Source organism: Pteronotus mesoamericanus, unplaced genomic scaffold (genome assembly GCF_021234165.1).
Source record: "Pteronotus mesoamericanus isolate MK-2021 breed Mesoamerican mustached bat unplaced genomic scaffold, CSHL_Meso_final scaffold_167, whole genome shotgun sequence".
NCBI lineage: Eukaryota > Metazoa > Chordata > Mammalia > Chiroptera > Mormoopidae > Pteronotus > Pteronotus mesoamericanus.
This window is the reverse complement of record NW_026555308.1, coordinates 21,141,741-21,285,919: the sequence shown is the minus strand read 5'-3', so window position 1 is coordinate 21,285,919 and position 144,179 is coordinate 21,141,741. Positions and strand designations below refer to the sequence as shown.

At 42.5% G+C, this 144,179-nt stretch overlaps 4 protein-coding genes across 7 annotated transcripts; 1 reads left to right on the top strand and 3 right to left on the bottom strand.

Moving 5' to 3' along the window:
* The first annotated feature begins 23,153 nt into the window (after positions 1 to 23,153).
* FZD9 (frizzled class receptor 9) lies at positions 23,154 to 25,157 on the top strand. The gene has a single exon (XM_054589257.1). It carries the CDS (start codon positions 23,154 to 23,156, stop codon positions 24,927 to 24,929), a length of 1,776 nt encoding a protein of 591 aa, XP_054445232.1. The 3' UTR covers positions 24,930 to 25,157.
* Positions 25,158 to 29,099: 3,942 nt separating this feature from the next.
* Positions 29,100 to 101,613, bottom strand: BAZ1B (bromodomain adjacent to zinc finger domain 1B). Of its 3 annotated transcripts, XM_054589735.1 has the most exons (20): positions 101,166 to 101,613; positions 89,404 to 89,520; positions 85,773 to 85,917; positions 77,197 to 77,398; positions 74,164 to 74,285; positions 71,438 to 71,635; positions 61,179 to 62,880; positions 56,954 to 57,092; positions 55,929 to 56,062; positions 53,357 to 53,462; positions 52,544 to 52,642; positions 48,959 to 49,136; positions 47,097 to 47,279; positions 38,682 to 38,829; positions 37,468 to 37,615; positions 35,689 to 35,804; positions 32,921 to 33,069; positions 31,656 to 31,759; positions 30,987 to 31,359; positions 29,100 to 30,450 (listed from the first exon to the last, which is right to left on the bottom strand). In XM_054589735.1, the coding sequence occupies exons 1-19, from the start codon at positions 101,270 to 101,272 to the stop codon at positions 31,002 to 31,004; spliced, it is 4,455 nt and encodes a 1,484-aa protein (XP_054445710.1). In that variant the 5' UTR covers positions 101,273 to 101,613; the 3' UTR covers positions 29,100 to 30,450; positions 30,987 to 31,001. The 3 variants fall into 3 exon arrangements, with proteins under 3 accessions (XP_054445710.1, XP_054445709.1, XP_054445711.1); XM_054589734.1 differs by having other exon boundaries at positions 29,100 to 31,359; XM_054589736.1 differs by lacking the exons at positions 71,438 to 71,635; positions 74,164 to 74,285; positions 77,197 to 77,398; ... (1 more) ...; positions 89,404 to 89,520; positions 101,166 to 101,613 and adding an exon at positions 63,220 to 63,728 and having other exon boundaries at positions 29,100 to 31,359.
* A 7,217-nt stretch (positions 101,614 to 108,830) lies between these two features.
* On the bottom strand, positions 108,831 to 122,786 carry BCL7B (BAF chromatin remodeling complex subunit BCL7B). Its single transcript, XM_054589733.1, has 6 exons — positions 122,550 to 122,786; positions 119,500 to 119,575; positions 113,727 to 113,823; positions 110,843 to 111,013; positions 110,144 to 110,223; positions 108,831 to 109,875 (listed from the first exon to the last, which is right to left on the bottom strand). Exons 1-6 carry the CDS (start codon positions 122,639 to 122,641, stop codon positions 109,783 to 109,785), a joined length of 609 nt encoding a protein of 202 aa, XP_054445708.1. The 5' UTR covers positions 122,642 to 122,786; the 3' UTR covers positions 108,831 to 109,782.
* A 12,550-nt stretch (positions 122,787 to 135,336) lies between these two features.
* Positions 135,337 to 143,592, bottom strand: TBL2 (transducin beta like 2). 2 transcript variants are annotated; one of them, XM_054589731.1, is made up of 7 exons: positions 143,427 to 143,592; positions 141,788 to 141,918; positions 141,337 to 141,521; positions 140,701 to 140,852; positions 139,871 to 139,997; positions 139,361 to 139,513; positions 135,337 to 139,120 (listed from the first exon to the last, which is right to left on the bottom strand). In XM_054589731.1, the coding sequence occupies exons 1-7, from the start codon at positions 143,554 to 143,556 to the stop codon at positions 138,658 to 138,660; spliced, it is 1,341 nt and encodes a 446-aa protein (XP_054445706.1). In that variant the 5' UTR covers positions 143,557 to 143,592; the 3' UTR covers positions 135,337 to 138,657. The 2 variants fall into 2 exon arrangements, with proteins under 2 accessions (XP_054445706.1, XP_054445707.1); XM_054589732.1 differs by lacking the exons at positions 141,788 to 141,918; positions 143,427 to 143,592 and having other exon boundaries at positions 141,360 to 141,423.
* Between the last annotated feature and the right edge of the window lie 587 nt (positions 143,593 to 144,179).

Here is a 144,179-nt window from a genome sequence, read left to right as displayed (position 1 = left end):
TGCCCAGGGTAGAGTCGTGGCTGGGCAGAAAAGGGAGACCCCACCTCACAGCCATACTTGCCCAGAGCAATGCCTCAATAACAGGTAGCTTGGAGCACGCTCAGAAATGTCGATGTCTTGCCCCTTCTGGGAAGACAGCCTTCTGACTGGGATCTAGAGGGAAAGGAACTTCTGTGTTCTGGGCTGCACCAGCCTGGAGTGAAATTTCCATCTTGCTGAGCTGGGGGTGGGGGATGATCTTGTTCAAATAGCACAGGCTCTCTGTTGTTACCAGGTTTTAGCAGAGTTTCTTGAATAAATGTTTCTTCATTTGTTAGAAGCTTTTAGGACCATTTCTGAAGGAAGCCTGGGAGCTGTGAAGAAAAAAGTCTTCCTCTCACCCCCAGGGACAAGCAGTGTGTGGGAAAAATACTCCTTTGCTGTTTTAAGCCACTGAGAGTCAAGAGTTTTTTGGTAGTACAGCAAATCTAGCTTAGTGATTCTCAAATTTAAGCATGCATTAGAATCACCCAGAAAACTTGTTAAAAAACAGTGCTGGGCCTTACCCCTGAGTTTCTGATTCGGCAGATCTGAGTTGGTGCCACAGAATGCACGTTTCTAATAAGTTCCTAGGCAGAGGTGATACTGCTGGTTCAGGAACCATACTTTGAGAATCACTGCTCCAGCCATCCTTTCTGATATTTGAGGATAAATAGTATGATAGTATTTAACTCATTAGAGAGTTGTAAGGGTTATTGCATTAACATCTGCAAATCATTTAGAATAGTGTCTGGCACAGAGACAGCCTTAGTATTATTATTAATATGTCCCAAGCTTTTCTTAATATAAAAATATCCTCAGGTGTTTAAATTTTAATACTACTTGGCCTTTTACTGAAATAACCCACATGGCTAGACTTTCCAGCATTTTCAGCTGTCTCTTTTTATTAGTTCTTGATCCACTTATAGCTCAGACCAAGTGCTGAGAAAAGAGAGTCATGAGGCAGTAGAGTTAACTAGACACCATAATCTTACCCACTTTTCTGTCAGCATGCTTCCTGCCTCAGAGCTGAAGGCAGCCCTGTTTCTCTCCCCTCTCAAAGGGCTTTAGCTTTGTGATTGCACTTCCCCTCTGTTCCCATCAGGGGGTCTCATTTTTGGTGAACTGTCAGTACCCAAGGCAAGACACTAAAGGGGTGCTAATGAGAAGGGAGAATACAGTAAATAAATGGCAGATTTCTTTTTTTTTTAAGATTTTATTTATTTTTAGAGGGGGGGAGGGATAAAGAGAGGGAGAGAAATATCGATGTTCAAAAAAAACATTGATTGGTTGCTTCTCCCATATGCTCCTAATGGGGAGCCTGGCCCACAACCCAGGCTTCTGCCCTGGCCGGGAATTGAACTGGCCACCATTCGCTTCACAGGATGACGCCCAACCCACTGAGCCACACTGCTCAGGGAAAATGGCAGATTTCTTCCTTGAAAAATAAAAACTAAACCAATTCAGGGAGGAGGAGGTATCCATGTTTCCTTGTGCTTCTCCCATGTCCTTCTTCTAGTTGCCATGAGAAATCAGGAGGTTATCACTTGTTTAGGAGGCTGTGATCCAGGAGGAAACAATCAGAGTAAAAGGCAAGTGTGGGCCTTTGAACTTATTACAGGGAAAGAATGCTGGGGCTGCCGTAGGACCACTTATGATATTCTAGACTTTGATGCCTGATACCTTGTCATAACATTTCCATTGCTCCCTGGGAAGTGCCTGGGTCAGGCACTGACTGTAACAATAGCCAATATTCTATGTCATGTGCCATTAATTCATTTATTACCCCCAACAATAAAGCAGGTACCATTATTACCCTCACTTTTGCAGATGGGGGAACTGAAGCACAGAGAGGTTATGTATTTTGTTCAAGGTCACACCTTGTTAAAAGTCAGAACCAGGATTTGAATCCAGATGGTTCTAGAGTCTCTGCTCCTATCCCGGACACTGTGGCACTGTGATATCCCGTGGAATGTAAGTGCCATGCAGATAGGGGTGTGGCCTGTCTTGCCCCCTGCTGTACCTCCAGCCCTGTAATAGCGCCTACCCATAGGAGGTGCTCCATAAACATTTTTAGAATGAATGAAAAAATTCCCAATTTGGAACCAGTAAGCAGAGGCTGCTGTTGGATATATGCCCATCAAGTATTCGTCGCACAAAGGAGGCTCAGAGGAGAGGAACTCCTCTGAGATCCCCCAGGGTGTGGTGTGGCCAGAACCACTGCCCTAGTCTAATTAGATGAATTAAGTGCCTGCTGGCTCTGCCAGAGTGAGAGCCTCTCCCCTCGACACCCAGGGCATGGCAAGGTTCTGCCCAGAGAGGGCCAAGCTCCAGGAAGACAGTGCCCAAGGAAGGTGGGGACAGGGCAACCTGCCACCCCCTGGTCCGACTGGGGCCCAATGTCCACATCCTAGACATCATGATAAAGAGACATTGGAGGCAGCTCTGTGACAATACTGAGCCTGGACACAAGAAAGGATCTGGGGTTTTCCACTATGACCTAGATAGACCAAGGATTGTGGTCAGAGAGGCCGAAGATCAAATCCCAGCCCATGCTCCCTTGAGTATAAGAACAAGGAGGCTGCCTACTGGGACAGTTTGTCATGCAGATTGATGAAGGTGATGGTGAATAATACAAGCAGACCCTTCCCTTCCTCCCTCCTCCAAGAGCTGACTTGAGGGCCTCATCCGCAGGAAGCTTACCTCCTCCACTCCCAGCCAGGAGTGGATTTCCCAGAGAGGCCAGGACACTGGCAGGGTGTGATCATGCCTCAAACAGGTCACTTTCCAGCCAGTCACTTTTTCCCACTGTTGCTGACCCAGAGACAGCTGGAAAACTGGCTGCCTGCGGAGCAGTAGAGGTGGAATAGAGGCCAGCAAGGCAAAGGCCTTGACCCTGTCCTGCCTCCCACCTCCCACAGCCCCAGCCTTGTGTTGGGGCGTACGGCAGAATGGGGGGGCCTGGGCTTAGACTGTGGGCCTCAGAAGCTGCAGGGGGTTTGCTTCAAATGTAGCTCCAGCCCCACCCCCCGAGGGGCCCTGGCATCTCCACTATAAGTAGTTCCCCAAATTGCTCTGATGCCGACCTCACACTGCCCTTTGAGGTGCGCTGGCTGAGGGGACTCCTCCCAGCACCAACCCTGGCTCAGGGTCTTCCTAAGGTCCTCCTTCCCATTCCGTCTCAGCTTCACCCAGTGTCAGATAATGGGAGGCCTCATGGTGCAGTAAGATGCTTATTTCAGGTTTTCTTCTTCAGCTTCCCCGGTTCTGACCCTTTTTCCTTGCCCACTACTCAGCTCTGACTCTTTCCCCAACTTGACTTGGCCGAGGCTTTGCGCTGTCCTCCCTGCGGCTGGCCCCTCAGCAGTCTCAGCCTGGTGGACAAAGCTGCAGAAGGACACCCACCCAGCAGCTCTGTTTTGGGGGCAGCCCTCTCCGTGAGGATGAAGGGCAGGCAGCAAGCCTGGTGCCTAGTGGGGAGGAGGAGGTGGAAACTTCGTCCCAATGGTCAAAAGACGTATGACCAGAGGGCAGGGCCTGGGGGGTGGAGGGGTTGGCTGGGCCAGCTCTGTTCCATGCACAAGCATGTGCAGGATGCCATGTGGCTATTTTTACTCCTGCCAAGGAAATAGTGTGATTTATGTGAGGCCTGGTCCCCTTCAGGGCTGTGTTATAAATACACCTGGCCCCACACTCCCGTTCACTTGGAGCGGAAGCTCAGGCCTGTCCTGCATGGCCTCTCTCCTGCCTCCCTCCCTGACTCAGTCAGTTGTGTCCACATGTGTGTGACCTTCTTGGGGTGTCCTTGCTTTATGTAGCTGCCCCCTATGGTGGCCCACTCTTCTCGGTCATGAGGGTCTCAGCGTGAGTGAGTTTGTCAGATGATTCCAGGGCTGACAGTTGTCTGGGAGCTGGCTTTGATAAGGGGAAAAGAAGGAGAGAGCTTTGAATTTGAGCTTCACACTTCCTTCAAGGGACAGGCCTGAATGACAAGAAGGGGAGAGGAGCACAGGCAGGAGGGATGCAGGCCTAGGAAGAACTTTGCCTCCTCGCCGGATGCGCCCATCCGACCAGAATCCCCTCCTGCAAAGTAGAAGGCAAGGTGGCGAGGGTGCCCACTCACCTGTGCCAAGGGCTCCCTTGCCACCTTGCCTGGTCCTGGTCCTGCCCCTTCCTTCAGCTGCAGAAAGGCAGGCAGAGCCCTGTCACAGAAAGATCCCAGGCTCAGGAACACGGACTGGGCTATTTCACTTACTAGCTATGTGTTCTTGGCGGAGTCCTTCAAGCTCTCTGGTCCTTGAGTTTTTCTTCAGAAAATGGGTGCAAAAAATGCACACCTCTGGATTGTGTGAAATTCAGGCCTGTCCAGACTGACGAGGGAGATATTCAGGGCAGGCAGCTCCTGTCGGACATCACCCACTTCTGAAGAGCCTGGTCCTTCATCTGTGAAGCGGGAGCACAGGGCGACACCAATCAGAGGACCATGCCTCTGCTCCAACTCGGGGAGGCAGAACTGGTTGTCCATGAGCTCCAGGGGCGCTCAGTTCCATTGCTCATAAGAGAGGGAGATCATTCAGGCAGCATCCAAGCCAGAGAAGTGATGTCCAAACCTGGCTGATCAAGGGCCAGGATCAGTCCCCTCACAGACGCTGACAGCTGCAAGGGACCTCAATGACACTGCCTAACAAACCAACCAAAGACCCAGAAGCTGCCCTGACTGGGGTGGCTCACTTGGTTGGGTGTCATCCTGCAGAGCAAAAGGTTGCTGGTTCGATTCCAGGTTTTGGCCTGTGCCTGGGTTGCAGGTTTAGTTCCAGTCTGGACACGTATGAGAGTCAACTGATGGATATTTTTCTCTCACATTGATGTTTCTCTACCTTTCTTTCTCCTTCCCTTCCCCCTCTCTAAAAATAAATAAATAAAATATAAAAAAACAAAAACAAAAAACGTGACGCTTAAAGCAATAAACTTCTTGCCTGTGCTTCTGTCAGGCAGCGGGGCTTGGCTGCAAGCACAGCTGGGTCCAGGACTGCTCCCCGCACTTCTCAGCCTCCTTGGACAGGTGGGCCGGCTCGGCACGAGGCTAAGGCAGGAGCGTGGGGCAAGCCCGGTCACTCAGCACTTTTCAGACCTCTGATTACCTCGTGTCTGTCTGTATCCCATCAGACAAAGCAGGCCACACAGCCAAGCCCAACCGTAACAGCGTGGGGGGCATGCTCCACGGAGGGGAGAGGGAGGTAAGAGCGTGACTGCTGCTGACAAACAATCTAACAAACGGATTTTCCCTCTCTGCCCTGCACCACAGCGGGGGCTCCAGGAGGTAGTTTGGGGCTGGGAGAGGAGAAGGGAGGGACTGGGTGCCACACCTCCCACCAGCTCCGCCCAGAGCCCGGAAGCTTTTGTCCTGAAGGCGGGGAGTGGGGAAAATATGCTTAGTTTTACAAGTGCTTTATTCTTTTACATTTCTGAGCCATGTCCTTTGTTACCCTGCGTGGGGAAGACCAGGATTTGTTATGGAGGCTGCAACATAAAGAGAAAGAGGAGACACCACGAGGGGAACTCTGACATTCGAATGTACAATTTTGCCATCTTGAAAAAGAATCAGCTTCATGCTAATACCTCCCACCGTAACTTACCAAGGCCCAGGCTTGGTGAACTACACCAGACCTTAGAGTTTATCATGAGGAAAATGACGCAGGTGAGAAGAAGAGGTGGGGGTCCTCCATTTCCTGGAGTTGGGAATTGCTGGAGAGACAGTGACTAGACTGGGTGTCCCGACCCGGGCCTCCTGGAAGAGCAGCTGTGAGGGGGAGAGGGAAGGAGGCTCCACAGGCAGGGTGCTCCTGCCCTGCTGTCTGTCGGGGCTGTGGAGGAGACCCTCACAGGCTGCCCGTGCTGCCCTGGGCTTAGCCACGTTAAAGCAGACCCTTGGCCACTGTAGCCAGGCAGAGGCCACCCCAGAGGCGGAGCTCTCCAGGGCCCTCCGGGTGCGTCCTGCAGGAGGAGTCGCTGGGTTAACAGCCAGTGGGTCATCCACAGGCCGCTGCAGCGGGCACAGTGCCGCCTCAGCAGAAGGCAGGGAGGTGGCAGACGCCAGACCCGTGTCCCGAAGACTGGCAAACACCAAAAAGCTCCAGTGCAGGCCTTGGGCAAGCAGGAAGCTGAGCCCTTCACCTCTCCCTCTAACCAAATCCAGGCCACCCTCCATGAGAGGCATGTGGAAGGAGTGGTTCTCAGAGATCCAGCGTGTGTTTTAATCTATGATGCACTAAGGGCCCTTTAAAGAAACTTCAGAAATTATCGGAGCAGACATACAGGATTCCCCCTGCCACCAGCCCCTGCCCACCCTCTGATGCAGCCCCACACACTGCTATTCTAGCATCACCCTTTCCCAAAATAAGCCCGTGCAGTTCACTCTCTTCCTTAACACGTGTGGCCACCCCCTCAGCCACGGGGCTGCCGTCTCTCCTGGTCTTGCCTGGCTCTCTGGTTCCCCCTACACCAGCCGGCTCCAGCCACACCGAGGCTGGCAGAGACCTCTGGTTGTCCCTTGCTATTTTTCCTCTCCTTCTTCCATGGCGTTTGAACCCCTGAGTTGTAGCTGGACACGTGGCTGCCCAGAATAATCTCTCGGCTGTCCTTGCAGCTCGTGTGGTTACAAACCGAGTTCTGGCCAACAAATTATAAAGGAGGTCACCTGCCAGTGCCTGAAAGCCTTCCTTCAGTACACTGACAGGCACCCTTTGCTCCCTTCTTCCCCTCTTCTCCCATGCCCGTGCCTGGGATGCGGGTGTGATGGCGGGGAGTCTAACTACCGCCTTGGCCCGGAGGCCGTGGGGTGAGCCGAGAGAGCCTGTCTCCCGGAGGAATTCGTGCAGCCTGGGCCCCTGTGTCAGGCCTGGCTGCCTCCGTCTGGACTGCTGCACAAGAAGGGGGTGAGTATGGGGAGAGAAGCTTCTACTGTTGCAGCCCCTGCTATTTCGTGTCTCTATAACTAACACACCGAACTTTTTGCGGTTCCCAGAATGGGCCATATTCTTTCCCATCTCCAGGTCTTCACAGATGCTCATCTCTTTCTGGAAAGCATTTTCTTCTGTCCCCACTACCACCCAACAGCCTGAAAATCTCCCATTTACCCTTTAAAAACTCATGTCACACATCGTCTTCCCTGTGAGGCCTTCCCAAACCCTCCCAGCTGCTCCCGGCTGTGGACGCTCAGTGCTCCGCTCGGGTTCACCCTCTCATCAGCACTGTGCAGAGGCCTGTCCTTCCAGCACATTCCTCGGCCCAGTGTGTCTTTATCCTCCTGGTCCTTCATGCAGTTCCATTCATCCATGCCACCTGGTGGGTAAGATGCCGGGTGGGGCTATTCTGCGTCCCAATTCAGCCCCCCTTTTTGTCATTCTGTCACCCTCGCTCCCATCCCAGGCTGGCAAGAGAGTGGGAAGATGGTAAGGGGAGAACCCAGGCCACGGGCAGACGCGGGGGGCACACACCGGGGCAGCAGGAACCCCTGGTGGGGGCCTCCACGCTATCCTCAGAAGGCCTCTGGGAAGAGGCTCTGGACAGAGAAGACCAAGGGCCTCAGGCAAGGGCTGTTGTGAGGGGCCCCGGGGTCGGGGCTGTGCGGGGAGGAAAGGGTGCACCGGAAAAGTGGATGCCGCTCCCCGCACCTTCTGTTCCCCGCCCGGACAGACAGCACAGGCGTTGCTGCTTCGGCTGTGGAAGGGCCCCCAGGCCGGCGGCCTCCGCTCCCAGCTCTCCAGGGCTTTGACACGCACGGCAGCCTCTTGTCGCCAGTGTCCTTTCCAGCAATGACGCTGTCAGAGTGCTGGGTCCCCCTTGGAAGCTCTGCTTCCCTGACTCTTCGTCTCTCTGTGCCCAGCGAGGAGGTGTCCCCACTCTAGGACTGGCCCCGGTGCTGAAGGGCGGGAACAGCCCAGCCACTGAGGGTGGGCACCTGGTGTCTGGCCTTGGAGCCACACATCTCGTGGACAAACAGAGCCCCAACTTCAGACTGAGCCCTGCTCGTCTGAAGGTGTCCCCATGGGACCCCATTAAAGTCTATGTGCCAGAGAGAAAATCCATCTGTCCCTAAGATTTCTTTTTTACTGTTTGGCTGTTACAGAGTAACAAGTTGGGCAAGTGAACCATGTCCACAAGGTTGGTTGCAAGCATGGATGTAGGCTGTTTCCTGGAGGTGGCGGAGCCTGCAGGACGGGCTGGCGAATTGGGTGTAGGAAGTCAAAGGCAGTCCCAGGTTTCTAAACACAAACCACTTGCCAGATGTGACATCATCCACTGAAATGAGGACAGGAAGGGAGGCAGGAGGGCAGGCAGGAGCAGTGGGGGAAGGCAAGAATTCTGATGCAGCCACATTACGTGTGAGATGTCTGCCGGCGAGCCAAGTGGAGACAGATGTCAGGTACACACTGGATGTGGAAACTCAGAGGGGGCGTCTGGCAGGAGATGAGAACTGGGCAGCCACAGGCACACAGGTGAGAGAGGTCACTGATGGAAATGAAAAAGGGTGCTGATTTCAAGTGTTCAGAAAGTAATGTGGAAATTGAGACCACTTGCAAAGTGGGCCAATGCAGGTCAAGGTAAAGGTGCTGAACACCTGCAGAGGACTCTAGAACGTAAGCTCCCTATTGGCAAGGATCTTGTCTGTTTCCTGTACCTTGGCCCTACTGGGGAGCCTTCTAGACCCCAAGGTGGAGCTGACGGTGGCATCAAGCATTGCTGTACTATATACTTATTTTTTTAAAGATTTCATTTATTTATTTTCAGAGAGAAGGGAAGGGAGGGAGAGAAATGTCAATCATTGCCTCTCGCACGCCCCGCAACCCAGGCATGTGCTCTGACTGGGAATCGAACCAGTGACCTTTGGGTTCACAGGCCAATGCTCAATCCACTGAGCCACACCAGTCAAGGCTATGTATACTTCTTTTAAAGGAAAAACATATATATCAGAAACCATAAAAAAATATGCCCCCAAACTCCCATGGCACTAAAGTTTGGAGAACACTAAGAATCTAAAGCTTTAGTTTATGCGAAGTAGTACCCTGTTATCCATGGGGGATACGTTTCCAAGACCCCCAGAAGGTACCTGAAATCGCAGATGGTATCAAACCCCATACATATGATGTTTTTTTCCTATCCATACACACCTATGATAAAGTTTAATTTATAAACTAGTCACAGTAATAGATCAACAATAATACTGAAATAGAACAATTATAATGATATGCCGTAATAAAATTCATATGAATGTGGTCTCCCTCTCTCTCAAAATATCCCTTGAATTGTTTGTTCCTGGAATTTTCCATTTAATATTTTTGGACCACAGTTGGCCAAGGGTAACTGAAACCTCAGAAATCAAAACCACATATACCAGGGGTACTTCCATAATTGCAAAGGATTACTGCAAGAGAGATTTTTATTGTAACCGATAAAGTGATCTTTAAAATTATCATTGAAATGAAAACTAAAAATGCAAATTCTCAAGGAATTCGATCTCTGCAAATACATCCTCAGATTCCCATTTTGAGAGACATCACTGGAAATATACACTCACACAGCAAGTCTCCCAGCGTCTATGGCCCAGCACGGCGCAAGCAGTTGACAAATTTTGTTGACAGAGTGAATAAGTGAAGAAAGGGAGGATTTGAGGATGGAGGTAGTGGAGACAAGGGCAAGTTATCTGTTCGGGTTCGGAAAGCATTCAGAAAGAGCCTCTCACTGCGGGTTGTGAAGTGGGTGGGCCGGGAACAGGAGGGGGAGCAGGAGGGGGGCAGGGCAGGCAGAGAGGGCAGCGGCAAGCGCAAGGAGTGGGTTGACTGTCCCCTGGTCTCTGCTCTGTGCCCTTCTCACACCAGCAGTCTAGGGTGGGCTCAGTGGGGACCTGAAGGGTGGCAGGAGCCTGGGCAGAGGTGGGGATGGGGGCTCACTCTGAAATCTCTGCCGGGAGGAAGCTGAGGACCTGCTCTTGCTCACCTTTCCCATTTCATAGACAAGCCTGCAGGGCCAGGCTCAGTCTCCTGCTTCTGGATGCAGGGAGCACACCCTGCGCCTGTGAGAAGGTGATAGCCTTTTTTACAGCTGCGGAAACGAAGGTCCAGAGAGCTTAAGTGACTTGTCCAGATCAGGCAGCTGGGGCACGTGGCCCTCCGGGCAGGCAGCCCCTCCGGAGCCCTTTCTGCAGCTGGAGGGGAGTTTCCTTCCCCAAGGGCACGGCCCTCCGAAGTGGCACAGCTGGGAAGGCGGCCCAGGGAACCCCACAGCCCTTTCCGCCCACTGTCAGCTGCTGTCTCCCTGCTGGGGGTCCCTGCCAGGGTTCCCTGGCTCCTGGCTTCCTCTCTGGGGGCAGCCCTGGGATGAGAGTGGGGACGGAGGACCAGAGCCACCCAAACCCTCAGTGGATTCTGATCTCCCAGGATCCACGAGACTAGGGGTTGGGGATTCAGCCTTCCGGTCCTGCCCCTGTGGTCACGCGGCAACTATGGCTAGGGGTTGGAGTGAGGGGGAAGAAAACCCCAACACCCCACTTTCCACCCCAGGCCCCAACTTCTCTGTATTTGTTTATTTACCTTGGAAAAGGCCCCATGGCCTAGGCAGGAAACGGGCCAATTCCAGGAGGCTGGGCCGGGCTGGGGAACAAGGAGCCACATTGTGCTCCACGCCGGCCGCTCCCCAACCTGGGCCTGCTGCAGAGCCCAAAGAGGGGGATCTGCGTGGGGGCCCAGGCAGGAAGGAGGCGTGGGGCTGAGGGGCAGCCAGCGCTCCCAGCCAGCCTGCCTATGAAAGGGCTTCTGTGCGGGGGCAGTGGGAGTGGGTGAGGCAGGGACGCGGCAGGGGATGGCCCCTCAGCGCAGCCTAGAGCCCACCTGGCACCGACCTGCCAGCCTAAGCTGGAGGGAAGAGACCCGCGGACGCCTGGCCCTGGCACCCCCAGCTTCTTGCGGGCAAATGCCACCCCTCAGTGGTGGAACGTCCTGCTCTCAGCCTCCCCTCCTGGGTTCCGAATCCTGCCAGGCAGCTCCCCTGACCTCAAGCCTCCTCACCCCGGGAGGGACGGAGCCTGGCGAGTCCTGTGGCCAGAGCCCTGCCCTGGCTGACGAGGCGCAGGCTGGCGTGGGGTCTGATGGCATCATGGTGGTGCTTGTGGAGGTCTGGCCCCTCTCCAGCCCAGGATCTTCCTTACCAACATGCCGGGGTCCACACAGGCTGCTCTTTCACTCATTCATTCACTCACTCATTACATGGCTCCCTGTCTGTAGGGTGCACAGTAGCTTCCCCTCTATTCCTGCCATTCTGACTGAAGGCAACAGCCTCCTCCAAACCCCGCTCTCCGGTTCCCAGGGTGTTACTGGAGAAATGCAGACCTGATTTTGTCACTCCTGTTCCTAAAGGTCTCAGAGACTTCTTCCTACTTTCCAGGTTAAGATGCTCACAGACCCTGTGAGTGCAGCCCCATCTGCCCCTCAGGCCTTGGAACACCAATGACTGGGTGTAGGGGGCGTACGGCGGGGTCAGAGGTGAGATGACTTTCTCCCACCAGCACTCGGGGGGCTTCAGGATGGACATGTCCTTCCAGCTGGAAGAGAGTCCAAGGGACCTCAGAATTGGGTTGAAGACCCGGGACAAGACGTGTGCACAGCCGTCACCTGACTGGAGCCTCTGCGTCCCTCCAGGACAGCCCCTCCCAGCGGAGTGACGACCTCCCACCCCGCCTCCGCCTCCGGGCAGCCCTCTCGGAGCGCCCCCTCCCACACCGTGCCGCAGGTGCTCTTCCCCTGACCAGATCATCAGCTCCACCAGCAGGGACCAGGTCTCTCTCCCTCCCTGTGTAGTAGGTGCTCAGTGAATGTGTGTGGGACAAAGGAAGTAGGAAAGGAAGGGAGAAGGGAAGGAAGAAAAAGACCGGCATCAAGGGAGAGATGATTTGCTGCCAGATACGTGTAGGTTCATTATTGTAAAGATGTCAGTTCTCCACAAATTAATCTGTAACTTCAATAAATTAATCTCTAAATCCAATAGGATTATTTATAAAACTAGATGACAAAGTTCACCTAGAAGAGACAATGAGGAAGAAGAGCCAAAACAGTGATCAAAATAAAGAATGAAGACAGGGAGCCTACCCTTCCAGGTATCGAAGCAAACAGCATGTTCACAACAGCTAAAACAAGGGGCACCTACACCCTCACTGTTCTCACAGCCGATGCTTCCTGTCTCAGGCGCTGTTAGGAACGGCTTTTCCTGTCCTGACCCATTTGATCCTCATGAGAATCCCATTTTATGGCTACTATCATTTCCAGATAAGGAGACTGAAGCACTAAGGAGCGAAGCAATGGGCTCGCGGCCAGCTTGACGTGGCTCAGACCCTGGTCTAAGCACTTTGCACCCGATATCTCACTTAAGCTGCACAGCAGCCCCGTGTAGTAGATACTATTACGAATTCAGTCCAGCTATAATGCATTAATATTGCACGAAATGCTATGACCCAGCTGCAAAGAAGAAGGCAGACTGAGCTTTAAATGGGTTCAAGACTCATCAAGTGAAAACAAGTTACAGAGTGAGGCAGATATCATTTAAGAGAAACACAAGAAAACGTGTATCCTGTGTACATGTGTATTTAGGGATGTAAATGCACAAAGTGACTGGAGGAAACTGAAGGGGACCCACAGTGTTACCTGCAGAGAGGCGACTTTTTTCTCTTTACTTCATATACTTCATGTACTTTTTCCTCCTTATATAGTAAAATGTAACACAGAAAGATGCCCAAAACCTGTGTTCACACTGAAACAGCCGAGAAGCAGGACACGCTGCCAGCCCCCAGAAGCCGGCGGCCGGCGCTTCCCTAACCTGACCAGTCCCCTGCCCCCCCGCCCCGACTGCCACTTCCTACCTATTTTTTGAGTACCTGACAATTTCGAGGTTCACCTCTTTGCATTTCTTTAACGTTTATCATAAATATCAATCTAGTTTTGTTTTGCCTGTTTTCAAACTTTATATAAACAGACAGGCCTGGCTTTTTTCACTCAAGCTTATGATTTAAAGACTCACCACGTTGATGCACACAACTGTCATTCATGCATTTTCACGGCTCTATAGATTCCTATTCGATGTACTTAAATTTTCTTTATAATGAAACAAGAAGAGGATGGTGTAAAAACAACCAAGGTGCCTGCAGATTTGCTATCTGGTGAAGGCCGACTCCCTGGTTCCTAGACGACGATCTTCCCCCTGTGTCCTTTCATGGGCAAGGGGCTAGGAAGCTCTCGGAAACTATTTTTTCTTAAATAAAGACACTAATCCCATTTATGAAGGCTCTATCCTCATGACCAAATCACCTCCTAACACCATGATATTTAGGGGTAGATTTCGACACAGCAATTTGGGGGCAGGAAGACACAAACATTCAGTCTATGAGGAAGCGCCAGACTGGAAACAACTCAAATGTCCACCATCAGGAGAATGAAAAAACAAAGCGTCTACGTCCATACAATGGAGCACTGCTCAGCACTGAGAAGGAACAAAACACAGATACATGCCAGGAACATAGATGAGTTGTACCGATAACATGCTGAACAAAACAACCCAGGCACAAAAGAGCAAATACTGCATGATTCCATTTATACAACATTTAAGAACAGGTGCAGCCAAGCCGAGATGGGGGCAGTGAGAACAGCGGAGTATCTGGCTGGAAGGGGACACAAACAAGCCTCCGGGGTGACGGGCGTGCTCTGGGTCTGGATCGGGGCGGCGGTTACACTGCTAATAATTTATCAAGCTGAACACTCAAGACTTGTGTGTTTTAATGTAAATTATATCTCAGTTTTTTGAAAAAAGTATGCATGTATTACTTTAATTACAAAATCAATTATAAATAAATAAAAAGCGTTCCGATTTTATTCACTTGTAAGTAGGCGTACGTGTTCGTGTCTGTTTCGGTCTGGAGGGACACACTGCCGACTACCAAGAGGGGTCCCTTTCCGAGAGGGAGCGGTGGGTGCCTAAAGAGTGAAGATTTCCATTTTTATTATTTAAACCTATGTATAGGCTAAAGTTGACCCGGCACATAATGCTTGTTATTTTAAAGTATATGTGATTATAAATTTTTTAAATATATATTATTTTCTTACTTTTTAAAAAGAGTAACTCAAACAATGGTGAATACAGTCAGCAGAGGGACTGTCCTGAGCAAAGGTGTGGTCCAAGCTCAGGGCTTGTGGGGTTTTGGGCCCAGTAAAGGGCATGAGTGTTGGGATCCTGGACTCTGTCAGGAAGGCTGGACGCTGAGCCCAGGGCAAGGGGTCTTAATTGCCAGACTCGACCTTTTGGGTCTGACCCTATGGAAGGTGGGAGCCAGTGAAGGCTTTGGAGCAGAGTAGACCTGGTATGTCAGGAAGATCTGCCTCTTTCAGAGGGAAACCTCTTGGGGTCAGAAAATAGGGGAGAGGGCTGCAGCAAGTTAGACTGGAGGCGCCCGCCTGCAGGCTGGCCCAAGGCGTCCGGACAGCAGGGAGCGAGGGATCACGGAGAGTTCTCGTTGTCAGAGGCCGTGAGAAGGCCTGCTGAGCTCTCCTGGGCCAGCCCTCCCACTCGCACGGAAGGAAGCCTTCTCTGCCCCGGCATAAGAGAGAAGGATGGAATTCCAGGCAGCGAGAGAAAGGGGGACGCTCCCGTCAGCGTGTATGCGTCCCTGGGGGAGGACAACTGTCCCCCAGGAGGAGGGGAGGCTGGGCCGGCCGACGCCCAGGGCCGACGCGCCGGTCGGGCTCTCTGGGCACCATGCCAGGGCCCACAGCACTTTTAGGGGCCCACCAAAATGCTTTCTTTTAAAAACAGAAGGAAAAACTAAACTTTTAGGTCAAAAAGTGTTTTTATATGTAATATTAATATATTCATAAAACATAATGTACATAAAATATAGTTCATATAGTCGTAAAGTACAATTTTTTAATATTTTGTTTTAATGAAGGAAGGGGCCAGGAAAGCAAAAGTGCTTGAGGACCAAAAAAGTCAAAACGCAGCCCTGATGACAATGGGGGTGTCAAATGACAGCTTGAGACAAGTTTACCCAGACCTGGAGAGGCGGAAGAACGTGTGTGTGGGAGGCGGGCCACGTGGGAGGGGGGCCACGTGGGAGGGAAGGTCTGGTGTGAAGGCGCAGTGCTCGCTTGTCAGTGCAGGCCCCACACTGTGCGGAGCCGTCACCTGCGGATCACGTGCCTTCCCTGGAACGCTGGCACCACCAGAGTATCCTTTACCTGCTGAGAAAACTGTAGCCTGGGGACATTCGACAGATTATCTAAAATGACAGCTGCGGCGCACAATTTGAGTCCAGGCAGCTGAATCCAAAAACGGTGTCCTGAGCCATCCTGTGACATTGCCTCCCAGGGCCGGAACTCCTCAAAGAAAGGCGTGAGGCTTTCCCTGTGTGAGCGGGTGCCAGCAGAGACGGTAGTACCCGCAGAGATCAAGACATGCGTGTGGGAGATGCTTCTGTCCTTCACATGGAATAACTCTCCCTTCCCTACCACACACCTGGGAGAGGCCAGGAACAGGCAAGGATCAGGACAAGCCAAGATGGATAGACATGCTCCCTGTCCACAGGAGCTCCTGGTGCAGAAAGAGACAAACAGGTTTCAGACATGCTGACCAGGCGGTGGAAGCAAGCGGCCCTGTCTGGTGTGACAGCCTGAGGCAGAGAAGTAAGGCAGGGAGGGCACAAGCCTAGCATCAGGAGGCCTGGGGTCCAGCTCTATCCCTCAGCCTCAGTTCCCTCATGTAAAATAGGGGCAAACAAGGTCATAGGTGTGAAAGGGCCCCCAGGACACACGGACTGCAGGACAGACTGTAATCTGAAAGGATTGACACAAGGAGCGGGATGTGGCCTGTGCTGTGCGGCACTGGGAGCCCCCCCCAGGCGCAGTGGGGCCTGGTGGCAACGTTCACACCTTCTCCACCACGAGTCCACCCCTGGCCGAGGGAGGCAGTTGTCTGGAACGGCTCAAGGTCACGGCCTCGCATCTGACAGGCTTTGTTGAGTTTCTGCCCTCACACCTTGAGAGGCCAGTGTGGTTAGAGCCACCTCCTTGGTTGGCTGCAGTGGCCGGGCTGGGGTGGGGCAGGAGAATGGCTCAGAACACACTAGGGGCCATCCACCCGGAGCCCCCAGGCAGGGTCAGGGAGGGAGGGAGTGAGAGCCAGCTTGCCGGGAAGGCGGGTGACTTTCCCTGGGAGAGGCTGCAGAGGGGGCCCCACGGAGAGCCAGCAGCCTCTGAGCGGATGGGGGTCACAGGTCTTGGGGCTGAGGCAGGCCTGCCAGGCCTCCCCCTGAGGGGGCAGGGTGAGGCCCCTCTCTGGGCTGGGTAGGGTGGTGGGAGGGTGGAGGGGCCCAGGCTGGGGCCTCTTTCCTCCTTGCTCGGCAACTGAGGTTATTTTTTTCCCCTCGGCCGCTGCCGAATTTCCCTTCGAGTTGGATAAATAAGCAGCAGGTTCCAACGTCAACGAAACAGGAGCTGGAGCTGCCACACAAAAGCGGCTTTCAGCAGGAGCAGGCGCCTCCGGGCGTCCTGGCCACAGGGTGGCCGCAGCGGCCCTGGCAGCCTGGAGCTGGACACAGATGGGGGCTCCCTGGAAGTGGGGTGCCCTTTGCCCCACCTACGCAGACACCGTGTCCCTTCCCAGCAGCTCCCCCAGTGTCAGAGTCGCTGCACTGAAAGGGCCTGCTTCCTGCTGTCGGTAGCTCTGCCACCCTGCCCGCCCTCCTTCCCTCTCTGCCCTTAGAGTGCCTCCCTCTCTAGGATTCAAGCACTTGTCACCTCTTCTGGTCCCAGCCGACCCCCAGCAGAGCCCATGTTTGTCCTTTGCCCCTGCCACTGTGCACAGACCATGTAAAACACTCCCTCCCTCGAAACCTTCCCATGGCTCCCTTTGCCCAAAGGTAAACCCTGGCTTTGCAGCCTCACTGCGGGCCCTGGCTGGCTGCTTCCGTCTTCTCTCTAGTGCTTTCACATGCTACTCCCTCTGTCTAGGAGAACACTGTTTGCTCTCGTCGATCTGCCTCCCACTTGGGTTTGAGACTCTGCTTATGTATCACCTTCTGCGAAACCAGGCCCCAGGTTCCCTCTCTAATTACAGACATCAGCTGACACCAGAGTTGTCACTATTCTATCTGTGACTCCAGCTGACCACAAACAACGAGAGGGCGGGTGCCCTGTCTTGTTCTTGTATTCCCAGCACCCAGCCCAGTCTGTGCTGTGTGCTGTGCAAGGTGCAAAGAAGGCTGTGCTTCATGCAAAGTAGGTGCTCAATTAATGTCTGCTACCCCAAATTTCCATAAAATCACATGAACATTCCACTTATATACGCTAAATGCAAACTGATCTATGGAGGCAGCAGTTCAGTGGTCACCTGGGAAGGGAAGAAGGTTTCAAGAAAACTTTTGGGAGTGAAGAATATATTATTATTTAATCCTGACACTATGGCTTGTACTTAGGCAAGTTGCTTCAATTCTCTTTAAGCCTTTGTCTTTATCTAAAAATTAGAATAAATAATAATCACCTCATAGGGTGTTTTGAGGATTAAATGAGATATAAATTAATACTTAAGAAATGATAGTTGTTATTAAGCTCATTTCACACTATATTGACCAGTTATTATATATACACCAGTTATTAACTTTTTAATGTGCTACTTCCCAGTAAGATATTTGCATTTTAACTGAAAGATAGTCATTATCTGGATCGATTGTGGTGATGATTTCACAAGCATATCCATATGTCAAAACTTAACAAACTGTATATTTTAAATATGTGCAAGTTTATTTTACATCAATAATGTACCTCAATAATGCTGTAAAAAAATTCACATACCCATTGGCTCAGACTCCTTGCTATAGAAATAAAAACACAAATCCACTTAGGGGTTGGAAAACCTCTATAAAGGGCCAAATAGTAAATATATTCAGCTTTGTGGGCCATATTGTCTCTGCCACAATTACTCAGTTCTGTCATTGCAGCTCAAAAGCAACCATAGATTCTAAACCAATGAGCATGGCTGTGTTCCAATAAAACTTTATTTACAAAAACAGGCATTGGGCCAGATCTGGCTTATGAACCCCAGATTGCAGACCCCAAATGTATAGATACATATACCCGTGAATCTGCACAGCTAATCTAGATCATAACAGAAGCCACCTAAATGTCTATCCAAAGGGGATTAGCTAAATAATTTATAATAAATTCTCATTGGGAAAATCAGAGTGACTATTAATAAGAATGATCGGACTCTGTGTATTGAGATGGAAAGACTTCATGAAAGTTTTTAAATAGATATATTTTGTTATAAAAAATTTTAAATATATATAAAAGTCAAAATTTATAGTGAGCACCTGAATGGTCATCACCTAGATTCTACCATTAATATTTTACTTATTTTTATCATATATTCATTCATTTATTCATGACAGATTATTAGGTGAGAAAAATGAAGTGTGAATGTAGTGTGAAATGTGAAATGTACTGTATTAATTCCATTTTAGTAAAAGAAAGGAAAGACCATGCAAGTGTTTTGTGAAGTCTAGAAAAAGTATCAAAAGAGATGCCTGAACTCTTTATACTGATTACCTGAGGGCTACGATTGTAAGAAGAGAAAGAAATGATTTTCTTATTTCTCTGCTCATCTCTAATGTTGAATTAGTTGTGAAAATTGTAAAAGCCCTAGGAAGGAATTTTTAAAACACTCCTTTAGTAAGAATGGACTAGTCTAGTCCAGTTCTTGATATACCCATAAAGGGAAACTGAGGCAGAACTAGGGCTTAAGCTTCAAGGCAGTAGGCCCCTTCCCTGAGGCCCACCCGAGTCTTCCCCGGCCCTACCTGGGGCCGGAGCAGCACACACAAGAGTAACCAGGCCCCCGCATGTCCTTGGGTGTGCACACACACTTAACTCACTCTGATCCCGACACAGACAGCACACACGTGCGCCAGCGCCCACTTCTGTCTGCCCAGGCTGTGGTGGCCCTGAGCACCCGGTCCCTGCCCAGGAGCGGGTGTGTCCGTGTACCTGCTCGGTCCTCCATTACCAGCCACAGGGCCTCCTGAGGGGAGCCCAGGGCTCCTGGAAGAGATGCAGGACGGCCTCCTTCTAGTTCCTGTTCAATCACAGACACTTCTGTCTCCCAGAGTCCAATCAACATCCCTTTCCCAACCTCAGGCCCCACTTGCATTCAGCTTCTTCCAGAAGGACCTATGGCCCTCTCCTCGTCACAACATTCTTTTCCTTCAACAAACATTTCTGAGAGCCTCTTCTGGGCCAGCTGACAAGCCACCGAGGCACTCCGAGGCTTGTGGGGAGACAGGCACAGCTGCGGTGGATGCCAGGCACAGAGGCAGGCACCGGGGCCATCAGGACGGGGGTTGTCCTGTAAATGGCAGTATCAGGCCTGAGTTGGGGAAGGAAGGGACGGCATGTGCCCAGCGGGGGGGAGTGATGGCGTCAGTCAGGGAGGATATGGTAGAAGGGCCTCAGGAGTGGGGAGTTAGGGGGGACTGGAACTGTAGGAAGGGGACACAGGTCAGGAAGACGTCCCTTCCCACATATGCAGGGCAACTTGGCTATCAGCCAAGGGCTGTCAGGAAGGGAGGCATCTCCCCCAGGAGGAGGAGTTGAGAGGGGCTTTATTCCCACCTTCCCACCTTGTCCCCCCTGCCCCCCATCCCCGTTATGGCCCCCTCTGCCCACTGGAGCAGGAACGGGGCTGGGCATTGATGGTAATCTCTCTCCTTCCAGTCCCCTCCGGTCCTCCTCATAGTCTCCCTTTCAGTGAGCGCCTGGGTATTGTTCAGCCTTTGTAAAGGGGGGGATCAAGTGACAAAGCCGGATGGGTGGGCAGGCGGCCCAAGAGGCCTCTTCTCTCCCAGGCAGCATCTGCATGGGGGAGGGGCTGTTCCACACCCCCTCCCTACTTCGGGCTTCCCAGGAGCAGTGACACTGTTGCCATGGTGACAGGCCTGGCATCCCACAGCTCCTGGGGCGCCCTCCCCATTATGGCTGCCAGAGGAAGGGCCCCTGACTCTTCTCCATACTGGTGGGGAGGGGGGCCGTGAGGGGACAAGGGGCATAAAGAACCTGGCTCCCAGTCCAGTCCTGGCAATGGGAAGCCTCCACCAGTCTGAGACCCCCAATGTGGCTGCCAGCCGAAGGGACAGCTCCAGAGCTGCCACCTCCCACCAACACCATGATGTGTAGGGGCTCGGGAGGCAGGGCCATGCTCCATCAGGCACCATCACCCATGCACCTGCGCTTCCTTGGGGCAAGATGCGGAGAAAAGCAAAATGCCCCCTTGGTGCCTTGAGCAGCTGCTTGTCAGTGGAGCAGAAAGGGGGAAGGGATAGAGGGCTAAGGGTGCGTGAGTGCACACGCAGGTGGACAGTGGGTGGGCGAGGACCCTGGGCTCACAGAGCAGAGCGTCCAGCTCCGTCCAGGTGAGGGGGCTGCCCTAGGAGGTGATGCTGGAGTGACAGACAGAGCAGCAGAGAAGGGTCTTCTGAGCTGGGGAGACGAGGCATGACAGAGGTGGCGTGTTGTTTCCCTGGAGGAGGTGGGATGGGTGGTGGGCTCGGCAGGACAAGAAGGGGCAGGTGGGGAAGTTGTGCCTTGAAGGGTTTCGGCTGCCATCTCCAGGCGTGAGAGCTTCACTCTGTGTGTGATGGGAAGCTGCCACTGGCATTTTGGGAACCAGGCGATCAAAGCCAGGTCCTTTCTCCTGTGCAACCTCCTTGGGCAGTTCAGTGTCTTGTAGCAGCACCTCCCATGGCTCAGGTGAGCCAAGTGTGTACTCTCTGCGGGGCACAGTGCTGGCTGAATCTCCACGGTCACCAATCTCTCTTGTACCCAAGGAGAGCAAGAGGCTGGGTGCATGCCTGCAACAGAGCACCTTCCTTTCCTTTTCCTTTCCTCATTCCAGCACAGCTCTAAGGGGCGGGAAGCACTAATTACAGCCACTGCCCTGACGCCTCCTTGAGCCCCCACCACACGCCAGGCTCTAAGCAGGGCGGCGTTGGCCGAGCCAGGCCGGCTGGGCAGGGGCCCTCCCTCGGGCGGTGCCAGGCAACTCCATGCAACGGAAGAGCCTGAATGCCAGCCCTCACCCTTGTGAGCTCTGTCATCTAAGGCAAATATTTTGAGTTTTCTGAGCCTCCATTTTTCATCTGTAAAATGGGCAGAGAATTCCTTGTAGGACTGTTTATGAGAATTTAAAAGGTCCCTGTAAAATGCCTGGCTTGCACCTGCTTGGTCCTCAGTCAGCTCCCCAGCCCCCTGCGGGCCGATCTCCCCCTCAGTCATTCTCCCGCTCAGCATCCCTGAGCAGCTGCTAGGGTGACTGGACTTGTGCTGAGTGACACTTTGAATCTGAGTCAGGTGTCCAGGTACTCCTAGGGGGAGAGGACAGGTGGGAGGTAGGCAAGGGAGTGGGGACAGCAGCCTCAAAGCAAGCCCTAGCCCAGAGCACGGCCTCTCCCCTTGGGTGGCCTGCTGGGTGCACTTGGGTTTCAGCCACAGAGCTACCCAGGAACCCTGGAGGGTACTGGGCTGAGGTGCTCTGGGAATCTAAGGAGTCCCCACTACCCCAGCCCCTCAGAAACACCTTCCAACCTAGGAGTGTAACAGGGGGCAGGGGAGGGCAGGGGTCTCAGTCTCCTACCTCGTTCATTTATTGTTAGCTGTCACCAGTAGGCTGAGCCATATCACTGGGGGCTCACAGTTACTGCACTGTGTCCTGCCTAGGAGGTTCCATCTGTACCATGGGGAGGACAGTCCTCCCCGTCCCCACAGTTTAGGCGCAGCCCACGGAAGCAGCGGGAGTAATAATCTGGTCACACCCTGAGAGCGGGGTGAGAAGAGCATGTCCATGGGATGTCACTGTACATTGCCCATGGCTCTGCAGGCACCGAGCCATGTCTCTCTGGGGCCTGCGGGCTGGTCGTGCGCACAGCACCGAAGAGCTGCTGGTCCCTGGACAGAGAAGAATTCAGAGAAAGCCCTGCACTGAGGGAGCTCAGAGGACAGGAGGGGAGCAGGGAAAGGGAGACTGGGGACGTTAAATCAAGTCCTCCAGCTCTGTGTGAAGCAGTTTCTAAGCAGGTCCCGAAGGTGCTGAGGGGGCACCCAAGAGAGCAGGGCCTCCCGGATGATGGGCTAACAACACCTCTGGGAGGGCAGCCCAGCTGCATTGGGAAATGCAGCGAGGTTGGAATCAGACAATCACAAATGCAACACTAGCTCTTTGCCCTTGGATACGTCATTGCTCTCTGAGCTTTAGTTTCCCCATCTGGGAAGGGGAAAGCCCAGGAGACACTATGAGGTGAAGTTGTATATTGTGACCCATAAGCAGCCCTTGCGCAACAAGTGTGTTGTTAATTTTTACAGGATTACTGCCTGATTCACAGAAAAGAAAACTGAGGCTTAGAGAGAAGAACTCAAAATCACATACAACTATGAAAAGGCAGAGGCAGCACTTAAGTGTCACTGAGTTCAAGGCCATGGCTTCCCACGCTTGGAAGCATTAGAAAGCGTCTCCTCACCCGGGATAAGAAGAGACAACTAGTATGGAGAAGGGGGAATCTCCCGGCTGACTGTCCTGTTGCGGGGAAAGACTGGGCAGCAAGGGAAGGGGAATAATCGAGTGTGAGCGAGCAGACGATGTGGTACTTACAACGCGCCCCACAGGACCGCACCGCGCGGTGCCCCGGGGTGCCCCGGGGTGGCTGCCCGATGCGGCGCCTTTAAAACCAGGGCGGGGGCGGGCCCGGCGCGCAGAGGATCCGCCCCTGGGCTTGTCCACCCGGCGCCCCACCCCGAGGCTTGTAGCGGCGGCCTCCCGAGGCGGCGCCGGCTCTGGCTCCGCGGCCGCTGGAGTGGCAGCAGCGGTGGCGGCTCGGCGCCTCTTCTCTCTCGGGCGGCTTTCCTGCTCGCTGCTCAGAGCGCCCAGCTGCGCCCGGACACACACGGGCGGCTCGGCGATGGCCCGCGCCCCGCGACGTGGCGGGCCGGCACGGGGGCGCCGGACGGCGCGGCCCGAGTGAGCCGGGGCCGACCTCCCGCCTTCGGCCGGGGCAGCCCGGGATGGCCGTGCCGCCGCTCCGCCGGGCGCTGCTGCTGTGGCAGCTGCTGGCGGCGGGCGGCGCGGCGCTGGAGATCGGCCGCTTCGACCCGGAGCGCGGGCGCGGGCCACCGCCGTGCCAGGCGGTGGAGATCCCCATGTGCCGCGGCATCGGCTACAACCTGACCCGTATGCCCAACCTGCTGGGCCACACGTCGCAAGGCGAGGCGGCCGCCGAGCTGACCGAGTTTGCGCCGCTCGTGCAGTACGGGTGCCACAGCCACCTGCGCTTCTTCCTGTGCTCACTCTACGCGCCCATGTGCACCGACCAGGTCTCGACGCCCATACCCGCCTGCCGGCCCATGTGCGAGCAGGCGCGGCTGCGCTGCGCGCCCATCATGGAGCAGTTCAACTTTGGGTGGCCGGACTCGCTGGACTGCGCCAGGCTGCCCACGCGCAACGACCCCCACGCTCTCTGCATGGAGGCACCCGAGAACGCCACGGCCGGCCCCGCCGAACCCCACAAGGGCCTGGGCATGCTGCCTGTGGCGCCGCGGCCCGCGCGGCCCCCCGGCGAGGCAGCCCCGGGCTTGGGCGGCGGCGGCACCTGCGAGAATCCCGAGAAGTTCCAGTACGTAGAGAAGAGCCGCTCCTGCGCGCCGCGCTGCGGGCCGGGTGTCGAGGTCTTCTGGTCGCGGCGTGACAAAGACTTCGCGCTCGTCTGGATGGCTGTGTGGTCAGCGCTGTGCTTCTTCTCCACGGCCTTCACCGTACTCACCTTCCTGCTGGAGCCTCACCGCTTCCAGTATCCGGAGCGACCTATCATTTTCCTCTCCATGTGTTACAACGTCTACTCGCTGGCCTTCCTCATCCGCGCGGTGGCCGGAGCCCAGAGCGTAGCCTGTGACCAGGAGGCGGGTGCGCTCTATGTGATCCAGGAGGGCCTAGAGAACACGGGCTGCACCCTCGTCTTTTTGCTGCTCTACTACTTCGGCATGGCTAGCTCGCTGTGGTGGGTTGTGCTGACACTCACCTGGTTCCTAGCAGCCGGCAAGAAATGGGGCCACGAGGCCATTGAGGCCCACGGAAGCTACTTCCACATGGCAGCCTGGGGCCTGCCAGCCCTGAAGACCATCATTATCCTGACCCTGCGCAAGGTGGCCGGGGACGAGCTAACTGGCCTCTGCTATGTGGCCAGCATGGACGCGGCTGCTCTCACAGGCTTCGTGCTGGTGCCCCTCTCCTGCTACTTGGTGCTGGGCACCAGCTTCCTCCTGACTGGCTTCGTGGCCCTCTTCCACATCCGCAAGATCATGAAGACAGGTGGCACCAACACAGAGAAGCTGGAGAAGCTCATGGTCAAGATTGGGGTGTTCTCTATCCTCTACACAGTGCCAGCCACATGCGTCATTGTGTGCTACGTCTATGAACGCCTCAACATGGACTTCTGGCGCCTTCGGGCTACAGAGCAGCCGTGTTCCCCAGCCAGCATGCCTGGCGGCCGGAGGGACTGCTCGCTGCAAGGGGGCTCAGTGCCCACCGTGGCTGTCTTTATGCTCAAAATCTTCATGTCGCTGGTGGTGGGCATCACCAGCGGTGTCTGGGTATGGAGCTCCAAGACTTTCCAGACCTGGCAGAGCCTATGCCACCGCAAGATGGCAGCTGGCCGGGCCCGTGCAAAGGCCTGCCGGGCCCCGGGGGGCTATGGCCGTGGCACTCACTGTCACTATAAGGCCCCCACCGTGGTCTTGCACATGACTAAGACGGATCCCTCTCTGGAGAACCCCACACACCTCTAGGTACACAGGCCTGCGCAGGGCGGCTGTTGTCCCCTCCTACACACACCCTCCGGAGGAGACAGCTGACTAGCAGCTGCCCAGCTGTCAAGGTCAGGCAAGTGAGTGCAAGGGGGCCAAGGACCAGGGCGGGGAGACTCTCCTCCAGCCCTCGCATGTGAGAACCTAGTGAGGCTCACTCCCCTATGGCCTAGTGCAGGGGGTGGGCCTGGCCGAGTCCCCACAGCCTTCTGGGGGAGCATGTGGAGAAGGGGCAGAAGGGGGTGTGGTCCAGGAGGGAGTTTATTTAATGATGTAATTTATTGTTGAGTTTCTCTGGAAGCTGTGACTGGAATAAACCCCCTTGTGGCACCCGGAGTCCTCTCTGGCCTGGGAAGGGGGAAGGTAGGAGGGTGGGTGCTCTGCAGGAGTCTCCTTTGTGAGCAGAGCTGGGGTGGGTGCTGAGCTCATCCCCCTGCCCCTATTCTCTGGCTCCCCACCAATCAGGAGAATGTCCCCCATGGAACAGCTGTGTTTTGCTGGAGTCCCAGATTCTGTGTGTGTGTGTGTGTGTGTGTGTGTGTGTGTCCCTTTTGCCTGTCTGCTCCTTTTAGCAACCCACTAGCCTGTCTCTGAGGCCTGGGTTCCTGCTCCCTGAAGTGAGACTGCGAGTCCCCTGGGATGCCACTCCCCCCTCTGTCCCTGAAGAGCCTAGCTTGTTTGGGGCTGTGGGTAAGTCTTTCTTTTCTCAGACTCTGCTTTCCTCATTTGTGTAGAGAATGAGAGCATCAGTCTCATTCAAAAGTTCACTCAGAGGTTCAGGAGCAGAGGACCTGCTCCTACTGCCTCTTGTAGCCCCCAGCCTGCTGTCTCCTCCCTGGGGCCTGAGGCTGGACTCTGTCATCATTGCCTTCGTCACTCGTTGGGACCCTAGTCAGTGCACCCCACCCCACCTGTCATCTCTCTGGATGGAGTAGAGATGGGGCTGGACAGGTATATGGGCATCTTAGTGGCAGACATGGGCATAGAGATGGGATCTCCTGAGCATAGTGGGAATTGGACCCCTGGCTCCTGATGGGGTGTGAAAAGATTTGAGGTGCTGGGAGTAGCAATGAGAAATGGGACAGAGGAGTATGTATCGATCCCATGGGGCATCTTGCATAGTCCTGTGTGGGAGGATAGGAAAAGGTCCGTGTGTACCTGTGTGCCAGGTCTCAGAGGCCCCATCAGCTTGGGGTCAGACTCCAGGGCCCCATGGTGGCCTCAGCTTTAGCCCCTGTGACTCCAGCATGCTGAGGGTCTTGATACTGTTCCTGGATGTGCAAGACACACACTGGCATTCACTGTCACTGCCCGGAGACCCCAAGGATCCAGCCCCGTGGCCAGCCCCACTTTAGAGCCAACTGGAGGCCCGAGGTCAACTGCTTCATTTCACTAGTAAGGCTCAGCCCCCAAACCCAGGGCCTCTCAGGCTGGAGCTCTTCCCCTGCTCCAACCGCGCATCTCACAGGACAAGAAACCAAATGAAAACAACACAGTTGTGTCAGTGTCTCAGAAGAGAGCTAGCTCCATCAGTTGAGAGAGGTTTAGGGCTGTCCCTCATCACAATAGTGCTGGGGAACTCTGCAACCCTTGTGCCTTTGCTTCTGCATGTCTGACATGGAACGCCTTCCCCATCTGATCTTTCCCTTCTCGTGGAGCACGCAATAGTCCCTGTGCTTTTGTTGACCAACACAGCAACCAAGTAACGGTAACACCTTGTAAGTCTCCCTGTGAGGGGTCCTTGAGTGAGACAAGATGAGCTTATTCAAGGTGGTAGGGGCAGGGGCTGCACCGAGCTGGGCTGATAGACCAGGTTTGCAGTGAGTAGAGCTGAAGCTGCTAAGGGCAGGGGCAGTTGGAGCAAAAGGAGAGGATTCAGGAGGTGAAAGGATAAAAGCAAGTGTGTACCAGCAAAGGGTGGAGAGGACAGTTAGCATTGTGGCACCAGCTCACCCTATTCCTTGCCAATCATTGGACACAGGGGGCGGTGGGCGGGGGGGGGGGGGGTCCCTGGCTATGTCCCACTCAGCAGACACTAGACTGGCTTCCAGCTGGGAGGGGGTGGGGGTTGTGGGGGAGGTGCAAATGGGGCTCTGTCTGCTTTGAGGCTGAGATAGTTCACATGCGCCAGGACATGGGAGGGAGGGTGGACCTTGCCAGCCAAGGCTTCTCAGCCCTGGAAGACACTATGGAAATGTCCCAGACCCTAGAGGAAAAGGAAGAAGGAAACATTCCCTGAAGACCTTTTACAGAAGTCCACAAAAAGTTGGTCCTCCTCTCCCCTCTTCACGGACAATGGCAAGTGGAGGACTTGTCTGGCTCAAGATCACAAAGCCAGGTTGTCTGCAGCCTCCAGAGCTTTTGTGACTTCCACCACCACACCACCACTACTGCCACCTCCCAGGGGGTAAGAGCAGGCATTGTAACCTGGGGTGGTTTTGTCTAGAGAAGCCCCCTCCCAAAGCAGGACCTCCCCCGCCCCTAGAAAGGTAATTCCAAAGCACCACCCCGCCAAGTGCCTCAGAAACCAACACCTGCTAGCTTGGGCATCGTATGCCTCCAGCCCCTACCCTCTGGCCATGGTGGCTCAGCAAGTGGGTCTTCAGAGCAGCACAGCACATCAGTGTGCGCATGTCTGCAGTCTGGACTTGTATGTGGGAGGGCCTGAGCTAAGGGGACTTCTTAGGCCTGACCTCAGTCGGTATTAGTTCCAGGGAAACAATTCAAAGTTCGGAGGAGTCAGAAAAGGGTGATCTTGACAGGTCGGATTGAGTAGGGGCCCCAGGGTGGGGTGCGGGGAGGTCAGTAGCTGCTATCAGCCTCACCCTGACAGAGAAAGCTCCAAGATTCTGGGGCAATCCTGGGTAAAAAAAGGCTTAAAGGCCCTGGGCAGAGGTAGTAATGGAAGCAGTGACAAGGGCACTCTTTCTACCTGGTTTTCCTCACCCCTGTTAAAGAGACCCTGGCAAGATGTAGACACCCACTGTCCAAGCGATGGCTTTGGAATCCAGACACCACCTCGCTGCCACCTCCGCAGCGGTCAGGATGAGGGAGAGACCTTCGCTGGCTCTCAGAAGTAATGATTCAGACCTGTCTTCAAAACTTCTCATCTCCATTTGTACTAGTCAACTAAAATTAGGTGGCTCCCCTCGAGGTCACACCACCGGGGACGGAGTGGGGAGGGATGGGGCTGAGAAGTTGGACAGGACCAGGATGCAGACCCCATGTCACATCACATGGCCCCACTGGCAATATTCTAGTGTGGCCTAAGGAACCTACCCAAGGAACGGGACTGCAAAATGCTCCCAAGTAGCACACTCCTTTATCCAGAACCTTAGGGCTAATCAAATCCAATTTGACCTTGGGGCAAACTGCTTCCTCCCCTGTAAGACTGAAAATCCCCAAGTGCACAGTGCAGACCTGGCTCCAAGCCCATATTCAGCAAGGCCACACAGCAAGTCAGTGTCAGAAACCATACTCAGGGTTTAGGTGCCTCCTCAAACTTCTTCCCCTTTTACCATATGCTGTCCCTAGGTCAGCTGGTGAGGAACTGGCTGTTTCCCTTCTCAGTAAACGGGATCGTGCAGTGGCTCTGCAAAATCTTTGAATTCCAAACTGCCACCCAGCAGGGACCTACTCGAAATCAATCACTCAGACTTTATAAAATTCCAGCATAAAAAAAAGAAATGAAGGTATAAAGAACACAAGATTGGCTATATGGTAGAACTGTTAAAGCTCTGTACATGATAATTCACTATACTTTCACTCTTCTGTTGTTTGAAATTTTCCTTGGAAGTGTTTTAAAATGTCAGGAGCTTCCCCAAAATTAACTGAAAGACTACATAAATTCCCAGAGTGAAGTCTTCAAAAATACTTTCCTAATTCTTAGAAATTTCAAATGAAACTTTGGGGGTTTCAGACAGAGACAAGGCTAGAAGAAACTTGAACGTCATGTTCTGATACTGAGAGCATCAGAAATGTCTCTTGAAGCAAGAAAATAAGAAAAGTGTAACCTCTGGTTAAAAGACTTAAGTCAGGGGTCTTCTCGATGCTGAGGGAAAACTGGTTCCAAGAACCAATGGGAAAACAGTGCTCAGGACTGTATACTACCCACTACCTCCCCACAAGAGCACAAAGAAAGATTCACCAGAATTGTTTCTTCTTTATAAACACAAGTACATAATGTTTATTTGAAATTCCAATTTATTACAAGTTTACCCCTCAATGGGGCCCTTCCTCCTTAGAGACAATTAAAAAACAATTCAGGTGTCACTAAAGTGGGAACACAGGATTCTTACTGTCAACAAGAACAGACTGGCTCTAGGGTAAGAGGCAGGAAAAGGTGTTGGTGGCTGGGATTATGAAATTGTAATGTCAGTGCTCATTCCAAGCCTGTGGGAGAGGGGGTGGTAAACCTATCCACCAGCCACTGGAGCAAATCCCCAAAGTCCTTGAACGAAGAGGACAGGAGAGACAGGGACCACACCTTAAAGTTTAATACTAAGAGGCTTTATTCTCAAGTTCTATAAATTGCAGTCCCCTTGGTGGAATTCTTTTCCCTTAATTTAAATAGGTACAGAAGAACCTAGGTTCTCAAAATTTCCAAATTCAAAGTTGATAAAAAAGAAAATTAAACCCTGTTTTACATTTTTATCAAAATCTTTCATAAAAGGGAAAGATGGCTACAAACTTTCGCCTAGATATAACTACTAGCGCTAGAGTCGTGGGAAAGGGCTAACTTCTCTTCCCATCCCTCTTCCCACTGACACCACTGAAAGATTCAGGTTCTCAGGGAGCAGAGTCTGAGGCCAGAAAAGGCATGGGAAGAGGGCGGTGCAGATGGAAACGGAGGAGGGGGAAAGAGCCACAGGGGCGGGCAGGCAGGGGGGTGCCCCCACCCCCACCAGGTCACATTGATTGCTATGATGAACCTCCAACACACTTCTCTAAAGGAGAGAACGTGGCTGAGGGAGGAGATGGGGCAAAGGAAAGCAAACACATTATCATATAAATTGTACTGTACATGTGCCAAAGCAAGATGACAGAAATATTTTACAAGATGTTCTTTATACAATATCACTGCTGAAACAAGCAACTTCCAATAACTAGAAAAGTCGATTTTAAAAAAATTAAACATTTCAATTCTTCCTGCTTTTCTTCTGCTCCCCTAAGAGCTTGTCTGGTATGTGGGTGGGCTGGGCTCCAACACCCCTCTGGCCAGATCCATCAAAGTAAATATTATATGCATGATTATAAGCAGGACTCCAGTCTCTAAGTGAAGTGCCTCAGTTTTTGTTTGTTTGTTTGTTTGTTTGTTTGTTTGTGGGAGTGGGGAGGGGTGGGGTAGGAGTGGAAAGAGAGTTGTCCCAAAGAAGGGGACGGGTGCTCAGGAATGGCTCCAGGACATGTCCCTTTACTCTGCCAAGATCAGCTCAAAAGAGCACAACTGTTTCATGATGCTGGTGAATACAGAATTCTGTATGGCACTCACTGATATCGTCACCTGAGAGGGAGAGGGAGGAAGAGACAGAGCATGGGCTTAAAGAAACAAGGCTGTATATAAATATAGATTTTAAAAAATCAACACCACCTCCCTAACTGGCCTGATTACACTTATTCCTATTGAAATACAGTAATCCTGCCCCTGGAGACCAGAGGGCTTGGCACTATTGTGGTGGCCAAAGTGGAAGGGACCTTAGGAAAGGAAGGAAAGAAATTGGGTTCATGCCCTTGGGCTCTTCTTGGAAACGCTGGGGATTGCCGGGGGGGAGGGGGGGGTGAGTTTAAGGCCATCTACCACCCATATTTCTAGCCAGAGACCACCAACACAATATTACTCTCTCCAAAGAGCTCTGCTTGGTTAAGGCCCTATGGAGAGTTTTAGAAAAACAGCACGAGCTTGGGGCGACAGGTATTTCTGGACTCCCTGTGATGTCCTCCTCCCTTCCACGTTCTTCTCCATCTTCCTCTCTCACCTCCCTTCCACTCTTCTCTTGCTCTCCCCTTTTATTCCCCCAACATCAGCTCCCTCTCCCTTACCAGGGCCCCGCCTTTCTATTTCTTCTGTCTTCGTCCCCTGGACTGTCCAATGGTCTCTGGCTCACTGTCCCCTTCATCTTCAGCAAGCCGATCAGGAAACTTCTTGCGTTTCCTACGGACATATGGGTGGCCAGGAAGGTGTTTATGCAACAGAGCCACCAGACACTGTTCTGTCTTCACCATGCAGTTTAGCACATGGCTGCCTCGGCAGTTGTAAAGCTCAGCATTGGTAAACACTTGCTTCATGTCGGTAAGAAACTCCTGCACAGAGCGGTAGCTCCCACAGGAACATTTGTTCTGCATTGTCTGGAAGTCCATGGGGTGGGCGATCACATCGTAGTAGTCCTCAGCCTCATCTCTGGTCACAGGCTCCCTGTGGAGAATCAAATGGAGATATCAGCACAGCCTTGAACATAACCGACATACTTTGCTGTTAGACCATCAGCTACAGAAGGCCCTCCCCTGCTGAGATCAGTCAGCTGGCAGGCACAGAGAAGGTGTGTTCACCTTATACTAAGGGCTGTCTCTACCGGTTTGGAACACTAATCCCCTGCCACTGAGACATGTCTTGAAAAGAAGAGATCATATTAGTTCCTAGGGGTTCAAATAAGCACTCCCTCAGCTGCTAGGTTGGCCCTACTCCCCTGTGCTTGGGAACACAAAGCTCACCTGAAGGGCCAGCTGAAACGGTACTTCACAATTTTGTTGAGGATCTCTTCACACTTCTGCAACTCCAGGCTTTGCCTCCGAGAGGTCCTCTTGGTCTGAAGCACCTGGTGCCAAATGAAGAAGACATGTTATCACAGGACCAAGAGAAGAAGAGGGGACAGAGCAGAAAATGTGTATGTCTGCTTTGAAAAGAGAAAGTAAAAGTTCAACAATTTTCTTAGAACAGACAGTCAAAATCATCTGACGTTCAAGTCAGAAAGCCTCCTCAGCCAGGGGATGGGCAAACTTTCCATCAGCCCACTTGCCTCCTCCCTGGTAGACAGTGATCAAAGCAGCAGAGGGCAGGCAGCAGTTGCCATATTCTAGCAGTCCTGAGGAGGTTGGCCGGAAAAGACCACTGTCAACAGGATGCTGGCCCACTGAGAGCAGATGGACCTGGGATGGTGGTAACACTGTGGATGGGTACAAGCAAGCAACTGCAGAAAGTCAGAGGGGTTATGCGGACCATGGAAGACAATTTCGTCGGGGTAGGCAGTCTCGGGGAAGAAAAGCAAGAGGTACAGTCCTCTTCCTATGCTCTCCTGTTGCAGGCATGTGGGAGCTAAGTGAGTAAGGAGAAAAGAGGTGTGGCCTCCCTTCCAAGTAGCCCTTAACACGCTGTGACTCGAAGCGGGAGCCACAGAGTTGAAGGAGTTAAGGCTGAGCAAGTAGGATCTCTCAATGTCCTTTGAGCTCCCATAATAGCTTGTTTTGTGCCCCCAGCCCACCCCAACACCAATTTGACCTGTCGAAACAAAGTTTTCAAGGGCCTCTTTTTGTTCTTTAAAGCTCATTTGAAATATAAAGCAAAACCACTAACATCACATTGACTGAGGAGCAAAGGGGAGGGTAATGTCCCTCCCATAACAACTGCCAGCAAAAGACCGGAGAGTAAGTGAGGCTCCAACATTGCTGACATTCCCACAATGGAGACCCAGCCCCTCTGAGCCACTAGAGACACATGGATACTATTTTAAAATCCTTAACAAGTCGCAGGCTGCCTGTTAACTAAAGGAGACAATGTTTGCAGGCTACAGCAGGGGAATGCCGAACATAGCTGTTCCTGGGGGGCCTGCTGCCTCTGTCTGCCTACAGGCCCACCCAACAGCCCCCGAAGTTAGGGAGGAAGGAGGAGAGGGGGAGGCTCCCACCTGTTGCCTGACGAATTCCTAATGCTGGAGTGGGGGATAAAAAACAAACATTAGAGGCAAAATGATAATTCTTACCAGCTCATCAACCTCTGCGTCATCCACAGGTGGTGCCTTTGGCCGAGACCTCCTGCTAGAAGGATGTGGCTTCTTGGCCGGTCGTCGGCCTGGCCTTACCACAGGGGGGATGACACCTTGCTTGCCCCGGATAGTCTTTCGAGGTCTCACTGAAATAAAAAATACAGATTCAGAGGAGAACAAATGAAGATAAAGGGAGCATGTATGGAATGGGGAGATAATTTGGACAACCAAAGCAATGGCTTCCTTGTGTTACAGGGTGCTCTTTGCTAAAATCTCTCTTGCCCTACCTAACAGGACCTCTTAAAGGTAGCAGTAGACGAAGAATGAATACCTTTCATAAACTGCCAAAGACCTTTTAAGAGCTTCTTCAGAAGGTCAGTTCCTTCAGTGCTTCTATCCTTTGGTCCCATACTGTTCAGTTGCTCCTGGGAATGAGGCCCTTAAAGGAGCCGGTTGTAAACTGACTCACCAAGGAGAGGACATTTGCTACAGGTGTGCCTGGAATGCCTAGAGCCCACACTCAGCCTGAAAGAGTGTAATGTATTTACATTTGAGATGAAATCTGACTATAGAATAGATCCTATTTTATAATTCCCAGAGTTATCCTAAACTCAATCACAACTTCTCAGAGAAAAGCTGATACTTACGTGAAGTACTTATGCCAAGTGTTCCTTGCTGAATACAATTTAGGGATAGCCCCAGTCCTGCTTTCTTGCATATGGTTTCTGAAAACCATAGACAGTTGGCTAGGCCACTTACATAAGAACCCTGACCAGGATCCCCAAAGAGAGAAAAAATATAAAAGCACCCAAGACTAACTGTGTCTCAGGTTTACAACAGGTGCTCACTGTCACACAAACCAACACTCCTCAATATCTCTGGCTCAAGGCTTCTCCTTTAAACAAAATTTCCCTGGAAAGCGAGGTAGCGACATTTGGACAAAGATAGGGGCATACGGAGGCAGTAATACAACAAATAAATAGTGTTTTACATTCTACTTCCAGATCATGATAGCCCTTCGTTGGCTATTTCAGGATCTCAAGCTCAAAACCAGGCTAGGAATAGAGAGTAAGAAGCTGATGCCAAGGATAAAACTTGGGATGCTAGGGACAGACACCGACTCAAGGACTTGAGCTGAACTAGGAAACCACATCTTTAGTGGCCTAAAAGGCAGAGTAGACAAAAAACTCTAAAGTACCAAATACTTCCTATATCCTTTAGGCAGACAAAGCCCTTGAAACCTGGAAAGAAAACAATTCCTTGGAAAGAGAGCAACAACTCAGAAGTGGAAAGCAATTGCTAGTTTGAAAATAAACAAAATCAGTACATTGCTATATCCAGAATCTGTTCCCAGATAAACATGCATCAAATCGTAATTCTCAGCAAGTAGATGCTGGTCTTTCTGTAATACAAGGCTAATGGACTACTTGTCTCCTCATCCTGGATACCTGGAAAATCATGCCCAGCAAATGAACAAAAGAAGCCCAATAGGAATGGGTGAAATTGAGGTGTCCCAGCTTAAAAGCCTGCAAGACTGGAGAGATGGGAGCAGGTGTGCATGTCCAAAGCTCTTGGGTTTGGCGGCACTACTGCAGTAAGAGACTGGTCGTGCCAAACATCCTCTCTCTCCTTACACAAAGTCCAATCATGCAGAGTCCTATGATCTTGGGAATTGTACCATCTCTTCAAGAGCTCATCAAAATCTTGATCTGTGGTCTTTTTTTCTACTAACCTACAAAGAAGGGTGTATTTTAGAAAGAAGGAGGCTGTTAAAAGGGTAAATTGCAGAACGTTAGGTTTAACCATGAAAATAACAAGGCTCTTAAAGACTCACAAAAAATAAACATGAGAGAGAGAGTCAATGAGGTGAGCATAAATGATGGGGCCTTTTTCTCCCCCTCCTGGCACCTAGTGTGAACAGATATGAACGTTCCTAACAACTTTACGCCTAAGCCGTGAAAAACCAATCTTCCTTCTTCAGCCCAGCAAAGCTACAGCCCTGCACTCTACACAGAAGAGAAAACCCCTGTAACCAGAGAAAAACAACTTTTCTAAAAGCAGGACTACAGCAGAGACAAAAGAACTGTTAGGAGGTGGCAATGGGCCTAGACTGTTTTTACCCATTGTCCCCAGACACTGAGGGGTTCAGAACAAGAAGACTTGTCATAAACATACTCCGGACCTTGAACTCTGCTAAGTTTTGGCATCAAGTCAATCTGCCATAAATTGATGTTCCTGAGATCAAGCTACCCAATCTCCTAATAGGAAGGGGGTTAAATGGCATCTTGAAAAACCCTTTAAAACCATGGCCGTGGCCCTGGCTGGTGCGGCTCAGTGGGCTGAGTGCTGGCCTGAGAACCGAAAGGTCGCCAGTGTGATTCCTGCTCAGGCCTGGGTTGTGGGCCAGGCCTTGAGTTGGGCGCATGAGAGGTAACCGGTCAGTGTCTCTCAGGCACATTACTGTTTCTGTCCCTTTCTCCTTCCTTTCCCTTCTCTTTAAAAAAAATAAAGTAAAAAAAAAAAAAAAAAAAAAGACATAAAGGAAAACCTACATGTTCCCAGAAAAGTGAGGATATTCTGGGAATTTTTACATATAAACAAATAAATAAAGCCATGGCAGTGACGTCACCCCAGCAGCCACAACATGTGAAAAAGGAAGCTGGCATGATGGCAGCAATGGTTATCCACTGCCAGCCAGCCCAGTCTTTCCAAGTCAGCCCAAAAGACTGTGAAGTTAAAACTAAGAAGGCCAACTAAATACTTACATCGCAAACCAGCCACCTCGTAATCTTCTTCCTCCTCCTCCTCTTCCTCCTCCTCTTCCTCTTCATTGCTCTCATCATCTTCACTGTCCTCAGAGGCAGACTCTTCAGTGTAATTCCTGTGAGGTGGGAAAAGCATGGAGGGAACATGGTTCTAGGCCTAAGTGTTCCTGGGGGATAAAGCCCCATGGGGATCCCAGCAAGTTTTTTTCTCTTCACACACTACACGGAATTGATGATGAGGGGAGGGAAACTGAATCTAGGCCACAACACAGGACATAGAATAAAAACCTAAACTTCAACAGCATGCCTCCTCCACCAGGCCCCAAATGCTCTGGATAAGATACTAATGGCAACAGAAGTTAAGAGCAAAATGCAACTCCTATCCCTCCCCACACAAAACAATACAAAACTCTATTGCTTTTATCTCGCAAAAGCAGCTAGATAATGTAACATTTAAGGTATTAAAATGTGTCCCCAACTCTGGGGTAGACTGAAAGAATAAAAGCCCAGACAGGTGTTACTCCACCTTGATGGCCCCCTTCCAGGAGCTGAAACAGCTTGCAGATGACCATAACATCAAAGCAATGGTAATCCCAGCTCAGAACAGCTGGTCCAAAGCCCCACCATTTCAGAATAGCATGCCTCATCTCTCTAAGTGTAGCTGGAATGGAGTGAGAAATAACCAAGTAATACTGTTTGGTGGGGTCAGGATCAAACAGCTCTGCCCTTTCAAAGAGAGACCAAGCCAGAGTGCCTATAAGCTGCCCTTTTACAACCTCAAATTTCAATGTGGAAAACAACAGCATTAACTTGGCAAATATGAGGCACCTCCTTTTTACAAAGCCCTGTGTTTGGTCTTACTGGGATTAGGTTGAATAACAAAAGTGCCACCTCTACTCACAGGGCACCAACAATCTCAAAGGAAGAGAGTCAGGTGTAAAAAGAATCGTAAAGGCAAAATGCAGCAAAATACTGTTTTAGAGACTGAACATCCAAATGGAACACAGAAGAGGAATAATTATTCTAAGGATGCAAGGACAATTCAAAAAAGCACAAAATTTTAGGTAGTTTACTCAGGAAAATGAGGGAGTTCTGGGAAAAGAGAATCATGCCCTGCTGGGAGGAAAGCACAAGAGACAAGGATACACAATGAACAGTCTGTAATAAGCACACAAATATGGGAGGAAGGGCTCATAAAAACATATGCCTGTTTTATACAATAAGAGCTTTTTGTAAACTATTCTGGTATCAACCACAAATGCTGAAAAGCTAAGAGGGTGAAAGATAGGAGGTAAGGAGTTAAGCCACTGAAGGAGACAAGGTGAGAGACACACAAGGGCCAATGACAAGAGAGACCTTGGAGAATGAACAACAGATTGATTCTAAGACATCTGGACACTGACTTGATAATATCTAGCAAAGAAATGACTATGGAAGGTGAGGGAGAGGAAGAAATACAAGTTGACACCTAAATTCTAATCATAAGGAAGGAAAGTAATAGGTCTGGGTAAGGAAGATAATGAGTTCAAGGATTTGGTGGTTTCAAACTGGAAGCAGGGGGCAGAGGTACGGTCAAGAAGACAGAGAACATAGTAGAAAGTAGAAATGTCAGCATTAAACTAACATTAAATCAGAGCTCCTATTTTAATACTTAAATTATTATGCTCTATATTCAATAGATGAACTTAAAGTTCCTTAGAATCATTCAGTTTGAATAACTGAAGCATAATTATAATAGCTATTTATTCATTTATTTGTTTTTAAAAGAAGAATTCTCACCTGCCACGGGAGTTGCGCCTGGCAGTAGCAGGCTGGCAAGCTGGGCACTGCCACTCACCATCTGGTACTTCATAGAGGGCCGGCCTCAGACAAAACAGGTGGAAGGCTTTATTACACTCATCACACAAGATCAGTTTGTCATCCTCACCTGCAAAGAGATAAACTTGTATAACACTGTCAGGAACATGGCAACAGTCAAGGAGTTTGTAAAAAAGAGCTACTCGCCCTCAATTAACACCATGGAAGAACAAATATTCTAGTATAGTGCTACCCCATATTTTTCTAAAAATGGAGTCATTTTCTGAAAAGAAATGTATCACAGATTAGTCTGTAGGTAATTTAGGGCTTAGGTCTTCTGACTTATATCCCAAGGCTAGGACAGGACAGTTTATATTTACTAAGAGGCAGAAAAACCAAGTGATAGCTGGGAATTTTGCTGTTCCTTTCCCACTCCCATGAAGAATTACATTTTCTGCCCTTCTTCTTCCTGGGCCCCCTTAAACACTTCCCACCTCATATCTGGTTATGTTTCTCTTCTAACACTCAGTTTCCCTACATTTGAAAATACACTGAATCAACTTAACATGGTCATTTCCCCTCTCCAACCTTCATTCTAAATCAGTTTTTACAGCAACTGAATGATTTTACATTGGTCTTTTCATACTTGGAAATTAAATTCTAGCCAAATTCACAAAACAGTTTTAGCCACTCGAAAGTTAATCACTGGGGAACACTTTTAGCCATGAAGTTCCTTTTACACATATGGACTCTGAAAGCTGTCAGCATTAAACAGTTCCCAAATGCCTTGTTCTATAAAATTCAGTGTTGAAACAACCAAACCTGAATATTCTTCACAATGTACAAGTACTGCCCTCTGGTGGTAACACCCATCTTACCTCATAGATGACTAAAATTCAGAGATAATAAAAGTGATTAAAATGTTTGGGTTAACTGATTTTGTTTCCTGTATAAAATATGAAGATTGGAAACATCAACTGTTCTCATTTTATACTCAAAACTGAGGAACAAAGGACCTACTTTGATTTGCAGGTTATGTGATTTTAGACGAGCATTTCATAGACCTCCAGAAGGTAAAATCTGTCCCACCACATTTAAAACCTGTGTATGACTAATTCTTTAGGGGAGAAAAGATCTGGGGAATGGCAGTCCTAGTTCCCAATACACTCAGATAAGCAATATTAACCTAAATATACCTTTCTTTCGACAAACTTTGCATCTGGCATTTTCTGCTGACATATCCCACTTGATACAGGCATCCAGCATCCCAAGCAGAACGTGCATTCTGGAAAAGGTCTGAGCTTCACGGATTGCTGTCTTCCATTTTTCTAGAGCAGATGCAACCTAAACAGAGACCAGATCAGGCCAGTATTACCACTGTGACCTCAAAGACATGGATTTTTCACATAATATGACAGAGTATACGACAGAGTATACATTAAAGACTAGGAATAAGTAAAATACAACAGTATTCTGAGTACATTTACCTCCTAGAAGTCCTCCTAACTCATTTATCTTATAGAAGAAATGAAGGCTCTAAGGGGGTGAAAAAAGTGCAAAAGGTCACACAAAGAATTAAAGGAGGGAAATGACTAGAGACACTAGTGAAAAATATTTAAAGATTCAATATCATTTAAAGGCAGGGAACACTTGTGTAAATGCTTATATGCAATAATGTCACATAGCTAATAAAACTGTGGTTTAACAAGATTGATATATCAGTGTCTGCACTAGTATGTGCCACAATCCTAAATATTAAATAAATATTTATTAAATAAATAGTTTAAAAGTCCTATTGGGTTGGCCAAAAAGTTCATTTAGTTTTTTCCATAAAATGAAAGACACATTTTTCATTTTCACCAATAACTTTATTAATTTGAATATTTTGAGTATGTTAGCCATCTCCCACATGGTGTGACACTGATTGTTCTCAATTTGATCACTTTCAACTTCAACTGGTCTACCCAACTAGGGAGCATCGTCCAGTGAGAAATCTCCAGCACTAAACTTCACAAACCACTTCTGACACATTTGATCAGTCACAGCACCCTCTCCATACACTGCACAAATAGTTTTTTGCATTCCAGTTGCATTTTTACATTTCTTAAATAAAGCACAATATGCCAAAAATGTTGCTTATTTTCTTCCATCTTAAATATTAAAATGGCTACACAAAAATTCACTAGTTTCGATGTTATTGTTAAATGTAGGCTGATACGTCGGCTGTCACAAATACAACCTAACAAAACTGTTTTGAATAAAGTTAAAGACAACTAAGCATTACTATAGCCATCTTACAGAAAAAAACAATGAACTTTTTGGCCAACCCAATATAAAGTACTCTACAATGCTTAAAAAGTATAAAGTACTGATACAAAGTATTTCTTGTGAATTTATCTTCTAAGTAAAATGAAAATTTCCAAGTCCCAGGAATTAGCCTGACTTCATTATGCGCAGTTAATGTCAGCATAACCTGTATTGCCTCCTCCCATGATCATAGAAAGCAAATTAATTTAGAATCAGCCAAGCAAAACCTCGTTGGGGTGGTGGAAAATACAGTGAGCAGTTTTGATGATAAACACAACCATCTCTCCTATAAAATATCCACTCTAAGGAGGAAGAGAAATGCCACTTTAAGATAATTCATTTACTTATATATTACTACTTCTTGCCTCAATGATTAGGTGAGCATCTACATAAACAAATCCTAACACGGTGGTATCATACTCAGAAAATACAACTGAGATGGACATGGTACAGCTAAGACATTCACCAGAAGCTGAGAGACTAGGTTACCTTAAGTATCATCAGCCTTGTGGAAGTCATTCTGCTCGACTCATTCATGACTGAACTAAAAAGTAGGTTAGCAATCCTTGCTACTTTTACAACTCGAACTAGTTCTAGCTAACTGACACCACCATTGCTGGATTTCACTGCCCTGCCCTAGGCAAAGAGATCTATTTTAAGTAATATAGTCTTTCTCCTATAGGAAAAGCCAGTTATCCTAGAAGGTCATATGCTTTAAAATAAAGCTGTCCAGCCAAGCAATAAAACAAACAGTCCAGCCACTTCTGAAGCTGTGGCATGAGGGAAACTAATCATGTCCTTTCTCTTTCCTACACAAATAGAGAACCACAGAGAATCTCACAGGTATAAACTGATGAATAGCAAGGATAATTTAAACACACCAAAAAAATTTATTTAAGAGGCTGCTCAAGGTCTAGTGGATATGGACTCATTCCTTACTCCCACCCCCAACAGCAGATATTTCAGTATCTGCCTTCAACATACAGCACAATTTCCTTCCTTCCTTCTTCTGAGCTCCTCAGTGAAACATGAGGTCCCTTACGACAACTACTGGTTTTCTTCCCTGTTGTATGCGACTACAGACCCTCTTACTGTAACATCAACCCAAATCTCTTCAAATGGAATATAAATTTAAGATTTTTAGGTTCAGTCCTTGAAAAGCATGTTATTGAGAATAGGCAGGAAATGGCTAAAATGGGCTTTGCTGTCCTCTAGTGGATAGTCAAGAAAAAGCCTTATCGGAATACAGCACTGCTTTTTATTTCCTGAAGTTATTGCCTATAAATTTGAGCACTCAATAGCTCATCTGGCCTCATTAAAATAAAAAACTTGAAGAGATCTTAGAACTACTTATTTAACCTCATTTTAAAAATATTGAGATAAAATTTGTATTAACAAGTTCACCTTGTAAAGTGTACAGTCAATGATTTTCATAGTATTTACAGGGTTGTGCAACAACATAATCTTCAGAACAGTTTCATCACCTCCCCCAAAAAACACTGGACACATTAGCAATTATTCCCCATTCCCTACACTAACCCACCACACTTGCCCAGCCTTAGGCAACCATTAATCTACTTCTGGTCTATAGATTTGCCTATTCTGGACATTCCATATAACATGTGGTCTTCTGTGACTGGCTTTTTTAATGGAGCATGTTTTATAGGTTCATCCACATCAAAGCATGCAACAGTACTTCATTCCATTTTAATTACTGAATAATATCCATTGTATGGATATATTACATTTTATCCATTAATCAGTTAATGAAAATCTGGGTGTTCTCCATTTTTTGGCTATTCTGAATAATGTCAGTATGAAATGTCTGTGCACATCTGGGTAACATTTGTTTATTATTTTTCATGGAAAGAAAGCTTACCCAAGGTCTCACAGCAATTTTGGACCAATTTATCCCAATCCAATGCTCTTGGCATTTCACATACTAATCATTAGTGTCCCATTCTATACCAACTAAATTATACATCTAGACCAGTGTAGACTCCAACAGGCCTTGAATTTTGAGGACAAAAACCATGAGAAACTCAAGATTTGAAAACAACATTCTGGTATTTATTCTCCCACTACACAAAATTCCAAATAGTCCAGCACATTAAAGAAAAACAAAAACCCCTATCATAGGCAAGACAGTGTTTTTAAAAACACATAAACAGCAACAAGAAAAAGTTTTGACATTAAACACTGGTGGCACCCAGTAAAGACTCTCTGGGAGGCTAGACACACTATCCTGCTGAAAAATTCAAATTCTATGGCATGTTTAAATAAAGTTGGTCCCACTCTGGCCAGGTGCCTCAGTTGGTTGAAGCATCATCCTATACACCAAAACACTGAGATGGATTCTCAGCCAGGGCACACCTAGGTTGTGGGTTCAATACCCCGGGGTCAAGGGCACATATGGGAAGCAATCATCAACCAAACGATGTTTCTCACATCAATGTCTCCCCCCGCACCCACGCCCCCAAAATCAACAAACATATCTTTGGGTGAGGACTTTTTAAAATATGTAAATGAAGTCGTTCCCTAGTTACAAGTGAGTATAACAGAACCAAGGGGAAGCCAGTTCACATTCAAGTCCTTCTGCCTAACAGTAAAAAAGGCAGGATATCTTGGCAAAAATATAATGAGGATTCAGACCATATTCTTCCACAAAAAAATGTATAAAATGCAAAAACAAACAATCAGGTTGTCAGGAAAAATGGATCCGAAGTCAACAGAGGGCCTAAAAGAACCCAGGATTTTGCCAAATTATACAATGTCTTTCCCATTTAATAGAAGAAAATGAAATAAACATTAAATATTTGAAATCACTGACTATTACAAAGAGATAAGAGATAATGTACTTTTATAAATCAGGAAACTGAAGCTCAGATTAGAGACTGATATTAGCTCATGCAACAACCTAGTGCCAAATGGAAAAAAAACCCTGGCCCATGCTAAGTGGAAACCTTCAAAGCAAAGAACAGTGGAAAATTTCAGAGCTGTGGCAAACTTGACCTTTGGTGGGGAACTGAAGGGCATAATGCCATTTTAATTGACAACATTGTTGAAGTGCTCAGTAGGCAACCTAATTGATTTTCCACGAAACTCTCCCATGCTTTCCATTTATGTACTATGTGTCTGGGTCCCAAGGTTAAAATCAGCTTATATTTTCTTCCCCAATCAAACTAAGAATCAAGTCTCATCACATGACAAGGTAAGAACAGGTTACTTCACTATGGGGTTGAGTAATTTAAAAAACAAATAAACTTAATGAGAAAAATACATCTACTAAGAATACATTACAGGTAAAGAAATGGTAAAGAGAGAGCACATCAAGAAAGTCTTCTATATAAAGCTGAGTTAAAAACAAAACCCATATAGTACTCAGCAAGCTAGAAATTATGCCTAATGAAAAAATATTTAGCAAAGAAGACTATTAACTATCAAATGTCTTAGACTTCATCTGGAACGTTACCTGTATGCCATATAATCATTAAAAAGAGCACCAGAAGGTGAGAACTAAATGCTAGTACAATAATGACATGTGTGAAGTCTCTGAGCCTATGTGAGAAATAATAGTTAAACCTTTATTTAACTGAGTCTTAGTTCTCTGCTGTGCTTACTCTTCTCCAAAATGATCTTCCTTGTACCACATCATCCTTGACCTGAGGAAGGAACTTAGGGGGTGGGTATAGGACAACCGTGTTCAAATATCTGAGGAGTTTGAGAGAGCAGACTTATTCTGTGTAAATGAGAGGAAAACTGTCAATGACAAAAAGGATATGTTCAATCAACCAATGCACCCTTCCATGACCTGATTAACTCCAACTTATTCCTCAAAACACAACTAATGCATCCTCTCTTCTGGGAAGTTCTCTTTAATCTGCCCCTATGTATCCCTGGTGAGCTAGTACTGTTCTTTATCATCAGTACTTGTTACACTACTATAACCATCTCTCAGACTTAAACTGAGTTCCTTGAGGGCACAGGCTTCTAGCTTCAACTCATTGTAACGTGCAGACTAACCACAGTGATTGGCCACAAGTAAGCTTTTACCAGTTGTTTATGAAAGAAAAGAAGGGAGAGAAGGAGAAATCAAAAGTAGGGGAAAGTATGCCACTGGATAATGGCTGGGACCTCTCCACAAAAACAAAACAGTATATTTGTTTTCAAATTCTTAAGTAATCTTAAACAGAAATCTAATACACAGAAAAGACAAAAATAGAGCTGCTAATTGTTCTAATAAAGAAAAACCAGTCTGGGTGGAAAAGGTGAAGAAATTAAGCAAAACCAACAACAACGAAACAGCACTCATCAGACACAGACAACAGTATGGTGATTACCAAAGGGAAAGGAGGGTGGGGGGAGGAAGAAGTTATAGGGGGATAAATGGCAATAGAAGGAGACTTGACTTGGAGCAGTGAACACACAATATAGAGATGGTGTATCACAGAATTGTACACTTGAAATCTATACAATAATTTCATTAACCAATGTCACCCCAATAAATTCAATTTAAAAAATTGAAAACTAAAATGATTAAATGATTGAAAATGTTTTTTTTAAAAAAAACAAAAAACAAAGAAAAACTAGAGACAAAATGTTCATCAGTATAAAACTAAGATGTTAGGAAAATGAACATCTACATGGGCTCAAGAGGGAGAGGGGACAGATACTTAAGACATGCTGATAAGTGAAAAACTGCAAAGCATTATGCTGAGGATTCCATTCTGTAAAAATCCACAAACTCATCTTTGTATGTATATAGAAAACACATCAAATATTGAAGAATAATATTATTGGGTAGTGAAATTAAGATGGGAGTTGTTTCATATTTTACTCACCTCTTACATTTGATTTACTTACAATGAGAACACTACTTTTAAAATTAAAATACAAGAGAACTGGATATCCACATGCAAAAACATGCAGTTGGACTCTTACCTTTTATTACCTATAAAATTTAACTCAAAATGGATCAAAGATCTAAACATAAAAGCTAAACCATAAAATTTGTAGAAGAAAAACAGGAGAAGCTTCCTGGTACTGCATTTGACAATGATTTCTTGGATATGATAGCAAAAGCAGAGGCAACAACTGAAAAAATAGATAAGTTGAACATTAAAACATACAACTTTTGTGCACCAGAAGACATTATTGACAGGAAAAAAAAAAAGAATATATGTGCAAATCATGTACCTGATAAAGAACTAATACCCAGAACATACAAAGAACCCATGCAACTCTAACAAAAAACCCCCAAACAATCCAATTAAAAGACAAACAAATGACTAGATGGACATTTGCCCAAAGAACATAGACAAATGGCCAATAACCATATAAAAAAATGTTCAACATTACTAATCATTAGGGGAAGTGCAAATCAAATTCATAAAATACCACTTCATACCCTAGGCTACTAACAAAGAAACAGAGTATAACCAGTGCTGGCAAAGATGTGGGAAATTTGAACCCTCATGCGTCAGTGGAAGGAGTGTGAAATGGTACAACCACTACGGAAGACATTATGGAAAGTCCTCAAGAAATTAAACAGGATTCTTACATGATCCAGCAATTCTATTTCTAGGTTTATACCCAAAAGACCTAGATGTAGGGACTGAAACAGGTATTTGCACAACCATGTCCATGGCAGCATTATTCACACCAGCCAAAAAGTGGAAGTATCCCAAGTGTCTATCCACAGACAAACAAAATGAGGTATTATGTATGTACAATAAAATATTATTCAGTGTTAAAAAGAAGACAATACTGGCACACACTACAATGTGGATGAACTTTGAAGACATTGTGCTAAGTAAGCCAGTCACAAAAGAACAAATATTCTATGATTGCACTTATATGAAGTACCAACAGTATTCAAATATATAGACCCAGAAAGAAAATGGTGATGCCAGGAATGAAGGTGGGGTACAAAAATGGGTATAGGTTAGTCTCGGTAATGAACACAGTTTTAGTAGGGAAGATGAAAAAGTTCTGGAGGTGGATGATGGTGACAGAGTTGCAAAACAATGTGAATGTACTTAATGACAGATCTGTCCCATAAAAAAATGGTTAAAATGTCAAAATATCTGTTATATATATTTTACCACAATTTTTAAAAACCACTACCACGTTTTTTAAAAAAGGAATCAGCTCTGAGAAAGGGGAAGGGGGACATTCTGACCCATCACCTAACCCTAAGGCAGGACTGTGCTCCACAGAATAGTTTGAAAACCACAAACTTCAGTGAAAATGACAAAAATGAACACTGGCTCAGGGAACAGCACTTTTGTTACGTAGCAGCTAGAAATAAGCAGCCAGAGGAAAAACAAAGGCAGGGCCTTCATCATTACAACAAAGAAAATACAGGAGGCTAGAAGCAAAGGAAGACACGTCTCACCCAGTAACACAGCAGTCCTGAGCCTGGTCCAGTAATATTGCCAGGCATTCTGAACAACAAGAGCAAAACTATGACAGTTCAGGAGATGGGCAGCCCTTGAAAGTCTATGTGTATCAACTGCACTAGCGAGGAAAAGGAAAACCATGAGACTATGTGTTCATCCCAAGGTCTGGAAGGTCGGGGGAGGGGGCCACAGTGCTCAAAGGAAAAGCCCAGAAAACAATTTTGGTTAACTGCCTACCTCCCATTACATAGGCAAAATGAACAAATGAGAGTCTAGAGCAAGATAAGGACTTGGGCCCTGACTGATGTGGCTGAGTGGATTGAGTGCTGGCCTTAACCAAACGGTCGCTGGCTCAATTCCCAGTCAGGGCACATGCCTGGGTTGTGCGCCAGGTCCCCAGTAGGAGGCGTGTGAGAGGCACGCGCGCTCTCTCTCAAAATAAATCTTTAAAAAAAAAAAAAGATAAGGATTTGGGTTAATAGAACCCACACATATCTACTTTTGAGTACCCACATGTCCCTGTGGGAAAGCTGGCACCACCTTTGCCTGTCAATCATATGTAAACTTCTTCACCCCATCCCACCAACTATGTAAGTCCTCGAAACAAAGACTTACTCTCTTGACACGTGGGGGTATACCTCTGGCCACCAGGCCTCTGGCTACCCTCTTCTCTGACCACCCTGCTCTTGTCACCTTTGCTTTTGCTGTCCCATTAGAACTGAACACTAATAAGCTCTGCCTACATGCCAGTATGCTTGCTGATCTATAATTCTTTAGTGGGTCAGCAAGAACTGAGTTTCTCCCACAACACTTACAGTAGCTAAAAAGCACAGGGTCAGACTAATTTAAAACCAAATCATACTCTTCCACAGTCATAAAATTGCATCTCCATTAACTAGATACCTTTGCTTCTTCTGCCATTTTTTTTTCTTCATCCACCTCTTCAGTCTTTGCTGAATCTTCACTTTGGAGTTTTCTTCTCTTTTGCTTAGGAGCCATGAAGCCTTGGAGAAATTTCTTTATGACACTGGCTTGAAGGGCAATCACGCACTCCCCAAAATCCTTCAGTTTCTCTAAAGAGACCACCTATAGGAATTGATTTAAAAACCAGACTGAGAGAGAGGCCAAGAGAAAAATGAAACTATCCTTGACTAAATTTAAATCAACCAATGGGTCACAACATTAATTTAACTGGCTTCCTCAGTTCACTGGATGGCTTATGCATTTAAAAGTAGCCAACTAGTTCCATTTCCTCAGTGAAGGGATCCATGAAATGATGAAACTTGCTCTACACTTAAGTTACACAAATCATTCTTTCACTTGGTAAACTATGTGCAAACTACAGTCTCAAGGCAAAGAAAAACTAAAAAGAAAAATAAAAATTGTTCTGACCTACTGGCTTACAAACTATAAGGCTGATAATATGCTTTACATACTTGACCTCATCTAAGCCTCACATTTATATTATGGATGAGGAAACAGAAGCTAAATCACTTAGACCCAAATCATGCTCTTAAATACTGAACACTACCTTTTCAGTCATGCAAGACATGCCAATTAAAAGATACTATTTTATAACCACAAAGAGAAATAACAAAGAATGATAACCCAATGTTAGTGAGGTATGGTTTGGCATAAAGTAGGAGATTGATAAATACGTGCTAAATAAATAAAAGATTAAATGTGTATCTGAAAACGACAAAGTCATATGGGTTGAATAATTCTTCAAAAATCATTAAAAAAACCTAATGATGTTTAAATTCTCTTCCCTAGGAAATGTACCAAGAATTCATAACCAGATTGATTAAAAAGAAAAAAGTAGCATATATAAAATGCATATACAATTTGCTAATTTAAATAGCAAAGAAAATGAAACACAAACTCTGCGACAGTGGAGTATTTAAAACCATATCAACTCCATGGGTTATTATGTACCATGAAGTGATGTAAAGAAATGGAAAGTGTTTACAAATTAGGAAAAATGGGGGGAAAGATGTAACTGCTCATAAAAATCACACAATTATACCTGAAGCTAATATTAAATGTCAACTATAGTCGAAGTTTTTTAAATGATACCACAATAATACACATGCAATAATGCATATAAATAATTTCAAAAGACCCACAAATACTGTTTGAAGTTAGTATGGACTTTATTATTTAAAATCAGTAAAAAACATTTTATAGAAATAATTGATGGAGAGTATCCTCCAATCTTTTCTCCAACTTTGACACCTAAACCTGAAGTGGAATGCTGGGTCTCTTTAACTGCTTCGCCTATACCACTTACGGGTCCTACTGAACAGTAAATGACAGGACTACAAACAAGCTTTGAAATATACCCACTTAATAGCACGAGTGTTGCCCAATATAAGCATAACTCTTCTGAGCTAATCTGGTATAATAAATGAACGAATAAAAGCAGAGTGGACAATATTTCAGACCTTAAAGCACAGGTATCACACGTGAATAAACATGTTAAATAGTGTCATAGGACTACAGCTCCAAGGCCGTTTTCATTCAACTTAACAGAAAACCTCTTTTTGAACAATGGCTCTGTGTCAACTTCTTTTTTAGACACCAACAAGAGATGACAAAAGAAAAAGATTATATGTGTACGGAGAATTTTCAGTTCCACATGTCTTTCAAGATAAACTCAAATATATGAGTTCGAGGATCATCAGGGGGAGTCAAGAACAGTATCAGGGAAAAATTCCAAACTGGGTTTTCATGAGTAACAGATTCCAAAGGGAAAATGTTCTTACCCGAGCTTCAAATTCTGATGTTTCTTCCACATAACCAAGACCTCCCTTTTGTAACCTTGTTGCAACTTCAATTAGATCACTTCGAAGAAAGTTTAAGAGCTCCTGGTTGCCATCACAGGATTTCAGGCCCAAATTTGGTTTCCGGGCCAGATGAATAGAATGAATAATGTCCTGGTACCTAAAAAGTTGGGGTAAGCAGGAGGGGAAATACAGAAACTTTTGAAGATGAGCCATAAATTTCAACCACTTGAATAACATGTTTTATTTCTGTAAGACATATTTAGATTTTTTAAATCTCTCCTTGGTGATTCTGAATAGTCTGATGTTTCTTGCATATATTTTCAAATTTCTTATTCCTTTTTTTAAGGTTTTGTTTGTTTGTTTGTTTTTTTAAAGAGAGAGAAGGGAACGAGAAAGAAAGGAGGAGAAACATCAATCAGTTGCTCTCACACATATCCCAACCAGGGATGGGTGCAAATCAAGCATGTGCACAACTGGAGTTGAAGTGGCAACCTTTCCCTTTGCGGGACAATGGCTTCATTTTAAAAACAAACTTATTTTATCCTGTATTTGATAAATTCCAGCATCTTATGTGGGTTGTTTTTCCTAGCTCTCATTCATGGTACCTAGTTTGTATATTTTTAAACTTTTTTTACTATGAGCTTCTTGGAAATTTTACCTGTAGGAATTCTCTGAGGCCTGGTTTGAAGCTGTGCTCCTCCAGAGAGAATGAGCATTTGCTTATGACAGTTGCCAGGGACTGCTACCATCCCAAGACAACTTTAAATCATCTGCCTGAAATTCTTCACAACACAGAAAAAAAATGATTTCAACTGAAAACATACATAAGAACCTTCATATTTTAGGTCCCAGTAAGAATGACTACAATAAGACATTCTACCCTGGATGGGGCCGTAGTGTCACTGTTGGTTTGCCATACCAGAATGAAAACTAAAACTCAAGGTCATCTGAATTGAGTACTAAGTTCCCTTTTCTTTCTTAATAATAAGGGTTTTTAATATTATTTTCCTCTAAATACAACTTCATTGTATTCCATTAGTTTTCTTATAAAGGATTCTTTCTAGATACAACATAATTTCCCCTTTATTTTCTTCTTTCAGTGTTACCTAGGAATATATTTAACTTACTACTAGTTAAGATCTTTTTAATCACCTTTAAAGAATTTTCTAATTATTATTGCAATCTGATCAGAGAATGTATCCTGAAGCTTTTTGAATTTGTTGAGATTTTCTTTGGCTACATATATGGCCAATTTTTATAAATGTTCAATGGATATAACAAAAAAATTTACTTCTTTATGTTTCCAACTGGTCTAGTATCCTTTTGTGCACTTAATATTTTTAATTGGACTGTAACAGCTGACTGCATATCCTTCAATTTATATCCTTCATCACTTTATATATTTTCTTTCTTCTCTTTTTAAAAGATTTTATTTATTTATTTTTAGAGAGGGGAAGGGGGGAAGAGAGGGAGAGAAACATCAATTTGTGATTGCCACTTGTGCACCCCCCACTGGGGACCTGGCCCAAAACCCAGGCCTGTGCCCTAGACTGGGAATTGAACCAGTGACCCACAGGCTGGCACTAGGTCCACTGAGCCACACCAGCCAGGGCTACACAGTCTCATAAAAAGCATTTTTAAAAACCAAATTTGAGCCAGTAGGGAGCTCATGAGAGGAAACAACACATTGATGTTTCCCTCTTTCTCCCTCTCTTCCCTTCTGTCAATAAATAAACAAACAAACAAGTATCTTTTAAATAAATAAATTTGAACCTCAAATGGTTTGTGACATACTGCCCTATCCTCTTGGCCATCTCCAAAGGAAGCAACTCAACCACCAACAAGAGTATAAATAGATAAATTGGGGCAGACTCACAAATATTACAGTCATGGAATAATATACAGAAAGGAAAATAGAGTTCCGTTATTTTAAAAAATGAACGGCTCTGTACTGCCAAGTAAAGAGCACGTAAGTCCCAAAGACTATCTTATACTACTTGACAGCTATTAAAAAGCTCAAAACCAAGCAAAACAAAACAAGGTGGGTATTTTTCTAATATTCAACAAAACAAAATATGCACACATACATACAGTTTTGTTTTTAATCCTAACAAGCTCTAACCTTTTACTGGAAGGATTTCACCTGGCCATATTTTCAAATTTACTTAATGGAACAAGTCCATTTAATCCTATGCATATGCCTAGCAAATATTTTATTTTTAAGTATATGGTATGTTATGGTATGGTGGTGGTTGGTACCATACACAAACACAATTTTTTTTTTTTTTTTGAGAAAGGGAAAGGGAGGGAGAAAGAGAGAAGCATCAACTGGTTGCCTCTCACATGCCCCCCAACTGGGTACCTTGGCCTGCAACCCAGGCATGTGCCCCGACGCAAGAATCAAACCCATAACCCTTTGGTTTGCAGGCTGGCGCTCAACCCACTGAACCATACCAGCCAGGACACAAGTATTTTAAACAAAAGAAACATCAGAGAACTGTATTTCTTTGTGATTCTGGTAGTGACATTTTCCCTTGTTCGTTCTTAATTTTCCTAGTCACATCTGTGTTAATACAGCATAATTCTGGTAACATTTTAATTAATTTTTCACATTAAGCAGTGGGCTAAAACCAGTTATAATGTACCCATTACCACTTCATAAAAGTCTGGCAAAATTGCAGAGCATGTATTAAATGGTATTTTTCTTCTCTCTTCATTCAAACCTAAATTCAACCATGAAAACATGCAGTCAGAATTTAAAAGTGGCTTTAAGCCAAAACCTTGTCCTGGCTTTGATAGAAACAATGTCTAGAACAGGAAGGACACTAGCAAATCTAGATAGTCAATGCTAATTTTGTAGAAGGAAGAGTTTTTGTTTGGGTTTGTTGTTTTTTTTTTTAAACATATAATTCACATAACATTAAACTCACCATTTTAGCGGGTTTTGTGTTGTGCAACCATCAAAACTACCTGGTGCCAACACACTTTCATCATCCCATAAAGAAATGCTGTACCTGTTGGCAGATACTCTCAATTCTCCCCATCTCCCAATCCCTGGCAAGCACTCATCTACTTTCTATCTATGGATTTGCCGACTTTGGATGTCTCATATAAATGGAATCATACAATATGTAGTCTTTCATATCTGGCTTCTCTGACTCAGCATGTTTTTTAGGTTTATTCACGTTTCATATATCCATTAGTTGGTGGACATTTTAGGCTGTTTTCATTTTTGGCTATTTTGAATACTGACAGAATACTTCTGATTACCAACTGATATGGAATTGCATGCGCAAGGCTGACTAGCTACAAAGAGGCTCAGTGTGGTACATGGCATGCATTATTCAATGACTAATCCAGCTACTCTGTATATACATGGTTTAAAAGAATATTTTTCCAAGTAAGTATGATGTGCCAAGAAAATGCCAAGCAAAAGGAATATAAAAGTTACGGACATTTTTTAAAAGTTTATCGTTTCTATGGATAAGGAAAAAAACCTAAGGCATTTATAATATCTAATGCTGAAGAGAAATAAGATGTGAGGAACAAGATAAAAATCCTTACCTCTTCTCTAGTCTTTCTTTAAGCTGACTTTCTCTTATTCCCTGAGGGTGAAGGCAATTTAGCAACTCATCCAGTTCCTTCTGACTATCACATAAAAACCTATAGGGACAAAAGAGACCTGAATAATTCTGAGCGGGGGAGGAGTGTCAAACACAAAGAAAGGGGATCCAGGGTTGATGGTGGGAGTTGGGACAGCAGAATTCCAAACCTGCTCACAAGAAAACTATTATTTCCATGGCTAATGTTAACTATATCCTTGGAAATTGGAGCCAATGTTTCCTACTAAAATATAATGACACAGATTTCATAAAGTTAATAGAAACACTTGTCCATACATCTTCAAAAAGTGAATGTACCCAAAAATAAAAGATAAATGGTCATTAAACCAAAGGTGATCATAGCTAAAGCAGTTAATATAATCACAAAGTAAGGGCCCTTTCAAAACCTAGCTCCCTGCCTGAAAGTAGAATTGACACAAAAGAAGATTAATGGCTATGTATACAATTTTTTAATTAATGAAAATGAAAATCCTAAATACTTCTATTTGCAAACAGACTAAAAAGCATTTCCAATGCTATGTCATATCTATCATGTATAAGGTAACATTACAGGGGGAAAATTTTAATTCCAACCCTTAGAACAAACAAGTATTTATCAAAAACTCAAGTCTGCTTTTAAAACAATGAGTTTACATATCTAAGAAATCAAAGTCACACACAATGATCTTAATAATCACTAACTCATTGGTGTTAATATATTAAATAATTTCTTAACATTAAAAGGAAAGAGTAGCCAGATGAATGTTCATATTACCATAGATTTTGTCCTTGTTTGGGTATGGTGGTCTCTACAGCAGTTTCTGTTGCTGGTCCATGTTGTGTATTCACGCTTATATTTTTGCCTAGGTTTGCTTTCTTACCTAAGAAAAAACATACATTAGGTTACATATAGTAGATATCCAATTCCTAGTTTCAAAACTAAGAAGTACATAGTGCCAAATCTAACAATAACACACATGCTGCCTATTAAATATATCCACATGCACAACAGATACTAACTTCTAAATATCTTACATTTAGCACATTATCTGAGATATCTGTTCTTCATACAAGTGAAGAGATGTACAGTTCCAAGTTTAAGAGTTTCACAACTTAGAATGGAGAGAAATACCTAAATGGCTCTTTATACAAAAGCAAATAATTTACTCCAATGTTAACTCAAAGATATTGGTGGTGAAGGAGAGTCAATTGAAATATATCAACTACTAAAAACTTACCGCTGGAAGCTTCGAATGTCAGATATGATTAACTTTTTTGTAAACCAACTCCTATATACTAATATATGACATTAATATAGATAGAGTTTAAGTCAATATTTGAAGCCTTACCTCATACTACAATTGGTTTGTTCCCCTGCTCCCATTCTTTCCCCTGCAATACTAACACAACCTTTTTTTTTTTAAGTCTTTTCAGTCAGGTAATTTTGGAGACCCTGCCATGCTGGGACTAGAAAACATGAAGAAAGCAACAACATCCACCAGGATGCTACAGAAGTGAAGGGACTTGGATGCCAACATTCTCTCAGGAAGCTCTAACTATGTAGGCCCAGTTTCTAAGGATAGCGAACTAAACATTTTGAAACACACGCAGTCTCTCAGCCCACTGGAATCTCTTATGACTGAAGATACTGAATTCCCATTTATTACACTCAAACATAACTGACCTCACCTGGGTACTTAAGAGTCTACCAGAACTAGATTTTTCTACTATGTATTACTTAGTCTAACACTTAATATAATTTAACAGAATTCTTCAAATTCTATTTGAAGTTTGGGACTATTATTAACTTCCTTATTTATCAGTTTTGTGAGTTTAAAAGTTTAGGTTATGAGTTTATCTAAAATGAAGAAAAACTATTTTTTAAAAAAAACTGAAGATTTCCTCCCCACCTCAAACATAATCTATTATTTGAGAAGCAAATTTTATTAGGTTATAGAAAGTAGAGCTGGAGGGAAGCTTGTTGATCACCTAACCCAATGATTCAGCAGCAAGTCATGTTACCCACTAGGGAACATCTGGCAATGTCTGGACACATACTTGGTTGTCACACCTGGCATCTAGAGGGCAGAGGCCAGGGATGCTGCTAAATATCCTACAATGCATAAAATAACACACCTCCCCTGCCGCTACAAAGAACTACCTGACTTAAAATGTCAATAAAGCTGAGGTTGAGAAAGCCTGACCTATCTCAATGTTTTTAATTAAAAAAAAATTTTAATTTCTTCCTTGAAATATTATATAGCTGACACCTGAACAACAGGAAGGTTAGGGGCACCAACTCCTGTGCAGCTGAAAATCTGTGTATAACTTTTTTTTCAATTGCTATTCAATTACAGCTGTCTCACATTTTCCCCCATTGCTCTCCCCTGCCCCCAAAAATCTGTGCATTTTGACTTCCCCAAAACTTAACTCCCTTTAGTATCTTGAGGGATTGGTTCCAGGACCTCCCAGCAGATACCAAAATCTGCAGATGCTCAAGTCCCCTATATAAAATGGGGTAGGTAGATCAATGCATACAGTTGGTTCTCCACATCCATGAATTCCAAACCTCAGGTCAAAAACAGTGCAGATATTTACTGAAGAAAATCCACATATAAGTAGACCTGTGCAGTTCAAATTTGTGTTGTTCAAAGGTAAACTGTGTATTTTCTCTCTCAACAAAAAAAATGTTTAGAAAATTACACTTCTGTATTTATTTCACCAACTGAACATACCCATGTAACTAGAACCCTGACCAAGAAAAAGAACCTGATCAGTCCCTCTTAATGACCCCCTTCTCAGTCAGTTATTTTTAGATATTCCTTGTTTCTCCTCACTAGAATTTTAGTTATATTATATTCAAAACTTTACCCATTTTTGTTTGCTATTTTGTGTTGCAACTCATGAAAAAACTTGTAGGCACATAAAAGATGATCCATAAATATTAAATAAATGAATTTTTAAAGTGGAAGAAGAAGACATAGAACTTGCCTTCTTGGCCCCCTTATCTCAATTCTAACCCTTGAGGATTTCCAAGAAACAAAGTTTGAAAACTACGTGTATAAAATCTAATACCCAAACAAAATGTTATTATACTTGTGTAGATTTTATAAGTGTAGTTTTCAAGTTCTTTATCTTTTCACACAATGCCTGGAACAAAGCTGGTAATCGTATGTTAGTATCCTCCTTTCTTTCTATGCATTTCACATCCTCCCACCCCACTCAAATACATCTCTACCTAAGAAGGCAATAAAGAAATTTTACAAATGGAAAAGCTAACAGTGGAGAGACAGTCCTTACCATTTACCCTACTTGAGCAAGGTAAAATAACTAATAGATATACATACTACGGGGACAGTAATCCTCATCAGGAGAGTCAGCATGGTCTTTGCGGTGATGGTTGAATCGGTAGTCAATGCTGTCATGTACCCAGCCTTTTTCAATGAACAATCCTGGAACTTCATCTGAGAAGAGCCAGTATCTACAAATCACAACCACATATGATAGATCATAAACACTATTACAGAATATTACTAAACACTCAGAAATATACAAATTATAAAGTAAAACAAAAAAAACCAAAATTTTTAGGATTCGAGACTTGTTTAATATCTGCAACTTTTAATATTTCTTGACTTTAGATTCCATACAATATATGTATTTAAAATATAATACCATTTTTGGGGCAGCTCTCTCTACGCAGTATGCCTTTCCCTACCTACTTCCCACAGGCGCATTTTTCTTGCCTCTCTCTTTCTCCAAAGTTCCAAGATCCTTCTTTTGCCTCTGTAATTTGTTTCCTAAGCTAGTTCTTCCACAGATCACTTCTTCTACCTCTGTGACTTTCTAAATAAACTTTCTCTTATAGTTTGAATGAATGAATAAACAAATGTACTACCATTTTTATTTTTTTAAGACTTTATTTATTTATTTTTAGAGAGGGGGAAGGGAAACATTGATTGGTTGCCTCTCACATACCATAACGGGAGACCTGGCCCACAATTCAGGCATGTGCCCTGACTGGGAATCAAAATGGCGACCCTTCAGTTTGTAGGCGGGTTCTCAATCCACTGAGCCACACCAGCCAGGGCCTAAAACACCATTTTGAAAGATCTCTATTTGGTTCACATTTCACCTATCACCATAATTTTATTTGTGGTATTTTAAGAACAGGGTCATGTCTTACTTAACTTTGTAAGCCTGGCATCTGCACTGTAAATATTCAATGAATGAGTGATAAGCAATTCGTAATTCTGTTTCCAAAATCCATGAACAGGGAAGCTTACTTATTCTTAGCACTTTAAACAGTTTCATAACTAGTAAAAATATAAAGGTTCTACAAGATGACCAAAAATTAAGTTAAATAAGTTACCTATTATGGTTTCGATCTGTACCAATAGGTGTCCTACGCATGACTAGTTTTGCCTTGGCAATTCCCTCCTGGAATGCCTTCTCAGCAGCTGCTTTGTGTTTTCGTATCCGTTCTTCTTCAGCTTCACGTTCTAGCTTCACTGTTAAAGACAACAAGAATCAACTAGATTTTTTTTCTAGTAAATTCCATGCTTACGAATTAAGTAACATAGCAAGTGAAATGTATCTGATATAAAGTACATTTTCATTAAACCTTAGTTTCCTTCCCCTAATTCTAATCTGTTATAAGGAATGACATGTAAAGGCAGCAATTTCTGTCTGGTCCTCCTATCTGCTTTGAATTTTGGTGCTGTCTCAGTCATCAACTCCATGCAAAATCTTGTCTAAAATTTAACTTACTGAATTTAATAATTAAATTGATTTTATTTTATTCATAATTTAAAATGTAACCTTAAAACAGTCCTTAAATGGAATTAATTGAAATATTTTATGACAGGACCAGTCACTGAATCCTCAAAATGATTGGAATGAATACAACTAGAATAGCTATTTTAAAATACAACAAATTTTAGACTCAAGGAATTTGATAGCTCATTAGCCTTGTGACAAGAAAAAAGAATCGAGAAAGCAAGGGCAGGATAGCACTTGTGGAAAATAACAATTATTGCATACTAAACACTATTTTTTGAATTAGCACTGTTAAGGACACACAGTTTTAATCGGTTTATGTCTAATCATTCATTATATAAGTTTATTCTATTCAGATAGAAATGTCCCTCAAAACAAAGTCCAATTATCTTGCCTTTTAAGTTTTTCCATAATCATCACAAATTTTAGTACAAAGCCATTTTTATTTACAATGCCAGAATTTTTAACCCTGATCCTCTACTGGTAATAGTATCTTCAATATTTTTAGAATCTGGAAAATGCATAAATTTAATAATACTACTTTTAAAAAATTAAGACAAATCTCATTTATTTAAAACCACCATGGCATGTTACCTTTAATAAAGTTTTCTAGCCTGGATGGAACTATGTTCGCAACAATACAGTAGAGATCAGTACACAAAGGTAAATGATAAAGAGTGATGGCCGAATCACAATAAAGAAAAAGCTCCTTCTCCTGCAGCTACAAACAAAAAACAATTGAGGGCAAGTAATCAAAAGACAACCAAACTTAGTTTCAGCGGTTACAACACTGAACTAGACATTGAAAGACCTGAACTCTACTATTCAAATACTGGCCTTAGCAAAATATTAATATTCTTTGTCCCTTGTTTCTCTATATCAATAATAGAATATCATCTTCCAGCCTGTCTCCTAGATTAAGATAAACATAACACACAGAGAGTAACACTTGAGAAACTCAAGAAATCGTTTCAGGTAAAATACACTGAAATGTGATATAAAAAAATTAATCTACATCCTGTTTTATATGGAATGCAATTATACTGTCTTTCAAACTGAAAAGTACATACATACACATTTTCACACAATGTGCATATATACTTATATATAGACATTTCAATGGCCTCAAGTAGTATAACCTAAAATCTGTTTAAAAATTTTTTTTACATGTTCTAATGAAAGAATTAAGCAAGTAGCATAATTATTTGACTCAACCTAAAAATCTCTCACACATAATTTAAGACTATTTCTAGGTTATCTTATCTACCCAATCCTTAGCACCCACTTTGACAAATAGTTTTTACTTTCATCATTTCATAAGCTGGCAACTTTCATAAGGTTTAAAACTGTAACAGTGCTCAAAATAGTTTAAAGACAAAAAACTAGTAAACAAATTATATTAAAAAAAGGTTATTGTGGGTAACAGCAATTCTGAAACAAATTTTGCATATATTGTAAGATTGATCAAATAAGTAAATAGTGCAATTAATAGGTGCCAGGTGTCTCATGATACAAGAAGAAAGGTAATATATAGAATGAGGAAGGCAAAGCTGAAACCTTGGGTGTCAAGATTAGTTTGTAATAAATTTAACTAAAGTAAAATATTTATATTCCGAAAACTACAAAATGTTGAAACTGAAGTCTAAATAAATGAAAAACATCTCATATTCATGGATCAGAAGACAAAGTATTACTAAGATGGCAATAAATCTATAATTCTAATGTAGAGATCCCCAAATTGATCTCTAGACTCAAAGCAACCTCCACCAGAAAGAATCCCAGATGACTTCTTTGTAAAAATTAATTAAGTTGATTCTAAAATTACCATGAAATTGCAAGGGACCCAGAAGAGTTAAAACAATCTTGAAAAAAATTAAGTTAGAGAATTCACACTTCCTCTACTTCAAAAATTATTTCAAAGCAACAGCAATCAAGCCACTCTAATACTGATATAAGGACAGACATATAGATCAATGGAATAGAACTGAGAGATCAGAAATAAACAATATACCTATAGTCAAATGATTTCTGACAAGACTGCCAAGTTCATTCAATGGGGAAAGAATAATCTTTTCAACAAATGATAATACAACATCACTGCATAGCCACATGCAAAAGAATTAAGTTAGACCCTTACCTTATGCCACAGAAAAAATTAACTCAAAATGAATCAGAGATCTAAATGTAACTGCTAAAACTGTAAGACTTTCAGAAGAAAACATAGGGGTAAATCTTCATGACCCTGGATTTGGCAATGGATTCTCAGGTATGACAGCAAAACCACAAGCAACCAAAGAAACAGATAAATTGGAATTCATCGAAGTTTTTAAATATGTGCTTCAATAAACACTATCAAGAAAGTAAAAAGACAACACATAAAATAGGTGAAAATATTTGCAGATCATATATGTGATAAGAAAGGAGTTGGCATCTAACACATACAAAGAACTCTTACAACTCAATAATAAAAGACAAATAATATAATTTGAAATTGGGCAAAAGATCTAAATGAGCATTCCTCCCAAGATATACAAATGACCAATAGGTACATGAAAAGATGCTCAACATCAGAAAGTGCTTATCAAAACCATAATAAGATATCAATTCACAACCACTAGCATAGAAATCACATGAATAACAAGTGTTGGTGAGGATGCAGACGAGTAGAGAAATGAGAACACTTATACACTCATCATAGGAAAGTAAAATTGAGCAACCACTTTGGAAAACAGTCTGGCAGTTCCTCAAATGGTTAAATAGAAAGTTACCGTAAGACCCAGCCAAGTATATTCCCAGGTGTGCACCCAAGAGAAATGAAAATACACATACACACAAAAATTTGTAGAGCAATGCTTACTGCAGCACTATTCCTAATAACCAAAAAAGGTGGAAACAAATCAAATGGCCATCAACTGATAATCAAAATGTGGTATATCTAATCAATGGAATAGTATTCTGCCATTAAAAGGAAGTACTGAAATGTGCTACAATATGAACGAACTATGGAAACATGCTAAGTAAAGAAGCCAGTCCAAAAGATCACATATTTATTATATGATTACATTTACCTGTTATGTCAGAATAGGCAACCCAAGAGAGAGAGAGTAGTAGACTGGTGGTTGCTCAGATCTGGGGAGGATAGGTAGGAAGGGTGATGCAGTTTATTTTTTGAGGTGATGAAAAAGCCCTAAAATTGTGGTGAAGGTTGCACATTATCTGTGAATGTATTTAAAACCACTGAATTGAACACTATCAATCAAAGACCTGCATAGTACATGAATTATGTAATAAAGCTGTTTACTTAAAAATTTAGTATTGATGGTGCTATTAAAGCCCAGAATTTTTATGTCCTTGTATCTTAATTAGGGAAAGATTATTATCTAATTTGATAACTGTGCAGGGGACTTCAAAGACCTTGTCATCCCATTATTACAACAATCTTTATAAGCATGCGAGGGAACTGAGGCATAAGTAACTTTCTCAAAGGAATATAGCTACATCAGAGTTAAGAGTCTGAACCCATATCAGCAATTCCCAAGTCATGTTATTTCCACTATCCCTATTTGTGGATTTGGTCCAAGCCAGAAAAACCAGAAAAGATGTCAACATCACATTAAGTCAAAGTATCACTAACTGCAGAATGTCATGCTGAACACTTCTGCTAGCATATTATATACATAGTAGGGTCTGGGTTATTACATACAGAAGTAAGTACCAGTAGTTATGGCAAATAGAGACTCTACCATTACCTCAGTAATTTCCTTATGTTTAACTATCTTCCAAAGGGCTTCCCTTTTTCTCTCAACACAAGATTTTACCTTTCATTTCTCTCTCCTGGATTTCCCGCTCCTTCTTAGCCTGAATGGCAAGCAGCCGTCTGCTCTTCACAGTACTAATCATGTCTTCAGCTTCCATATCTACCTGGGGCTCAAACTTCACAACTTCTTTTTTCCTATCAGTTTTGCCTAATCCATTCTCCTCTTTCCCATTTTCTTTATTTCTGGCTTCCATTTCTTTCCGTTTCTGTTTCTCTGCTCTCTTCTTATCATTTTCTTCCTTTAATACAGCAAGCCGTTCCTTCCACAACTCTGCAGACATCTGCTGTCTAGTTTCCATGTGCTCTTGCACTGAGTATGTCATAAGAATCCGGTGGCAGAGTGCTGTCAAGATCTGTAGCTTCTCTTCTGATGTTAGCTCAAAAAATTCAGAGGTTTCCAGCTTCTCTAAGAACTCATCTTGTACCTCATTGTCCTCAAATGGTGCTGAATCTTTATTGTCATCTGTGTCTGAGCCCTCACTTTCCTCCTGAACATCAGATTTGCGCAAGCAGAGACGCACCAGCTCTGAAACAGAATGCAAAGTCAGAGGGATTTCAGACAGCTTCATTCCCAATTCACCATAATCTTCTGCTATTTCATCCTGTAGTAAGGTCTGTAAGAGGATGACCAACACTCTATTCAGGTATAAAAAGCCACCCTTTTCTGCACTCAAGGCTTCCATAAGGGACACAGCAGTAATAGGATATTGAGCATCTGGTAAGAGTAGCCCAGAGTAACAGCTCAAGAACTCCACCACCATGGCCACATCCCCAAAGAGTGTGTTGGGCAGCCCTTCCGGGGTATCCACCAATCTAAATGCTGGAAGGTTTTTGCCAGTTAACTCTTGGTCCTCGTATCGCTTCTGTTTTTCTAGTTTCTCAAGCATTTCTTTCTCTCTCCGCTCTTTGGCTTTCTCCTTCAACCTTTCTCTCAGCTCCTCTCGTTTCTTTTTCAAGTATTCTTTGCGTTGCTCTTCAGACATAGAGGCCCACCTCTTTTTGTGCTCTAGAAGCTCAAAGCGTTTTTGAACAATACTTCGCAATTCTTCTGGGAGACGAGCTCTATCTTCACTAGAAAGAAGCCGAGCTGTTTTGGAGATAACACAGGACAGGGCACTCTTCTTGTCCTCCCTGTCTTTGTTTTCTTTGTAGTAGGCAATAAGGTGTAGAGCAGCAGGAGGCAGATGTTTGTGAGGTTTACTAGAGGATCTGGGTGTACCTCCAGAACTCCGTGGGGCTCGTGTCATCTTCTGAGTGCCTTTGGCCATATCCAACAAAGTCATCTGCTTCATTTTGGTTTTAGGAGTTTTGAGGCCTTTTTTTGGAGATCTGGAATTCCCTGTGGATTTCTGTCCATTCAGAATGCCTTTGCTTCTGCCCTTTGCTTTCAAAGGTTTGTCATTGTGCTTCCCTGGTTTCTTGGCAGGTGGGCCTTTCTTAGGAATGTGAAAGTTAGCATGTAGCTTGTTGGTTGACATCATCTTCATCACTTCTTCCAGATGCTCTTCTGGAGATTTGGAATTCTTTGAGTTCTTCACCTTGAGTGGTGAACCATTCAAGGATTTCTTCAAGTGTACATGACACCATAATTTAGGATTTAGTGGTGAACTCAGAGAAGAGTTGTCTGTCTTGGATTTCTTTGAGGGCTTCCTGTCTGGAGATCCAGTATTCTTCCTCTTAGTAGAAGGATTGAGAGTCATATACTAGAATTTAAGAATAGGAACAAAATTAATTTTTAAAACTAATTTATCTAAAGAAGCAATATTTAAGAATCCTAAAGGCCCTCTTTCTGCAATTCAGGTAAAACTACAAATTCATTTCTCTTCATAGACACTATGTCCCTGAAAAATCAAAGAAATGAAGTTAGTTAATGTTTTAGCCACATTAACACAAAATTCTCTTCATACCCAGGTTTAAATGTCTATACTCACTACTAGACAATTTTACTCTGCAACTAGTTTTCTGTTTATATACAGATTAGCAGTTCTTAAATACTTTAATGAATTGTGAACCCTTTCCCCAGAAAAAAACATTATGCATACAATTTCAGAGTCCATCCATGGATCCCAGATTAAGAATAACAGCAACATCTGAGAAATTTAAAAATCACTGCTCTTGCGCCCTGGCTGGGTGGCTCAGTAGATTTAGTGCCAGCCTGCAAAACAAAAGGTCACCAGTTTGACTCCCAATCAGGGCTCATGCCTGGGTTACAGGCTAGGTCTCCAGTTAGGGGCATGTGAGAGAGGCAACCGACTGATGTTCTCTCTCACACATTGCTGTTTCTCTCCCTCTCTTTCTCCCTTCCTCCCCCTCTCTAAAAGGAAATAAATAAAATCTTTTTTAAAAACATGGCTCTTAAAAGGAAAAAGGATTCATGGACATTGATAACAGTGTGTTGACTGCTGGGGGCAAGAAGGTATAAGGGGACTAAACGGTAATGGAAAAATACATAATAAAGATTAAAAGAACACTAAAAAATAAAAATAAAAAGTACTGCTCTTGAGACAGGACTGGGTTTTTATCCTTTAAGCCTTTGTTCCAACTGGGAGTATTCTATGTTCTTAAGGTTTATGTTTGCAATTTACTGTTTAAGTATTTTTGTTGAAAAAATATCAGCAAGTATACTAACAACAACAAACACAGTCCTCACAAACAACAAAGCATCGTGACCCTGGCCTCACAGGTCCTCAAACTACCCCCTGACCTCTCCTCATAACTCAAGAACTCATTCCCATGAATATATTAGTAACTATAAGCCCTCTAAACTCTCAATTTCATATAATTTTCTCTTTGATCATCATCTCACACCTTTCTAATTCACTCCCTCTAGTAACCCAACTCTGTAATCCTTCAATTTCACCAGGACCTTACATCTGTTAATTTAATCACATTTTCATCAGCCTGACACTTCCCTGCCCTTCTTACCCAGATTAAATTCCAAAGTCAAGCATTATAATCAATCTTGCATGAAGCTACAGTTCTCTCATCTCCCTTGCTCTATTATATCTAGTCATTCTTGTCCTGCACATATTCAGCTTAAACATGACTAGGATAAAAGATACAATGACAGTCATGGTATTATTTAAAGTCATAGCCAAGTACATCAAGTAGGTCCTGAATGCCACCCAATAATCACAGTATATTTCCTTAGTTGATTCATTTTCCCACTTTCTTAGATATATATCTTCTCCTGTCTCCTCAAACCTCTTTAGGAGTGTCCAACCCATGGTCCGCAAGCCACATGTGGCCCAAGATGGCTATGAAGGTGACCCAACACAAAACCATAAATCTACTTAAACATTATGAGATCTTTTAGTGATTACGTGTCACAATGAATTTAATGTGTGGCCCAAAACAACTCTCCTTCTTCCAGTGTGGCCCAGAGACACCAAAAGGTTGGATACCCCTGCACCTTATTCCTATTACACGTAACTTGTTAATAGGTAAGAACCAACTTGTCATAAGACCATTGCTGTTGTGTATTTAAACAACAACAACAAAAAACAAAAAACACTTGATTTCTATGCTTTAAAAAATATAATTAAAAAGAAAACCTAGCAACTAAAATATAAATTAAATGAAATAATAGCAATGAAAAGGCACAGCCAATTTCAAAAACAAAAACAAAAAACTGTCTCAAGTGATTAGAAGACTAGCTTAAAAAAAAAATTCTAAAATACTTCAGGTTTTTGAGCGGAAGGAACTAACTTGATAACAGCAACATGTAAAGCAGCAGTCTAGAGGCAGTGGGTAAGACAAGTTAGTGTTAAATGAGACTGTAAGCAAGGAAACACCTAAAAACTATCAAATATGAAATTATGAGCCCTTTTAAAAAGGCTAAAGGGAAATAAATGGCTATGGTGAAATAAATCCCAGAGATGACACAGAAGAACGCCTATGCTCTTGCTAAGAGTAAAGAAACAGGTATAGTAAGATTTAATGAGCTGCACTACAATGCCAATTGTACATTTAGAATATAATCAGAACCCTGCCTGGGTGGTTAGAGCATCATCGTATAAACCAAAAGGTTGCAGGTTCAAGCCCAGATTAGCGCACATACCTAGGTAGCAGGTTTGATCCCTGGTTGGCGCATGTAGGGGAAGCAACCAATCAATGTTTCTCTCTTACATCTATGTTTCTCTCTTTCTCTCTCCCATCCCCTCTCTCTAAAATCAATAAAAACATATATTCTCTGGTGAGGATTTTTAAAACTTCTTTAAAAAACAAAGGAATATAACCAGAAAAACAAACTCACAGAACCAAGGCAGCACAAGAAGTATAAAAATATGGTGTGCAATTCCAATAAGTGGGCTTATACATAAGAAATCCTCCTTCTGGCCAAGTTCCATAACTTCAAAGGCCAACTTGCCTTTTAAGAATTACAGGCGATTGCAGGTTACTGTTCGTCTAGCTGGCTGTTTTTAGTGCCTGACTAAAGTTAGTTGTTTCTCAATTTCAATTATCATCCTCAGTATGGGATGAAAAACTGGTTTTGTAGTTTACAAAATAGAAACACTATCAGTGCTTCAGGAGATACTTTTCATAGAAGTAGAACTTCCCAGTTCTTGTTCTCCAGAAATAAACTTCAAAAGGTTAACAAAATAAGCAAAGATAACTAATATAAGATCCCCTTTTCCTGGTGGACAGTGACAGTACCAATACCCCAAAATCATAGAGCAGTGATTTTCAATCTTTTTCATCTCATGGAACACATAAACTAACTACTAAAATTCTGTGACACACGAAAAAATATGTTTCTTACCAATCTGACAAAAAGGTAGGCATAATTTTGTTTCATTCACACCAGACAGCTATTGTTGTGTTGGCTGTCATTTTTTTATTTCACAATCTAAGGGAAAAGAGGTCAGACCTCTTAGACAGGTATTGGATGTTTTAAAAATTCTTTCAGCACGCCAGTGTGCCTCTTGCAGTGTGCTGCCGCACATGGACTGAAAATCGCTGTCACAGAGCAAGACTGAACACCACCCTGCCACGAATTGAAAACTAAATATGTGCCTCCTAAGAGTTGCCCATCCTCTTCAACAGCTTTGGAAAATCCTCAGAGTACAGACAAATAGATTGGTCTTTTTTCTAATGATCAGGGTGACATGTTATATTTAAAGTCATTCTAAAATGAAATTTATCATGAAAAAGGAAACTATCTTTCATTTTTACTATTTTAAAATGGTCTATTATAATTGGGCCACTACTTAATTTACCGGTTACACTTCTATTTAAAAAGTCAAATTTAGTATTAAGTTTCTTTAAATTTCTTATACTTAGAAGCACTGTGTTATGCAGAAATAATGCAAGAAAAAGCTGGGATGGTTTAACCATGAAAGGATCCAGCTACCATTTTTATTTACAAGGTGTGTGTTTTGCCAAGTCACACCATGAAATTTTTTCTCTTAAAAATGAAAAAAATTTAACTCACCCAACCCCCTCCCAATAGGCCAGCTCCCCGAGTGAGCAGTCCTTCAGTAACTGGATCTCATTCAGCATAGGGCATGCTGGGCAATCACAGCCAAATGGGAGCCGGCATGGCTGGACTCAGGGGGATCTGAAAAAGTATAAAACCACTTATGTGCTAAGGGTCTTCCCTATCCCCCACTCAGCATAAGTAATGTACTAGAATAGTGCATAGGAAGAGAGAAAAGAATGGAGAGATGGATTAGCAGTATTATAGTTTTCCCTTCCTAATTGCTAAACAGGAAAAAAGTATTTCTGTTTCAGCAACATGAGAGGCTGTAACACAAACAATATATACAATTCTATACTTGTTCCCTGTCACCTGGAATAAATCACTACCACAAATAAGAAAATCTAACAAATAAGATAAAAATTAAAAAATATTACCGGCAGCTCATTCAGTTGCTAAATTTAACTTAATAGTAAAAATCAAGAACCATAAATTAGAAAATTGTGGCAATCTATATTCTGATTCTTATTTCATTCTTCATTCACACAGGGAACCACGTTAGGAGTTTCAAGGCAACATGCACAGAGTGGTCTCGTCTCAATCTCTAGATGCCTTTATTAGGGAATTTGTGAAATGTGTTACTATAAAATGTTTTTTAAATATTTTATTTATTTATTTTTAGAGAGAGGGGAAAGGAGGGAGAAACAGAGGGGGAGAAGCATTGATTGGTTGCCTCTCACACCACCCCCAACTGGAAACCCTGCCCTCAACTCAGGCATGAGCCCCAACCAGGAATCAAACCAGCAACCTTTTAGTCTGCAGGCCAGCTGTCAATCCACTAAGCCACACCAGCCACGGCTATAACAGATTTGTAAGTGCTTTGAAAATTAACATAATTTATCTTTTAAAGTATTTCTGCTCTAGTCTCCAACTCATAAACAAATTTAAAGAGCCAAAATTTGAAGAAAAATCTTAAGGCTATGAGCTATCACTTGAAACATCAATTATTAGGATAAGAAACATCTTTAAAATATATACTAATTGCATCATGTGCCTCCTGCTGTAACTCAATGAGAAAACTATATCATTTCTGTGGTATTTCTACAAAAATTTATAACCTGACTCTAATCATGAGGAAATAAACCCAAATTAAGGAGTATAATAACTGGCTTGCATTCTTTAAAAACGCCAAAGTTTTTGAAAGATAAAGAAAAGCTAAGGGACTAAGCAAATAGATCCTTATTGAAACCAAAACAAAAAAAAATTCTTTTTTTGCACATTAACTGTGATAAATGGCAAAATCTGAGTAAGAAATGTAGGTCAAGTAATGGTAGTATTTTTTCAATGTTAGCCTATTGATTCTGATAACCGACTTGAATTATATTAGAAAATATTCTTGTCTTTAGGAAAACACATATTCAAGTAGTCGTAAAAAGACATCCTGTCTTATAACCTACTCTCCAATGTCTCAGAAAAAAAATAATTTGTGTATGTGTGTATAAAGAGAGAAAATAATAAAACAAATGTGGTAAATGTTAACATTTGAGAAACCAACATGACGAGTACAATCTACTTCAAAGGGAAATTCTTTATAGTAAATTGTCAGTTTTTCTAGATGAAATTATTTCAAAATAAAATGTTTTATATATGAATTAAGAATACTACTTGGCTATAAGACAATCTTACCCTTTCCAACAGTATGGATAGACCTGGAGAACGTTATGCTAACTGAAATAAGCTAGTCAGAGAACGACAAATACCATAAAATTTCACTCATATGTGCAGTCTAATGAACAAAATGAACTAACAAGGAAAATGGGGACAGACTCATAGAAGGAGAGCAGGATGACAGCTGGAGGGAGATGGGGGAGGTTGGGGGGGTGAAGGGATTAAGTAAAAAGGAAAAAGGACTCATGGACACGGACCACAGTGTGATGACTGATGGGGGAGGGGAGTATAAGGGAACTGAATGGTAATGGAAAAAAAATACAATCAAGATTAAATAAAAAAATAAATGTATTAGGAACCATATTAAATTAGCCCACATTATTTCAGGATTCCAAATGTCTTTGAATGTTATTTTCTTGTTATGTTTCTATCCAAAAGCTTCCCTACTAGGATATAACAGTTAAAACTAAGAGTTCAAACATTATGGATAGAATAATAAAACACTAGAGCTGCATGTATTACAAGAGGGAAATGAGCTAAGAGAGCTGATTTCATCTTAAATGAGTTATTTTATTACCCAATTGCTTTGTTAATCATTCCTCTAAGTCATTAAACCTACAAAATACTGTTATCCCTAAACTCTACTATCAGTAGTATTTTTCTCCTTAACAAGCAGAATTTCTTAAAGAAATGAATTCACTACCCACTTACCTATTATTTTTTAGACATCACAGGACATAAAATGAGTAAGATCTTGTTCTGAATTAATTTATATTCTACAGTTTACAAGACAACAAACACCCCCTCATCATCCCACTCAACCCTGCTCAAATGACACTTCAAAATTCCATACCTGTAAATAGTTTTCCTCTCCCACCTAAGCTCTACCCATCACTCCTTTCCTAAAAATTACTAGGGACTCGCTTCCTCTCTCCAAGCCTCATATCTCTCAACAATAGTTGTAGTTCAGCAGTCTAGTAGAACATTAAATTCTACAAAAGCCAAAGACGACAAAGAGAAAAAATATTTTTTTAACCTACTGCCTTTAGGGTAGGTGGAACATTATGTGATCACTCTTAATTTTCAATGCATGAAATGAGGAAAGAAACCAAAGCACTGCTTTATGGTCTACTTATCTATGCCTTTACTGGATTCTCTCCTGGCTGAGATGCCAAAAGGCCTTTAAGAAAACTAATTTTACAAAAAGAAAAAAAACTTTTATGCAAAACTCAGGAGACAAAAGTCAATGAAATATCCAATAGTTAATATTGAGCAATAATAAATTATTGTTCAAGATAGGGAAAATACATAAAAAGATAATGTATATGCCCTTAATTTTGTAGATTCGGTATTTTACATGAGTCTCATTTTCTTTTACTGTCTTAAAATAATTTAGTCTACACAAGCTTGTAATTCATAGTCTCAATCTGAATTATAGCCAAATTTTATGAAGTTAATATTTTAAGCCCTTATTAGAAAATTTGAGTAGCCGATTTCTTCAGAAATTGCTTTTCAATACACAAGTTCCTGTAATTCTAGTCTGACTCCTACAACAAGTATGAATCAGTTTTTTTCATTCTAATAAACCACAAAGACTTTTTACCCGTAATCTTTCATATACTTGAACCACTAGTAAAATTACACTAAAGATGACTAAAAAATAAAAAATAGAAAAATATTAAAGGTCTCAAATGACCTAAGAGTCTAAAACCCATTCATAGATGATTTTATACCAGATTCTCGTATAATAAAAATAGTAATCTAATGTTATAACCACCAAAAGCCGTATAAGTTTCAAGTTTTACAGCAATGAAATGAAAATGAATCAAAATTTCCCCTCAGTAAATAAAATATTAAGAAAATAAAAATATTGAGGCCCTGGCCTGGTAGCTCGGTTGATTAGAGCATCATCCTAATAGGCCAAGGTTGCGGGTTCAATCCTGGGTTAGGGCACATATAAGAATCAACCAATGAGTGCATAAATAAGTGGAGCAACAAATGTTTCTCTCCCCCCCCCCCTTCCTCTCTCTTTTTCTAATATCAACACATAAAAAAATTTTTTTAAATATTGAGGGGAAAAATTTAGGTTTACTATAGTTCCATGGAAAACACAGTCTGATCTAGAAAAAGCCAATTCCTAAATTCTTCTTTCTATATAAATAAAAATTTAAAGAGCATAATGAAAGCTAATGCTTGATTGTGCTGGTCTAGAATACAAAAACATGCTAAATATTAAACCATGGTTAGAGGTCTTTATCAATGTTTGGAGAAATAAACTTATTTCTCAATATACTTTTGTAGCAAAATCAACCTAAGATAATTGAAATAACTTAGTTATGACTTGAAATATCTTTTGTTTTTCACAATTGAAAACGAGAGAGGGGGAAGAAATCCAGCAACTCACTTAAGTTTTAATGGACCAGCAGCTCTCTCCGCATTCTGGCCCAGAAACCCAGATGAAAACATCAGTATACAAATAAGGAAATTTTACCAACACAAGAAGCATAAATATTGTCACAACCTACATTAAAATCTTACTGGAGAAACTGTAAGATGGAAAAGACAATCAGAAATTGGAGGCCGAGGTCTTGGCTTTTGTCATTCTCTTACTACTGGCTTCTAATTAGACTAGCCCCTGTTTCCCCATCTGGAATGTAAGATTAATATATTTATACATACCATACAACTTCATAAGAATGTTCTGAAGATCAAGTAAGATAATTAAAGAAAACACCATGTTTTCTAAAGGGAAATGCTAAATTTTCTACTAACCTGTCACACAAAGCAATACTCATTCCAAGTCCTTTTCAAAGCTGGCAGTATATTTGATCATCTTTTCTGATGTACAAAATCAGTTCTCATCTTTAGGATTCAATTTGCAAAAAAAATTTTTTTTAATACCATACCTCATTCCAAGAAGGATCTGAGGCATAAAAAGCACACGTATGTAGTCTGTTTTTTAATTATGCAAACATAGTAAAAAATAAATTGAATTAGAGGAGACACTCAATGTGTCCTCTTCTGTGTCAACCCCATACAACACAATCTATATGAAATAGATGAATCTGAAAATTTTCTAATCTGCTATACATCTAGTACTACTGAACCCATCTGAAAAAATAAATTCATCTAAGTGTTCTATCCTGCTGTCCAAAAATTAATTGTACCCTTACCTTGTATGGATCAAGTAAAAAGTCATTGAACTTGCTCGGTAGGGAATATTTCTTCACCAATTCATCTTCTACCACCCAAGGTGCATTTTCACCAGTGCCGGCCCGTAAGGCATTATGCCGTATAAAATATCGAAGTATCTCCTTATTTGGTGGGCGTTCTGTACGAATCAAGCTGTCTGCTGGCACATTACTGATGATCTAGGTTAACAAATATAAATAACTCATCACAGGATTAAAAAAGCAATTAACTAAAGAGAACAAAAATCTGTGTTCTCTCCAGACAAGTCATAATTCCATCTATAAAACAGAGATATAAACTAGGAAAAGGAATAATTTTCAGATATAAAGTGTTAATTAATTAACCCCTAGGCAATTTTCCAGTATGTATCAAAGCCCTAAAAATGTGTATACTCACTGAACCAACAATTTCTCTTATTGAAAATTTAGGAATAAATGGATAGTCATCAATTGCTTATAAAAAAAAAAAAAAGGAGACCTAATAAAGGTACATTAACAGGGGATTCATTTTTAAAATTAAAATACATCCATATAATGGACACCATGAAGCCACGGGGGATGGGGGGGAACACATTTTTCAATCAGAACAAACCTATCAGAATCATCTAGGATGCTATTAAAATGCATATGCCTGGGCCTCACTATAAGCTTACTGAAGCAGAGAAATCTCTGGCAGTAGAGCCTGGGAATCCACATTTTTATTTTCTTCTGTTTTTACTTTTATTATTTATTTTATGGTAAATTTACTCCCAGGCCACAAGCTGTAAGTTTTTGTTTCTCAGTTTCTTCTGGGATATCTTTTTCTTCTGTGCAACCTTCTCTCCTGGTTTAGAAACAATCTGCTCTTTTGCAGTAAGGATTATCTCAATGTGGCAGAAAGAACTCACGTGTGGGTTATCTATCTATGAACTCTGTAAGCTCTGTGCTGCATCTTGGGAGCTTTGTTCACATGGATATATTCAATAACCAGAGAATCAACATCTAAAACCTAAGTTCAGCATTATTCTCCGCATTTTTAAGCACGTGAAGCAAAAATTCAGCATTTTTTTGGGCCACCAACCCTGTTTCCAGCCCCACTATTGGGCCTGGGCACACCTATCAACTCCAAAGGAGGGAATGGCACACATTACTTCTTTAAAGTGACATCCTTCAGATACTTAGTGCTTTTCAGATATGCATACCCTTGATGGCGTGGGCAGTTTCACAAGTGTTCTTAAAGCAAGCATGAAGATTTGAACCTCTTGATTTGCATGATTATTGTGGGCTTTTTCTGGGTCAAGAGAATAGCAAACCATTTCAGAGGTAACCTCTGTTTTCAGGAAGAATTCCATTTTTAATAAACTCCCATGATAACTATCATATATACCACAACCCAAGAATATTGTTTTAGAAGAAAATGTAATTACATTACAGATACTTACCAGACAGAAAATGAAAAGCAAGCTACCAAATAGTATGTATTGCATATTGCTACTTTTAAAAGTCAGTGAAAAGCTAACCCACCATTAACCACAACCACATTCCTCAATTATCATCTCTGAGTATGGGATCAGAGATATCTTTTTTCTTATTTGTATTTTCTAACTTCCTATGAACAGTATTTACTACATTTGAATAAAAACAATTTACACTCAACAATGAAAATACAAACAATAATTAGGAAAGTGGTTGAGACTCCCTAGCAATGTTTCAACTAGCTACCTTGCTGAATGGGAAGAAATTTAGTAAATTATTTAAGATCTAATTTTAAAATATAAAAAAATCCTAACAATCCAAGTATATCTTCAGATCACTAACTATATAAAACAGAGTCAAAATCGAGTAAGATTTATCAACTTACTGCTTAGGTAGGAAAAAAAATAGCATTCTAAAGAGGAAAGAGATCTGGGTTATCGTCCTTCCCAATCTCATTTACTAAATTAGGAACTTCAACAGAATTATTAAATTTCTCAGGCCTTAGCTTTCTTCCATAAAAGAGTTAAACGTAAAGAAAAATGTGCAGCTGTCTTCCAAAGCCAGCCTCCCATTCTGCTTCTAGGTACCTGAAAGTAATATGCCATATTTCACAGAATCTAAGATGCTATTAAAGACATTATTTTATGCACCACTAAAAAGAAAAATTCATGCCAATTAATTTTAAGATATATGCTCATTCTAGACACATCTAAAACTATGAAACATGAACATCTTAGAGTCAATAAAACACAGCACTGAATTACTTGAAGGGTATTTACTATTTTAGGTTGCTAATTCCACAGATTCCTTGTAAAAACACTGATTATTGTTGACTCAGTTACTCAGTTTCTGAATTTAATTACATTATAAATTGTTCTACTTTTAAGTAGGAAGAAAGCTCTTACCTTGGGAAGTCTGTAACTGCTGAAAACAGATTCTTATTTTTAAAACTAAGTTTGAAGTTCAAAAGCAAATTACTCTTAACCCTAATAAGTCCTATTAAAAGGAAAAAGCATGTAACCTCCTAGTAAAGAAAATACAATTTAAGGTCATAATTACTAAGACTAGAAAACCACTCAGAATTTTTGTATTATAGAAACACATTCATTTACATTTTTCTTCAGCACATTTTCTCTGTAAGCTCTGTGCCACAGACAAAATATATTGTCCTACTATATATAAACTAGTACTATTCTATTTTCTTAAACAGCATCTACTACATGAAAGATGATTAATATAAAGTGCCAACTAACCTTATCTTCATTTTGTAGTTTCACATCATATTTGTGAGGCAGAAATTTTGGAGGAGCCCATTTCCTCTCTCCTTTTTTCAATGAAGTAGGTAGTTTTCGTGGAGATCTTCGTGCTCTGTCATCTAGTCAAATCAATAGAAAATTAGTGAAAAAAATTACTCTTTTGATTCTATCCATTGATCCATTAATAATTATCTTACTGAACACTTGCTCTGCACCAGGCACTGAATAATGGGGTGCCAAGATGAATCATAAAATTCTTACCTCAATTAGCTAGTCTATGGGTGGGGTCAATAGTAATTATAATAAAATGTGGAGATTCTATTGTAGAAATGGGTACAGAAAAATAATGAGAGCGAGCAGCAATGTCTAACTTAGGAAGATAGGCAGAAAAGGCCTACAAAAAATATGACTTGCCTTGGCCAGTGTGGCTCAGTTGGCTGGATCATGATCCTGTAGACAGAAAGGTTGCAGGTACAATTCCCTGTCAGGGCACATGCCTGGGGATGCCAGTTCAGTCACCAGTAGGGGCGTGTATGGGGCAACCAATCATTGTTTCTCTTTCACATACATGTTTCTCTCCCTCCTCTCTCTCTCTCTCTCTCTCTCTCTCTCAAATCAATTAAGCATGTCCTCAGGTGAGGATGAAAAAAAGAAAAAGAATATGACTTATTCAGAGACTACAAGTAATGAGGTATGGGTGACTATACTCTAGAGTACAGTAAAAAAATCAACTTAAAGAGGTAAGTAGAGGAGTAAATTAGAAAGATCCTTGTATACTGTAGATCAGAATTTGTCTTGTGGTCACTCCCACAAGTTAGTTAACTTCCTAAGTTAAGACATCGCTGATCTCTCTCATAACTAAATGTATATTTAAATTGGCAAGATCACTAGTATAAGGAAACTAAGACAAGGAAATAACGCTTTTAGCAGTTAGAAAATGAATAAAATGGGAAGGTAAGACTGAATAGATAAAGAAATCAGAAGATATAATGCTAAACATCTGAGTTAATGCAACTGGAATGGAGGAGGAAAAAAATCAAGAGGTATTTAGAAGACAAACTTGGTAACCAACTAGATGTGGAAATATTAAAGGTTTCCAGGGTTTCTGCCTTAGGGGCCGAGTAGATAAAACTGAGTAAAAGGACGTGACAGACTGACTGACACCGCCCCCCACATATTCTTGTTTACTTGCTTGCCTTGGGGAAACAACATAAAGAGTGAGATGATTTAGCTTTATATGTGTTAAATTTGAATTGCCTGGGACATAGAGTTAAGAAATTAGGCTGATCTAGATTTGGAAATTATCATCCTACATATAGAGAGTTTAAAACTGTGGGCATAAATGAAATACAATAGATGTGTATTAAAAAAATAAAAAGGCAGAACAAAACCCTATGAAAAAAACCCAAGGAATAATAGGGAAAAGGAGATAAAAAATAGAAAAGTAGTTAGAGAACTAGGAAACTGTGGTATCAAGTAAGTTAAAAGATATAATTGTGACCAAGAGTGTTAAATCTAACAAAAAAATTAAAACATAGACTAAGAAGAAATCAGTAGATCTGGTAAATTGGGTGTCACTTATAATCTTATCAAGAACAGTTTTAGGAGTAAAGAAGCAGAAGTTAGACTATAATAGCATAATGAATAAACTGATGGTCAGAAAGGAGACAACTTCTCATGAATTTTGGTTTGAACAAATAAGACAAACAGAACAGGATCAAGGGAGGATATATTTTTGTTTTTAGAAAATGGGACTTTACTTATAAATTGAAAAGAACCATTAGAGAGAGGGTTAAAAAACACTGTAGAGTAGAATAATAAAAGTTAACTCAACCCTTGAGGAAGTAGAAGGAAAGGAATTCAAAGTGCAAGTATCTTAGTTCCCTTCTAAGATGGAGAAAGAATACAGAAATTTATAACAGGGAGGTTAAGAACACGAGCTGAAAAATTCCTCCATCATATATTTTTTTCCCTCCATAAAGTAGAAGGCAAGGACACCTAGTGAGAAAATATTTAGTATACTGGAATTTGCCTATCATTTCTATGGAAATTCTAATCAATTTTTCCTCTGAAAATACTCAGAAGATGCTAATTCTTCAGCCTACCCACCACTTTTTCCACATATTAGCATTAATATTACATCCCAATAATTAAAAACTAAACTAAGGCATATAACACTCTAAAAAAGAAGCCAAAGCCTAAAACTAGGGTTTCCTACTACACAATGGCTACGGCATAGTATTAACAACATAAGTTTCCGTTGGAAAAATAAATAAAAGTTTCCTTGGGGTGAGATAAGGACATCCCTCTGAAACACATCTGCACATATCTAAAACATCTGGAAAGACAGAATAGAATGGGAAACAGTACACTTAGTAACATTCTAATTCAAACTCTGTAACACTTACATATAAAGTAAAATTATTTGATCCACTAACAGTCACCGGAAGAGGGATCAATATACAAAAACCCTTTGAGTACTCATATTCTGGGTCTGGAATCTATTCCAGTCAAATTTCCTATTTACAGATTTTTTTTAACAAAGGCCTCAGAGGATGAATAATTTTCCCATTGAGCGGTATCTCAGTTCTTTGACTTTCTAAACACTATTGTTAGAATCGCCAAGTACCAAAAAATTACTTTTAGACATCATAGTGTTTCAAAATTCTGGCAGCTCCTATCTGATACGGACTTGAGGTACATATCTTAAAACCACCACAATTGGCTTGAAATGCTAAGAGAAACAGAGATTAGAATTTGCTCCTCCTGCTCTGACCTAGCTATTTGAGTATACTGGAATATTTAATATACTGGATTTCTAACATGAAGAAACAACTTCCCAGGGGTCTTAATTGTGTAGGAAGATTTAAGCCTTGATTCGCTTTGTGGATATTTTAGTTGTTTTCTGAATCATAAAAAAAAGCATGTCTATCTAGCCACAAAACTCAATTACAAATTTAATTGCTAGAGAACCTAAAAAGATTTGTGTATAACAAAACAGTCACATAGGAAAGCTAACATCATACATACTAATATTCTCTCTCCTTCCTTCGTCCTCTTTTACATTTGCCTCCTTCTTCTGATGCTCCTGAGCGATTTGGCTAGAATTCTCTTTGTCACTTGAGGGAGAATCACAGGCACCATCAGATTTCTTCTCCGTGGCCTCTTCATCCGCTTTCTCCAAAGGATGAATCTTCACAATCCTCACCTTGAGCATTTTTTCCTTCCCAACCTATAAAGACAGCAGCGAGAATCAGAGATAATAAATAACAACAAGAGCCCTGGCTGGTGTGGCTCAGTGGATTGAGTGCCAGCCTGTGAACCAAAGGGTCGCTGGTTCGATTCCCAGTCAGGGCACATGCCTGGGTTGAGGGCCTGGTCGCCAGTAGTGGTCGTGCGAAAAGCAACCATACATTAATGTTTCCCTCTCTCCCTCCCTTCCCCTCTCTCTAAAAAAATAATAAATAAATCTTAAAGAAAAAAAAAAAAGAACCAGAAACCAAAAATAGTGTTTAGACTATATTATCCTATGTATTCCATCCCACTTAACAAAAATTCAATGAAACTTCAAAGTACCAAGTACAGTGATTTTTCCAATTATATTTCTCAGATTTCTAGGTTAAAAAAATGACATCTTTTTTCCCCATGCATTCATTTCTTTATTCTTTTTCTACAATGCCTAGGTATTTTTTTATTACTTTTCAATTACAGTTTACATTCAATATTCTATTAGTCTCAGGTGTACAGCATAGTGATTAGACATTACGAAGTGGTCCCCTGATAAGCTCAGTACCCACGTGACACCATACATAGTCATTACAATATTACTGACTATATTCCCCATACTGTACTTTACATCCCTGTGATTATTCTGCATAACTGCCAATTGGTACTTCTTAATCACTTTATCTTTCTCACCCAGTAAAATGTAACATCTTAAAAAATGAAATGCTCAGTCTAGTTTATAATCCATGTATCAAGGTACACCCAAGGGCAATCACTGCACAAACCTCGTATATGTGTAATTACTGTTCAAGAATTTCCATTTTATAAAAAAATCAACTATACATATGGATACCCAACTATTCTAGAACCACCTATTGAAAAGACTATCTTTTCTTCACTCAATTACCTTTCCACCTCTACCAAAAACCAAAAACACCAATTTCAAACTTTTTTTTTTTTTGAGAGCAACAGGAAGGGAAAAGAGAAAAAACAATAATTTGTTGTTCTACTTATTTATGCATTCATTGGTTGATTCTTATATGTGCCCTGACCAGGGAATTGAACCCACCAGCCTGGCGTATCACAACAACACTCTAACCAATTGAGCTACCTCGCTACAGCCCACATGGTCTTAATACTTTAAAATTTAAAGGTTCCAATCAGACAGTATTAGCCCTCTAACTTTGCTGTTCTTTTGCAAAGTTGTTTTGGCTACATTTTTCGCATTTCCAAATGAATTTTACATCAATTGAAGAGAAAAACATCGACTGGTTGCCCTTCATGTGCACCTGGACTGGGGATTAAATCTGCAACCTAAGCCTGTGCCCCAAGCAGGAAATTGAACCCACAACCTTTGGTTCCAGGATGACATGCCAATCAACTGAGCCACACCAGCAAGAGCATATTTCATATTTTTTGATGTTACTGAAATAGTTTTGCTTTTTAAAATTCACTTTCAAATTGTTACTAACACATAGAAATAAATACAAATTGGTTTTTATGTATTTATCTTATATCCTGCCACCTTGCTTAACTGGCTGATTAGTTCTAGTAGCTTTTATGATAGATTCCTGAGATTTGCTACATAGACAATGATGTCTGGAATTAAGAAAATTTTACTTCTTCCTTTCCAATATGGGTGACTTTTATATTTTTTCTTGAACTACTACACTGGCTAGAACCTCCAATACAATGTTAAATAGAGCAGGAGAGCAGACATTCAGTCTTTTACCATTAGTTATGATGTTAATTCTAGGTAACCCTATAAATATCCTGTCAGGTTGAAGAAGTTTCTATTTTTGTAGTTTTATTAGAAATTTACGTTGGATTTTGTCAAATGTTTATTGTTCATAAACTCATATGATCACAAGGTTTTCCTGTTTAGCAAAAACAATTACAAATTTAAAACAAGTTTATATTCCTAGGATAAAGCTTATTTAGTCCTAATGTATTATCCTTTTAATACAGTGTTAGATTTCATTTGCTACTATTTTGATTAGACTTTTTACATCTATGTTCATTAGGGGTTTCTTTTTTTTTGTGAACATAAATTTTGTTTTCCTTAGTCTGTAGCTTTTTTGTATTTTGTATGATTTATGCTGATCTCATAAAATGAGTAACAAAGAATTCCTATTTTCTAAAAAAGTTTATGTAGGATCAGTGTTCTTTTATCTTAAACGTTTGGTAGAATTCACAGTGAAGACATCTGGGCCTGCAGTTTTCTTTGTAGGACAATTTTAACTACAAATTCAATTTCTTTAATAGATATAGGGCTATTAAGGTTTTTATTTCTTCTTGAGAGGGTTTTGGTAGTTTCTATCTTTCAAGGAATTTGTCCATTTCATTTGTCAAACTTATTGTCATAAAACTGTTTATACTATTCCCTTATTATCCTACCAATATCTGTAAACTATGTAGTGGCATCTCCTCTCTAATCCTTCATATTGGTTCATTTATATCTTCTCGTTTTTTCCCTGAGTTTGGCTAGAAGTTCATCAATTTTATTAATCTTCAAATTGTCAGCTTTTAGCTTCACTGATTTTTCTCTATGGTTTTCCTGTTTTCTATTTTATTGATTTCCACTGATAAATATTTCTTAATCCCTTTCTTCTTCTTGTTTTTTTTTAAATTTCTAAATTTTATTCTTTTATTTAAAAGTATAGTTGGTTTACAATCCTATACTGGTTATCATAGTTTCAAATGTACAATACAGTGACCACCCAACCAGATCGAGCAATAACCTGTCGCCATGCAAACCCATCACAATATTATCAATTATATTTCCCCTCACCCCCATCACTCCCTCCTACGAACCATCCCTTTGGTCTTTGTTTCTATGAATCTGTTTTTCCTTTGTTCACTTGTTTTGTTTCATTTTGCTTTTAGATTCCACATATAAGTAAAACTATACAGTATTTGTCTTTCTCTGTATGATTTATTCATAATACCCTCTAGATCCATCCACGTTATCACTTTTTTCTTATTTCTTAAGATATAAGCCACAATCAATGATTTGAGACCTTACTCTTTCTTTCAACCAAGTGTTTCGTGCTATCCATTTCTCTTAAGCACTACTGTAAGCAACATCCTGCAAATTCTAGTATGTTTTCATTTTCAGCTCTGACTGGTGTGGGTTGGCTGACTGGGTATCCTTTTCTGTTCAAAACATTTTCTAATTTTCCTTTTGCTTTCTTCTTTATTAATATATGAGTAAGTTAAAGATGTATTATTTAGTTTCCGATTACTTGCAGTTTCCAGGATACCTATTATTGACGTCTAATTTAATTCCATTTTTGTCAGAGTATATACTTAGTATGATTTAAGCCTTTTTAAATTTATTGACATTTGAAAAAATATTTTTAAAAGATTTTACTTATTTTTAGAGGGCAAGGGAGGAAGAAAGGGAGAGACAGAAACATCAATGTGCCCTGGCTGGTGTTGCTCACCGGACTAACCAACCAGCCTGGGAACCAAAACGTTGCTGGTTCAATTCCCAGTCGGAGCACATGCCTGGATTGTGGGCCATGTCCCCACTGAGGGACATACATCAGGCAACCATACATTGATGTTGCTCTCCCTTCCTTTCTCCCTCATTTCCTCTCTCTCTAAAAATAAATAAAGGGAGGGAGGGAGGGAGGGAGGGAAGGAAAGAAGGAAGGAAGGAAGGAAGGGAGGAAGGGAGAAAGGGAGGGAGGGAGGGAGGGAGGAAGGAAGATCAATGTGCAATCAGTTGCCTCTCGCACACCCCAAACTGGGCACCTGGCCCGCAACCCAGGCATATGCCCTGACTGGGAATCGAACTAGCAACCTTTTGGTTCACAGGCTGGTTGCTCAATCCACTGAACTACACCAGCCAGAGAAATTTACTGACATTTTTAATAACCCAGAATATGGTGTACCTTGATAAATTATGCACTTGAAAGGAACATGTATTCTGCAGTTATTAAATGGAGTGTTTTATAAATGACAATTAGGTCAAGTTGGTTGATGTTATTCAAATTTTCTATATTCCGACTTTCTGTCTACTTTTTCTATCAGTTATTAAGAAGGGAGTAACTGTGATTTGTCTATTTCTTATATTTCTGTTTTTTGTTTCATGTATTTTGAAGCTCTTGTTAGTAAATGTATAATTATTAAGGACTGCTCTATCCTCTTAATAAACTGACCCCTTTGTCATTATGAAATGCTTCTTTATCCATGATAATATTCTTTGCCCTGAAATCTATGTTATCTGATACTTATATAGCAACTCAAGATTTCTTTTGACAAACTTTAGGAAAGTATCTCTTTCACCATCCATTTACTATTATTCCATTTGTACCTTTCTTACAGGTCTTCTTTTTCATCTGACCCTACCTTTTAACTAAAATGTTTAAATGTAATTATAGATATAATTAAGTGTATTTGCTTTCTATCAGCTTCATCAAAATTTAAAACTTAGGCTCTTCAAGACAGTTAAAAAAATGCACACACAAGCCCTAGGCTGGTAGAAAAAGCAAAAGCATTTATCTACCCATAAGAATTTATTTCCAGAATATATAAAGAACTCTCCAAATTCAAACACAAGAAAACAATCCAATTTAAAGAGGGACAAATAGAAGTAGAGCAAAAAGTACATAAGACGCTCAACATTAGTTATTGAAAAGGTAAAGGCTCAAGAAAAACATCTTTAGTCAAGGATATAAACACATTCAACTGTACTCAGTAATGCCAAAGTGTTTACCAGAATCACAGGGAATAAGCAGCTCCACACTGCTGTCAAAACTTGGTATTTTTATTATTTCTTATTTACAAATCTGATGTGTATAAAATGATCTCATTATAGTTCTAACTTTCTGTGTTACTAATGAAATAAAACCCCTTTTCATGTTTATGGGCATATATATATCTCCCTAATCTCTCTCTCCTCCTTCCTCAAACTTTCTTCTTCTACCTTGCATATGTGAGCAGAATACTTTCCATTTGTACTCCATCTGTCTCCACTCTCCGCTGCCTTACTCTGTGCTTAAAAAGGCTAACCTTTATGGACTACATATCAAAAGGCTCCCTTACCCTGTAGATTTTGGTGAGTTCAGCCTATAAGAAGAATCAGCAAAAAGTCATATAGATGGTGGAAGAAAAGTGACAATGGGATTTATCCTTTGACTGTCTCACTACCGAAACACCCTTCAACTCATTATTCTCTTCCAGTTCTACTATCCTTTCCCTCCTATTGTTTGCTTAGAGTTTAGAAATAGTCAAGTCTCTCCACTGTTGATAGCCATGGAGTACCTAACCTTTCCTTGCAGTCTTCCATGACCTAAATAAGACTTGTCTATTGTCTGTAGTCCCTTTATTAAACTCAGTTCAATCACACCATTTGTATATGCCATCTGCTGCCTGTAAGAATGCTGACTAATCCCTGGTGGGTGCAGCTCCGTGGACTGAGTGCCGGCCTGTGAACCACAGGGTCGCTGGTTCAATTCCCAGTCAGGGCATATGCCTGGGTTACAGGCCAGGTCCCCAGTACAGGGTGCACAAGAGGCAACCACACATTGATGTTTCTCTCCCTCTTGCTCCTTCCTTTCCCCTCTCTCTAAAAATAAATATTTAAAAAAACAAAAAAAAGGAATGCTAAGTGAGTGATTAAAACCCACTCGTGGTCCCACAGACATTATAAATATAAAAAGAGGTAGCTAGGATATAAGGGGAGTCAAAGTAAGGAAAGAACAAGGATTTTGGAACCAGAAAGACAGAAAAAAAGTCTGAATCCTTGTCCCACCACTCACTGGCTATTGTTGGGCTACTTAAGCCATTCTCCCTCCTGCAAGCCTGCCTCATTTAAGGCTTTAAAAAGGCAGTATCCACTTGGTTAGCCTTCTTGCAATTAAGGGTGTCAATGTGAGCCATGGTCTAGCCAATAACATGTAAAGATAAATGGGAGTGAAGAGGTATATGCTTCTGGTATAGATTTTCCCATAATGCTTAATCATTTCCTGCATACAGTCAGTTTCACAACCAAGATGCAACATGCTAAGGACAAAAATCCAACACCCTAAGAACAGAGAAAAACAGAAAGACACAACTTGTCTAGGTCCTTCACAAATTATTCAGCCTCTATACCAAACTTGGAATTGCCTGCTTCTAACACTTTTTATGTGAGATTATCAAATGTCTCCATTGCTTAAACTGATGCTACTCAAAAGTGCTGTCTCCACAGTGTTAGCATCGTCATTCCCTGGAGTTGGTAGAGCTGCCAATCTTTAGAACCTACCCTAGATCTTCTGAGCCAAACTCTCAGGAGACAGGGCCCAAGAATGTATATTCAGAAGTTCTCCAAGTGATTTTTTTAAAAGGGGAATCATAGAGGATAGACAGACCAGGCTGCTAAGATTTTTTGTCCCTTTTCCAAAGCTGAGGATTAACTGGACCTTCAAGTTGGCACCTAATATGGGGCTTTATTATCTCCTTGCCTGGAGTAGTGGTCCTGTACTCAAACCTTTTGGACAAGAAATCATTTAATGTCAATTATTCAGCTGTTCTCTATTGAGTGGAACCAGGTATTACTTCCCATGAAAAGGAGACTGCCCAGTTGACTGGTAAGAAAAGTATCCTTGTATCAACCTATCTCTCCTTAATTTGTTGAGAGAGAGAGAGAGAGAGAGAGAGAGAGATCGTTCATTTTCTCTTTGCCTCTTGTTTTCATTTGGTGGGCTCATTATTTGAGTGTATCCCTGTACCTGTGAGTGTCTATGTGTGTGAGATTCTTTGTCAACCTATGTCAATAACATCCAACTTGTGAATAAAACTGTTATCCAAAATAGGAATACAGTACCCATCCTATTTCTTTTTTTTAAGCAACTCATTTGTTTTGCAGTCTCCTTTTTTTCAATTTCCATCTCCCTTACTCTCTCCTCTTTGGCAATCAGCTTGATCTCTGTATCCATGGGTCCACTGCTATTTTGTTGATTCACTCACTTTGTTATTTTTTTAGATTCCATATATGAGATTGCACAGTATTTGTCTTTGTCTGACTTATTTCATTTAGCGTAACAGCCTATAGGTTCATCTATGTAGTCACATATAGCAATATTTTATTTTTTATTGCTAAATAATATTCCATTTTATATATTTACCACATCATCTTTATCCATTCATCTGCTGGCAGGCCAGGTCCTGGTCGGTGACATGCGAGAGGCCAACAGATGGACATTCTCTCGCACATCTAGTGTTTTTCTCCCTCCCCTCCCCCTCTCTAAAAATAAATAAGGAAAATCTAAAACAATTTTTATTCTTCTGATCATATTATTGCTGTGTAGAAATGCAACAGTTTTCTATAGACTGATTCTGTATTCTGTAACTTTACTGAAATCATTTATTCTAATAGTTTTCTGATGGAATCTGTAGGGTTTCTACACATAATATCATGTCATTGAAAGTAATGAGAGTTTTACTTCTTCCTTTCCAATCTAAATGCATTTTATTTCTTTGTCTTATCTGACTGCTGTGGCTAGGATTTCCACTTCTATGTTGACTATAAGTGGTAAGACTGGGCATCCTTGTCTTGTTCCTGATATTAGAGGGAAGGCTTTCAGCTTTTCACCATTGAGTATGATAGTTGTTATGGATTTGCCACATATGGCCTTTATTATGTTGAGATGTTCCTTCTATAACCACTTTGTTGAGAGTTTTCACCATGGAAAGTTATGCTGAATTTTGTCAAATGCCTTTACTGCATCTACTGAGATGATTATGGTTTTTAAACCTTTATTGTGTTAATGTAAAGAAGTATTACACTGATTGGTTTATAGATGTTAAACCATCTTCGCATCCCTGGGAAGAATCCCACCTGGTCACGGTGCATAATCCTTTTAATGCATCGTTGAATCCAGTTTGCTAATATTTTGTTAAAATTTTTTGCATCTATATTCATCAAGGACATTTGCCTGTAATTTTCTTTTTTTTTAACGCCTTTATCTGGTTTTGGTATCCTGGTAATGGCGGCTTCATAAAATAAGTTTGGAAGCATTCTTTCCTCTTCAGTTTTTAATAGTTTGAGAATAATTGATTTTAATTGACTAAAGTTTGAAAAGTACTGGCCACTGTTACATATTTCATTACATACAGCTGAAATCACTCATAATTCATATAACAATGTAAACAATCTATTTAAATATCTGAGCCTGTTTACAACTTCAACATGTCTATGCAGATTCTGCAAGATATTATATAAAATGACCAGCTCAGTATTCTAAAATTTGGTCCTTATATAAAGTAGAAAAGGCTTCCTATAACACAATTTTACATACAAAGAAATACATTCTGTAATCTACATAAGAAGCTCCAATCTTGACATATGGTGTTAGTCAAATCACATTAAAAAAAAAAAAAAAGACACTTACCTCAAAGTCACACTCTTCTCCCACAGCATATTTGGTCATGATTTCCAACCAAGCAGTATCTACTAACTTCTCTAAGGAGGCTGTGTTATGGTGAACCATTTCTAGAACAAGTTTTTCATACCAGGCAGGAAACTCTTCCTTCAAACTAAACAAATACATTATTAATTACCACAAAAATACAGAAAAACCTATCCAGAGTTTTAATTCAGGTTCATTCAAACATTTCTTTAGCAAATATATGCAAGGCACTGGAGTATACAAAGATTAAAAACCATGTGATACACAGGAAAAAGAAAGAGCTTAAAAATAGGTCTGTTAGACTGACTTATCTATCCAGGTTAATTTTCTCATCTGTGAAAGTAATAGGCACATCATTAATAAGGTTAGTCATTTTCCCAGTAGTTTGTATTTGCAGTAGACTTTCCTTTGTAGGTATGAATTATTTACTTTTAGCTTTTCTCCATTTTTTTAGTTAGGACACCATGACGATTTTATTTGTATTATATGTGAATGAGTATGATGTTTTCGTATGCATTCATTCATTTAGTTCTCATAAAACCTTACAAGGTATCTAGAATTTTCATTTTACAGATAAAGAAAATAAATCAGTAAGAGTTAACATGTTAGAACCATGACTTGAACTGCAAATCCCTTGCAAAGTAAAACCATGATGTACTACTTCTCACTTAATAAACTAGCAAAAAAGAATTTTAATTATCATACCCAATATGGGCAAATAAATAGTGTAAAGTAACACTCACACACTGCTGATAGCCTATGTTTCAACTCTTTTGGAAATCAATCCAACAACAATTATCAAAACTATTATGTGTGCACAAAGATATTTATTGCTGGATTCTTGATGGTAGCAGAAAATAGGAAGCAACCTTAAAGAATATTAGTTAGATTCCAATTCTAACCAGAGTTTAGTATTTGTTTTTCTTTTTAAATTTAATCCTTACTGTATTTTTTTCCCATTACTACTTAGTCCCTTTATGCGACCCCCCCAAAGTTTAATGTTTGTGCTATGGGCAAAGGGAAGGATGAGGCATGATGAGAACATTCAGGCAAACAGAAATATAATTAGATTTATTCTCATATTACAATATTCTCAATCACTCTCTGCTGTCCATAACTACAAATGTTGCACCAACTGACTGCTAGACTTAAAATCTCTTATTCTGTTAAATCTCCCTTACAGTTAATTATCCCACCAAGTTATCTGCTATTCCCTAGTTACTAGCAGTAAGACTCTAGTCTCCCTGCCTTTGTTAGGGCTGTTACCTTTGTCCTCTCCCTGCTGTCCTCCCTCTCAGCTTAATCATCCTTCCCAGATATCCTCAGACTTCCTCAATTTCGTGAGATCTTTGTAGGCCCTTATAAATTCACTCTCTTTCCATTAAGTCTCCCAGTCATTTGACTTAAAACTCCATTGGTTGTGTTTATTTCTGAGGAGTAAAGTTGGACAATGATCTGATTCAGATTATTTTACTAACTCTGTATTATTTACATTCTTAAAGCAAGTATGCATTACATTTATAATCAGAAAAAAATTTCCTATTTAAAATAAAAGTTGTAAAACCTCAATGTCTTTTTCAGTAATTCCTCCCATCATCCACTATGTTCTATGAGATATCAAATCACATAAAACATTGTCCAAGTGTGTTCTTCAGAACTTCTCTCTAATGTAATAAGTTCTAAGGTCAAATAAGTTTGAAATTCACAAGATTAAACCAAGCTAAAGCTTCTTTATTACATGTCTTCTGAAAAATATCTATGCTAATGTGTATTAAGAAAAAGTATGCAGTGGTTTTTTCAGCCAAAAACAATCCTTTTATCAGGAAGAAATTAGAGAATCCACCTCATTCTTTCTATTCTCAGTCATACCACAATTCCCTACCTGAACACTATCCTAGCTAGTCTACACAGACTTCACACCTGCCTCTTCCTTCTCTAACTCATCCTACAAACTGCTTCTGGATTAATCTTCTCAAAGCCCAATCTCGATCATCAAAACTGTCATTTGTATTTTTCCTGTTCAAAATTATTGCTGTCCTCACACTATTCACCAAATTAAATACAAATGTCTCATCTTGCTTCTACAGTTTGGCACAATCTATCTTTCAAATGTCATCATCTTCATGAAGTCCCATGAAATTTTCCCTAACAGCTCCAGGTTAGTCTCTTTTTCGTCCCAAAAACACATGCCAAGAAAGGAGTATTATCTCTAGCCCTGGCTGGTGTGGCTCAGTGGATTGAACGGCGACCTGCAAACCAAAAGGTAGCTGGTGCGATTCCCAGTCAGGGCACATGCCTGGGTTGCAGGCCTAGTCTCCTGATGGGGGCATGTGAGAAGCAACCAATCACAGTATCTCTCAAACACTGATGTTTCTCTTCCTCTCTTTCTCCCTCCCTACCCCTCTCTCTCAAAGTAAATAAATAAAATCTTTTTTTAAATCCTTTTTTAAAAAGCATTCTCTCTATTTGCAAAGAGCAAATAGTACTTATATAGTGCAAAAGATTGTGCCTAGGTACTGTAACCAATTCAAAAATAAGTAAAATATGAGAGCTGCCCTCAAGAAGTTTACAGGCTTTTATAGGAGGCAACAACCCATGGGCCAAATCCAGCCTGCTACCAGTTCTTGTAAATAGTTTTACTGGAACAGGCATTCTCGTTCATTAATGTATAATTATTTATGGCTGTTTTCAGTGTACAAACCTCAGAAGTAAATAGGTGAAACAAAGACCATATGGCCCACAAACCCTAAAATAGTTACTAACTGGCATTTTACAGAAAAGAGTGGTCAACCCCTGGTCTAGAACACTAAAAAAGACATACATAAATAACACTAGTCTAAAACAAAATGACGTAAGTGACCCAAGCAAAAGAAGAAATAGGCGCTAGGTTAACAAAGTTGACTAATTATTAGTCTGTGCTGGAGCCGTAACTAGAACCTAAATCTCAACTAAACCCAGTGTTACTACATAAGCAAAAGAGCATAATTATATGCTCTCTGCTTATCTGCTATCAAGGCAAGTCAATGAGAAGTCAACAGAAAAAGATTCTATTCCAAATTCCCAAAAGAGTAATTTTTATCATCCATAGTTTCTACTTATCTTTCGCATGTTTCTACTGCCCAAATTCCAAGTATTTTCTCTGAGGGAACACCTAAACAAGCAGGCACTCCGAATATAAACAGGATTTTTTAAGACTCCTCATTCAACAACCCCAATGAGATAAACGATCTTAGAACTTTGTGTTTATTTTTGATAGCTGCTGTAAATACTACCTCAAATTTCAAAAACCACAAAATTAAGAAAAACCTTTTGCTTATTTGCTGCCTCCACATCTAGATCATATCTGTTTCTGTTGCTTAGAACCACATTTTCAAAATATTCACAAAAGTATAGAGTAAAAACACTTAAAAACCTAGTAAATATCTAAGTAAATATTCACACAACTATATATTCCACTAGGCAAGGGCACTTAAACACCAATACAGTACACTAAAGTAACATATTCCAATTTATGCCCCATAAATTTTAATACAAACACTGCTTTATGGCTACTATCCCCCTTTTCCTAATAATGTGAAAATTGTGCTAGAATAGTAATGTTTATATTACTTACAGTTCAGCAACTTCCTGTTCCTCCTCCCAGGCTTCTTTGTGCGTTAGCTGACTGCTTCCGGTACTCTTACACGTCCAAATGCGCTCACTGTACCTTTCCAAGCGGGCTTCATATTCTCTGTTAGCAGTGGCTCAGGAAAACAATATTCAAGCAACAGAGACAACTAATCCATACCCAAAAACTATTTATCATATACATAAAAAAACTATAGTATTCTTTCTATGATGTACAGCATAAAAAGATAAAATTGTTATCAGTTTTCAATTGGCTAATCCAAACAAGATCAGTAAGACTAAAGTATGATCAGAATGGTTTGTCACGTTTTACAAATAAAACATTAATACCTTTAGCCCTGGCCAGGTAGCTAGTTGGTTAGAGCATCATTCCAACACACCAAGGCTGCAGATTTGATCCCTGGTCTGGGCACATACAAGAACCAACCAATGGTGTGACAGATGATTGGGTGTCATCCACAAAGCAAAAGGTTGCCAGTTTGATCTCCCCTGTCAGGGCTCATGCTTGGGTTGCAGCTTGGTCCCGGTCAGGGCAACTAGTCCATATTTCTCTCTCTCTCTCAACAATGTTTCTCTCCTCTCTTCCTCCTTCCCTCTTCCTCTCTCTAAAAAAAATAAATAAAATCTTAAAAAAAAAATGTGGAGCCCTGGCTGGTGTGGCTCAGTAGATTGAGCACTGGACTGAAATGCAAAGGGTCGTGGGTTCGCATGCCTGGGTTGCAGGTCAGAGGTAGGGGACAGGCAACCACACACTGATGTTCCTCCTCCTCTCTTTCTCCCTTCTCATCTCTCTAAAAATAAACAAATAAAATCTTAAAAAAGTAAGTGAAACAACAAATCAATGTTTTTCCCCTCTAAAATCAGTAATGTTTTAAAATAAATTAAAAAAACATTAGTACTTTATAGTACAAATGTGATTTCTTCAATGCACGCAAGTTTCATTTCACAGGACTCACACAGTACTAAAATTCGTAAGAAAAAAATAAAGGCAAAATAAGACAAAAATCATTGAGGTAAGAATTTAAGGTATGTCGAACTGTTACACAACTCAAATGGTCATCAAGTTTAAGAGTCAGTTCCACAGTCAGATGAGATAACTAGACCAGTCTCACAGGCAGTCTGAAATGACCTTGTGCATCTGCTAATGATCCATTTATTAAAAGTCTTCTAGTCTACCTTCAGGAACACCTGTTGATTCTTAGGGTTTAAAAAATTCCATAAAGTCCTAAAAGTAATTTTGACATAAAATTTATCCAGTCTTTATGTTGTCTACAGTAGCAATACATTCACAAGTCATTTATGAGTCACTGTTCAGTCATCATGAGATGAAGGAAGAGGATGTCTTAAGTTAGTGCCATATACATGGTAACTTTCTACAACATCACAGCTGGCATTCACTATCAGCCAGCCACATTCAAATTCAAATGACAACTAGCTAATATACTTTTATGCACAGCAACATATGCTTTGCAAAAAATAAACTGACACCACAACTAGAGAATTAGTGGCGAATCTCTATACTTTCCAAGTGACTTTATAGTGGCTGAAATAAGTATTTAAACAGCTCCCTCCATAATATTACCTCACAACTAAACAAGTAACTCCTGTAAAATTTTATTTATTTATTTTTAGAGAGAGGGGAAGGAAGGAAGGAAGAAAGGGAGAGAAACATTGGTAAGAGAGAAGAACATCGACGGGTTGCTTCTCAAACACAACCCAATCAGGAACCAAACCCACAACTCAGGCATGTGCCTGACATGGGATTGAACCTGTGACCTTTCGCTTTGTGTAACAAGTGCCCAACCAACTGACCCCATACTGGTCAGGGCAGTAATTCCTTTTTAATATATGAAGATTTTTGGTTTTCCATAGTTATGGTCAATAAAAAGACAAACAACAAGGACAAATCCAGAGATAATCCAAAAGAGCCATTTTAGTGAATAGTAAAAACACCTTCTCTGACACCTAATTTTCTGGATCTGACAGAAAGAAAGCAACAAGTCTTTTTTCCTCACTGGGGGTAGGGCTAATATTTAAAGGATTAAACAAAATACAGTAACAGTAAAAACCAGGAGTCAGACTTCCATAGTTACGTAAATCCAATCACTGAAAATTTATAAAAACCTATGTAACTCTCCCTAAGCTGCAGTTTTGCTTTCTAGTTTCAGCTATCCTGTCAAGTGTGGTTCAAAAATATTAAATGGAAAGTTCCAGAAATAAACAATTTATAATTTTTAAATCTTGCTCCATCCCACTCCCTGAACCATCCCTTTGTCCAGTGTATTCAGGCATATTAGTCACTTAGTAGCCATCTCTGTTATCAGATGGACCATCATGGTTATTGCTGTGCTTGTGTTCAAATAACTTCTATTTTAATTAATAATGACCTCAAAGCACAAGACAAATATCGCTGGTAATTCAGTGCCAAAGAGAAGCCTTAAACTTTATTAGAAGTACGTATATAAAGAACAAAATACAGCATACAAGAGGTCTGTTCAGAAGGTATCCAGACACATAATATGAAAAATAGAGACATTTGCCCTGGCTGCTGTAACTCAAGAGAATTGGGCGGAGGTCTGCAAACCAAAGGGTCACTGGTTCGATTCCCAGTCAGGGCACATTTAATTGGCCAGGCCCCCCATGGTGGATACGCGAGAGGCAACCACACACTGATGTTTCCCTTTCTCCTTCCATTCTCCTCTCTAAAAATAAATAAACTCTTTAAAAAAAATAAGAGACACTTATTGTAGAAGATACAAGAAACACTATACGTAGGACAATGACGCTTCAGTCCCCTTGAAAGTAAGCACCTTGGGACCTTCCACAGTTCTCCCAATCACCATCAGCTGCCCCATGGTATTTTCCTGAATCTCACTGACACCCTAAAATCTCTTCCCTTTCAAAGGTGATTTTAGTTTTGGGAAAATCCAAAAGTTGCAGGGCACCAAATGTGAGCCGTAATGGGGCTGAGTCACCTGGGTGATTTGATGTTCTGCCAAAAAACTCTGCATGAGACGTGATGCATGAGGGGTGCACCGTCATGATGAAGCTGCCAATCACTAGTTGCCCATAGCTGAGTCCTTTTGAATCATCCCAGTAGTTCCCTCGGAGGAACATTCAAGCTTAACGCAAAACTTGATGGAGATAAGAGGCTCTTCTCCCTCAGTCACAGTCATTGAGTGAGCCACACAGTACACATGCTCACTCAATGGTGTCTACTGCCCATACTGACTAGTACAGTGAAGTTTTCATGGTTCATGCATGCACATTCCAGCCTACTCTCCTTGGCTGCCAGGTTATATAGATATCACACAAACTGTTCTCATTATATTAACAATGGCTGGACTTTTCCCAGCCAGTACCTCATTTGGTACTGATTCAGTATTTCAATACTATTTCAAGGCATCCACTGGGGGTCTTAGAACTAATTCCCTGTGGAAAGAGAGGGGACTACAGTACAGAGAAAAATGGCAATAGCATCATATTATCATAACTGCTATTATAACTAACTAATCAACAAGATGGATTTGTCTTTTGTTTGCCTTTTTGTACTGGGGGAGGGTAGGTAAAGCTAATCAGTAAGTAGATTCATTTAAAATACAAAAAGGTTAACATTTTAAGTTATTTAGCTATATTGAAGAAATGCACTGAGTAACCACAGAAAACATAAATGATACTAGTAGATATATCTAAACAAAGAGCATTAAGTTTTTTAATTATTTTTAAAAGTAGATATGTCCAGTCCATTCACCTTGATCTAGACCCATACAGTCAATGTACTGGTATCACCCGGATGCGTCAGTGATATCTCAAATCCAACTTTTTCTAAATTAAGTCTTTTTAAAGATTTTTATTTATTTATTATTTTAGGGAGAGGAGAAGGGAGGAAGAGAGGAAGAAAAACATTGGTTACCTCTCATACCTGCTCCAATCACAGACTAAACCTGCAACACAGGCATTCAAGCCGCAGACCTTTCACTTTGCTGGCCGAAGCCCCACCAACTGAGCCCCACCAGCCAGACCTAAACTTAATTCTTTTATTTTTTAAGATTTTATGTATTTATTTTAGAGAGACAGGAAGGAAGGGAGAAAGAAAGGGAGAGAAACATCAATGTGTGAGAGATACGTTGACTAGTTGCCTGTCACACACCCTCAACCTGGCCCACAACCCAGACATGTGCCCTGACTGGTAACCAAACCAGCTCGCTTTTAGTTTGCAGGCCTGTGTTCAATCCACTGAACCACACCAGCCACGGCTAAGCTTAATTCTTGTTAACCACATCTCACCCTCTGAAACTTGCTTCTTAATAGACATTTTCAGTCTCACTGAATGGTCCTAGTGCCCAAATAAAAAATCAGATAATCATCTGCATTTTTTCACTCCCTAACTGCAACCACTTATATATTTCTCAGTTCAGTCCTTTCTCCCCAATAACAGCTCCATTAACTAAATCCACCCTCTCTAATACTCATTTCTCACCCAGTCAAAACATTTTAATTGGCCTCACTGGTAATGCTCCTCTTCTCTGGTCCTTTGTGTTTCTCACCCGAACATCCCTTTCTCAGCAATCCCGTTTGTTTTTAAACCCATTTCTTCTTCTGATTATTTTATAAATCTCATTTGCCCTCAGGACCCCTGAAATGCAAACATGTTCCCACACATGGAAGCAATCCTCTGACGCGCACAGTACTGAAAAGTCACTCCACCAAACAAGACTTTGTTGAGGTATATTTGGTGGTTTTTATTATTTTCAGAAAAAAAGGGGAAACTTTTTCAAACAATATATATTTAAATACCAAATATTAATGATTTACATTTTTCTAAACAATGAAGTCCCTTCTACCCTGATATATACTTTTCCCACCCTCCTTTGAAAACCACTGTTACCAGTACAGGAATCTTAGTCTGGGTGACCTCATCCATTTCCATTACATTACTTCAATCACAACCTAGACACTAATCATTCCTATCACCAGCTCAGCCTCCTCTCTGTGAACTCCAAGACCACACACACACTAGTAACATAGATATCTCTATTTGGATATCCACAGCAACCCAACATAAGAACATCTGAACTATAAACATTTCAGTTCCTATCCCATCCCGCCATTCCCAGCCAAAAAAAGAAACACTTGCTCCTCTTCCAGAGTTCCCTGTATCAGAGAATGACTCCACTAACGAAGTGACAACCAAAATACTATCCTTGACTCCTTCCCAATCACCAAATTCTGTCCAATCTATCTATAACGATTTATTTCAGAGGTCTATCTACTGTACTTCTCTCCACTTCAAGGACTAGTAAATTTATTCAGACCACTATTATCTGTTGGATGGATTATCTAATGACCACTTCACTAGTCTAGTGGCAGATCCATTCTCACCATGGCAGCCCGTGATCTCCCTGATCTGAGTACCTGCTTCTTTCCTGTTCAAATTTTTCGACAGCCTCCAATAAATTTAAGGCAATGTCCAAACTCCTCAACCCATCTTACAAGGACCACTGTGAGACAACCCTTTTCTGTGTCTCACCCACTAAGCAACTCCATCTCCATTCCCATTTCGTCACTCTAGCCATCTTCAAAACTTTCAAATTCATAAACTCTTCAAAGAACATGTCCTCTTTTCTTCACCTAACTAAATTTTAATCATCCTTCAGATCTCAACTTAAAAGTAACTTTCCCCAGAATACATCCCCTGAAACCATGAAATATGGTAGACTGTATTCTTCCCAAAAACTCACCTCTCTTCCATAAGGGAATTTTGTATCTCCACCCACTGCCATGTGGTTTGCAATACCTCAGGTGAAGAGGAAAAATAGCCCTGGCCAGGTAGCTCAGTTGGTTGAAGCATCACCCATACACCAAAAGGTTGCAGGTTCAATAATCAATCAGGACATGTACCTAGGTTGCTGGTTCAATCCCCAGTCAGGGTGCGTACAAGAGATAACCAATGGATGTTTCACTTTCACATCAATGTTTCTCTCTCTCCCCCACCTTCCTCTCTCTCTAAAAATCAATAAATATATCCTTGGGTGAGGAGTTAACAACAAAAACAAAAAGCCCTGGCCAGTGTGGCTCAGTTGGTTGGAGCACTGTCCTGTAAACTGAAGGGTCACAGATTCGATTCCCAGTCAGGGCCTATGCCTAGGTCGCAGGTTGGTCTCAGTATCTATGAGAGGCAGACAATGAATGTTTCTCTCCCTCTTCCCCACCCCCTTACCCTATCTCTAGAATCAAAAGGGAAAATTTCTCCTCCCTGAGGATGTTGGGCTTGGCCACATTACTTGCTTTAACCAATGGATGTGAGCAGATGTGATAGATGCCACCTCCAGGAAGCAGCTTAAAAAGCCATTATAGTTTCCTTCAGCTATTTCTGCCACTAGAAAAGCTCCTTCAGCCTGGGTATTGGAATAAAATGTCTCTCCTTTTTTTCACCCAATTACCTTAACCTCAAATGTGACAAGAAAATTCTTAATTCCATGTGGCTCACATTGTATTTCTAACTGGACAACACTACAAACCTAAGGTTTATATCTAGAAATGAATGCCCTCTGACAATAACACAAAACTTTTAAGTGATTAATCATCAAAATTAGGTTAACTTCAAAAGTCTAAAACTGAAATTCCTACAACAACCTGTAACACTGGGTAGTTTAAGTTTATATAATTTTTGTTAAAAGAGGAAAACATGAGAATAAAAGGAGAAAAAGTCAACTAGAAGCCTATTGAGTCAGCTGCCTCTAATCCTATTTCAGATTTTAGGTTACCAAAATAAGTCACTCACTCTCAAATAACCACTCAGATCAAGTGCCAATTGAGGTTTTTATGTTCCAGTGACTGCTGCACATATGTAACTGCACAGAAAATGTCACAGCAATTCTCCAAAGGTTATGTACACTATAAATAAGACATTTTCAAGTTCTAGGCTGTCTCATTAAGCACCTACTTTTTCATGAATTCAACAGCTAACTCCTTACCACAGTATGCTGCTTCTTTGTTGTCTTTAGCGTTGTAAGGGTTGTTTCTTTCAATAAGTACTTGATAGCCTTAAAGGTAGTGGTCCAGAAAAGTATGGAGATTAAATAAGCACAACTATAACCCTAAGAGTTCTAAGTGAAATGACAAAACACCAAGTCAAGATTTGCTTTTTATCATATAAAAAAATTTTTTCTTTGGACCAGTTTGTCATTAAGTTAAAAATAACTGATGTTACTTTAAGAAATTAAATTATAAAAATCAACATAAGAGTTCAGTATTCCACTGTCCAATAAATTCTGGTCTTGCAACAACCTAACTTCTATTCTTACAACATGCTCTAGTCATGTTTTTCTACACAAGTCAAGCTATTGTAGCCACATTCTAATAGCCCTTCCTCATTACACCAGCTAAAGTTAACCAGTGGTTTCTAGGGTTTAGTAGCTACTCTAGTTAAAGCAATACAACAAAAATATTAATATAACAGGCTGCTTGTAGGTTCACTTCCTCCTTAAAACCCATCTTGACTTAAATACAATCTGTGTAACATCCTTTTGTCAAATAATCACATCAAGAATTGATTCTGATAGCTCTGGCCAGTGTTGTCATGTAAACCAAAAGGCCATATTTGATTCCCAGTCAGGGCACAGGCATGGGTAATGGGTTCAGTCCCTGGTAGGGGCTCATGCAAGAGGCAACTGACTGATGTCATTCTCTCATACCAATGATTCTGTCCCTCTCTTTTTCCATCCCTTTCTCTCTCTAGAATCAGGAAAAGAAAAAATAATATATGTATAAAAAAAAAACTGATTCTGATAAAGTGAAATTTTCCAACTAAGATCTAGTGTCCTGCCTGTAGTGCTACCCTAGAGAGTAATATAGCAGAGATTCAAAGACACAGTACAATAAACAGTCATCAATATGTAACACCTAGTCATTAAATGTGTGCATCATTCACAACTATCCCTGTAAGTGTAATAAAGATGTACAATAATGCTTTTAAGAATATACAAACACTCACAGCTTTAAATCAATAAAAATCATATGAATGTTATAGAATACATATGCAATCAAAAAGTAGTACTTAGGTGAAAAATAAAGTATCAATTTCTATTAAAAACATAATTATAAATATAAATTAAGAACTAGAAATAACAGTATTTCAAATGCAGCTGTTACCCAATCACATACTTGTTCTCCTCTATAAAATCTGTAATAGCCCAATAAAGAACTATGCCAACCTGCTAACCACACAAAATAATTATTTAAAAACCATCCTTAAAGTGCTTCTACTTGTAGACATTCTCAGGTGAGCAATTTCCCCCAATACGTAACACAATTTAAGAATTCCCTAGTTCCAGGCTGGTGTGGCTTGGGTGGATTAAGCACCAGCCTGCAAACCAAGAAGTCACAGGTTCAGTTCCCAGTTGGGGCACAGGGTCAGAGCACATGCCTGGGTTGAAGGCCAGATCCCCAGCTGGGGGTGTGTGAGGCAACCAATTGACTTTTCTCTCACACATCAATGTTTCTTTCCCTTTCTGTCTTCCTCCCTTTTTCTCTCTCTCTAAAAAAATTTAAAAAATCTTAAAAAAAAAAATTCCTCTGTTAAAAGCATTCTATAAGTACTGGTATAGAAGTTTTTTAAATGCAGATTTTTATTAAACACATACCACTTTAGAAGTTTTAGGATTCTGCCATGGCTGGTGTGGCTCACTGGACTGAGTGCTGGCTTCCAAACCAAAGGGCCAGTGGTTCGATTCCCAGTCTTGGGCACGTGCTTGGGTTGTGGGCCAGGTCCCCAGTAGGGGGCATGCGAGAGGCAACCACACATTGATGTTTCTCTCCCTTTCTGTCTCCTTGCCTTTCTCTCTAAAAATAAAATAAAATAAATATCTCTAAAAAGAAAGAAAGAAAGAGAGCGAGAGAGAGAAAGAGAGAGAGAGAGAGAGAAAGAGAGAAAGAGAGAAAGAGAGAGAGAAAGAAAGAATCAACCAATGAGCCCTGGCCAGTGTAGCTCAATGGACTGAGTGCCAGCCTGTGAACTGAAAGGTCGCCGGTTGCGTGTGGTTGCATGCACAGGAGGAGCAACCGATCGATGTTTCTCTCCCTCTTTCTTTTTCCCTCTCCTTCTCTCTAAAAATAAATAAAATATACTTTTTTAAGATTTTATTTTATTTATTTTTAGAGGGGAAGGGAGGAAGAGAGGGAGAGAAACACCAATGTGTGGTTGCCCCTTGCATGCCCCCAATTGGGGACCAGACCCACAATCCTGGCATGTGCCCAGACTGGGAATCACAGGCCAGCACTCAATCCACTGAGCCACACCAGCCAGAGAAATAAATATTTTTTAAAAAAGAAAAAATCAACCAATGAATGCATAAATAACTGAAGTAACAAAAATCAATGTTTTTCTCTCCCTCTTCCTCTCTTTAAAATCAATTTAAAAAGAAAACTTTAAAAGTTTCAGGCTTCCGTTTTCAACTGTCATCATTAAGAGGAACTCTTCATATGTATTATTATATTTCAATGATTTCAATAAATGGTATGAAAAAACCTGTGCTGCCAGTTCTAAATTAGGTAGCTACTGCCATTTTTACATGGCTCAGTACCTATTACAGACTTAGAATCTATACTCCTTTACAATCAGACCTGAAATATTAACATCTGGTAATAGTTCAAATGCTCAAAAGATATCTGAATGACATTTGAAAAGAATATGGCAGAGTCTCACAAGTATTTCTTTTACTCTACCCATGTTTAGAATGTTACTTTTTTTTAAAAGTGGGGCACCTTTAGAATAATGCTATATTTAGTAGAGCAGAGTACTTCTCCAAAGCAATCCAAAAGTCCTAACAGCACAAGATGAAGAACCAAATTAACACTCCACCCCACTCTTAAATGAACCTTATACCAAAAACTGACACAAAGATGACATCATTAAAAGAAATAGCATTCTAGGTTTTGTTGGGTTTTTTTAAATTTCTATTTATTTATTTATTTATTTCCAGGGATTTCTATTTATTTGTTTATTTTCAGAGAGAGGGAAACATTGATTTGAGAAACATCGACAGTACACACTCCAACCAAACCAGGCACTGAACCCTCAACTTAGGCATATGCCCTGACTGGGAGTGAACCTGCAACCTTTCATTTCCCAGGATGATGCCCAACTGAGCCAGTGGTCATGGTCCCCCCCCACCCCCTTTTTTTTGTTAATTTACGAGGTAGGGAAAAGCACTGGATTCTACTCCTGACACTCATCATTTACACTGTGTCAACCTCAGTTCTCTGGGACCACCTGGCAAAGCTCGCAGGAAAACCTGAACCTCTCCAAGACCCACTCAGCTCCAAAATGCTATAGCTATATTTTAAGAGTCTTCTTACAGCATGGGCTCACTTTCCAGGTCCCTTTATATGTAAACACTGAACAGTCACAAACCGCCCTCTTAACAAGTATGAGATTATTCTGTAAAGTATGTTAAAGGGGTGATAAAAAACAAATGAAATCAAATGATATCCCTGCACAGCCACTTTCTCCTCCACACAAAACCAAGGAGAAACTACAAGAAATCAAGTTCTTGTTGGTTCGAGTGTTGTCCTATAAGATGAAGGGTCTCCCTCAGGACACGATTCTCCCTCAGAAAACGTCAGGGCATGTGCCTAGATTGTGGGTTCAGTCCCAGTTGGGGCATACTGGAGAGGAAACAGATAGATCTAGCTCTGTCACATCGATATTCCTTTCCCTTCTTCCCCCTCCCTAAAAACCAGTAAGCATATCCTCAGGTGAGGATTAAAAAAAGAAAAAAGGAAAATCAAGCCCGTCCAAAGGGAAAGAACCTAAAAAACTCAATGGATTAGCCTTCGTTCTTGAAGTATTTTTGTGCTTTAAAGAAAGCTTGATCCAAAAATCTTTTTTTACACTTACACGTCAAAACGGACTGAACTGGCATGCATAAAATAAATAAATAAAAGTCGTACAACATTTAACCAAAAGACTAAGCATCTGCAAGAAACAATCATTAGAAAATGTTTAGTATATAAAATATCATCCTCTAGCTCCTAAATTACATCATAAAAACTTTAAGTATGTCTTGGTATCTGTTTTTACTTTCCTTAAAAACAAATACCAATCTCCTTCTAAATCGTCAACATTTCAAACCTTTGCTTGCATAGGAAAAGAAGGCATCAGCTCCTCCAGGGTACTTTTTCTTCTTTTCCTCTAAGTCTGGAACTTTATTCTTGGTTTTGTGCCTCACGATCCTGTCAGTTCATCAACAGCCTAAAGTCCATTCGGGAAGCGAAAAGCACAAGTGCTCTTCGCACTGATTGGGGTAAAACGCAGTCGAGACTTGTACAAGCTGGATCACGAGACCACGCGGGTACAATTTCAAAAACTTAGGTTGAAGGTTTAATTTAAAATGAAAAAAAAAGCAAAGGAAACCCCTCTCCCTGTGGTACTTAGGCCTAAAACCACCCCAGTGGGTGTGTAGGGGGGTCGCTCCTCAACAGCTAGGCCCGGGCACAAAGTGCGGAGCCGGGGCAGGGATGGAGGGCGCGAGGCTCCGTAGCGCCCAGAACGGAGCCGGTCCGCATCCCCGCCCGCCCATCAAAAGCGCGGACGCGGACTCGGGCACAGGGTGTAGGCCCGCCAGAGTCGCGCACGCTGACAGCTGCCACCAGCGCAGGGCTGCGTGGCCCCCCGGCCCTGCGAACCCCCGGCCCACCCCGCCCCACCCCGCGGGCGGCCAGGCCGGCGCTGGTAGAAAAGGATACTCCCGAGTGCGGAAGGTCTCCTGAGTGTGCGCGATGGTGAAGAGCGACTCCTCGCCGGGAAGCGGCTTCACCAGCGGGAAAGGCTTGCGGCCCAGGAGCGGCGCCATCGCGTTGGCGGCAGCGGAAAGGAAGGCGACGGCTGCTCCACGAGCCCGCGGCGCAACACTAGGCCCCGCGGCCCGGAGCGAGCGCCTGGCTCCCGGGGGTAGGGTGGGGGAGGGGAGGGGTGAGAGGGCGGCGCGAACTCGGCTCTCTCACTAGTGGCGCGGCCGCGCGAGGGCCATGGAACAGGACGCGATGGCGCAGGACTCCAACGCCCACCGATGCGCCGCCTGGCAGTCTCCAGCCAACCTCCGCTACCGGTCCCCGGGTTCGGCAGTCACGACTCTTCAGCTGCACAGGAGGAAATTATTGAAAAATGGCGGGAGATTCCCCTCCTCCCCCGCGCCGGGCCAGCGTACACACTAACTTGCTCCCCTGTTGCGCCGCTGGCGAATGCTCCAATAGGCGGAGAGCTGATCAGGGGTCACAGCCTATTGGCTCAGAGGAACTGCCGCTCTGTACCGGATCCCGCCTCCTGCCCCGACCGCGTAGTTGGGTTGCAGCGCACTACAGGGCAGTATGAAGAGGTGAAAGGTCACGTTATGTAAGCGCAAGTGACAGGCGTGCGGGCCTCCAGCCTTAGAGTTGAAAGTGGGGATAGCGGGGAACCGTAAAGTCAGGAATTTAAGGAGGTCAGACTACAGGAGCCCCCTAACACATACAGACACTGCGCCATCTGTCACCGACGGCGACACCGACATCCGGGCACCGCTGTCCGTGTGGTGCGCTGGAGAGGGGGAAGGGGGAGCGCGCGGCCAGGGGCTTTGTCTTTCCACTTGTGCTCCGCCCCCTTCTTAAAGGCGCAGCGCTCGGCCACGCCCGGGGATGCGCGGGTAGAGCTGATGGGCGGAGGGGTTGGCGGTAAGTTACCCCAAGACCTTTCCCAAGCAAAGGTTCAACTGAAGGACAACTTGAGCCCCACCCAGCCTTGCTCACCCGAAAGTTTAATGTTGGATGAAAGTGTGGCTGAGATCTCGGTAATAGTGTGGTGATTCTTTCTAGGGGCTTGCTGGAAACGATAATATAGAAGCTCCTTAGTAAAGGACGTTCCTATTAGACATCCATTCCTTCAAATCGTTTTTACTAGCACCTACAACGTTCAGGTGCCAAGGGGAAATAAGAGAGACTTCCCCGAAAAAATAAGAGACAAATGCCCTGGCCAGGTGGCTCTGTTGGTTGAAGTGTAGTCTCTTAAATCAAAAGGTCAAGTTGGATCCCACAGTCAGGTCATTTGCCTAGGTCGCAGGTTTGATCCCCAGTTGGGTCGCATATGGGACGCAACCCATCAACGTTTCTCCTATCGATATTTCTCTCTCCCTTCCTCTCTCCCCCTGTAAAATCAATAAACATATCCTCAAGTGAGGATTAAAAAAAGAGAGAGAGAGACTTGACCTTGGGAGACACCACACAGACACACAAAAGAAAGAGAAAAAAATAATCACAGTTGTATGTAATGAGTGCTGACCAAAGTGCACCGTAAGAAGACAGCAATAACTGTGCTTAGAGAGTGAGGACATTTGGGCTACTTCTCCAAGCAGACTATGCCAACATAGTCCAAAATCTGTTTAACTCTTCAATGCAGTCAGAAACAAATTGATAATAATTTTCTCCTGATTAAATTGTCTCCCTTGGGTCAAATATTTTCAGTGGCCCCAGAACATCCTTCCCAACCTGTTCAACAGGGCTAGACTGCTAGATGTCCATGTATGCAGCATGCCAATACCAGACTTTTTTTCCTTTTCTTCTCACCTTGAGGTGAGTATACCCCCAGTAAAAGGTAAGTTCTAGATAAGAGGCCACTTCTAGAACCTTCCTCTGATCACCTAGCAGAGAGGGGAGCTCATCTTTCTTCAATAACCATTTCTTCTAAGAGGATTAGGAGAAACCTCAGAGGATATGGCATTTGAGTTGATTGTGAAAAGATGAGTAGTACTTGGCAGAGAAATGAGACACAAACATTGTAGGCAGATGGATCAGCACGGCAGACTTAATAAATTCAGAACATGTGCCTAAAAAGTAGCAGTTTTGAGACAAAATATCAAGACAAGAGATGGGAGTGACAAGTGATCACCCTGGCCACAGCATGTGATGGTTGGCATGGCCACTTAGAAGAGAACTGCAGTAGTTTGTGGCAGTGATACCAAGAGCCTCAAATGTAACAAGATCAGTGGAGACAGGCAGACAGATTTGAGAGGCACAGACTAGATGACCAATGGGACAGACATTTGCAGGCCTAGACACCTAACAGTAGACTACACACAGAGTAAAGACTCCAAAAACATTAAGAAACAAACAAACAAAAAAAAAATTAGGACCCTTGCCCAGTAGCTCAGTTGCTTAGAATGTCATCCTAATACACCAAGGTTGTGGGTGTGATTCCCAGTCAGGGCACACACAAGAATCAACCAATGAATGCATGAATAAGTGGAACTAATTCAAATCAATATTTCTCTCTCTTCCTCTCTCTCTCCCCACCCACCTTTTAAAAAGGAAAAGAAAACAACATGAAACAATATTTAAAAAACAGTAATGTGATTCTTCCTTGGTGGATGTCCTTTATTTTTTTTTATTTTTTAAGAGAGAAAAAGATGGAGGGAGAGAGAAACATCAATTTTGTTGTTCCACTTACTTATGCATTCATTGGTTGCTTCTTGTTTGTGCCTTGACCTGGGATTGTACCTACAACCTTGGCTTATCAGGACAACACTCTAACCAACTGAACTACCCAACCAGGGCAGATTTCCTCTTTTTCTGTGGCTCAAATTTACAAACAATGTAACCAATTAACACATTATTTTAACATCTTGTCCTGAAGATATATTAAAAAAAGAAGAAGAAAAAAAGCCCTGGCTGATGTGGCTCAGTGGGTTGAGCACTGATCTGCAAACTTAAAGGTTGCCGGTTTGATTGCCAGTCAAGGCACATGCCCGAGTTGCAGGCCAGAGCCCCAGTTGGGGATGCTCAAGAGGCAACCACACATTGATGTTTCTCTCCCTCTCTCTCTCTAAAAGTAAATAAAATCTTTAAAAAAAAAAAAAAAGGGAGAGACTAAGTTAACACAACTATCAGTTTTCTGTTCTAATATTTTCATTGACTCTTGTTCTACAAAACTCTTCTGAGTTTACTCTTCCTATCCAATCTTCAGTGCCTAAGTCTCAGCAAGCCCCATGTGGACCACTTCTAATTCCCAGGATTCCCCACTGCCAAAAACATATTTCTTTTTCCTCTGTGTATCTGAATGTCACACTTTCTTCCTAATACCTTTTCCCAATTGTTCCAGCCTATATAATGTTTTCACTGAATTCTCAAGTTTTAATCATAATTTTAGCAAAAACTGTTGTTTAATGTGTTTTCTCTCTTGACATTTGAATAAATAATAATAAAGGGCAGAGAGAAAAATGTGTTGTTTCCAGGAATCTACACCAGAGAGTCTACTGGTCAAAGTCACTGGAACTGCTTAGCAGCAGGAATAACACTGTCTGCTGAAGCATTGCACATTTCCCTATGCAGATCTCCACTGGATAGTTTTATGACATGAGCTCAATCAGCAGGGCCTGTTTTTGTGCTCAGTGCCATATGGAGCTGTGCCCTGCCAGACACCCATCCTTTCCTGATGCAGACATAAATCCTTGCTTAGTTCCATCTTCTGCCTGGTCTTTTCCTGGCTGTCCTGTTGGTTCCTCAAATGCAACACATCCCCAAACCATAGTTTATTATCTTTCTTTCCTTTATCATCTGCTTTATCCGGGTTGTTTTGGGGTTTTTTAAATTTCTATTAAGGGCCCCACCTTCCTCACAACCTCACAGGCTCAGCCTTGACATCTCTTGAGCTCTACAGCCATAGGGTCAACCAGATACAGTAGTCTCCACTGCCCCTATATGCGGGGAAAAGTTCCAGGACCCCTAGTAGATGCCTGAAATCACAGATAGTACTGAACCCTATGTATGACAGAGAAAAAATTCTGAGAAGTCCTAAATTAAATTACAGCAGACCTGAGGGTGGAAGGAGGAGACAAGAGAGATTATTCAGTCAACAGATAAAGGGCAAAACCAACAAAAGACTACTTACATTCCTAAATGTATGTTAAAACTTTGAATTAACTTCCAGGTGGCTACTTCCACTGGATTATCTAAAGAGAATAGCTGTGTAGCTGACTACCAGGCAGTTCAACTTCTTGTTTACACTTGAACTTTCCTGATAATTGCCCACAGCCAAAGGTAGCAAATGCTTCTTCCTTATGGAGTCTGAACTAGCCCTAACTTCACCTTCTCCCACTATTTATTGCCAATGTAAATTCTTTCAAAACAACTTACATCTTTCTTTTCCAAACTGTTTGCATAAAAGAGCCATCAACCCTAAGATTGTGAATGTTTTCTTCTCCATCTAGCACTGCTGCTGGTGGTTTAGAATTCATGCTCCAGCACCTGGTCCTTTTTCTGGATACATTTGGCTCAATAAACCCTTTCTTCTTTTTTTTCTTTTTAAAAATTTTATTTATTTATTTATTTATTTATTTATTTTTAACAAGAGGGGAAGGGAGGGGGGAGAGAGGGAGAGAAACATCAATGTGTGTCTCTCTCTTGCATGCCCCCTACTGAGGACCTGGCCCGCCACCCAGCATGTGCCCTGACTGCAAATCAAACCAATGACCCTTTGGCTCACAAGCTGGCAGTCAATCCTTTGAGCCACATCAGCCAAGGCAACAAACCCTTTCTTTTCTTTTTCTTTTTTTAAATGCAGATAGATTTTATTTATTTTTTAAGTATCAAAATCCATTATAAAATATTTAAAAATGTAAATCCATTATAAAGTCTCAGCAATTAAAACAAACCCTTTTAGAAAAGATTTCAGCCATATGTTTTTAACACACCCAACTTTTTTCCCCCCATATATACATACCTTATCACTTTTAAAAATTTAATCTGTTAAAAATGTGTTTCTTTATGCCCTGGCTGGTGTGGCTTAGTGGCTTGAGGACTGGCCTATGAACCAAAGTGTCGACGGTTCAATTCCTGGTCAGGACACATGCCTGGGTTGCAGGTCCCTGGTCGGGGTCACAAGAGAGACAACCACACATTGATGTTTCTCTCCCTCTTTCTCCCTCCCTTCTCCTCTCTAAAAATAAATAAAAAAAGTCTTAACCAAAAAAAAAAAAAAAAAAAAAAGGGAATCCATGACCCTGGAGCCTGTAATAAAACTCAGGGAGAAAAGACAGAAATGAAAGAAAAGAGAAATCTTTTACAGAAAGCTGTCAGTGAATGAATGTGAAAAGAATGATTTACAAAAATTACCATTTTGCAACCTCCAATGAGGTAATTGATTCAGAAATAGATCATCAATGGATGCCAAAATCAGTGGGTGAAATGTTGGGAAACCATCTAAAATTATCACTCCCTACACAGTGCTTATGTAAAAGCATCCTAAAGGTGGAAAAGTCTGCAAAACATCACTTTAGTTTACTGATCAAACTCATCATCACCAATAATGGGACAAACTGACAATACCTACAGCTCACTTCTTCTACCTCTGTGACTTCCTAAATAAACTTTCTCTTATTAAAAAACGAACAAAAAAAGCTTTTCTGATCTCAAAACCTTCATGATTCTTGAGTCCCAACAGTATTCTACCCTCACCACCCCCACAGCACAAACTCCTATCTAGCTTGTCTGCCTCACCCGACTATAAGCTCCTGAAAGGTGGAGACCACGTGTCTACCAGTTGTACTTCACAGAGAAGCCAGGACATGCTTTCATCAAATATTTGTAAAACAAATAAATGCCATTTTCCAAGATAACGAACAAATATGCTTCCATGCACTTACCTTTTCCACACTCCAAAGTTCTCTCGTGTAAAAATCCATCAAGCTCTATTGATTTTTAGTGCTTATTCATATTCAATGAACTTATTGGGTTCATACGTATTTTTCTGTTAATTCAAATGTGCCTATGTATTGGGCCTATCACTACCCGAAGGAAATTCACAAGTCATTTGTTTATAACTTGCCTTTTCTCCTTCTCTTTTCCTACTCCTCCTAACCCTTTCCCACATCAAGATTCTAAGATGGTTGTATAAATTCCTAGCCTGATTTTCTTAGATTAAGGAAGTTGTGCTAAAATAGAAGTCAATGAAAGAAAAGTGTGGTTTCTATTATACCTTTTTCATCATCCTACATGCTCCTTTGTGGGCTCTACTCCAGCACCTACCACACTATGCTCCGTCAGAGGTCCCCACGAAGAACCGGGCTGCACAGCAAGTGAGCAGCAAAGCAAGCAAATTGGACCCTGGTGCCAAAAAGGTTGGGGACCCCTGCTCCATGAGTTCCGTGGAGAGGTCCCGCCCCTGAGCCAGTCTATCAGCCTCCTGAGGGATGGGATTCCTAGCCTCCTGTCCCCAGTCCTAGGCCCTGGTCACTATGTAACCATGAACGTCAACTGCTATCTCTCCTTGTTAGTTTTCTCTCCTGCTTACATTTTGTGACCCTTGATTTCAATTGTTTCTCATTTACAAAAACTCTGTTTTGGTTCTTTTCCAAATCAGCTTGGTCATTTTTTATGATCTTAGTTATTATACTTTCAATAGCCTCCTGTTTTTAAAAAATTTATTGATTTTAGAGAGAGAAACATCAATTTGTTGTTCAACTTACTTATGCATTCATTGGTTGATTCTTGTATCCGCCTTTGACTAGGGATTGAACCTGCAATCTTGGTGTATCAGGATGATGCTCTAACCAAGTGAACTACCTTGGCCAGGGCAATTTCCTTTGTTTAAACACATTAAAGCATATTTAATTTATGTACCACAAACAATTCCAGTATCTGTGACCTTAATTTGAGAAGTTGATAGTACTTTGTTAATTTTTTTTTAATAGCAAACTAGGTATGACAAAACAGGGCAGCAGACCTTGGGTTCTAGTCTCATCCCAGAACCCCGAAGCCCCTGACATGAGGAGTCACTTTAGAAAATACTGAAATGAAATTCTTGAACATATTGAATATAGAATTCTTTTCAACCATGACTCTGTTTTTTTCCTTAGGACCAGGAGCAGAAAGGGACTAAAGGACAGAGAACAGACTTGTGATTGGCAGGGCCTTGGGGAAGGGACAAATGGGGAACAACTGCTTAATAGGTATGGGGTTTCTGTTTGAGGTGATGAAAGGTTTGGAGGTAGAGAGCAGTGATGATTGCACAATATTGTGTATTTACTTAATACCACTGAACTGTACACTTTGAAATGGTCAAGACAATAAATTTTATGTTATGTGTATTTTGCTGAAAACAAAACACAGAACTCATGAATGCCTCCCAAGGACCTAGAGCTGTGGGACACATACCAATTGGTTGCATTCTGTGTACACAGGACCAGCTGTATAATTCGAACTACATGACAACTTCAAAAGGCATCTCCAAATCATTTTCATCAAAGTCACTCTGTAGGAGTACGACAACGGGCAGAGTCCAGCCCACAGTGACTTCACAAGCACTCAGCCACCACCACCCCCAGCCCCTACCGCCACAACCTCCAAGAATGAAGCACTCAGATATCAAAAAGACATATTTCAAATAGTTTAATTTTAAAAATAATCTATTCAGTGCTAAAATATGTCTTCACTCACTGTTGCCCATTTCCATTTCTTAAACTCTTATGAAACAAAAAATAAAATCACAAAGTTCAATTAAACATGCAGATTTCAAAGAAAAGGAATCTTTCTAGAGAATCTGAGCTGCAGGGGTCCTGTGGGGGATGAGTATTGTTGTCAGACTTTATATTCTTGCTGGGGCAGTTTGCGGCATGAGTGCTGGGGACCGTGGCAGGAGGCAGAGAATGCTGGAATGAAGTGTACAGGTGAAAACAGAAAGCTGCATGTGTATGTGCGTTTGGGGAAGGGGAAGGGGATGGTTATGGTTGGGGACAAAGAACTGTCAGCAGCTAGAGAGCCCATGAGAGGCTGAATAACCTCAGGAATGGGCACAAGTGCCAGGGCAGCAAGAAATCTATATGGACTTTTCTGCCCTTTTATGGAGAAAAGCCCCTTCCCTTCAAAGTCTCTACCCAGGCATTCTCCAATAGCCGCCTACAGGGCGCCTAGCCCTATGGGGAAGTCCAGGAATCTACAGTCACTATTCAAATTCAAGTAACTCTTGGCACTCTCTTCTCTAAAGGGTGCCTTCCACATTTCTTTCCTCTTGTAGAAGTGCCAGCAGCTCAGTCCAGAGGTTCTGGGGCAGAGATTGCTATCTGGAGGTGACAGATGAACCTTGGGATGGCTGACGCTCCAGCCTACTTGGGGTACAGAAAGGACATGAGCACTCCTCAGGAGCAAGCAGACACAGGTGCCAGGGATGGGAAGATGATGCTAAAACCCCAAGTCCTATGTCAGCCTTCCAGCATAGAAGGCTCCTATGGGCAGGCTCTGGACCCCAGTGCTTGCCTTTATCCCAGCAACACAGCATGGCCAGAACCAGAATGCAATAAATAGAGGCAGGGGCCAGGAGGTGAAGGGCGCCATGATGGTGCTAGCTTTCTGACGCTGTCTGCGGCACTGCAGGTTGGTCCACACAGAAGCGTTTTAGCGGTGGGGCACCCGAGTCGTCCTCTTCCTCAGCAATCTAGGAGCAGCAGAGCATGGAATTATAGGGCCATCCCTCTGAACCAGAACCTCCCCATCCACCCTAATTATGACCCAGAAGCCCAAAGCCAACCTTCTCGTAGATGACCAAACATTTTCCCCTACCTTATAACCTGGAGACACCAGTTTCCCTCGCTGCCTCCCTACCCTACTGTACTATAGCACATTCAACAAAATAGGAGAAATTCACAGCAAAAAAGTGCTTCCTTTTTTTCTCAGAAACTGGGAAAGCCAAAGTGCCCCCTTACCTGTGTCTCCAGTGGAACTGGTTCTTCCTTCGTGAGAGTGGGAGGTTCATCAGCCACTTCTGAGGCAGGTAGGGAGGGCTCTGTAAAAGCAGCAAGGTCAGCATAACTGCAGGGCCTCCTGAGGCGAGACTCCTATAGAATCCATCTGAAGCTGGGGGAACTTTCCTAAGAGCTATGTAGATGTGCATTGGTTAAGAGGCAACACTGGCTGAAGAATCAACAGACGTGTATTTTAGAAAGAAATATGTCCTATAAGAAGAAACTCACAGGAGATAATGCAAAGAGCATAAACTCAGAAGCTAGAAGGAATGAAATTGGAGACACCCAGTTCCACCAGTCACTGGCTATGTGATCTTGGATAAGCAATTTGAACTTTTTAAGACTCTACTTCCTCATCTGTAAAACAGAGATAATAGCTTAAATTTCATAGGGTTTGGGAGAGAATTATACTAGGCATTAAATATTGAAAGTGTCTCACACAGAGCTTGGCATTCACTTGTGTTACTTGTTCTCTCCCTTCATTCTGTGAGAGGGGAAAATACAACCATTCTCCGAAATAGCCCGAACTGTTAACAAAAAGCTTGAGGCTGCCAGACTCTGTGGCATTTTTTTCTAACCACTTACTCTAAAGAGGAGAAACAGCAAGAGCAAGAGGCAAGGCAGCTCCAAGATGCTCGTCCTGGGTCAACTGAGACTCACCCTCGAGGATCTCCTGGCCCAGAGTAGGAGGCTGAGAATCATCTGTGCGGAAGTCAGAGGTGTGTGCTGGGCTCAGGGACTCGCTCTGCTGGGGGCTGGGGCTTGAGTTAGTGCTGCTGTCCACCTTGAGCTGATAGACATCAGACACAGAACTCTGGTTGCTGTTTTCATCTGAAAACCAAACATGACAAAGGCAACAGCTCAGAGTGGTAATTTTCCCTCAAGAGTAACTTGGTCCTGAGCCAAGAGCCTGGTGGTATCTCCTTAGGCAGCCATAGACATGCCAGGTACAATGATCACTGCTGCAGATGCACTCTGAACTGAAGGCAGATGTACATGGGGCTTCTGTGTACTGCAAATTATCAACAGTCTAAGTTGATTAATTGAAGCATTCCGTATTTCACAACATATTCTAAGCACCAGGTACAGTTAGAATCTTTAAAGTTATCCTAAAATTATGATTCAGGAAGGTCAGGATACAGTTACTGTATTACCTACCGTTTTTAGCTCAAGACCTGGTATTTTCTTATTGTCCAGTGGGAGAGAGGGAAATAGCTGGGCCTCTCAACCTTTCTCGCAACACAAAGTGTGTAGAAAATGATAAAATCTGTCTGGCTCTCTGCTTGGGGTGTCCAACCTGTGGGCTGCAGGCAGCCCAGGATGGCTATGAATATGATCCAACACAAAATCGCTAATTTATTTAAAACATTGAGATTATTTTTATGATTATGTGTCACAGTGTAGTTAATGTGTGGCCCAAGACAACTCTTCTTCCAGCGCAGCACGGCACAGAGATGCCGAAAGGCTGGACGCCCCTGCTAGTCTAGGCTATCTGGAGGAGGAGGGGGTGGTGTCTGGAAATGTTCAGCTCAGGCCCTTCAGTGGCCCAGGCACCATCTGATGCTTCAAGAGCCAAGGGAGTCCCACCTGGGAAGCTGTCTGAAGACTAAAGTCATCATGTAAGTTAGAAACAGAGGAGTCAACAACTCCTCTTTCTCCCTAACCTCCAGCAGCCACTCATCAATTATGATTCATCCTACTGCTCTATCAGTTGTGTTCCCTCTTTCCTCTTCTGCTGCCTTGGTTCAGGCCTCATTATCTCTGGCCTGGCCTCCAGCAACAGCCACGTCACTGCCATTCCGTCAATACCATGTTCTACCACTGTACTTCACACCTCTGCCAGCATGATCTTTCCAAACCCTTCAATGATTCCCTGCTGCCCAAAGGATAATTTCAAACCCCAGTGCTCCTCTGGGGAGGGACAAGAAGGCCCTATCATAACGTACAAAGTCCTCTGTGATCTCCAGGCTTTCTGTCTGTTGTTAGTCTGTACACACCCCTTGGCTCCAGCCAAGACTGATCCTAAGTGAAGAGCTGCTTCACGAACGGGTGCTGGTTACAACTTGCTCTTTCTAGTCTTCCTAAAAAGCCCCTATACAGGCCAACATTGAGCTCAAGCATCATGTCCTCCATAGAGCTCTGTATTCCAGGCTCCCTTGGGTAAAAATGATCACCCTCCGTTTTATGATTCTGTTGTAGCCTGTGCACACCTGCATTTATTATTTTACACACCAGTTTTCTTCCATTATACTATATCCAGATAGGCTCTGTGGCGTACTGTTCCTTAAATCTCTTGTGCATAGTATTTGGCATATAATAGGAGGTCATTAAATGTCCAATGAATGAAAAGGATGAGATAGTGGCCAGACTGAGAAAATGGAGCCTTGTATGTCTCTATAATTACTGAACACCCCACACATAGCTAGATAGCCCTTCCCTTATATTCCCCCTCCTACAGCACACTGACCCTGGGGTCAGGAGAGGACGGGGGGAAGGTGTGCAGGGTATACCTCCATGCTCCCAGACTAATTTAAGAGAAAATCATAAGCCCTTTCTAGCCTTTAGTACTATGAAGACCATTATCTTCTATGCTAAAATGAAAGCTCCATCTTTTTTTTTTTTTTAAGATTTCATTTATTTATTTATTTTAGAGAGGGGATAGGAAGGAGAAAGAGAGGGAAAGAGATATTGATGTATGAGAGAAATATCGATCGGTTGCCCCTTGCATGCCAATCGATACTGGCCCGAAACCCAGGCGCATGCCCTGATCTGGAATTGAACTGGCAACCTTTTGGTTTGAGGGACAATGCCTAACCCATGGAGCCACACCAGTCAGGGCTGAAAGCTGCATTTTGTTATAAAAAGAATAGAGCTCTTAAAGAAAAAAAAAGGGAGAGAAAAAATACAAATACAAAAAAATAAAAATAAAGCTTTGTCACTTTTGAACTTAGGCAAACACTTTTCTCCTCAGAGCATTGGTTTCCTTAACTAGGGATGCTAATAACTGCCTGGTTTATAGCACAGGCTGATGTAAGGATAAAAATGAGAAACTAAAGTGAAAGGGCTTCACAAACAATAACTGCCAGGTAAGTGCAAGAGGTGGCATTATGAAAGCAGTGCTGACACAGGCAGGACATTTACTGAAGACTGACTTAGGAGGCAGAACTTGTGCCAGTAAAGGACAGGCAGATGCCCTGGCTTTGGGTGGCCCACTCTCAGGCACTATCATAAAGTATACAGTCTAAAGAAAAGAGCTACTGATCCAGAAAACCAGGAGCTAATACGAGGTTTGTTGCTTACGAGTTATGTGACTTTATATACATAAATTCACCTCTCTGAGCCTGTTTTCTTAAAATGGAAAATGAGAATATCATCTATCTTGCAGGGTTATTTTAAGGTATAAATGAAAAGATTTATGTATAGTGCCTAATAAGATACCAGCAAAACAGAAGGCACTGATATGATACATAGAACTATTCTTACTATTAATGAGTCCATCTAAGTTTTCATTTTCCTGCAAGGAAGACATATGGATGCAACTCACCCTGGAATTCAAGAAGGAGAGAGGAATTGGCTGAGGCATCAGAGGGAAAGCCATTAGGTTCCCGGGCTGCTGAACCGTTCGATTTTGACTTTTCTTTCTAGAAAAGGAAAAAAAGAGGAATATGACAGAGCCAACGAGGAGACTCAGAGAGGCAGACTGGTGCTTTCTGAGACACCACAGAGGTCTAGATTAGGACTAAACAGGAATAATGACAGTGGTTTTGAGAATATAGGGCCTAAGGCATAACAGAATCCTGGACAAGATGTCCACAAGCCTCAGTGTCTCTATCTATAAAATGGACCCTCTCAGCACTAATCTAATGAAACAAAAGTGAAAGATAGATACATACACTTCCACTAGTGCTTTTTGCCTGTGCTTTCTGCCCTGATCAGAATTCTCTATCCAACCCTTCCTTATGTGGACAGGCAAGAAACACAAAATACTCATTCAAAAAAAGATTCCTATTTTAGTAGCACAGCAGGAAAAATAAGTGAAAGAAGAATGGACCTCTAAGTGGAAAAAGGAAGGAGTCACTTTACATGTAATGCAAGAAGTTACAGGACAAAGGGGCTCCTGCTAGCTCTATTCCTGACCAATGAAACCAGTTCGTCCATTCAAAATGAACACCCTACTTCAATCTTTGTCTATAACATGATTTCATTAAAGCAGGATGTAAGTTACACATGTTAGGGAACTACAGTAGAAATATAAGGGCAAGCTTGCAACAAACAAGCCAATAAGAAAGGAAATTTGCAAATGAGAGTGTCCCAACAACCGAAAGTTTAGGGGTAATTTCAAATTCACTAATTCATACAGTTTATACGTCTTTTTATTCTACATGCACTATACCTGTAATAATTTAGTTTTTGTTTATAACTCTCAATTCTATCTCTGGAATAAATCAACTGTACACATTTATGCATGTCTTCCCTTCATTTTTTCCTATGCTAACATATTTTTAATGTTAATTATACTTTACCAGTTTACTACATAAGCTACATAAACATGATTTTTAATAGCTGCATAATGTTTCATATAACATAATTCACTTAATAACTTCTCAACAACTGAACATTTAGCTTTAGCTTATTTAGGATTGTGTTTGTTTATTATTGCTAGGAATAAAGCCACAAGCCACAATGCTCAACTCTCACTTTCTCCTGGATTATTTTATTCAGATAAAACTCACAAAAATATGTTCTTTCTAGATCAGAAAGTATAAATGTATTATTTCCCTTGAAATATACTGTATCCCACCGCTCTCTAAAAGGACGGTGGCAATATAGGTATTTGGTGTACTAGTTTCACAAGCACCTGTGCCAACATTTGGCTTTTTGGTTATTTTTTTTCTGATCTCTCTTTTATCTTTATTTTAATGATTCTGTGTTCATGTAAAAAACATTTCACTACAGGAAATTCTGGAAATACAGAAAAATTAATGAAAATCAGAGACAACCTACACATATATTTGTATGAAAATAGATCATAGTATTATAACTTGCTTCCCTTCCCTCATTCACTGCATTATAAAACATTTTCCTATGCCACTGAGTAATCTTTTATATCTTTTTTATAATGGTTACAAAGCTTTACAAGATACAGGTGCACAATAACTTAAAGAATTCTACGATATGATCTTTATTTTGTTTGCAATTTTAAATACTATGAACAATACTACAATGCTGAACATTATAAATGTCTCTTGTACACCAGAGAATACACCTGAGAATAAATTCCTAGAGATAAAACTTCTAGACCTAAGGGATGAATATCATGAAAACTTTTTAACCCCTTAGTTTTATCAAGTCGGTTATACATGACAAATAAAACAGTAAGATATTTAAAGTATACACTGTGTTGATTTGACATACATATACATTGTGATCTCTCCCACTGTCTAGTTAACACATCTACCACTGAAAGCTTTATGATCAACTTGACCTGTGTAAAGTTTGTGCCAATTTACTCTCCCATCAGCAGTGACTGTCCCACTCCCTTGTATCCTTCACAATTTTTTCTTACAAATTTGATAATCATTTTCCATTTTTCCTAATCTAACAGGTCTCTGCTAGTACTCTAGAAGACGGCACACTACCATGGATCACCGGAGGATAAGATAAACTGATGGGCCTCAGGGTCCAGCTCAGAAAGCAACACAAACACTGTGAGAAGTCCTCAGGAGAGACAAAGGGAGCTGAGTCCTGGGCAGAGAGAATTTGAATAGGAAAGAGCCAGGGACTTATATCAGAGTGGTAGGGTGGGGTGAGGAGGTTGTTTCTAGCAATAAAGGTATCACTGGAGCCAGGGCTGGGGGAAGAATAAAGGGTGGCTCCAGAGTTGTCCTAACTTTCACCCTCCGGCTCTGTGGGCTTGGCACTGACAGGAAGGGTGGCTGCTCCTGTATAAAGGTAACACATGGAAGAGTGGTACGAGGGAGTTCCGCAGGAGGCAGGGGAAGATGGCAGGGGGAAGAGAGAAAGACCAAATGAACCTTGAGGCTAACTCCATCCCTCAAATTCATTTAAAGAAGGGAAAACCAGAGCTTAAGCTTAGATACTCCCCTCAGTTAAATATACTAGCTCAGACAGCTTACAGTCCCAAAGGAGTAACAGATAACTGCACAGAAAAAACTAACCAGACACTGGAGGAAAGCAAGCACCAGGAAAAACAAATACAACAAGCTATACTAGAATGGTAATGGGACAGAAAAGTTTAAATAAAACATAGCAAGTCTGCTCACAAAGATAAGGATGAAATTGGAAAGCTGTTTTAAAGAAGAACCAATTGAGGAAATTGGTATAAATAATTGTTCAAAATAAAAATTAAGTAAATGAGTTTAGTAGCATAAATAGATATAGCTGAAGGAAGGATTAATGAGCAAAAACTGAGTTGAGAAATCAGAATAGGGAAATTAGGGAAGAATAAAGAGGTAAAATAAATGAGAGAAAAGCGCAGAAATAAAGAAGCTAGATATAAACATTATAGGATATTCTTATAGAAGTCCTAGGAGATCAAAGACAGAGAAGAAATTCTAAAAGTTTCCAGTAATACAGGAGGATAACCTACAAAGAATAGAGAATTATTGTAAGGGGACTAAATGGCAATGGAAAAAATACAATAAACTACCAGTTTATAGAAGGGAAAAAATATTACACTGACATCAGACTTGTCAACAGCAACACTAGAGGTGGAATTAAGTAATGACTTTAAAATACTGAAAAAATAATTCTGAACCTAGAATTTTTAATACAGAATATGTAAAACGATCAATTAAACACAAAAATAAAACAAAGATATTTTTAGGAATAAAAAGATATTTTCAGAAAGTTTATTCTACAAAAGCCCTTTTTGAAAAAGATCTTCAAGGATGGATTCCAGCAAGAGAAATGACTCTAGGAGCAAATAATAATAAATAGGTGGCCAAGAGTTAGTAAATAAGTAGTAATGTTTGTCTAATTACGCAATGAGTAAAACAAGAAATATCTGTAAAAAAATTGAAATATCTGAACTGAATATCTAATCTAAAATTCCAGGCAAAAGGACAGGGATGGGATGGAGGTGGTACAGGGGTGGAGGTCAGAGGTGGGGAAAATGTATTGTGGGTATTGTCAGGTTCAGCAGGGAAAATACGTATTTTCATAAGTATTACAGGGAAAGATATTAAGTCTTAAGTTGGAGGTAGCCAATAGTAAAAAAAGAATAGAACTTTCAAAGCAGCAGAAGAAAATTTATCTAGTCATTATGAGGCGAAGAGAGAGAAAAAAGTAAGTATATGGTAGAAATCCTTGTCCATATTAACAGGGTCTTTAGGTGGTCACATTTTCCAGCCTACCTGGCCACGAGATGTGCCACAAGCTATTATAAACACACAAAGTAGGTATGTATGTATTTGTCCTGAGGCAATTTCTAGGAAACTCCTTAAATTCCTGAAAATACCATTCGCCATCTTCCTGCTGCTTGGAACCTGAATGTGCTGAGTGAACAATGGCTAAAGCCTGACTTTGGAATACAAGGTCAAAAATGAAGTAGAGGAATGGGGAATTGTTTAATGGGCACAGAGTTTTAGTTTTGCAAGATGAGTTCTGGAAATTGGTTATACAACAAGGTAAATGTCTTTAACACTACTGAACTATATATACCCCAAAAATGGTAAGATGGTAAATTTTATGGTATGTGTATTTTACCACAATTAATTAAAAAGAGTAAAATGAAGAAAGCCATTACTCTCTAAAATTATTTTTTGAAGGAGCAGACAGGTTACAATAATCTGGGTCCCTGGGGACTCCTGGATCAGAACCACCACACTAGTCCTGGTGTTTCTCTAAGAAGAGAGATTTATTTTTCTTATTTTAAATAAAGCCTTTCTTTCTTTTTTTAAATACATTGATTTGAGAGAGAAAGAGAAAGAGAGAGAGAGACACAAAGGAAGGAAGAGAGAGACACTGATTTGTTGTTCCACTTATTCATGTATTCACTGGCTGCTTCTTGTAGGTGTCCTGACCAGGGATTGAACCCACAACATTGGTATATAGGGATGATGCTCTAACCAACTGAGCTACCTCTCTAGAGCTGAAAAGACATTTCTTAAGGCATTAAAGAAAAATTTTAATTATGTTGTCTACGTTAAAATTATAATGTTCTTTCACTCAGCACTGAGTGCAAGACAAGCCATGGAACAGGAAAAGGTATGAGTAGGATATAATTTAAAGAATTTATATCCAGCCTTGGCTGGTGTAGCTTAGCTGGTTGGAGTGTCATTGCATAAATGGAAAAGTCACAGGTAATAAAACATAGAAAAGAGGTAATAAAACATAGAAAAGAGGTAATAAAAAGAAAAGAGCCACATTTCCTCTAGAGGGGAGGAAGGAGATGCTGGGAAAAGTCACAAAGAGGCCTCGGGGAGAGTTGGCAATGCTCTATTTTTTAACCTAGGTTGTTTGAACTAGGGTATCAGCTTTATGTTTATTCATTATGCTGTACATTTATGTTTTATGTACTTTTATGTCTGTTTTAATTTTGAGATTTTTCAAAAACAATTAAGGAAAACACGTTGGAGATAATGTGGGTGTTTTATAACCCAGGGAATGTGTAGATAAATGTGATCACTGTATGTAAGAGAATAAAACACAAGAGTCAAAGGTAGAAACTCTTTACCATTATTGAAACATGGAGAGTTCTCAAAAACAAGGCTGAACAAAACAGAATAGTTTATAGCACAATGCTACATTTAGATGTAAACATTTTTAAATGTCAATATGAAACAATGCTATGTATTTTTCATGAATACACAGGTGTCCAAATAAACCCATGGAAGAGAAATGAGAATGGTATATACACATATAAAATACATAAAAATGCACTACAGTGAGTAGCTAATTTGATAAAAGCAAGCAAGAGTCAGCAAATTTTTTCTTAAAGGCCAGATAATAAATATTTTAGACTTTGCGGGCCATTCGGTCTTATGGCAACTACTCAACTCTGCCATTATAACTCAAAAGCAGCCACACAATAAAGAAACCAACTGGAATAGCTGAGTTCCAAAAAAGCTACACTGACTCACAGGAAACAGGCCTGGGCTGTAGTTCACCAAGCCCTGGAAAAGAGGAATGCGTCAAGGGAAGGGAATCAAGGGAGGCTTTGTGTGGGCCAATGACAGAGGGTGCCTTAACGTATTTTACACTCAAGTCTGGGGAAATAAATTCCTTTATCACTAAAAGTCAATCAAAGAAAGAAAACAGTACCTTTTTTTGTTGGGATTTTCTTCCACACTTACCTCCTTGCTGTCTGTCACAGGAACCCACTTAAATATCCTAAGGGATGTGTCACCCACAGTCACCCACTTTTTCTCCCTAAAAGAAAGACACTTCTTAGGACTGATAAAACAATAAAATAGATTTTCTGTTCATAACTTGTGCTGCCCTACTTCCCAGAAGATCATTCCTTCAATCTTAAATGCCTTCTAAACTCCCTATCCATCCAATTACACCTAAACTTTCAGTACAAAATCATCCCTTTCAGAAAAACTTCCGTCAAACCCCTTTGACTCTGAACTCTCTACTTGTCACCTTTCCACACGTACATGTACCGGAGCTGTTTTTCTCCTCACAGGCTACACCAATATAGAGTGTCGGCACATTTTCAAATTCAGGTATCCACCTAGTATCTCTTTATTTTCCAAAAATTAATTCAATTTCACAGATACTTATAAAGTCCTACTATACAAGGCCCTGCAGGATATAAAGGATGTATAAGATATGGTCCCTACCAGGAAAGCTCATTGGGAGGAAAAAGTAAATCACTGAAGGTGGCAAGGATGACACGGCTGAAAGAGCAAGCGCTGTGTTTCTCTCCGCCTCTTTCTCCCTCCCTTCCCTTCTCTCTAAAATAAATAAATAAGTTTGGTTTTTTTTTTTAAGAGTAAGACTAGGATATCCCATGGATGGGAGAACTCCTATGACTCCTGTGGAACTCTGGGTTTAAACACCACTCCACTGAAAAATAATCACAGGCCAGGATGCTTCCAGCTAACAGAACCAAGCCTTACACTGGCTTCTGGAAGAGATGAAGGCCAAGCCATGGAAGGACTGATTTATGGTTCTATTTTAGAAGAAGAAAATTTTGAGATAAACCTTAAAAATATAAGTAGCTTTACTTTTCCCTCAGGCACATACCTAGAGAAAGGCAAATGACATTCTTGAATAAGGCAGTAAATAATGGATAGAGGTAGGAAGCCTGAAATAGAACTTCTGGAAGTTTCAAGTCTAAATATGATAATACAAAAAGAAAAAATGTAACTATTGTTACTGTTGCTACTAATGATGCTACTCAGCAAATGACATCACAGGAATGGAAAAAAAGAGACTGTGATGTAACAGAAAGAATGAACTAAAGACTTAGAATATTGGGAGTTAATTCCTGGACAAGACCCTTCATTTCCTCAATTATTTAACAATTATTTATTTATTTATTTTATTGATTTTTACAGAGGGGAAGGGAAGGAGAAAGAGAGGGACAGAAACATCAATGTGTGGTTGTGTCTTGCATGCCCTCTACGGGGTACATGGCCTGCAACCCAGGCGTGTGCCCTAGACTGGGAATCGAACTAGCGACCCTTTGGTTCACAAGCCAGCACTCAATCCACTGAGCCACACCAGCCAGGGCTATTTAACAAATATTTAATATTCAAGACCCTGTGGTAGGCCCTGGGCACACAAGAAACAAGAGGCACAGTCCCTACAATCACAGAGCCTACACTTCAGCTGGAAACAGACACCAAACAACTCATTTCACTATTAGTCACTTAATCATTAAGCTTAATTATATCAAATTACCATTTTTGTAGGTTAAAAGTCAAATACAGGAAATGTCTTATGGTCCAGCCTACAATTATGGTAAGTTTTATGAAGTGGAGCTGATCTAGACTAGGGATCTTGAAAGGTGTCCCTGTGGAACCAACTTTCGACCTGTGCTAGGAGTTAACTGGGCAAGGAGGATGTGAGGTTGAGGAAGGCTGCCAGGCAGCTGTAACAGTGTAGCATGGCTGCAACTGAAAGATGGCCAGCATCTTGAGAAAGACAGCAAGTTTGAGCCAGGCAGGTGAGGCAGGATGGACCAGGTTTGGTCTTAAGAGCAAGAAGAGGTCACTGAAGAATTATTCTTAGCCAGGGTGCGCTATGAGATTTGCATTTGAGAAAAATGGTATCACTCTGAGTGCAATGTGAGGAATGACCAAGAGCTGAAGGAGGGAGATCACAAGGAGGCTGGAACAGGGTTCTGGATAAGAAAGGATGGTCATCTGACCTAAGCTGCTAGTGGGGGCAGAGAATGCCAAAAGAGAAAGAAAGGTGTGCCAGTTCCTAGGTTCCACAAAAAAAACCGGGATTACATTTGGAGGGGGGGAAAAATCATGACTATTTAACTGATGTTTATCACGGGTTCCAACCATACACGAAGCCTTTGAATATAATGAAATAAAGAACTTGGATCTTGTGGTAAAATAGACAAACATGTACATAAAGTCCAAGATAAACAAAGCCGCTAAAGGGGGTGGAGGGTGAAAGACGGGAGGGCTTTGGAAAGACTTCCTGGAAGGAGTTAACACCTACCCGGGCTTAATATTTATAGTCATCAGCAAGAGGAAAGCACTCAAGAAACTGTTAAGTAAGTAGCTGGCTGTGAAACTTCAGTGTGATACATATCGGAGTTCCTGATAGAAAACAGCGATAAACCAGTGCCTGCAATGAACGTTACGTGAGCCATTTCCAAACTCCTCTACCAACAGCTCCCAAAGCAGTAAGAGAAAACGCCTACCCAGTTCATAGAGTGCGTGCAGGTATTAGAGGACAGCGAGTTTTGATTCCCATACCAAGCGTGCTCCCGTGGCAGGTAGGTACTGAGTACCTCTCACCAAACTTAAATGAGTCAATACGTAGAGTGCTCAGTCTCGCGGATTCGAAAATCCGATCGTTAGTTACTACATCGGTCAATTCAACAGGGGCATGGGGAAGCAGAGACGCAACCGCGCCCCACCAGTGCTAGGAGCAAGACCCCCCCAGACCCGCACTACCGGAAACCGGTGCTCCCGAGATGACGCACCGCCCACTGACTGGTGGGCGGGGCCAGAGCCGGTCGAGCCGCTGATTGGTCACTGCTGGTGCGCCCTCCGACCTCACGTCGGGCGCGAGCTCCATTCTCCTCCCGCCTTCTCCTGCTCCCCCCTCCCCCAAGCACCAGCCGGTAGGTTCCCATCCCACCCATCGGTGTGACGCTCCTCTGGGTCTGGGCCGGCGACCCCTGCCAGCACCCTCAATCCTAGCACCTCACCATTTCCGCACTTTCTCGATGGCCGCCATCACCTTCTTGATGTCGTCCTTGGCTCGGCTGCGGGTCTCGGCCCGGACTGACCTGCCCGACATGGCGGCGGCGGGAGCGGCGGGAGCTGGGGTACTGCTCCCAAGACGCGGGGAATCGCGCGCCTCACGCGCCGCCACCCTCCCGCCGCAGCAGCAGCGTCACCGCGGCCGTCGCCCCCTCCGTGCGCGCGTGCGCGAGAAAGCGCGCGCACTCGCCCGCCCCTTGGGGCTCAAGACCTCAGAGCGCCTGCGCGCCCCGCCTCTGGCGACTGGGTCCCTTGGGTGTCCTGGGAGGGAGTTCCCTTAACCCCCAAGTGGGCTGGGGCCGGAGAGCAGCGGCTTGCGTTGTGGGCAGGTGGGCAGGGCGAGGTGCGAGACACTAGGCTCTGCCAATGTAAAACGCATGTACTTTCCCAGAGGATTTGGAGGTCTGCACTTTCGTTCTCTGGCCAGAGCTGCTACCATTACCTGTGTTACGGATTTGATCTTAAGTAAACCGCGATTCTGCATCATCCTGTTCTGCTGCCCCTCCTGTCTGGCGCCCTGGCTCCCCAGATAAACCGCCGTGCACCAACCAGAGGGAATTTCACACCTTCACTATGCCTTACAACCTTGTGCACCTGTGTTTCGCAGCAAATGAACTGACCACTTCGGTACTCTTCCAACATCCAATAGAACTGAGAAGCATTCACCTGACATCCTGTGGTTCCACTTTGTTCATACTTAGAACTCTACAACACTGTCCTATTTAATTTAGCAGTTATTTAAATGATGCCTTCGTTGTACAAGGCTCTGTGCTAAGTGCTGGGGACAAAATCTGAGTTTTTGCTTTCACAAAACTTACAGTTTAGTAGAACATACAGAGCAGAAAATAGGCATTAAAATGCTGTTTTATGAATGCTAGGCTAAGGGAAGTACAAGGTACTATGACAACCCTAATCTAAGAGGTGTCCAGAAGCTTCTAGAGTGAAAATGACCTTGAAGTTGACTTCTGAAGACAAGGTAGATACAATTGCCCCAAGGCATAACTGTGTCCACAGACATTGTAGATGCTCAATAAATGGGTGAATGCTGCATATTCGGTGCAGCTCCCACCACAGGCATTTATTGATGCCTGCAGTAGTATGGAGGGAGAGTCCTGTAGCAGCTGATTCAGAAGATGAAGCAAGTGACAGTTTACATTGGTTGGTAGTAGCTACTTCTCTCACCTACAGAGAAACTTCCCTCCTGTGTGCCCCAGAGAAATGTCTAGCTAACCCTGAACTTGACACAGCCTCTGTTCAGCCTTTCATGATTGACCAATATCATGGCTTAATAAGTATATGTTGTTTTGCTAGTGAGAGGCCCAAGAATAGCATCTGGCTGAGGAGTGGAATTGTTGAACCAACATGTGGAGGAAGGAATGATTCTAGAAATAAGGGGATAAAAGGTGGCAGGCACACCTGTTTCTCAAACCCAGTGGATCCAAAATAAACAAGCACTGCCCTAGCACCTGCTATATGCCCTGCAGCAGTGGACACTGAATCATGCACAGATGAGTAAAACGCTCCCTACCCTTGAGGTGAGAAGAAAGAAAAAGTAATAGGGAAGTAAGACACAAGGCATAACATGGTAAGTGTGAGAGAGGCCAACTCTATAGACCTCTCCAGTTCTATTAATAGGTTCCCCCGGTCTAGGCACATAGCCCAACACCTGGCAAGTTACACGTCTAACCTCTCATTTCCACATCTTGGCCAGCCTCCTGACAGGCTTTCCTAAGGCTGTCTACTACACAGCCCACTGCCCCTCCTGGCTGCACTGGCCTCCTTCACCCATCTGTCCACCAGCCCGGCCTGCCAATCAATCACCTTCCTTGGCAAGCCCCAGCTCCAAAGACCTAGTGATCCACCTGTTTTCTGTCCACATTTGTTCACCTGGCCCTATATTCCCCACCTTAGCTGCACTGGAGCTCTCTGTCTAAGAGGCCAAAATGGGCACCTAACAACTATATGCCCTGCAGGCCACACAAATGCCATCTTTTGACATACTTTTATTTTTAAAAAATTGCACCTTGACATTTTCTAGTGGAAAGTCTTGCGCTAGATGCTGAAGAGAATGCAGAGGTGAGCCAGGCCAGACCTCTGCCTTGAGCAACTTGCATTAGAGGCAGTGGCTTCCTCTTCTCAGTAAAAGCTACAGTGACCTATAATGCCCCATCTGTCCCCACACCTATGTTCATTAATTTTCTGACCTTACTTCCTACAACTCTAAAAAACATCCAGGGAAACTCCTGCCTCAGGGCCTTTCTGCTGGAAGCCCCTCCACCTAGAATACTTATCACAGATGTTTGCATGGCTGTTTCACCTCCCTTGGGTCTTTTTTTTTCCAAGTGTCCCTCCAGAATCGGTGACCTTGAGGGCTTTTTTAAAAAAATAATGTTATTGATTATGCTATTAGAGTTGTCCTGATTTTTCCCCTTTGCCCCCTCCACCCAGAACCCCCTACACCATTGGTGTGGTTGTTCAGGCAACATCCACACCATTGTTCATGTCCATGGGTCATGTGTAGGTTCTTTGGCTACCCCATTTCCTATACTGTACTCTACATCCCCATGACTATTCTGTAACTACCTATTTGTACTTCTTAATCACTTCACCTCTTCACCCATTCCCCCACACTCCCCTCCCATCTGGCAACCATCAAAACTGTCCGTATCCATGATTCTGCCTCTGTTCTTCTTTGTTTAGTTTGTTTTTTAGAATCAATTATTAATAGATAAGATTTCTCCCTTTTACCATTTTATTGTTCATAGTTTTCATCTTTTTCTTAAAGAAGTCCCTTTAACATTTCATATAATAATGGTTTGGTGATGATGAACTCACTCCTTTAGTTTTTTCTCACCTGAAACGCTCTTTTTTCTGCCATTTGATTCTAAATGATAGCTTTGCTGGATAGAGCAATCTTGGCTGTAGGCTCCTGCTTTTCATGACTTTGAATATCTCTTGCCAGACCCTTCTATCCTGTAAAGTTTCTTTTGAGAAATCAGCTGACAAGTCTTATGGGAACTCCCCTATAGGTAACTAACTTCTTTTCTCTTGCTTTTAAGAGCTCTCCTTATCTTTAACCTTTGGCATTTTAATTATGATGTGTCTTGCAGTGGGCCTCTTTGCGTCCATCTTGTTTGGGACTCTGTGCTTTCTGGACTTGCATGTCTATTTCCTTCACCAAATTAGGGAAGTTTTCTTTCCTCATATTTTCTAATTGATTTCCAATTTCTTGCTCTTTGTCTTCTTTTCTGGCACCCCTATGATGTGAATGTTGGACCTCTTGAAGTTCTCCCAGAGGCTGCTTAGATTATCCTAATTTTTTTTGGATTCTTTTTTCTTCATGTCGTTCTGATTGGTTGTTTTTTGCTTCCTTGTGTTCCAAATCATTGATTTGATTCTCTCCTCATCCACTCTGTTGTTGTTTCTCTGTAAATTTTTCTTTATTCAATTAGTGTATCCTTTGTTTCTGACTGGGTCTTTTTTATCCTATTGAGGTCCTCACTAAGTTCCTTGAGCATCCTTATAACCCGTGTTTTGAACTGAGCATCCAATAGATTGTTTATCTCCATTTTGTTTAGTTCTTTTTCTGGAGTTTCATTCTATTTCATTTGGGCTATATTTCTTTGTCTCATTTTGGCAGCCTCCCTGTGTTTGTTACTATATATTAGGTAGAGCTGCTTTGATTCCATGTTTTGGTAGTATGGTAGTATGGTGTTCTGAGGGTCCAGTAGCACAGCCTTCCCTATCACCCAAGCTGGGTACTTGAAGTGTGCCCTTCGTGTGGTCTGAGTACACCCTTCTATTGTAGTTGAGCTGTGGTTGCTGTTGGCAGATCAATGGAAGGGATTCACCTAGGCCAGTCAGCTGCAAGAATTAGCTGTGACCACTGATCACCAGCCTCCACCATCCGAGGAGGATCAGGTGGGCAGGGGTATGGTGGTGGTGCCCTGACATGGTCTGCAGTCGTCCACTGGGTGCACTGGCCCTGGGGTTTCCCGGGTGGTGCAGGTCAAGGTCAGCCCCCACCTGTGTTTTGCTCCAGGGCCACCCTTCTTGAGCTATAAAGCAATCTGAGATGGCTGCTATTTGTGCTGGGCTTGGAGATTCTCAGGTGAAGCCAAACTATGAATCTAGGCTGGCTGCTGCTAGTGCTGGGCCTGGGGCTTACTGGAGCCAGCTATTTCTTGGTTGATCAGATTTAGGAAGTTGTGAACATGGGCCAAGACCAGCCTTTCATATGAAAAAGCAGTTTAGGTGGGCCATTAATTGGGTGTTGGGTGGCGTAGAGTCTCTGGAAATCTCTAAGGTGAGTCAAACAGTATTAGCCAGGTTGATGGAGTCTCAGATATGGCACCAGCTTGCCGGCTCTGTGCAGGGAGGGTTTAGAAAAGGGACAATGGCCTCTGCCCGTCTTGACGCCAGACACTTCATTCCCTCCCTGTATACCACTGGTGACTTTCAAGCTGCTACCCCCAGTGCTGGAGTTCAGAGAGTGAGTCTGAGTAGGTGAGTCTGTGTGGGGGTTCTTTAAGAGGAACTGCTTGGGGCTCCAGAAATTTCCTTCATTGACTCAATCCCCACTGGTTTTTGCAGCCAGAAGTTGTGGGGACTTATCTTCTGGCACTGGAACCCTGGGTGTCCTCGTTCCTGAGATATCCCTCCTGAATTTTTATCCACCACATGTGGGCATAAGGCCAGTCCATTCCACATCGGCACCCTTTGTACCAGTCTGGATGGATGTGGTTGTCAGACTTCCATTCATCTTTATTTCTGATGGCTGTAAGTGATGGTTGTCCTATATTTTAGCTGTAATTTTGATCTGGTTGTGCAAAGAGGCAGGTCATGTCTGCTTATGCTGCCATCTTGACTGGAAGTCTGGGATATTAGTTTTGTATGCTCCACAATAAATTGTTACAAACTTAGTGGCTCAAAACAACACACATCTAATAACGTTAGTTTCTGTGGGTCAGGAATCCAATATGGTTTACAATCAATGTTTTGATCAGGGCTCAGTTCTCATCTGCAGGTTTGATTGGCAAGAGACCCACTTCCAGGTTCACTCTGGTTGTTGGCAGAATTAACTCCATGCACTTGTAAGATTAAAGGCCTTAACCCTCAACTTCTACAGGTTGCCCATTCTAGCTCCTCAATAGACCCTCTCACAAGCAAGCAAGGGAGAAAATGAGTCTGCTAACAAGGAGTCTTATATAATGTAATGTAATCACCAGTGACACCCCATCCCCTTTGTTGGCAGATTCTATTGGTCAGAAGCAAGTCACAGGTCCTACCCACACTTAAAGGGAGAGCATTAGATAGAGGCATGAACACCAGAGGCAGGAATCATGAAGAGTACCTTAAAGCTATGTCTACTGCATAGGAGACAGTCCAGCTAAGCTAGTGGGAGAAGGCCCAAGTGTTGACCTCCATTGTGCAACAACTTGCTGAGTGATCTTAGGCAAATAACTCCAACAGTCTGAGCCTCCATTCTGTAAGATGAGCACTTTGGACCCATTGGTCCCCAAGTTTCCCTCTGGAAGAGAGAAGATGTTGTGGGGTGAGGTGCCTGTGTGTGAAAACTCAAAAGTGGAAAGCAGGAAGGGGCTGAGTAGTTAATAGAAGTGTGGGGCACCCCTGAGAGCAAAGCAGGAGGCTCCTGACATCCCAAGTTCCCAGACTAGGAACTAGGGGAAGGACAGGCTTGAGTTGGGGAAGTCCTCCCCTCCACTCTCCTCCCAAATACTGGACATCACAGGGGAGGGAGAGATTCCTAGAAGCAGATATGATTCCCTTAGGGTACCAGCCAAAGATTGGATAAGACATCCTAGGCTATGCCTCCTATTTTTCCCCAAATGGGAAGCCAGATTTGTTCAGAGAAGTAACGTGTTCTTAATACTTCACGGTTAGTTGGCTTTCACTTCTATTTACCACAATTCTCAAGAGGAACCTGTGTGAGGCGGAGGCAGGATAGAACCCAAGACATCTCACTTCAGGTTCTGTGGTCTTTCCCCTATTCCATCTGCCTGTACAATCAGCAGGGGTAACTTTGAATTAGAAGAGGTATAATAATTGGAGGAGTGGCGATGGAGTAAGTGGTTTAGATCTCATAGTTCAGATTTACAGAAAGCTGGCTGCCACACTAGCTAGTTCCAGTACCCCCAAACTCAGATCTTGCTTAGGAAAAACACTGCTGTTTTTTCCTCTAATGTTCTCAATTCCAGACACCAAGAGTGTCTTATAATTTAATTCAGTTTTGACACTACCTACCTGAAGTAAGGATCAGATCCCATAGGTTAAGGGCTCAGTCCCACAAGACTCTCTCCCATCCCCACTTCAGAGCCAATGGATAATCCAGGTTGTCACCCATGCCTCACCTCTCACCGACAGGCTCTAAGTTGGAGGTTCCCTTGACTTCCTCCTTGGGTTCAATTAAATTGCTAGAGTGGCTCACAGAACTCAGGAAAACAGTTTACTTAGTAGGTTACCAGTTTATTATAAAAGAATACAACTCAGAACAGCCAGATGGAAGAGATGCATAGGGCAAGGGAGGGGAAGGAGGCACGGAGCTTCCATGCCCTCTCTGGAAGCAGCCACCTTTCTAGCATCTCCACGTGTTCAGGCTCCCAGTAGCGCTTAGGACTACTTTGGGATTTTTATGAAGGCTCCATTATGTAGGCATTATTAATTAAATCATTGGCTTTGGTGATTAAGTTTATCTCCAGCCTCTCTCTCTTCCTTGGAGGTGGGGGAGGATGGGACTGAAAGTTCCAACCCTCTAATCACCTGGTTGGTTCCCTTGGCAACAAGCTGTCACCAAATTCACAGAATTAATATAACTCAGGCGTGGCTGAAAGGGGATTGTTGGAATAACAATACACACCCATTTCACCTCTGGAGCTATTTCTGAAGTCAAAACCAAAATGAAATATTATTTTTAAAGCAGCCCCTATTGCTCTAATCACTTAGGAAATTACAAGGGTTAGGGAATCTGTGAGTCAGGAATCATGGACAAAGACAGAAATATGTATTTGTTATTATAAATCACATTCACAGGTTATATGAAGAGATATTCTGTACTAAGTGTAATAGTCTGGCTGCTGTAACAAACAACCCCCCACCTCCCACCCCCAACATTCCATGGCTTTAACACAATATAAATTTATTTCTTATCCATGGTTGCAATACAAGGCAGGGACCAGGTTCCTTCCATCTACTGGCTCATTCATGCAGGGGTGTCCAAAATTTTGGCGTCTGTTTGGCACCAGTGTGGCGTCTTCCACACTGGAAGAAGAAAAGTTGTCTTGGGCCACACATTAAATACACGAACACTAATGAAAACTGATGAGGGGGGAAAAAAAGGTTTTAAGTAAATTTACGATTTTTTGTTGGGCCGTATTCATAGCCATCCTGGGCCACATGCGGCCCATGGGTTGGACACCCCTGACAGAGCATCAACAATCTCCACTGAATCCTCTGCTCCCAGCTAGCAGAAAAGAGAAGAGAGGGCATGAAGAACTACAGGAGGGTTTGAGAGGCAAGTCCCCAGATTGAACTGATCACCTCTGCACTCAACACACAGCTCTGTCTAATTGCAAAAGAGTCTGTGCAACACCACAATGGAATCTAGATGTTCATCATTGATCCCATGAACTGACACGCTGGAATAGCTATATAGGGAGACAATGGCTCTGGATTCTAGAGATCCCAGGAAGTCGTGGAGAGACCAGGGGAGAGAGCATGTCTTGTGGGTCTGATGAACTGTAGATACCCTGCCTCATCCCTCATATATGAGCATGAAGGCTTCTTTGTAGCTGTTGACTTTTTTTGCCTATGTGGAAAGTTCATATCATCTGGTTATGATGGAAGTGAGCTGAATTGCTCAGGTGGCTGTATCCTCCAAACCTCAGGGTCTGGCCTTTCAGTTCTGCAGCCTTAATGTTATCTCCTTGCTTGGAGCTATTAGTCCTTGGGCGTCCCATGCTCCATTGTGTGAACTCACAAGATGTAGTGACCCCAGAAATTAATGCGATTTCTATAGGCAGCACAATTGCATGGTGGATGAGGAAGGTTTGGTGATAGGGAGCTCATTCACTATTGAGCAACAAGTGTATGTGTTTACCGTGTTAGCCAACAAATATGAAGTACCTACTGTGTGCCACTTGTGTGATACACTAGGGATAGAAAGTGGTGCAGGACAGATTCCTAAGACCATAAAGTCCCAGCCCTCAAGGAACTTGATGGCAAGGTCAGAGTCTATGTAAGGTAACACCAAGAACAAACTTGAACTCTATACTCAGTCCCAGGGTTGGGTTCTTGCTTGCCTCTTAACCTCCACAAGCCTCAGTTTTTCATCTGCAATATGGGGATAATAACTGATCCCTCATAACAACTGCTATGAAGCAATTAGGAAAATACATGTAACGAGAGGTTATTATTATTTCCATATTACCATGTGATGATCTTACGATTTTATAAAAGTGCATGCTCATTGAAAACAATACAAAAACAAAACTTTACATACCTTTTCTCAAGATAAAAGTCTCTGAAACATGACTTTACTGGATGGAGTAATTATAATTATAAATACATGTCTAGGGAGACTGGATGAAAGAGGTGAAGGGATTAAGAAGCACAAATTGGTAGTTACAAAATAGCCATGGGAATGTAAAGTACAGTATAGGGAATGTAGTCAATATTGCGATAGCTATGTGTGGTGCCGGCGGATACTGGAAATATCAAGGGGAGCACTTTGTAAAGTATATGATTGTCTAACCATTATGCTGGACACCTGAAACCCATACAAAATAATACTAAAAGTAAACTGTAATTGAAAAATAAAAATAGCCCTGGCCGGGTAGCTCAGCTGGTTAGAGTGTCATGCCAATATGCCAACGTTACAGGTTTGATCCCAGGTCAGGGCACAATGAATGCATCAATGTGAAGAGCAAATTGATGTTTCTCTCTCTCTCTTTCTCTGTCTCTGTCTCTCCCCCTTCCACACCCTCTCTAAAATCAATTAAAAATAAAAAAAATAAAATAAAAATGCGAAAAAGAAAATATTTCCACATATATGCCACTATCCAGGGCTTCAGTATCACCAGAAAGATGAGCAAATGGAAGATGCTCCTGAGGAGCTGGGTGCAGGCCACACTGTCCCTGGGAAAGTATTCATAAACAGGTTGAGGGGGAAGAGAGGGGTCCCTGGGATGTAAGAGCCCACTGTTAGGATGAGAATGACACCTTAATTTCTCCATGTATTCAGTAATTTAAAAGCCTACAAGCCAAGTCTGTGCCTGACTCTCATCTTAAAGCAGACTTAGGTTCTGGGAGCTTAAAGGACATGCCCAAAATCACATGCTGGTTAAAGGCTGAACTATTCCTGGATTAGGTGTTGGAAATGGGCCCTTCAGAAGGGAAGCATCCAGAAAGGCAGTCAAGGGGAACCTCAGTGAGTGCAAGGCTCGGAGCGACTAGGGAAGGTTCTAAGGAGGTGGAAGTTCTTTTATTCGACTAACTGGCCTTATGTTAAGTTGTAAGGATACTAAAATTAATCAGACTTGTTACCTGCCCTCCAGACAATCACAACACAAATAAATGACATTACAATGTGGTGCCTTCCAGACAAGCAGGGAACAGACAATACAACGTGGGGTAGAGATGGAGGAATGCATAGGCTTATGAAAGCACCGAGAAGCCATTAAATTAGTCTGAGGTAATGGGGGAAGGGCAGTTTCCAAAGACTTCTGAGAGAGCCGAGGTATAGGGGAAACAGAGTCAGTCAGGCTCCCTCACTGGGCCCAATAAGCAGCATTCCCTTAGCCTTGAGTGGGCCCACATGCGCAGAATCACACTCTGTTATACCGTATCTTGGCACCCTGCTGGCTTTGTGTGCATTTTGTACATAAGGGAGTTTGGCAGGCGCGACTTGCGGCTTGTGGCACGGGTGGATTGCCCCACCCTGGAATAAAGGCATGTCAGACATCCCCACGGCTCTGCGTATATTCTTCTGTCTCCCTGAATCCCATGGGAACCTGTGCAGCCTTGAATGGTTGCAAGATGGCCATGTGACCAGGGACAGGAGCTGGAGTATTTCCAGTGACAAACGGAGTGGGACAGTCCCCTAGAGGGTCCCTGGATGGCTCCCCTGCAGTTTCTCCTCCACTGGGCCCAAGCAAGGAAACACTCACCTCTAGGGATAGGAACACACCCTCAGGCAGGACAGTAGCTTCTAAGTAACATTCAAAATCAAGGCAGAAGAGCACAGTTGTAATAGTTTCCAAACTTTGGTATCAGAATCACCTGAGAGATAATAAAGAACAGAGAGCCTGTTAAAGCAGGATAGGACCTTGGTAGATACTCCCAGATTCCAGGTGATTCTGGTATCTGCCACAGCTTGAGAACTTATGAACCTGAGTTCTTTGAACCTGGAGTCCATGGGTTTGAATCCTAGCTCAGTTGTGCACCTCCTAAGTGACCTTGGCAATTATGTAGATTCCCTATTGGTAATCTGAAAGTTATGGTAGTACCTATTCTCATAGAACTGCTGGGAGGGTGAAATGGGTTATTACTACACCTCTGAGGACAGTGTCTGAATTATAATGAGCACCCCATGAATGTTTGCCATTATTATCAAATATTTCAGCTGTGTCAGAAGGGTGCCATTAAGGAAGAAAAAAATAGTAGAAGAGAGGATTAGAGGTTAAAACAGGGTATTCAGTAAGAAGTTTAGCTGAGATTTTTTACAAAAACAAACAAAAGAAACCCTGCTACTCAATTAGCTAGCATAATTTACAAGTCAGTAAGCAGTCTGAAATGTTTAAATGTGAAAAAGCTGAGTTCACTTGCTGCAGTGACAGCATCTATAATGAAAGCAGAAGGACAAGTTATGTCAGTTTGTTAGATAGAAAGCTGGTATGCTCAGCTCCCCTGGCTTCCTTCTTAACCTGTCAGATTGATCCTGGGATGTGATGGAGGAATGACGGTTTCCATACTGGTACCCTGGTTGTGGCCTGTCTGTGCAATACTTGAAAGAACTTAAAGAAGAAAACAGAGAGCCCGTTATCAGGGCACAGGTACCAGTTAAGAACATATACAAGGTATACCTGGCTGAATCTCTAGAAACTCACAATACTGTATTTCTGGTGTATTAAGGCGAGCTTAGTATAGTGAACTTGAAACTGCAGGGGGACAAAATGGAGACTGGTTAACAGAGGTTAACGGTGTTAGACATGGGCAAGAGGACTCCTGGAGGGACTTGTCTTGGCCCTCCTCCTGCCATGCCCCTCTCCAGGAGGCAGACCTGGCAGGATGAGGGAAATGTGACCACTTTGAGCTTGTGTTGCCACTTCACCCACTAGACCCTGGTCCAGGTACCCAAGACCTTGGAATCCCTGCCCCAGCAGACCCAAACCTGCTTCCAGGGCCTGTGCGAGCCTCCCCTACATCCATTTCTACAAAGGCAGCGCTGCCATGGTGCATTAAGTGGTGGGCGGCTTCAGGGATCTGATGGCACTTGGGAGGTGTAGGCTGGGGTATCCCTTGCAATGTGGGAAAGAAGCATGTAGGAAGAAAAGGGAAACAGGCCTTGACCATAGGATGGCCTGCTTTGACACCATATTGTGGCAGACCTGAGTTTGAGAATTCTAAATTCAACCTTGGCCTTCCAGGATGGCCTTCCAGTACCTATCAAAACAGAATACAGTATCCTTGAGCTGAGATTGATTTATAACTTTTAGATATTAAGATGTGGCATATGGGCCTCCACTTATATTCTTGCCTCTGGAGATGAGCCTGGTAGTTAAAGATATGTACCTTAGTACCAGACAGACCTAAATTTAACTCTCTGGTCATGCCATTTATTGGTTATGTGCCTTGGACAATGTACTAATAATACTAATGTTAAGGCTTTTTTGGTTGCAAGTCTGAGTATCTAGATTCAAATTGACTTAATCATAAACAGGAACTTATTGGCATTTGTAACTGACAAGTCTAGTGGTGGAAAGCTCAGGCTTGCCTGGATCTGCCAGTCTAAACAGCATCCTCAGCATGTGACCTTTGGACCTACTTTCCCATGTTAGCTTCATTCTCAGGCAGGACTACACATAACAAGCTCACATCTCACTTACTAAGCAATCCCAGCAGAAAATGAAAGATATTTTCACTTTTCTAAAGTTCTGGCAAAGTCCAGGGATCTGCTGATTGGTTATATGCCCACTATGGAGCATTTAGGTCTATCCTGTAGAAATCATATGGATCAAGAGTCAGGGGAGTGATAGTTCACCAAATAAAAACATATGGTTACTGGGAGAATGGCTGAGGCAAAACCAGTAGCAGTTTGGTAAGAATTGAACGCTTAGCACTCAGTGTCGGGTTGAGTGCTAAATGGACTCAAATTGAGTTTGTATGCTGAATAAAAAGCAAGTAGAAACCACACTCATTTTCCAACTGCCCTGAGCTCTGCAAGTAGGTAGCCTGAAATGAAGACTTGGAAATGCAGTCATAATATCAGAAGACATTCACAATTGTGTATGAATCATGCGTTCAGTTGCTGTGGCTGCTTCTGCAACGCCAACCTGTGCTCATCCATGGGCTTCCAGCTGAAGAGCTGTGGGCTGAAACCAGCTGTGCACACAAGACCCATATTTTTAGAATTTTGTAGAGGAGTACATGAATCCCCAAATTATTAAGTTCCTAGATATGAGGCCAATTTGGGACACCGTTGGCTCTATCTAGCACTATATGAAATAACCTACCATCACTGATAACTCATCACATTAGTATGTGCTTCCTCCTTATCTCCTATGATCTCTAATTAAAGAACAATCATTTAAATATGAATGTTATTACCTTGATGAACACTGTGGTTTAAATATTTTTTGATAATTGATAAAATAGGCTACATACCACCATTTTTAATATTTCCCCAACTTTTTATTTTGAAAAATTGCAAACTCACAGAAGTTGAAATAGTAATATTAAAATATTATGCTGCCTTCATACACAGGATTTTTGATGAAAATAACACAGCAGCCTCTGTTCTATGTTAATATCCAGATATCTTCCCTACACTTGCGAGAGAAGCAGGCTCACTTTTAGTGAAAGGAACTTTCTGTCCTCACAGTCTCTGTAGTGACTTTTTTTGTAATGCTCTCACTCAGCCGTCAGAAACACAGGACAGTATTTATTCACATTTTACAGATGAGTAAACAAACTCAGGGCAGTCGAATGGTCTATCTGCTCAAGGTCTCAAATCAGTCAGTGAACCTCTTGAAATCAGCAGTGATGTAGCTGAAACCAAAACTGAAGACCTGTGACTTCAGTAACTCAACATTCTATGGTCACTTCACAATGAGTAAGGCCAGTGCCAAGCAGATATACAAGGAAGAGTTTTAGTCCCATTCTCCTGACAATCAGAAAGCTAATATTCACCAGTACCCATGTGCATAGCATTACCATGGCATCAATCATAAATCTGTTATTAGAAACATGAAACAACAGTGGACAGCAAGAGTAGGAGGATACTCACAGAGGGTAGTGAAATTTCTGTCAAATGACATGGCTTGAGTTCATTTATTGAGGGCTTTTTCTGTCCCAGGTACTGTGCTTGGAATACAGAGCAAATCAGAAAGATAAGGATTCTGCCTCTGTGGTATTCACATTCCAGTGGGTTAATGAACAATCAAGAAGATGCCAATTAAGAGACTGGTAGGCTGCATCTGGTCCACATTAGTGTTTTGTTTGGTCCACACAGTGCTTACTTTTTTTATTTTTATAACAAATTGCCAACTTCTAGCTTCTCTGAAACAGGCAACTTCTGCTGGATCCTGAATAATAAGTAGCAGCCACTCCTGCCCCTTTCCCAGGGCACATGCCCTCTAGAGAACACTTCCATCCCTACCACTTCCTACTGTCTTACACCTAGAAGACACATAATTCATGCATTTACATTACCCATTTGATATCCATAAGCATTTAAACTGAAACCCCCGAAGCAAACATATCCAAACAAGATAATTTCAGATAGCACTAAGATGTACAAAATAAATAAAATGCACCAATATGATGGACGTGATGTGATTGGTGGAGAGGGCTACTTCAGTTTGGGTGGTGAGGGAGGGTTTTTCTGAGGTGTAATTGAAACTGAGACCTGAATTATGAAAAGCATGACAAGTCAGCCAAGAGAAAAGAAAACTGCTTCTAAGCAGAGGGAACAGCATAGGCCCAAGCCCCCCTTGAGGCTGGAAATAACTTGGCTTGGTTGAGGAACAGCAAGGCTGGGGTGGTTGGGAGAATGGTAAAAAGAACACACAAGGAAGAAGCAACCAAATTACATGCGACGCCATGGGCCATGGTGAGAATTTTGGATTTTATTCCAAGTGTGATGGGAAGCCTGTGGGGGGGTTTTAACGAGGGACAATGTGATCTTGTTGACCTTTTCAAAAGATCATTCTGCTATGTGGAAAAGTGACTTAATGAGGCAAGAAGCGAAGCAGGGAGACCAACAGGGAAGCTATATTATCCAGTAGATGACAATGGCTAGGACTAGCATGGTAAAAGAAAAGATGGGAGAGAAGTAGCACATTCAGGATATAATATAATCTGGAGTATAACCAAAATCTTTTGCTGAAGTGGATGGTAGCAGTGGTAGTGAGACAGAGGAAGTAATAAAAGGGAGTAATTAAGGATAACTCCAAGGCTATGGCTTGTTCAAACATTTATGTGAATTGGGGGTGAATGAGGGAGGTCCCACCCAGTTTTAAGGAAAGGAAATAAGAATCTGATTTTGGATGAATCGAAACTTGAGTCTTCCTAGATTCCTCATTTCCTTTACCTCCCACATCCAAGCAGTCCTCCAATCCAAAAATTCAAACTGCTAAATACCTAATCTAGCCCTTCAACTTCATCTTCACATCCATTGCCTCTGTCCTGGTTCAATCCTCTTATCGTGACTTTTACATGAGTCTTCTACAGCTATGAATAAACTAACAAAAAACACTTAACATTAACTATTAAGCACTTAATAGACAAGTGTACCACTCTCCCACCAGCCATCTTTGATGGCAGAGATCATGTCTTAATTCCTACTTATCTCCAGTGCCTTGAGCTGTGCTGAGCAGAGTAGGTACTTAATGGACTAAAAACAGGTCCCCTCCAACAGGATATAACCTTCTGAAAAAGAAGACTTCATTTTGGGACTCTATGGTTCTTCCATACAACTTAAAGCAGTGCCAGATAGGAAACGTATGATCCCAGAAACTTCACCTTCCCAATGGATGGGTTTTTTCCTAATTTAGTTTCAAACTACAGTGTTCAAGACCCTCTTCTGCCCAGTAGTTAATAAATGATATTGGTCAACAGATAACATATATTACTGTTCTTTTCTACTTTTCTTTCAAATCTAGGGACTTTTTACACTCATATCCCCATGACATCTGTGTGAAGAGGTCAAAAGATTTTAGTCCATTTTATGAATAAGAAAACTGAGGCACAGAATGAAATCCCTTACTTTTTGATTGTGTTAGCTACTTTGCCTGAATTAAGACTAGAATTTCGCTGACCCACACCACAGATATGTATTTGTAAGACATCCCAATCTCCCATCCCTGCGACACTGCTGGTTAGTACTTGAGCATAGATTTTGCCTCCTAAAATTACAACTTCCCCTAAACTTCCTTGGGTGTCAGGATGTGCAGCACAATTACAAACTTCTTTGGGAGTCAGGATGTGCTGCCACAAGGTCAAAGACCATGTTCCCTGCCTCTTCTATTTACCACTCTCCTCAGTGCCCAGTAAAGACAGATTCCACTCCTTGGGCCCAGGAAAAAGCACCTTGGTCATTACCCTGGGAGGTCAAGTAAGGCCAGAAATCACAACAAGCAAGAAGAGAAATCTAAATATGTAAGAACAGTTTCAACAGGAAAAGGAAGGGGGTCACCATTAAAAAAAAAATCAGGATATTCCTTTCAAAAGGTTTCCAGCTGGAGAGTGGCTGGGAAGAAAAGTGGCAGCAGTGGTGGCAGCAGTGGGCCAGATCCTTCCTGCTACATCCTCCTAGAGTCATTTCTTCAAGGCACCCAGGTTCTTCAGGGCTTCCTGGGCCTGGGCCAGCTGCTGTTGCAGCCTCTGGCGGGTGCTCTCATTGGAGGCCCGCTTCAGGAGGCCCTGCATTTCCTCTACCACTGCCCGGTAGCCAGGGGTATTATGGAACAGCCGCACTGCCCGGTCCCCACAGGAGGCCAGAAGCCGGCCAGTGATATCAAAGGACAAGTCAGTGATATACTCTCCATGGACCTGCTCAAAGCATTCCTCCTTCTCACCCCGCCGGGTATTGTAGAGATGAATACTGCTGCCACCGGCCAAGGCCAGGACCTGGGCGTCAGGGGAAAGTGCCAGGCGGCATGGTATGGTGCTTGCCTCTTCAAAGCGACCTGTCCTCAGCAAGTAGGGGTCCTGCTGCTTCTTGTATTCCACATCTGTGTCCCACAGTTTCCATGTACCATCCTTGGAGACAGAGGCCATCCTGCAGCGTGGAAAATCACAGCTCTAGCACCAACACACCCTAGGGGAGAGGGGCACTGGGACAGCACCAAGGGCTCCAACTAGGAAGCCACTGCTGTCTACTTCCTGCTGAGGGTCAGTGAGGGTCAGGCCCCCCACGCCCACCCCCTGTTCAGGGCTGCTGCAGAGACAGGGAGAAAGAAGTCCCTGGTTGCCAAGAGGGGCTGAGGGCCACTGGTAAGAAATCAGAGAATTCACTCACCTTCGGGAGTCATTGGAGAAGGCAAAGAAGTGGACAGCTGCCGAGTGGCCCTTCAGTTCAAAGGCTCGTATGACTTCTTGGAAGTCACCTTTTTTCCCAAAGCAGACTTCCCAAACTTTGACATCTGGGGTGAAGCCACACGAGGCCACAAACCTGCCATACAACCCGGGTTCCTTTAAAACTTAATTTAAAGGGCATCTTGTTTCTGCAAACTCATTAAGCCTCTTCCTTGAGAAATTTAATCTTATATCTAAATGATATTATTTTTTAAAGTGCTTTTATACACATGATCTCGGTTCATCCACAAAGCCATGCTATAACATATGTAGTATCCCAGCTCAACCTTTTAAGAACTATAGATGAAGAAATAGAGACTAAGGACTTAAATCTAGGTGTCCTGATTCCACCCTGTATGCTCTTTCCACCATCTGTAGCTGGTTCACTGCTTTGTCCCTAGCCCCCAGCCCCAGCCTCTACCCATGCCAGATGCCAAAGTCCCTCCTTCCTCACCTGCTACAAGGGGATATAGCAGCATGCGTATTGTTCATCTGGTTGGTGTTAATGGTAGACAACACCTGACCTTTCAGATTCCAAATGAGGATAATTGTGTCACTGGAAGCAGTCATGATGAACTTTCCTAAGGAATGAGGGAAGTGACATAAGCTGAAGTCAATTACCTGACCAACTGTCAGTCTTCACTGAGATACTTATGGAGGCCTCTGCTGCTCCAAGTATCCAAGCTCCCCTCCCTGGACAAAGTTCAAAGCAGATAAAGACTTTGCTAAAGCCCTGATTGGTGTGGCTCACTGTGTCGGGCATCATTCCGCAAACTAAAAGTTTGTCAGTTCAATTCTTGGTCGGGACACAGGCCTGCGTTGTGTGCCATGTCCTTGGTTGGGGGTGTACGAGAGGCAACTGATCAATGTTTATCTTGTGCATTGATGTTTCTCTCCCTCTGTCCCTTTCCCTTTCTTTAAAAATACCATATTTTGCTGTGTATAATGTGCACCCACATTTTAGTACTAATTTCTATGTATAATGCACACCCTTATTTTCCCTCAAAAATTTGGGCAAAAAAAAGTGAGCAATATACACAGCAAAATATGGTACATAAATAAAACCTTAAAAAAAAAAGGACTTTGCTAATGAATGTGGCTCTTACCTGCCTTACCTGGGGATGTACTATAGCTCCCAGATTCCAGGGAAACACAGAGCCAGAGCCCCTTTATCATGCTGAGGCTGAGCATAATGCTGAGAGGCAGCATTAACTCATTCAGCATTTATAACTATAGCCATTCCCTCCTGCCTTGGGCAAGCTGCACCCTGTGAATGCCCCTCACCTGTGTCAGCAATGCCAATGTTGATGACAGGTGCCTTGTGCTTCTTAGGAAAGTCCTCTGGGGTGGCTGTGAAGGTATATCCGCCATCCTCTCGCTTGGTCATCTTGAAGACACGGAGGGTTTCTCCACTGGCCAGCCAGACAAGGAAGGCTCTAAAGATGGGGAGCAGTGAAGTCAGTCACTCACTCATTTGGACATGGAGGCCCATGTGAGCGAAGTTCTATGCTACAAGATTCTAAGGAAAATCAAAATCTCCCCTCACGCCCTATAGTCCAGTATTATAACTTAACCCCTTGGTTCAAAATCTAAAACTCCCCACTAGATAGAACTCTTAATAGTTTTTGCTCCTTTGGTTTCTTTCTAGGGCTTAGAAAATCATATAGCTTCCAAGACTAATCTGGAAGCCAGACTTTAGTACTTCCCTAGTTGCTTCCTTGCTATATAAATGCATATATAATTTGCTATAAAACTGCTCTAGGGAGCCCCAGGCAGTGCTCTATCTGTCTGGATGCTGTCTTTCTGCTGCTCAAAAGGAGATCCTGAGTGCCCCCCTCACTATCCCAAACCAGGCATGGGAAGGCTATAAGCCTGGGGCAGGGCTTCTGCAGGTAAACCTGAAGCTCCCTCCTGTCCCACCTGCAGTCAGGGCTGAAGCGCACCAGCGTGGCATGATCCAGCTCCACATTGGCTCTCATGCTGCGGTGCTCCCGCTGCAGGAAGTCCTTTGTGCTCCAGATGCGGACAGTTCGATCATCTGCACAGGTGGCCAGGTATTTGCCATTGCTGCTAAAGTCCATGCAAGATATGCTCCCACTGTGGCTCTAGGGGGAAAGGTTGCATGTGTGAACAGGATACCCTTAGGCACATGGGGAACCCCAATGTGTAGCCATGACCTCAGGGCCCTGTTGCCTGAATTAACAGCAAGATGCTGATGGGATGTAATGAGAAGGGATAGAATGGGACATCCAGGTTGACTTTGGTCAGAGACCAAGGGGTCTGTAATATGCAAAGAATACTATAGAGGAAAAGTTTGTGTGGGGGCATGAGTCTTTGCATGATATTTTGTGTATGGTACCCATGTATGTACCTTCAGGGCTGCAGCCAGGAGGCGGTGGGTGAAGTTGTGTTGTTGAGGCTTCTCCTTGCGAATACGCTGTTGCTGTTTCTGTTTCTTCAATTTCAAGGACTTGTCAAGTGGCAAGCCATTTGCTTTATGGCCTATAAGGAAGGGCCATATCATCCATCCATTTCATTACTCACTCAGTAAGCATTTACTGACCCCCTATAGTTGGCCTAGGTGCCAAAAGAGATGACCAGATATGGACCCTGTTCTCAACAAGAGAGTGATACAGGCAAAAACAGAGGCTTTGGAATCAGACTTAGGTTTGGACTGTGATCTTGAGGAGGCTGCCTGCTGTTAGTACATATAGTACCCCACTGCAAATTAGAAAAGGCGCCCTGTCTGGGCTGGTACAGCTCAGTGGGTACACAGCATGGCCAGAGGAGTGCAGGTCCTCGACCAGACATCCCTACATAGAGAATACTGTGCACAATTGAACCTGGCAGCCCCAATCTTGAGTAAGTTACTCAACTGCTTTGGGCCTTGGTTTCCTTAAAGTTGTGAGAATTTGATAATACATACAAAATGACAAGTAGAATACCCAAAACAAGCATTAAAGGCTCAAAGGACTCAGAGAAAACTGAGGATGAGAGGCAGTTAACATGCATTGAGTTACCCTGCACCAGAAATGGTACAGATCACTTTTGCATAAAATTGCTAATTTAATTGAGAATCAGACCAGGCACAAAGTCAGCATGTGTTAGATCACTGCAGACACTCCTCAATTCCTACAGGAAAAAAAAAACTCCTGAGTTCCAAGTGCAAAGATGGCCACAATCTGCCCTCTGCTTACCTCTCCAGCTTTGTCTAACGACCCCCACTACTCTACCCTACCCCGCGCCTTGTCTCTCACCTCCCACTAAAGTCATACCAAATGATGTTGAGGTCTCCTTGCCTTGTTCATTTTGCCTTTGCCAGGAACGTTTTTCCTTTCTTGGCCTCCTGGCAAACTCTTACGTATCTATGCTCTAAGACATGTCACGTGTGGCCTACGATCAGTGAAGATTTCCTTGACACCCACCTCACCACCACCAAAAAAGCAGGCCTGATCACTCCCACTTTTGGGTTTCCTGTTTCTAGTACTGACCTCTTCGAGGAAACATACTACACTATATTTTTCCCTTACATTTTTAGATGTTCTTCTCCATTACCCCAGAGTGGACTCCCTAAAGGAAAAGGTCCCAAAGCCTATTGAGGTAGTAGGTACACAATAAATCAGGGAGCTAAGTCAGGGTGCTTACAAGTGAATGTCGGCCCGCTCCCTCATCTCCCCGCCCATTTTCATAGAATAACGAACAAACTGCGCGTTTGGGAGTTTAGAAGCGGCCTCGCAGCAACCCCGAGGACAAGCTGAGACTCAAAAGGCAAAAGTGGCACCAAGAAAGCCGCAGCGTTGGACCCGGGTTCTAACTAGTCTTCCCGAAGGGGCGCAACCCGCCGGGCCAGGCGGCATCTCTTGTCGAAAAGCAAAGTTCATTCCCCAAGAGGAGAAACTGAGGACCCGAGGGACCCGACACCCCCGCGGGCCCAGACCGCCCGTCGGACCACTGGGAGGTAGGAAGCGAGGTCCCGGTGGGTTACCCCTGCCCGCCACGGTCCCACTAACCGGCGGACCGGTTGCATATCTCCTCCTCTGCGCGTAGCCACCCCCGCGCTACCGCCGCCGTCGCCACCAGGGCCAGCAGCCCGAGCAACAATGACAGTCCCATCAGCTCCGGCATCTGCGGTAGTTCCATGCTGGCTGAGATGTTGCCACCTCAGCCTCAGGCTACGCGGGCGTCTGCACGTTGTGGCGGAGCCGCGCACGCACGTGGGGCGGAGCCTGACCGTTAAAGCCTCTTGAGGGGCGGGTCCTGACCATTGGAGAGCCCGAGGGGCGGGGCCTGGGGAAAGTTTTCTGAGCTTCAGGAAATTCAGACGGGTGTTTACTACTAATGGAGAAGAGAAAGTATAGTCCTGGAGTTAGAGTGTGGAACAGCCTCAGAAAAGAAGGAGGAATGCTGATCTGGTTGGTGTGGTTCGCTGGGTTCAGTGCGGGCCTGTGAACCAAAGAGTCACCTGTTCTCTTCGGGGTCTGGGCACAGGCCTGCGTGTCGGCCAGGTCCCCATTTGGGGGCGTGCGAGAGGCAACCACACATCAGTGTTTCTTTCCCTCTCATCTCCTTCCTTTCTCTCTAGAAAGCCAGGAGGTGTTCTTTTGGATCCAAGAGGGAGTTGATAAGGGCCTGGACTTAAGGGTGGCGGCGGGGGTGGGGGGTGGGGAGTAGAGTGGAAGTTGAAAAGGTGATTTTTTTTAATTTAGACTTTTCGTATTTTGAAGTAATTGAAGATTCACAGGGAGTTGGAAAAATGAACGGGA

Coding starts and splice junctions, on each gene's coding strand:
- BAZ1B (XM_054589734.1), bottom strand. CDS start 101,272: ATGGCGCCGCTCCTGGGCCGCAAGCCTTTCCCGCTGGTGAAGCCGCTT. Junction 74,286..77,196: donor AGGAAGGAGAGAGAATATTA/GTATGTATGATG, acceptor TGATTTGACTAG/ATGACAGAGCACGAAGATCT. Junction 56,063..56,953: donor ACAGATCGAAACCATAATAG/GTAACTTATTTA, acceptor TGTGATTTGTAG/ATACTGGCTCTTCTCAGATG.
- FZD9 (XM_054589257.1), top strand. CDS start 23,154: ATGGCCGTGCCGCCGCTCCGCCGGGCGCTGCTGCTGTGGCAGCTGCTG.
- BCL7B (XM_054589733.1), bottom strand. CDS start 122,641: ATGTCGGGCAGGTCAGTCCGGGCCGAGACCCGCAGCCGAGCCAAGGAC. Junction 110,224..110,842: donor GGGCCAGGAGATCCTCGAGG/GTGAGTCTCAGT, acceptor CTGCTTTTACAG/AGCCCTCCCTACCTGCCTCA. Junction 109,876..110,143: donor CAGTTCCACTGGAGACACAG/GTAAGGGGGCAC, acceptor TGCTGCTCCTAG/ATTGCTGAGGAAGAGGACGA.
- TBL2 (XM_054589731.1), bottom strand. CDS start 143,556: ATGGAACTACCGCAGATGCCGGAGCTGATGGGACTGTCATTGTTGCTC. Junction 141,919..143,426: donor GATATGCAACCGGTCCGCCG/GTTAGTGGGACC, acceptor CCTTCCTTATAG/GCCATAAAGCAAATGGCTTG. Junction 140,853..141,336: donor CGCTTCAGCCCTGACTGCAG/GTGGGACAGGAG, acceptor CCCCATCTTTAG/AGCCTTCCTTGTCTGGCTGG.